Here is a 144,179-nt window from a genome sequence, read left to right as displayed (position 1 = left end):
ATTTTTCAGACAGGTTTTTTATATAAACCTCAGGCACCTCTGCATCTTGTGTTACTTCCTTTCTCTGCTTTCCTTTGGTCGAATGACTGGGGGATTGTGGGTAGGAAGTGATATTTATCAGCTTTGCTGTGGTGCACTTTGCCTCATAACTAAAGTGTTACAAAGTACACTAACACCAATAAACTACCTATTAACCCCTAAACCGAGGCCCTCCCGCATCGCAAACAGTAAAATAAAATGATTATCCCCTAATCTGCCGCTCCGGACATTGCCGCCACTATAATAAACATATTAACCCGTAAACCGGCGCATCATAAACACTAGTTAAATATTATTAACCCCTAATCTGCTGCCCCCAATGTCGCCGCCACTATACTAAAGTTATTAACCCCTAAACCTCTGGTCTCCCACATCACTAACACTAAATAAATATATTAACACCTAACCCTAAGTCTGACCCTAACCCTAACACCCCTAACTTTAATATAATTAAAATAACTCTAAATAAAACCTACTATTAATAACTAAATAATTCCTTTTTAAGACTAAATACTTACCTGTAAAATAAACCCTAAGCTAGCTACAATATAACTAATAGTTACATTGTAGCTAGCTTAGGTTTTATTTTTATTTCACAGATAAGTTTGTATTTATTTTAACTAGGTAGACTAGTTAGTAAATAGTTAACTATTTACTAGCTACCTAGTTAAAATAAATACAAAGTTGCCTGTAAAATTAAAACCTAACCCGTCTTACAGTAAAACCTAACATTACACTAAAATTAAATTAACAAAATATATTTATCTAAATTACAGAAAATAATAAACACTAAATTACACAAAATAAAAAATAAATTATCAAATATTTAAACTAATTACACCTAATCTAATAGCCCTATCAAAATAACAAAGCCCCCCCAAAATAAAAAAAAATCCTAGCCTACAATAAACTGCCAATGGCCCTTAAAAGGGCCTTTTGTGGGGCATTGCCTCAAAGAAATCAGCTCTTTTACCTGTAATAAAAAAATACAAACAACCCCCCAACAGTGAAACCCACCACCCACACAACCGACCCCCCCCCAAAAAAAACCTACCTAAAAAACCTAAGCTCCCCATTGTCCTGAAAAGGGCATTTAGCTCTTTTACATTGCCCAAAGTCCCTAATCTAAAAATAAAACCCACCCAATAAACCCTTAAAAAAACCTAACACTAACCCCCGAAGATCCACTTACAGTTTTTGAAGACCGGACATCCATCCTCAACGAAGCCGGGAGAAGTTTTCATCCAAGCGGCAAGAAGTCCTCAACGAAGCCAGGAGAAGTCTTCATCCAAGCAGCAAGAAGTGGTCCTCCAGGCGGGCAGAAGTCTTCATCCAGACGGCATCTTTTATCTTCATCCTTCCAACGCGGAGTGGCTCCATCTTCAAGACATCCGGCGCGGAGCATCCTCTTCTTTCGATTCCTCTTGAAGAATGAAGGTTCCTTTAAATGATGTCATCCAAGATGGCGTCCCTTGAATTCCGATTGGCTGGTAGAATTCAGCCAATCGGAATTAAAAGGTAAAAAATCCTATTGGCGGATGCAATCAGCCAATAGGATTGAGCTCGAATTCTTTTGGCTGTTCCAATCAGCTAATAGAATGCGAGCTCAATCCTATTGGCTGATTGGATCAGCCAATAGGATTGAAGCTCAATCCTATTGGCTGATTGTAGTAGGTTTTTTTAAGGGTTTATTGGGTGGGTTTTATTCTTAGATTAGGGACTTTGGGCAATGTAAAAGAGCTAAATGCCCTTTAAGGGCAATGCCCATCCAAATGCCCTTTTCATGGCAATAGGGAGCTTAGGTTTTTTAGGTAGTTTTTTGGGGGTGATGGGTTTTACTGTTGGGGGGTTGTTTGTATTTTTTTATTACATGTAAAAGTGCTGATTTCTTTTGAGCAATCCCCACAAAAGGCCCTTTTAAGGACTATTGGCAGTTTAGTGTAGGCTAGGGTTTTTTATTTTATTTTGGGGAGGCTTTTTATTTTGATAGGGCTATTAGATTAGGTGTAATTAGTTTAAATATTTGATCATTTATTTTTTATTTTGTATATATATATATATATATATATATATATATATATATATATATATATATATATATAACATAATACAAACCTCATTTTACTGTATAAATATGAACAATAAAAGTAACAACATTTTCCCCCATGTTAAACTGTGGCCTCTCTTGGACCACACAAATAGGTTAAAATAAGGGGGAATTTAGGGAAAGGAAGGGAAATCAGGCCACTGTTGGGCCCTAGAGTATATCTTATTTATATAATAGCCATTAAAGTAACTAAATAGTCTGAACCAACCAGACCATTAATGAGAGGGGTACTTTTCTGCCCTTGGCAATCTCTCTTTGTGACGTGCGTTAAGGGTATGAGTATATATAGATATAGCAACACACATAATCTAGTATTAAACTAAAAAGGCGGATGTCCATTGACCTTATCAAGCTATTGGGTAGTGGGCTGATGACACAAACCATTTTTATTTGCTGTTATCAGATCAGCCTAGCAGTATGAGCCGCTGTGTAATATCAAAACCTCACATTCCGTGTAAAGGACTAAGGATATTCATAACATAATACCCACTGCAAATTATCACCTAAGAGTGTAGGGGTTCTGGATTACTGAATTTGAATGGAAATGAACCTATTAGATTATTCATTACTTTCCAGACTAAACTACAATATTAAAGTGAGAAATGGCTTTCCAAAAAAGCTTAACTCAACGCTAAGTGTTATGGGCACATTTCCCTAGCTACACGTTAAATTTCAGGGTTGACAGAATGGGAAAGGACTGTTAACCTATTGTATCTATCAAACTGGGAGAATTGAGTGATATCAGCAGAAAATCATTTTAATATATTACTTGTCAGTAGTTTCTGTACCTGAAACTAACATATATGAATATACTCCTTACTTGAAGAGCAACATATAAACAATGTACATTATGGTTGAGAGCTGCCTATTACTAAGACCTATCCAGACTAACAGGCTAAAAATAGGGTGGTCAACATAACATGGTCAAAATCCCCTCTGTTCAAATTAAATTAAATCCCTAAGTTGCGGTAAGAAATAAGTTCAATATAAACAGTGTATTTCTTATATAGATCATAAGTTGACCAAATTATGGGGTCATGTAGACAAACTAAACTCTAAACAAATATTCATGTACAATGATAAGTGGAGCATAGTATCAAGACTTGGGGGTCTATTTAACAAGGGCCAAATGGCCCCTGTTCCAATAGTTTCCGCACGAGCTTTCAGGCTCGCTGGAAACAGGAGGTAAGAAGCAGCGGTCTTAAGACTGCTGCTCCTAAACTCATACGCCGCCTCTGAGGCGGCGTTTAGCAATCCGCCCAATCATGTATGATCATGCTGATTGACACCCCCTGCTAGCGGCCGATTGGCCGCAAATCTGCAGGGGGCAGCGTTGCACCAGCAGTTCACAAGAACTGCTGGTGCAATAATAAATGCCGACAGCCTGTGTGGACATGATTCGCTACAGCGGATCATGTCTGTCCGCACAATGATAAATGGGGGCCATAGAGATCAGCAGCTAGGCTTCATGAAGATACCTGCTTAAAGGGATAGTAAACCCAATTTTTTTATTTCATGATTCAGATAGAGCATGCAATTTTATGCAACTTTCTAATTTACTCCAATTATTCGTTTTCAAGGCAGGAATGAAAGCTTTGGAGCTGGCCTATTTTTTTGTTCAGTATTCTAGATAGGGCTTGCTGATTGGTACCTGCATTTAGCCATCTAATCAGCAAGCGCAACCCAGGTTCTCAACCTAAAATGGGCTCCAAAGCTTTTATTCCTGCTTTTTCAAATAAAGATAGCAAGAGAACGAAGAAAAAGTGATAATAGAAGTAAATTAGAAAGTTGCTTAAAATTGCATGCTCTATTCGAAAAATTTGGATTTAGTAACTTTAGTATAGCGTCTCTTCTGCAGGGCTAAGTCTAATCACTTAAAGGGACAGTATACTGTAAAATTGTTTTTATATGAATGTATTTTCAATGACTTGTTATACCAGCTGCAGAGTATAACATTTATGAGAAATTGCATTTTTCGGTTTATTTGTGTATATGAAGTAGCTGGTTTTGTGCTTTTAAACCATAGCTTATTGGGTTGAGCTTCAGGTAATATCAGATCTCATTATGTTATCACTTTTATGTACACAGACTTGCTTCCTTATCTTATATTTGTCTAGAAAACCAAAGCTCAATACTTAGAGAGAACAATGGAAAATTATCATTGTATTACTTAACTATCCTTCACCCTACTGAGAGTCTAATCTCTTCTGCTGGCTGTGTTTACTTAGGCTAGTCAATAGAATATAGTCCAGTAAAGATACTTTCAGTATAGGTTGGGCTACAACAGGCTAAATCAGCTATTTAAAATGCCAAAATAGGGGTAAAGGAGCTACTTGTAAACAATTTAAAACAATCCAGCAGGTAAAATGAATCATTGGGAACAATTTAAACTGAAGAACATTTTTGAGTGAACTGTCCCTTTAAGTCAGTAAGATCTGATGTCCAGCTGTCGCCAGCAATATACTATAGCCAGTATAAATAGCCCTAAAATAAAGCAATTGACCTATTCCTTTTGTACAGTCACCTGCATTTGGGATGGCTAGAAGATTCAGTGCAGACGTAGGATCTGAAGACTCTCCTCGCTTCAGATAAGTAGGGTTACTGATAAGCAGGACCTGATGTGTAGTCGCTGCTTTACTTACCATTTTTGCATTTCCTAGCTCGGAGGATTTGATCTGTATGAGCATCTTCTGTTAGGCATCATAGGAGATTGTCGTAAATTTAGATTTCTTTCATGTAATTGGCAAGAGTCCATGAGCTAGTGACATTTGGGATATACAATCCTACCAGGAGGGGCAAAGTTTCCCAAACCTCATAATGCCTATAAAAACTTTGCCTCCTATGGAGGTGGTGAAGTAAGTTTGTGCTAAGATTTCTACGTTGATATGCGCTTCTCAGCATTGTTGAAGCTCGATTCCTCTCAGAGTACAGCGAATGTCAGAGAGACGTGAAGGGAGTATCACCAATTGAATACGATGATTTCTCTAACGGGGGTCTATTTCATGGGTTCTCTGTTATCGGTTGTAGAGATTCATCTCCTACCTCCCTTTTCAGATCGACGATATACTCTCAATTTACCATTACCTCTACTAATAACTGTTTTAGTACTGGTTTGGCTATCTTCTATATGTGGATGGGTGTCTTTTGGTAAGTATGTTTTTTATTTCTTAAGACACCTCATCTATGGTTTGGCACTTTATGCATTTATATAAAGTTCTAAATATATGTATTGTACTTATATTTGCCATGATTCAGGTTCATGTATTTCCTTCAGCAGACTGTCAGTTTCATATTTGGGGAATTTAAACATTTTAAGAAATTTATTTCTATCCTGGGATTTAGTCTTTTTTTCAATTGACTACTTTCTTGCTATTGCGGGTGCGTCAAATGCTAAACTTTATTGCGTCATTCTTGGCACAAATTTTTTTTTGGCGCAGAAAAAGACGTATATGGTGCAACTTCGTCATTTCCGGCGTCATATGTGACGCTGAGACCTTTCACACGGCGGCGACATTAGTAACGCGAGTGTGTAATTTCCGGCCAAATTTTATTTCATTATTTCGATACCCAATTGGTGTTTGCCTCTTGCTTTTTTTCTCTATCGGAGGCCTATGCTTTTGCATTTTTTCCCATTCCTGAAACTGTCATATAAGGAAATAGATAATTTTGCTTTATATGTTGTTTTTTCTCTTACATTGAGCAAGATGTCCCAATCTGATCCTGCCTCAGAAGTTTCTTCTGGAACATTGCTGCCTGACATCGGTTCTACCAAAGCTAAGTGCATTTGTTGTAAAAGTGTAGAAATTATTCCACCAAATGTCATTTGTAATAGTTGTCATGATAAACTTTTACATGCAGATAGTGTTTCCATCAGTAATAGTACATTGCCAGTTGCAGTTCCTTCAACTTCTAATGTACATGATATACCTGTAAATTTTAAAGAATTTGTATCTGATTCTATTCCGAAGGCATTGTCTGCATTTCCACCTTCTAATAAACGTAAAAGGTCTTTTAAAACTTCTCATTTAGCTGATGAAATTTCAAATGACCAGCAACATAATAATTTATCCTCTTCTGATGAGGATCTATCTGATTCAGAAGATCCTTCCTCAGACATTGACACTGACAAATCTACTTTTCTTTCATGTAATTAGCAAGAGTCCATGAGCTAGTGACGTATGGGATATACATTCCTACCAGGAGGGGCAAAGTTTCCCAAACCTTAAAATGCCTATAAATACACCCCTCACCACACCCACAATTCAGTTTTACAAACTTTGCCTCCGATGGAGGTGGTGAAGTAAGTTTGTGCTAGATTCTACGTTGATATGCGCTCCGCAGCAAGTTGGAGCCCGGTTTTCCTCTCAGCGTGCAGTGAATGTCAGAGGGATGTGAGGAGAGTATTGCCTATTTGAATGCAGTGATCTCCTTCTACGGGGTCTATTTCATAGGTTCTCTGTTATCGGTCGTAGAGATTCATCTCTTACCTCCCTTTTCAGATCGACGATATACTCTTATATATACCATTACCTCTGCTGATTCTCGTTTCAGTACTGGTTTGGCTTTCTACAAACATGTAGATGAGTGTCCTGGGGTAAGTAAATCTTATTTTCTGTGACACTCTAAGCTATGGTTGGGCACTTTATTTATAAAGTTCTAAATATATGTATTCAAACATTTATTTGCCTTGTCTCAGAATGTTCAACATTCCTTATTTTTCAGACAGTCAGTTTCATATTTGGGATAAATGCATTTGTTTCAATTCATTTTTCTTACCTTAAAAAATTTGACTTTTTCCCTGTGGGCTGTTAGGCTCGCGGGGGCAGAAAATGCTTCATTTTATTGCGTCATTCTTGGCGCAGACTTTTTTGGCGCAAAATTTTTTTTTTTTTTTCTGTTTCCGGCGTCATACGTGTCGCCGGAAGTTGCGTCATTTTTTGACGTTTTTTTGCGTCAAAAATGTCGGCGTTCCGGATGTGGCGTCATTTTTGGCGCCAAAAGCATTTAGGCGCCAAATAATGTGGGCGTCTTTTTTGGCGCTAAAAAATATGGGCGTCATTTTTGTCTCCACATTATTTAAGTCTCATTATTTATTGCTTCTGGTTGCTAGAAGCTTGTTCACTGGCATTTTTTTCCCATTCCTGAAACTGTCATTTAAGGAATTTGATCAATTTTGCTTTATATGTTGTTTTTTTCTTTTACATATTGCAAGATGTTCCACGTTGCATCTGAGTCAGAAGATACTTCAGGAAAATCACTGCACAGTGCTGGAGCTACCAAGCTAAGTGTATCTGCTATAAACTTTTGGTATCTGTTTCTCCAGCTATTATTTGTATTGCATGTCATGTCAAACTTATTAATGCAGATAAAATTTCCTTTAGTACTGTTACATTACCTGTTGCTGTTCCGTCAACATCTAATTTTCAGAGTGTTCCTGATAACATAAGAGATTTTATTTTTTAAATCCATTAAGAAGGCTATGTCTGTTATTTATCCTTCTAGTATACATAAAAATCTTTTAAAACTTCTCTTTTTTCAGATGAATTTTTAAATGAACATCATCATTCTGATACTGATAATGGTTCTTCTGGTTCAGAGGGTTCTGTCTCAGAGGTTGATGCTGATAAATCTTTGTATTTGTTCAAGATGGAATTTATTCGTTCTTTACTTAAAGAAGTGTTATTTGCATTAGAAATAGAGGATTCTGGTCCTCTTGATACTAAATGTAAACGTTTAAATAAGGTTTTTAAATCTCCTGTAGTTATTCCAGAAGTGTTTTATCTCCCTGATGCTATTTCTGAGTAATTTCCAGGGAATGGAATAATTTGGGTAATTTATTTACTCCTTCTAGACGTTTAAGCAAATTATATCCTGTGCCATCTGACAGATTAGAGTTTTTTGGGACAAAAATCCCTAAGGTTATGGGGCTGTCTCTACTCCTGCTAATGTACTACTATTCCTACGGCAGATAGTACTTCATTTAAGGATCCTTTAGATAGGAAAATTGAATCCTTTCTAAGAAAAGCTTACTTATGTTCAGGTAATCTTCTTAGACCTGCTATATTTTTAGCGGATGTTGCTGCAGCTTCAACTTTTTGGTTAGAAGCTTTAGCGCAACAAGTAACAGATCATAATTTTATAGCATTATTATTATTCTATAACATGCTAATAATTTTATTGGTGATACCATCTTTTGATATCATTAGAGTTGATGTCAGGTATATGTCTCTAGCTATTTTAGCTAGAAAAGCTTTATGGATTAAACTTGGAATGCTGACATGTCTTCTAAGTCAACTTTGCTTTCCCTTTCTTTCCAGGGTAAATAATCTTTTTCGTTCCTTTCCTCACAACAAGGAACAAAAGCCTGATCCTTCATCCTCAGGGGCGGTATCAGTTTAGAAACTATTTTCAGTTTGGAATATATCCAAGCCTTATAGAAACCTATAGCCAGCTCCTAAATACCTATGAAGGTGCGGCCCTTATTCCAGCCCAGCTGGTATGGGGCAGATTACGTTTTCTTCAAAGAAATTTGGATCAATTCCGTTCTTAATCTCTGGTTTCAGAAACATTGTTTCAGAAAGGTACAGAATTGGCTTCAAGTTAAGGCCTCCTGCTAAGAGATTCTTTTCTTTCCCGTGTCCCAGTTAACACAGCAAAGGCTCAGCATTTCTGAAATGTGTTTCAGATCTAGAGTTGGCTGGAGTATTTATGCCAGTTCCAGTTCTGGAACAGGGGCTGGGGTTTTATTTTATCTCTTCATTGTACCAAAGAAGGTCAATTCCTTCAGACCAGTTCCGGATCTATCATTATTGAATCGTTATGTTAGGATACCAACATTCAAGATGGTTACTGTAGGACTATCCTGCCTTTTGTTTAGCAAGGGCATTATATGTCTACAATAGATTTACAGGATGTGTATCTGCATATTCCGATTCATCCAGATCACTTTTAGTGTCTGAGATTCTCTTTTTAGACAAGCATTACCAGTTTTGTGGCTCTACCGTTTGGCCTAGCCTCAGTTCCAAGAATTTTTTTCAAAGGTTCTCGGTGCCCTTCTTTCTGTAATCAGAGAATAGGGTTTTGGTATTTCCTTATTTGGACGATATCTTGGTACTTGCTCAGTCTTCTCATTTTCGAAGAATCTCATACGAATCGACTTGTGTTGTTTCTTCAAGTTCATGGTTGGAGGATCAATTTACCAATCAGTTCATTGATTCCTCAGACAAGGGTAACCTTTTTAGGTTTCTAGATAAATTCAGTGTCTATGACTCTGTCCTTGTCAGACAAGAGAAGTTTAACATTGATATCAGCTTGTCAAAACCTTCAGTCACAATCATTCCCTTTGGTAGCCTTATGCATGGAAATGTTGGGTCTTAGGACTGCCGCATCAGATGCGATCTCCTTTGCTCGTTTTCACATGCGATCTCTTCAGCTCTGTATGCTGAACCAATGGTGCAGGGATTACTCAAAGATATCTCAATTAATATCTTTAAACCGATTTTACGACACTCTCTGACATGGTGGACAGATCACCATCGTTTAGTTCAGGGGGCTTCTTTGTTCTTCCGACCTGGACTATAATCTCAACAGATGCAAGTCTTACAGGTTGGGGAGCTGTGTGGGGGTATCTGACGGCACAAGGGGTTTGGGAATCTCAGGAGGTGAGATTTCCGATCAATATTTTGGAACTCCGTGCAATTTTCAGAGCTCTTCAGTCTTGGCCTCTTCTGAAGAGAGAGTTGTTCATTTGTTTTCAGATAGACAATGTCACAACTGTGGCATACATCAATCATCAAGGAGGGACTCACAGTCCTCTGGCTATGAAAGAAGTATCTCAAATTTTGGTTTGGGCGGAATCCAGCTCCTGTCTAATCTCTGCGGTTCATATCCCAGGTATGGACAATTGGAAAGCGGATTATCTCAGTCGCCAAACGTTGCATCCGGGCGAATGGTCTCTTCACCCAGAGGTATTTCTTCAGATTGTTCAAATGTCGGAACTTCCAGAAATAGATCTGATGGCTTCTCATCTAAACAAGAAACTTCCCAGGTATCTGTCCAGATCCCGGGATCATCAGGCGGAGGCAATGGATGCATTATCACTTCCTTGGAAGTATCATCCTGCCTATATCTTTCCGCCTCTAGTTCTTCTTCCAAGAGTAATCTCCAAGATTCTGAAGGAATGCTCGTTTGTTCTGCTGGTAGCTCCGGCATGGCCTCACAGGTTTTGGTATGCGGATCTTGTCCGGATGGCCTCTTGCCAACCGTGGACTCTTCCGTTAAGACCAGACCTTTTGTCTCAAGGTCCTTTTTTCCATCAGGATCTGAAATCCTTAAATTTAAAGGTATGGAGATTGAACGCTTGATTCTTGGTCAAAGAGGTTTCTCTGACTCTGTGATTAATACTATGTTACAGGCTCGTAAATCTGTATCCAGAGAGATATATTATAGAGTCTGGAAGACTTATATTTCTTGGTGTCTTTCTCATCATTTTTCTTGGCATTCTTTTAGAATGCCGAGAATATTTCAGTTTCTTCAGGATGGTTTAGATAAGGGTTTGTCCGCAAGTTCATTGAAAGGTCAAATCTCTGCTCTTTCTGTTCTTTTTCACAGAAAGATTGCTATTCTTCCTGATATTCATTGTTTTGTACAAGCTTTGGTTCGTATAAAACCTGTCATTAAGTCAATTTCTCCTCCTTGGAGTTTGAATTTGGTTCTGGGGGCTCTTCAAGCTCCTCCATTTGAACCTATGCATTCATTGGATATTAAATTACTTTCTTGGAAAGTTTTGTTCCTTTTGGCCATCTCTTCTGCCAGAAGAGTTTCTGAATTATCTGCTCTTTCTTGTGAGTCTCCTTTTCTGATTTTTCATCAGGATAAGGCGGTGTTGCGAACTTCTTTTTGAATTTTTACCTAAGTTGTGAATTCCAACAACATTAGTAGAGACATTGTGGTTCCTTCATTATGTCCTAATCCTAAGAATTCTAAGGAGAAATCGTTGCATTCTTTGGATGTTATTAGAGCTTTGAAATATTATGTTGAAGCTACTAAGTCTTTCCGAAAGACTTCTAGTTTATTTGTTATCTTTTCCGGTTTTAGAAAGGCCAGAAAACTTCTGCCATTTCTTTGGCATCTTGGTTGAAATCTTTAATTCATCTTGCCTATGTTGAGTCGGGTAAGACTCCGCCTCATAGGATTACAGCTCATTCTACTAGGTCAGTTTCTACTTCCTGGGCGTTTAGGAATGAAGCTTCGGTTGTTCAGATTTGCAAAGCGGCAACTTGGTCCTCTTTGCATACTTTTACCAAATTCTACCATTTTGTTGTATTTTCTTCTTCTGAAGCAGTTTTTGGTAGAAAAGTACTTCAGGCAGCGGTTTCAGTTTGAATCTTCTGCTTATGTTTTTCATTAAACTTTATTTTGGGTGTGGATTATTTTCAGCAGGAATTGGCTGTCTTTATTTTATCCCTCCCTCTCTAGTGACTCTTGTGTGGAAAGATCCACATCTTGGGTAGTCATTATCCCATACGTCACTAGCTCATGGACTCTTGCTAATTACATGAAAGAAAACATAATTTATGTAAGAACTTACCTGATAAATTCATTTCTTTCATATTAGCAAGAGTCCATGAGGCCCGCCCTTTTTTTGTGGTGGTTATGATTTTTTTTTGTATAAAGCACAATTATTCCAATTCCTTATTTTATATGCTTTCGCACTTTTTTCTTATCACCCCACTTCTTGGCTATTCGTTAAACTGAATTGTGGGTGTGGTGAGGGGTGTATTTATAGGCATTTTAAGGTTTGGGAAACTTTGCCCCTCCTGGTAGGAATGTATATCCCATACGTCACTAGCTCATGGACTCTTGCTAATATGAAAGAAATGAATTTATCAGGTAAGTTCTTACATAAATTATGTTATTTATTTAAAATAGAGTATATGCGTTCTTTATTAAAAGAAGTGTTCATTACTTTGGATATTGAGGTAACCAGTCCTATTGACGTTCAGTCTAATAAACGTTTAAATGCTGTTTTAAAACCTCCTGTGGTTTCCCCAGGGGTTTTTCCTATTCCTGAGGCTATTTCTGATATGATTTCTAGGGAATGGAATAAGCTAGGTACTTCTTTTATTCCTTCTTCAAGGTTTAAAAAATTGTATCCTTTACCAGCAAAATCTATAGAGTTTTGGGAAAAAATCCCCAAAGTTGATGGGGCTATTTCTACTCTTGCTAAACGTACCACTATTCCTATGGAAGATAGTACTTCCTTTAAGGATCCTTTAGATAGGAAGCTTGAATCCTATCTAAGGAAGGCCTATTTATATTCAGGTCATCTTCTCAGACCTGCTATTTCTTTGGCTGATGTTGCGGCTGCCTCAACTTTTTGGTTGGAGAATTTAGCGCAACAAGAATTGGATCCTGACATATCTAACATTACTCGCTTACTGCAACATGCTAATAATTTTATTTGTGATGCCATTTTTGATATTATCAAAATTGATGTTAGATCCATGTCTTTAGCTGTATTAGCTAGAAGAGCTTTGTGGCTTAAATCTTGGAATGCTGATATGACATCTAAATCTATATTACTATCTCTTTCCAAGGTAATAGTTTATTTGGTTCTCAGTTGGATTCTATTATTTCAACTATCACTGGAGGAAAATGAGTTTTTCTACCTCAGGATAAAAAACCTAAGGGTAAATCTAAGGCTTCTAACCGTTTTCGTTCCTTTCATCAGAATAAGGAACAAAAACTCAATCCTCCTCCCAAGGAATCTGCTTCCAGTTGGAAGCCTTCCTCTCATTGGAATAAATCCAAGCCATTTAGGAAACCAAACTCTGCCCCTAAGTCCGCATGAAGGTGCGGCCCTCATTCCAGCTCAGCTGGTAGGGGGCAGATTAAGGTTTTTCAAGGATTTTTGGATAAAATCTGTCCAAAATCATTGGATTCAGAGCATTGTCTCTCAGGGGTATCGAATAGGATTCAAAGTAAGACCTCCTGTGAGAAGATTTTTTCTCTCACACATCCCTGTAAATCCAGTAAAAGCTCAGGCTTTTCTGAAGTGTGTTTCAGATCTGGAGTCTTCAGGGGTAATCATGCCAGTTCCTCCTCAGGAACAAGGTTTGGGGTTTTATGCAAACCTATTCATTGTACCAAAGAAAGAAAATGTATTCAGACCAGTTCTGGATCTGAAAATTTTGAATCGTTATGTAAGAGTACCAACTTTCAAGATGGTGACTATAAGGACTATTCTGCCTTTTGTTCAGCAAGGAAATTATATGTCCACAATAGACTTGCAGGATGCATACCTTCATATTCCGATTCATCCAGAACACTATTAGTTTCTGAGATTCTCTTTTCTAGACAAGCTTTACCAATTTGTTGCTCTTCCATTTGGCCTAGCAACAGCTCCAAGAATCTTTTTAAATGTTCTGGGTGCCCTACTATCTGTAATCAGAGAACAGGGTATTGCAGTGTTTCCTTATTTGGACGATATCTTGGTACTAGCTCAGTCTTTACATACTGCAGAATCTCACACGAATCAACTAGTGTTGTTTCTTCGGAAACATGGTTGGAGGATCAATTTACCAAAAAGTTTCTTGATTCCTAAGACAAGGGTCACCTTTTTAGGCTTCCAGATAGATTCAGTGTCCATGACTCTGTCTCTAACAGACAAGAGACGTTTAAAATTGGTTTCAGCATGCCGACACCTTCAGTCTCAGTCATTCCCTTCAGTGGCTATGTGCATGGAAGTTTTAGGTCTCATGACTGCAGCATCGGACGCGATCCCCTTTGCTCGTTTTCACATGAGACCTCTACAGCTTTGCATGCTGAATCAATGGTGCAGGGATTATACAAAGATATCACAATTAATATCCTTGAATCCCAACGTACGACAATCTCTGACATGGTGGATAGATCACCATTGTTTGGTTCAAGGGGCTTCCTTTGTTCGGCCAACCTGGACTGTGATCTCAACAGATGCGAGTCTTTCAGATTGGGGAGCTGTTTGGGGATCTCTGACAGCACAAGGGGTTTGGAAATCTCAAGAGGAGAAATTACCAATAAATATTTTAGAACTCCGTGCAATTCTCAAGGCTCTTCAGTTTTGGCCTCTGCTAAAGAGAGATCCGTTCATTTGTTTTCAGACAGACAATATCACAACTGTGGCTTATGTCAATCAACAGGGTGGAACTCACAGTCCCCAAGCTATGAAAGAAGTATCTTGGATACTTGCTTGGGCGGAATCCAGCTCCTGTCTAATCTCTGCAGTGCATATCCCAGGTGTAGACAATTGGGAGGCGGATTATCTCAGCCGCCAGACTTTACATCCAGGGGAGTGGTCTCTCAATCCAGATGTGTTTTCTCAGATTGTTCAGATGTGGGGTCTTCCAGAGATAGATCTCATGGCCTCTCATCTAAACAAGAAACTTCCCAGATACCTGTCCAGGTCCAGGGATGTTCAGGCGGAAGCAGTGGATGCACTGACACTTCCTTGGTGTTATCATCCTGCTTACATCTTCCCGCCTATAGTTCTCCTTCCAAGAGTGATCTCCAAAATCATCATGGAGCAGTCTTTTGTGTTGCTGGTGGCTCCAGCATGGCCACACAGGTTTTGGTATGCGGATCTGGTTTGGATGTCCAGTTGCCCGCCTTGGCCACTTCCGTTACGGCCTGACCTACTATCTCAATGTCCGTTTTTCCATCAGGATCTCAAATCATTAAATTTGAAGGTATGGAAATTGAACGCTTAGTTCTAAGTCCTAGAGGTTTCTCTGACTCAGTGATTAATACTATGTTACAAGCTCGTAAATCTGTCTCTAGAAAGATTTATTATAGAGTTTGGAAGACTTACATTTCATGGTGTTCTTCTCATAAATTCTCCTGGCATTCTTTTAGAATTCCTAGAATTTTACAGTTCCTTCAGGATGGTTTGGATAAGGGTTTGTCTGCAAGTTCCTTGAAAGGTCAAATCTACGCTCTTTCTGTTTTATTTCACAGAAAGATTGCTTTACTTCCTGATATTCACTGTTTTGTACAGGCTTTAGTTCGTATTAAGCCTGTCATTAAATCAATTTCTCCTCCTTGGAGTCTTAATTTGGTTCTGAGGGCTTTACAGGCTCCTCAATTTGAGCCTATGCATTCTTTGGTCATTAAACTACTTTCTTGGAAAGTGTTGTTCCTTTTGGCTATCTCTTCTGCTAGAAGAGTTTCTGAGCTATCTGCTCTTTCTTGTGAGTCTCCTTTTCTGATTTATCATCATGATAAGGCAGTTTTGCGGACTTCTTTTCAATTTTTACCTAAGGTTGTGAATTCTAACAACATTAGTAGAGAAATTGTTGTCCCTTCCTTATATCCTAATTCTAAGAATTCTTTGGAAAGATCCTTACATTCTTTGGATGTGGTAAGAGCTTTGACATATTATGTGGAAGCTACTAAAGATTTCAGGAAGACTTCCAGTCTATTTGTTTTATTTTCTGGTCCTAGGAAAGGTCAGAAGGCTTCTGCTATTTCCTTGGCTTCTTGGTTGAAACTTTTGATTCATCAAGCTTATTTGGAGTCGGGTCAAGCCCCGCTTCAGAGAATTACAGCTCATTCTACTAGATCGGTCTCCACTTCGTGGGCTTTTAAGAATGAAGCTTCAGTTGATCAGATTTGCAAAGCGGCAACTTGGTCCTCTTTGCATACATTTACTAAATTCTACCGTTTTGATGTATTTGCTTCTTCGGAAGCAGTTTTTGGTAGAAAAGTTCTTCAGGCAGCTTCAATTTGATTCTTCTTCTTTTTGATTTAAGTTTTTTTCTTTCAAATGAAATAAACTTATATTTTTGGGTTGTGGATTAATTTTTTCAGTGGAATATGGCTGTTTTTATTTTTATTCCCTCCCTCTCTAGTGACTCTTGAGTGGAAGACTCCACATCTTGGGTATTGATATCCCATATGTCACTAGCTCATGGACTCTTGCCAATTACATGAAAGAAAACATAATTTATGTAAGAACTTACCTGATAAATTCATTTCTTTCATATTGGCAAGATTCCATGATGCCCACCCTTTTTATGGTGGTTATGATTTTTATCAGCTCTGTAGAAATCCACTTTTAATTTCTACTTAATAGCCATCTATCAACGCCATCTGCCTCTCCCTTGACAGGCAAGCTGTCCGGGAACACTTAGCAGATAGAAGTAATTCCAACGCTCCTACCCCGGAAGGCATTATAACTAAATATAGAGAATAGAGAGAGAAGTACTGGTGACAGTGCTGCACATTGTAAGCAGCATAATCGGGACAAGGAACATAAATGGATACCTTCCATACTGAAAAGGAACTCCGGATCCGAGACATGATCACCTCCCTAAAGGACTTATTCCTACCAGCATTAGACAAGCTGGAACTTACTTTACAACAATTGTTGTCCGAAGCTCGGGTTGGGAACCCCCCACGTCTCTCTTCAAAATGGCGCCAACTCCCAGCAGACCTATTCCGTTACAAAGTTTGTACGACTCCAGAGATGCCCCAGCCAGAGCACAATGAGAGTTTGCAGGAGCGGCAGATATGGCCACAGCTGCATAATCCAACTCTGCCAGACCACTGCTCTCTATCACAAAACAGGGAGGATGGGATCATCACAGACATAAGAGTCACGGTGCCAGTGCGGAACATCACAGTATCAGGCAATGCATCTGCACTGCAACGGGACCCTGGCACTCACTTGCCCTTTCAACAGTCATTGAAGAGCGCACTTTACCATACTGTACACCAGCTACAGGATGACGGTTCACTCAGAGGATCAAGATCTTTGGCGACTCAGCTAACACTCCTTTCTGAAACCATGACATTTACAGATGCCTACAACCTTGGCCCTCATGTGGAGAATAACATACGGTTTATCCGTAGAACAATGGGCATCGGCTGACTGACAATAGGGATAAAGCCACCACGGGTCAGTTTAATCACCTTCCCTAACCTCATGAGAGGTGACCCGTCATAGAGCTTAACACCTGGTAAATATAGATGTTGGCTAAGACATCAAACCACAAGCCATCATTAAAAGGAAAAAGAAAAGAAAAGAAAAAACAGATCCGACTCGGCAGACCTTACTGTTTCCACAATACCTGCTCTAACGCTATGTTCATATAGGCATTCTGACTATACGTGGAGCAGAATTGACTCTCTTAACACCCTGTGATAAAAGACTAATGTCTCAACTTTAATATTCTTGTATAACTACCGGGAGCCCTTTTAACTCATAGTGTGCCGGTTGTGTGTATGTGCTGTTGTTATCCATATGTTTGATTTCAGTTGTTTTACTGTTTTTGTTTTTGTTGTTTTTTGTTTTACTTCTTAGCTCCCTATCAATCAATCACTCTGTTCTCCTGGGAACTGGAGATCTATTTAATATTCATGTTGATGGAAACGGCTGGTTGTTCTCAGTGAGTCCCAGTGCCCTGTGGAATTAAAAATTTAGGATGGTCAATTCAGTCCTTCATAGCTGCCCGGGCTATCCCCAATAATGATCTTTGAGATGGACAGTCTTGTAAAATGTGCTATGATTATTTTATAATTTCTACACTCCAACTCATCGCAAAATGAATGGATTGTTAATCTCTGGGGGCCTCTAGTGGTTGCTTTAGTATTGCATCACACTTTCTTTAGTTCTGTGATGCGATCTAACAGCAACTTATTTTAAATTGGTGCTCAGCCTGACATTCATGTAGAAGCAGGTGGGTTTCAACACTCTCTATGTATCTGTCTGATTTTTCTTTTCCCTACTTTGTTTTAATTGTATATTGGTTTCCTTTTATGTGATCATATAATCCTACTATGTAACACTAGACCTGAGAGGAACTCACATGTTTCATCTATACTAATAGTAATCAGACTGTGCTAATGTTTTCTTATATAACACTCATGCTAAATCACAATTTATCTGAGGATAGCCCACATAAACTCCCTATGGTCAGTTTAGTTTAGTTTAATTTGATATAGATGTAAATCTAGTTTAGTTATATATAGATAATAAAACCCCAAATATGAGTACATAATTCATATATATTAACTGTTACCTTTCATCTGTGTAGAGCCGCTGTATAAACATTGTACTCCACTTGTCCTAAAGTGTTATACCACTATTTTATCAGTTTTCACCTAACTTACTCATACTCAGTATTAATGTTTCCCAGCTACTGCATGCCTGCTTGATGAATTGTATGTGCAGTTCTTGCCTGGCTTGCTTGTACTTTGGGACATGGGTTACCTAATATTTGTATCTGTTTTGATAATGGAGACCTGTTGACAATGACTAATCCTGAATTTCCACAAAAGTTATATGGCAGAAAACTTTATCAAATACTGCATACTGCTTCCATTTTTAATCCTCTTAAGAGGAAGTTTAAGTCCAAGGTTAGTACCTAGTGGAGCGAGATGGTTACTTGAGCTACTGGGACACTTCAGGAGTCAAGTTCAGTCGACCTCCCTAGATTTAGGCACTGTTCAGACAGACTGTTACTCATGCTCAATCTCTCAGTATTATTCTTGATAGGACTGGATATGTCTTGTTCGTTTGTTTAGTCTGTTCGTTTGTTTTAAATGTTATTTTATGTTGAGTTTAATAATATTAAAAACCCCAATATTGTGGTGCAAACCCATATCTATTAGAACACCTGTTGACCCATTGAAAATTCTCAAAGCTACATGTATGTTAGTGTATGAAATCGCAGCTTATTATATCGTTATATCCGCCTTTCTAGCTCACCCTGCGAGGTGGGCTGATGATGTAATTTGTAACTTTGTACCCTTTATTGGTCATAAATAAAATATAAAAAAAAAAATTATGTTGTTGCTGGTAACGGAGCCATCGTGTACACGGGTTGGGGTGATTGAGTAAGCACTGGGTGCGGGCAGATCTCGCCCTGTAGGAGCCTTCCCTGGGTCTGAACAACCGCACTTACCGGGTCTCTGAAGGATTTCAAGACCAAGTTTGTAGATGGTTCCTATAGCGGCTTAACTGCCTCTTTGTTCAGATCCAATGGATTCCAGGATTCGAAACTCTCAGTGAGGTCTCCATACTTTCCAACGGGAATAACTGGGTATGTGTTGCATGCGGAGCGTACTGATAACGGAACCGTGTACCTGTTATAATCATTTAAGGTTCCTTTATAGGACAGTGAACGTTCATAGTTAGTGTTTAGCTGGTTATAGAGTATGTCCTGTTGCGTACTGCAGATACGTGAACTTGGCTGATCTGTGGCAGTTAGTAAGTGCGGACAGGTAAACAGAAGTGAGCATAACTGTCTCTCTCTAGTTTCAGGTAGTGTTGATTGATCATTTGTGACATGGTCTCTTCCCACTTAACTACTATGTCCGTAGTTGGATAAGAGCTTTCACCGATTCGGTCCATAACTGCCTCTTTTGAAATTTCTGAGTGTCCAAGGGATTGCTTGGGGTCTAAGTCAGAACAAATTAGCAAGTACTTATATGGTACATGTAAATGAACAAATATATATCCTATTGCAGGATACTGTAACCCAGGCATGGGGGGGTTTAGATTGCGGCAGCCCCAGACTTACGTTCTATTATTCACACAGAACTCGCTTCATGTGTTTTTCATGCTGCGTGATTGCATTAGACTGCAAGATGGCTTCCGGGCCTGTAGAAAAATTAGTCACGTAGCTGTCTTAAAGAACAAAGGCTAAGACATAGTCAGATCATCCACACTCAGAGATTACCATACCTCAGGGAAGTAAACCTGATCATAAATTCTGAAATATTGTAGGTTTGCTGTCGGCAACTTTGCAAAAATATTGTCAAAATCATGGAGCTTCACTAAGGCACGTATTCCCGCTTTGTGAGTAGGTTCCGCCCCCCACATTTGTTGTTTTAATAGTTACTCCTTCATCCAGAACTCGCCACCCTCCGACCTGAAGCCGAGGTTCCTGTTATCGGACAGTGATACTTGGAGCGTGGGGACCTGGTCCTTCCTCCAGATGCTGCTCTGAAGCTGACGTTAACTATGAGTTTAACCCCTTTGCTGGGAGATCACAGTAAAGAAAAGTGCAAGAAATCACTTCTTTCTTATAATCCTGAATCCTCAACCAAAGATAGATACTTTACATATAAAATGTAGAGAGATGGCTCAGGATCTATAGTTCTCATATTAACCCCTTAACGAGGGCCAATGTACAGGCTACGTTGGCCATCATTAACATGCCCTCTTATCAGGCCTTTTATATCTATATGCCTCCCGAAGTGAGGCACACAGTACTGGCGCAGCATCACCACTGACTGCAAAGCTGCGCTAGTAAACTCTTTAACGACCGTGCAACATACAGGGTACATCGGTCATTAAGGGGGTAACCAATATATAAAATATATATTTATTTTGACGTACTTCTTCAGTGGATGCTGACTAGAAGGAACCTTTTTTTTCTCTCAAAGTAGGACAAATATTACACATACATTAACTATATTTAATTTAAAGGCATAGTCAGAATTAAACTTTAATGATTCACATAGACCATGCACTTTTAAAAAACATTCCAATTGACTTCTATTAGCCAATTTACTTATTTCTCTTAGTATCTTTTGTGAAGAGCATATTTAGGTAGGCTCAGTAGCAGCCGTACACTACTGGGAGTAAGCTGGTAATTTGTAGCTGCATATGTAGCTTCTTGTCGTTGGCTCACCAGATATGTTCCAATAAATCCCAGTAGTGCATTTCTGTATAGAAGTAAACTAGAAAGTAGTTTAAAATTGCATGTTTTATCTGAATCATGATAAAGAGTTTAGGTTTCATATCCCTTTAAATGTACTTTTTATGCCTATGTTTCTATATCAGCATTTGACTTACATTTTATTTTTCCTGATAGCCATGCATCAGTCTCTGAACAGGCACCACCAGAAAGTGAAGCTTCACAACCATCTCCTCCTCCTGCCATCAACTCACCCCATCCGCCTCCTAACCCACCCAGGGCAGTTCAAAATGTGGTGCCGCAGGTGAACCAGAATGTTCAGATGAATGCGCAGGGTGGCCCAGTAATGAATGAAGAAGACATCAATCGTGATTGGCTTGACTGGATGTACACTGTGTCTCGTGCTGCCATTCTTCTCAGTGTTGTATACTTCTACTCATCGTTCAGCCGCTTTGTTATGGCAGTTGGTGCTATGATACTTGTGTACATGTGAGTTTATACATTGTGTGTTTGTGTAAATAATATAACATATAACCAGTGCATGTGACTATGTATGTTTGTATTACATTAGCAATTAAAATACCTCCTAGAAGAAAAAAGGATGAAATGATCTTCTGCCAGTAGCTGCTAATAGATGGACATTACTATCTATCTTAATAGTAAAGGGACATAAAAGTGCTAAAAGAAAATGGTTTTTAACTCCTGCAAATGAAATGAATTGAATGCAGCAATGCACTTCTGAGACTTAGCTGAACACATCTGGTTAGCCAATGACAAGCAGTGCATGTGTGTAGTCACCAATCACCAGCTAGCTATCAGTAGTACAGTGCTGCTCCTCAACCTACCTAGTTATTTTTTCAACAAAGGATACCACGTGAACATAATAAATTTGATAATAGAAGTAAACGTTCACTTAAAGGGACACTGGACCCATATTTTTTCCTTTGTGATTCAGATAGAGCATGACATTTTAAGCAACTTACTAATTTACTGCAATTATCAAATTTTCTTCATTCTCTTGGTATCTTTATTTGAAATGCAAGAATGTAAGTTTAGATGCCGGCCCATTTTTGGTGAACAACCTGGGTTGTTCTTGCTGATTGGTAGATAAATGAATCCACCAATAAAAAAGTGCTGTCCAGAGTTCTGAACCCCCCCCCAAAAAAAGCTTAGATGCATTATTTTTCAAATAAAGATAGCAAGAGAACAAAGAAAATTTGATAATAGGAGTAAATTAGAAAGTTGCTTAAAATTGCATGCTCTATCTGAATCATGAAAGAAAAAAATTGGGTTCAGTGTCCCTTTAAAATGACATTGTTTATCTGAAACGTGATTTTTTTTTATTTTGACTTTCGTGTCCCTTTATGGTTATTTGTTTTACAAAGATACTGGCTAGTATATTTATTACAAATACAGCTGATTTGGCCTAAATAACTTGTGTGTTTAGAGCTCAATTTACTGAGGAAAGTTTTGTTAACTTTATTAAAATAATACCATCCATCCTGGTTATTTTTACTTGCATTTTGATTATTTAATACACAGGTCAACAACTTTTTTTTTAAAGAGACATTGTAATGCAGAGAATGACATGATCTAAATTATTAGCAAGCTATAGATAGTAATGCAAGATTGAAATATGCTCTGAAAAGGGGCTAAACACAGGCTGCAAGCATTGCTACTCCTGAGAATGACATTGCTGGTAAATCAATCTGAAGAGGTAGTCGCATGCACCTCCATTCACTTATCGTGGAGCTGCAGTGCCTGTGGCTCTGGAGCTGGACTTTTACCTATGTGTTTAACCTCTTTGTGTTAAAGGGATATTAAACCCAAACAATTTCTTCCATGATTCAGATAGAGGATACAATTTTAAGCAATTTTCCAATTTACTTCAATTATCTAATTTGGTTCATTCTTCAGATATCCTTTCTCAAAGAAATAGCATTGCACATGGGTAAGCCAATCACACAAGGCATGTATGTGCAGCCACCAATCAGCAGCTACTGAGCCTATCTAGATATGCTTTACAGCAAAGGATATCAAGAAAATGAAGCATATTAGATAATAGAAGTAAATTATAAAGTTGATTAACATTGCATGCTCTTTCTAAATCATGAAAGAAAAAATATGGGTTTTATGTGCCTTTAAACACACAGGGATTAATCACAATGCTTTAGAAAAACGTATCAAATGATCTACAAAAATCCTTTTAGACTTTGTTTTTTTTCTGTACATATTTTATAATGGATTGTGATATACCCATAGTTAGCTAGGGTCAGTAATGATCTAATTGTGCACAACATGCAATTTATTTTACTTTAGAATGTCTAACTAACTAACAAGCTAACAAATAAATAAATTCCCTGCCTTGCTTTTATGTTAAAATAGAAAATATTTCACTTGTTTTCTAATAGTATTTCTCGTGTTAAGTGTAGTCAGTCCACGGGTCATCCATTACTTATGGGATTATATCTCTCCCCAACAGGAAGTTGCAAGAGGATCACCCAAGCAGAGCTGCTATATAGCTCCTCCCCTCACATGTCATATCCAGTCATTCTCTTGCAAGTCTCAACAAAGGAGGTTGTGAGAGGAGACAGGAGTTTTTTACTTAATTCTTCAATCAAAAGTTTGTTATTTTAAAATGGCACCGGAGTGTGCTGTTTTTTCTCTCAGGCAGTATTTAGAAGAAGAAGATCTGCCTGCGTTTTCTATGATCTTAGCAGACGTAACTAAGATCCACTGGCTGTTCTCGCGCATTCTGAGGAGGGGTAACTTCAGAAAGGGGAATAGCATGCGGGGTCCTCCGCAAATGAGGTATGTGCAGTATAATATTTTCTAGGAATGGAATTGACTAAGAAAACACTGCCGTTACCCATATGATGTAAGTACAGCCTTTAATGCAGTAGTAGCGACTGGTATCAGGCTGTTAAATGTATGCGCAGTTGAGTTATTTTCTAGGGACTAGAATTTGACTGAGAAAATACTGTTAATACTGAAATAAATGTATAAGCCTTAACTGCAGTAGAAGCGACTGGTAGCAGGCTTAGTGATAACTTTACATAACACTGGAAAAGTTGTTTTTAAAACGTTTACTGGCATGTTATTCGTTTTGTGAGGTACTTTGGTGATAAATCTTTTTGGGCATGATTTTTTTCCACATGGCTGACGTTTATTTCTGCATAGAAACCGTTGTAACAGGTCTCCCACTGTTGTAATATGAGTGGGAGGGGCCTTTTTTAGCGCCTTGTTGCGCAGATAAAATTCTAGCACAGTCTTCCTGCCTTTTCCTCCTTGATCCAGGACGTCTCCAGAGAGCTCAGGGGTCTTCAAAATTCAATTTTGAGGGAGGTAATCAGTCACAGCAGACCTGTGACAGTGTGACTGTGAGAAAAACGTTAAATCTAAAATTGATTATCCGGTTGTGGGTATTGAGGGGTTAATCATCCGTTTGCTAGTGGGTGCAATCCTCTGCTAAATTCATACATTTATTGTTAAAATTGTTGGCTATAACTGAATTAGTTCATTGTTTTTTCAACTGTGACAGTTTTTTTGTGTTTTAAAAGCGCTGCTGCGTTTTTTCATATTGCTTGTAAATTCACTGACAGTTTTTTTCCAAGCTTGCTAGCCTTCATTGCTAGTCTGTTAAACATGTCTGATACAGATGAATCTACTTGTTCATTATGTTTAAAAGCCAATGTGGAGCCCAATAGAAATTTGTGTACCAATTGTATTGATGTTACTTTAAATAAAAGTCAGTCTTTACCGGTAAAGAAATTATCACCAGACATCGAGGGGGAAGTTATGCCGTCTAACTCTCCTCACGTGTCAGTACCTTCGCCTCCCGCTCAGGAGGTGCGTGAGATTGTGGCGCCAAGTACATCAAGGCCCTTACAAATCACTTTGCATGATATGGCTAATGTTATGAAAGAAGTATTATCTAATTTGCCTGAGTTAAGAGGCAAGCGCAATAGCTCTGGGTTTAGGACAGAGCGCGCCGATGACACGAGAGCCATGTCCGATACTGCGTCACAATTTGCAGAACATGAGGACGGAGAGCTTCATTCTGTGGGTGACGGATCTGATCTGGGGAGACCGGATTCAGAAATTTCAAATTTTAAATTTAAGCTTGAGAACCTCCGTGTATTGCTAGGGGAGGTGTTAGCGGCTCTGAATGATTGCGACACGGTGGCAATCCCAGAGAAATTATGTAGGCTGGATAAATACTATGCGGTACCGGTGTGTACTGACGTTTTTCCTATACCTAAAAGGCTTACAGAGATTATTAGCAAGGAGTGGGATAGACCCGGTGTGCCTTTTTCCCCTCCTCCGATATTTAGAAAAATGTTCCCAATAGACGCCACCACACGAGACTTATGGCAGACGGTCCCTAAGGTGGAGGGAGCAGTTTCTACTTTAGCCAAGCGTACCACTATCCCGGTGGAGGATAGTTGTGCTTTCTTAGATCCAATGGATAAAAAATTAGAAGGTTACCTTAAGAAAATGTTTGTTCAACAAGGTTTTATATTACAGCCCCTTGCATGCATTGCGCCTGTCACTACTGCGGCGGCATTCTGGTTTGAGTCTCTGGAAGAGGCTATTCGCACAGCTCCATTGGATGAGATTATGAACAAGCTTAAAGCCCTTAAGCTAGCTAATGTATTTGTTTCGGATGCCGTGGTGCATTTAACCAAACTAACGGCTAAGAACTCCGGATTCGCCATCCAGGCGCGCAGAGCGCTATGGCTTAAATCCTGGTCAGCAGATGTAACTTCTAAATCTAAATTGCTTAATATTCCTTTCAAAGGGCAAACCTTATTCGGGCCCGGCTTGAAAGAAATTATTGCTGACATTACTGGAGGTAAGGGTCACTCCCTTCCTCAGGACAGGGCCAAATCAAAAGCCAAACAGTCTAATTTTCGTGCCTTTCGTAATTTCAAGGCAGGAGCAGCATCAACTTCCTCCGCCCCAAAACAGGAAGGGACTGCTACTCGTTACAGACAGGGTTGGAAAGGCAACCAGTCTTGGAACAAGGGCAAGCAGGCCAGAAAACCTGCTGCTGCCCCTAAGACAGCATGAAGTAAGGGCCCCCTGTCTGGAAACGGATCTAGTGGGGGGCAGACTTTCTCTCTTTGCCCAAGCTTGGGCAAGAGATGTCCAGGATCCCTGGGCGTTGGAGATCATATCTCAGGGATATCTTCTGGACTTCAAATCTTCTCCCCCACAAGGGAGATTTCATCTTTCAAGGTTATCAGCAAACCAAATAAAGAAAGAGGCGTTTCTACGCTGTGTACAAGACCTCTTATTAATGGGGGTGATCCACCCAGTTCCGCGGTCGGAACAAGGGCAAGGATTTTATTCAAATCTGTTTGTGGTTCCCAAGAAAGAGGGAACCTTCAGACCAATCTTGGACTTAAAGATCCTAAACAAGTTCCTAAGAGTTCCATCATTCAAAATGGAAACTATTCGAACCATCCTACCCATGATCCAAGAGGGTCAGTACATGACCACAGTGGACTTAAAGGATGCCTACCTTCACATACCGATTCACAAGGATCATTATCGGTAAGATTTGCCTTCCTAGACAGGCATTACCAGTTTGTAGCTCTTCCCTTCGGGTTAGCTACGGCCCAAAGAATCTTTACAAAGGTTCTGGGCTCACTTCTGGCGGTACTAAGACCGCGAGGCATAGCGGTGGCTCCGTACCTAGACAACATTCTGATACAAGCGTCAAGTTTTCAAACTGCCAAGTCTCATACAGAGATAGTTCTGGCATTTCTGAGGTCGCATGGGTGGAAGGTGAACGTGGAAAAGAGTTCTCTATTACCACTCACAAGGGTTCCCTTCTTGGAAAAAAAAAAATTTACCTGACGGAGGCCAGGTTATCAAAACTTCTAAATGCTTGCCGTGCCCTTCATTCCATTCCACACCCGTCAGTAGCCCAGTGCATGGAAGTAATCGGCTTAATGGTAGCAGCAATGGACATAGTACCATTTGCGCGCCTGCATCTCAGACCGCTGCAATTATGCATGCTCAGTCAGTGGAATGGGGATTTGTCCCCTCTAATAAATCTGGATCAAGAGACCAGGGATTCTCTTCTCTGGTGGCTTTCTCGACTCCATCTGTCCAAAGGGATGACCTTTCGCAGGCCAGATTGGACGATTGTAACAACAGATGCCAGCCTTCTAGGTTGGGGCGCAGTCTGGAACTCCCTGAAGGCTCAGGGATCGTGGACTCAGGAGGAGAAACTCCTCCCAATAAATATTCTGGAATTAAGAGCGATATTCAATGCTCTTCTAGCTTGGCCTCAGTTGGCAACACTGAGGTTCATCAGATTTCAGTCGGACAATATCACGACTGTGGCTTACATCAACCATCAAGGGGGAACCAGGAGTTCCCTAGCAATGTTGGAAGTATCAAAGATAATTCGCTGGGCAGAGTCCAACTCTTGCCACCTGTCGGCGATCTATATCCCAGGCGTGGAGAACTGGGAGGCGGACTTCCTAAGTCGTCAGACTTTTCATCCGGGGGAGTGGGAACTTCATCCGGAGGTCTTTGCTCAACTAATTCATCGTTGGGGCAAACCGGAACTGGATCTCATGGCTTCTCGACAGAATGCCAAACTTCCTTGCTACGGATCCAGGTCCAGGGACCCGGGAGCGGCGCTGATAGATGCTCTAGCAGCCCCTTGGGGTTTCAACATGGCTTATGTGTTTCCACCATTTCCGCTGCTTCCTCGGCTGATTGCCAAGATCAAACAGGAGAGAGCATCGGTGATTCTGATAGCACCTGCGTGGCCACGCAGGACCTGGTATGCAGATCTAGTGGGCATGTCGTCCTGTCCACCATGGTCTCTACCTCTGAGACAGGACCTTCTAATTCAGGGTCCTTTCAACCATCCAGATCTAATTTCTCTGAGGCTGACTGCATGGAGATTGAACGCTTGATTCTATCAAAGCGTGGCTTCTCGGAGTCAGTTATTGATACCTTAATACAGGCTCGGAAACCTGTTACCAGAAAAATTTACCATAAAATATGGCGTAAATACTTATATTGGTGTGAATCCAAGAGTTACTCATGGAGTAAAGTTAGGATTCCTAGGATTTTGTCCTTTCTACAAGAGGGTTTAGAAAAGGGTTTATCTGCTAGTTCATTAAAGGGACAGATTTCTGCTCTGTCTATTCTGTTACACAAACGTCTGGCAGATGTTCCAGATGTTCAGGCTTTTTGTCAGGCTTTGGCTAGGATTAAGCCTGTGTTTAAGACTGTTGCTCCGCCGTGGAGCTTAAACTTGGTTCTTAAAGTTCTTCAAGGTGTTCCGTTTGAACCCCTCCATTCCATTGATATTAAGCTGTTATCTTGGAAAGTTCTGTTTTTGATGGCTATTTCCTCGGCTCGAAGAGTCTCTGAGTTATCTGCCCTACACTGTGATTCTCCTTATCTGATTTTCCATTCAGACAAGTTAGTTCTGCGTACTAAACCTGGGTTTTTACCTAAGGTGGTTTCTAACAGGAATATCAATCAAGAGATTGTTGTTCCATCATTATGTCCTAACCCTTCTTCAAAGAAGGAACGACTTTTGCATAATCTGGACGTAGTCCGTGCCCTGAAGTTCTATTTACAGGCAACTAAAGATTTTCGTCAAACTTCTTCCCTGTTTGTCGTTTACTCTGGACAGAGGAGAGGTCAAAAGGCTTCGGCTACCTCTCTCTCCTTTTGGCTTCGTAGCATAATACGTTTAGCCTATGAGACTGCTGGACAGCAGCCTCCTGAAAGAATTACAGCTCATTCCACTAGAGCTGTGGCTTCCACCTGGGCCTTTAAAAATGAGGCCTCTGTTGAACAGATTTGCAAGGCTGCAACTTGGTCTTCACTTAACACTTTTTCAAAATTTTACAAATTTGACACTTTTGCTTCTTCGGAGGCTATTTTTGGGAGAAAGGTGCTTCAGGCAGTGGTTCCTTCCGTTTAAAGTTCCTGCCTTGCCCCTCCCATCATCCGTGTACTTTAGCTTTGGTATTGGTATCCCATAAGTAATGGATGACCCGTGGACTGACTACACTTAACAAGAGAAAACATAATTTATGCTTACCTGATAAATTTATTTATCTTGTAGTTTGTTCAGTCCACGGCCCGCCCTGTCTTTTTGAGGCAGATCTAAATTTTAATTAAAACTCCAGTCACCACTGCACCCTATAGTTTCTCCTTTCTCGTCTTGTTTCGGTCGAATGACTGGATATGACATGTGAGGGGAGGAGCTATATAGCAGCTCTGCTTGGGTGATCCTCTTGCAACTTCCTGTTGGGAAGGAGAATATATCCCATAAGTAATGGATGACCCGTGGACTGAACACACTACAAGAGAAATAAATTTATCAGGTAAGCATAAATTATGTTTTTTTGCAGTTATTTTCAATTGACTCATACTAATGCTTTAGTGAGTATACATGCTGTATTTGTATGGCTTGCTTTTAGACTTGCATGTGTAAGCATGTTAGTGTTTTTGTATTATAGATTGTAGAGAAATAAATTAGACGACATTCTGTACACTTTATGAAATAGCTGAGCATTCTTCATTTAAAAGACCAAAACATTTTCGCCATGTGGTTTTAAATGGAAAATATAATAACATGGATGTTGTGATAAAACAATGATGATGATGATGGTGGTATTATTAGAAAGTTCTATGGTTTATCAGAACTTTTTAAGATTTATGTGGCTTCTTTTGTTTTTTAAACAGGCATCAGGCTGGTTGGTTTCCCTTTCGACAAGAAGAAGGACAGCAGCCGGCAAGAGAAAATGCTGCAGCAGCAAATCACAATATAATTAATAACAATGAGCTTAGAGAGCTGGTACGTGACTGTATCTACTAACACAATTCATCTTTTTCTTTCTATACATTTACCTCATTACATTAGCCATCATTACAACTAAAGGAACCTGAAAGTCAAAACCAAACCTTCATTGTTTAGACAGAGCATGCAGTTTTACAACAGTTGTCAATTTACTTCTATTATCAAATTCACTTTGTTCTCTTGATATCCTTTGTTAAACAGCAAACCTCAATAGGATCAGGAGAAACAGTGTACTACTCAGAGTTAGCTGGTGATTGGTGGCTATTCACATGTCTCTTGTCCTTGGCTCACTAGATGTGTTTAGCAAGGTCCCAGTAGTTCAAACAAACAATACCAAGCTGCTACAGACAAGTAGTTCCGGCGCAATCAATGTGCAGAGGCGGATCCAGGCAGCTGAGAGGTAAAAGGGGTGCTAGGCTGTGTAGAAACGGCCGGTGTAGCCGAAAATATAGGATTAAAAAAACAAGTACAGCAGCACTTTAGCAAAGGAGTAGCAGGGCAATCGTATAGTTAAAAAATATAACTTTTATTTAAACATGTGCTAAAAAAAAGGAGTTTGGAGCTGTGTATTTTTTAGCACATGTTTAAATAAAAGTTATATTTTTTAACTATACGATTGCCCTGCTACTCCTTTGCTAAAGTGCTGCTGTACTTGTTTTTTAAGGTCCCAGTAGTGCATTGCTGCTCTGAAGCCGATGTTAACCGATGTAAAGGGGTTAAACTTATACATTCAAAAGGACAATAATAAAATGCGCTAACACACTCATTTTTATGCCTTTTATATACTGTTAACTAATATGTTACTTGTCATTATAGTCATTTCATAATGCAGTTCAGTGTCTGCTTCGTTTAGAGATCTGTAGATCAGTTTTATGAATTTTGGATCTAAAGAAGTTGTGAGAATACAAGAGGTCTTCTGTTTGACCTGTAATTCCTGCAGCAGAGATTACTTTCATTGCAAACCTTACCCTTTGATACTTCTGTTGTCTAACTCAGCCACACCACACACTGTAATTTGAAAACATGAGAAATGAAAAAGGATAGAAGACTCGTCAGAAAATGACCATTAGATTACCAAGGCATCCAATACTATTTTAAAATAGCAACCAAAGCTCTTCTTTACTAGTTAACATATTGGTCTTACTACTGTTTTGCAGTCTAATGTGGATTAACCATGATCGCTTTGAATAGGTAGCTTGTAAAAAGTATGTCTGTAAGAGAAACGTGTTTGTAAGTATGAGTTGCTAACAGCATGATTGTTCTGGTTTCCTGCAGCTGAGAAACTACATTTTTTATGTTGTTGGACTGGGATCCCTGGAGCTGGGGAATGGGTGATATATTAAATAGTTTTTGCTGATGCACATTAATTACACTATAAACTATAATAATGGCTCACTGATGCGTGAGTGTGTATAAAACTAAGGGGCTAAATACCTATTACTATTTCCCCCTCCTCTTCTCACATTACGCCAAAGAAAGAAATATGAATAGATTTGCTAGATTTCTTGTTTTTGTATTTTTAATTTTGTGCTAGTTTAAAGGGACAGTGAAGTTAAAATTAATTTTTCATGATTCAGATAGGGCAAGCAACTTTAAACAACTTTCCAATTTACTTTTAGCATCAAATTTGCTTTGTTCTCTTGGTATTCTTTTTGAAAGCTAAACCGTTGCAGGCCGCCTCTTATCACAGTGCATTTTGACAGTTTTTCACAGTTAGATAGTGCCAGTTCATGAGTGTCATATATATACCAATGTGCTCACTCCTGTGGAGTTACTTATGAGACAGCACTGATTGGCTAAAATGCAAGTTTGTCAAAAGTAAAAACCTAATCATCATCAAGATGCAGTATAATCATTAATCTAGAACAAAAGTATATATGATGGGGCAATGTTAAGCTATCATAGATGAGTATATACACAATAAAGGCAGAAAACAGTAAATTCTTAGATACTGTAGTGAAAATACACTTGCAATTGTGAAAAATTAGACAGTCCTTTATATGTTCTTCAAAGGATAACGATTGCTGTAGCGGCTTAGTTTGTTTGTCAAAAGAACTGAAAGTGGCTGTCTGCAGCGGCTTAGATACAAGGTAATCACAGCTGTCAAAAGTATATTAAAATAACCCCGTTGGCTGTACAAAACTGGGGAATGGGTAATAAAGAAATGATCTATCTTTTTAAATAATAACAATTTGCAAGTAGAATGTCCTTTAAATAAAGTTTGTTTCAGGGTTTTCATGTGGTTGATATCACTGCACCCTCCCTTTCTTCACATGCTTCTTATCGCTAGGCCATGAGGCAACCAGCAAAATCAGCAAAGGGAGAGTTATATGTAGGGGGCTTCCTACTTATATGAAATGTTTCTACCTGTTTTCATAGTAAGAGGCCAAATAAGCATCAGTATCCTTATGTGAAGAAATTGATTTATAAATAAGTCTGTTTCTATGTGAATCCCAATGTGACGGCAAACTAAAGCAATGATATTACTTTGCAGTTCCACTCCTGATGCTTACACAATTTTATTTTTAAACAATAGTGTTTAATAACCCTTTTCTACGTATAAACCAATCATTCAAATAATAATAAGAAGAAAACAACTGATCTATTGTGAACCTTCTAATACAAATATCTCTTCAACCACTATATCCATTATAACCTTTATGCATTGGAAATGGAGAAGCTCACTTGAGGTAATGTGTCTTGCATTTTATGCATATATTGTTTTCCTGTTTTAAAGGAACGGCAGATGGATGATGGACTGCAAGAGGATGTTGGGGATGAAAATGCAGATAATGCTGCTTTAATTCAGCGTCCAGGACTCTTCGCATCAGCCTGGTCCTTCATCACCACTTTCTTTACCTCTCTTATACCAGAAGGACCTCCACATGTTGCCAATTAGGTTTTGAGTACAGATATAAAATGGGAATTGATGTTTCCTGAACTAAAGTATTGGATATAAGTGCAATGTCAAAATGATTCACTTTTTTTTTTTTGCTTCTATCCTACAGTTTAATATTTAGCCTTTGAATATTGTTGTTATTTTTAGCACAAAGTGTACTTTGGGCCTTTTCCCTTTTTTAAGATCATATTCTCATTTAAAGAGGAACAAATAGGGTTAGTTTCTGTCTTCCATTATTTTGTTTTATCTTTATTGCAGTGTTTTAAGATTTTACATTGTGCTTATGCACAAATCAATTAAATATACGTGTTTATTTTTTAATACACACACTTTGAATTGAAGGTGACCTTTTATAATCGACGTTTTGGTATATGTGACTTTTTATTGCTGAACTACATATTGCAATCTAAAAATAAGTCTTAAGGTTTCTTTAGAGATGAAAATGCTAACAGTTCTGGTGGGAGAGTCACATTATTTCAGAGATTTAAATTTCAGTTAGAATCATCTAGTCAATATTTTATAAAACTTCAAAATTGGCTTATGGGTAGAAAAATATTTTAAAAGTAACTAATTAGAATATAGTTTTCAATTACAATTTTGCATACATTTTGGGCCAGATCACAAGTGGCGTGCTAATTTGTTCTCAGCACTATCTGAGCTCAAAGTAAGAAATAATCCGGATTTACGTGCATATTACAAAATGTTAGGGCAGAAGCAAAATACTTCAGGGCTTCAAATATCAAGATCATGCTAACTCCCTCTCCCTATAGATTTCTATGGGTCGCGCTGAAGAAAGCCTTTTCTGTTTATCACTCGATAACCCGGTACTGCGCTAAATCATCTGCGCTAAAGCTGAAGGTGCATCAGGAATTCTTTAAACTCCTATGTTCTTCACTAGAAGAAAATGTTCTTTTTATTTTTAAAAGTACAGTGTGTGTGTATGTTTATATATGTATGTATATATTTATGTATGCGTGTGTGTGTGTGTGTATATATATATATATATATATATATATATATATGGTATTGAAAATAAAAAAATCTAAGTAAAGAACTTAGGAATTTCAAGTATTTCTATTAAAAACAGATTACAACATGTTAGGTATTTGACTGGGAATGACTCAAACGTGTATACATATATAAGAGTTTTTTTAACCCTTACACTTCAGGTTTCTAGTAGCATTAAATATTTTAGCACAGTTTAACGTTCAACTTGTTTTATAAGCGCTATTTAGCATTGTTGCAATATCCATTGAAAGTATAGGTTGCGCTAGAGTGATGTCGGCCGCACTAACCATTCTGTGGTAAATGTGATTTACCATGTACTTTTAATATCAGGTTAGCACACCACTTGTAATCTGTTTTTTTTTTTTTTTTTTGAGAGTACACATCTATTGAGCTACCTTGTGAAATCAAGTGGTGGTCAAGCATTATAAATCTTCAAATGGTCTCCTGTTTTTCCATAAAACTGAAATTATGTACTACGTGCTTACTATCTGACAGCAGTTTTGTCACATTAACTTTTACCACTGGTTCTAACACCCATTGGCGAAATAAAGATTGCACATCCCTAGTTGTAAGTTGGTTGACATAATTAATTTGTATAAATGAATATTTATTTATTTTGAAAGGTTGTGATAATTCATTTTATTCTCACACTGTCATACAGTAAATGAGAAAATATTGGTTGAAGTATAGTCTTATTGCTACTAGAGTAAGTACAAAATTCCTCCCATAAGTTTGAAGGGACACTTCTCTTCCACTATATATCTCCTTCCTTACACATAATTAATTGTCTACCCATTTGGAGTACTGTAGACTGACTTGAAGCACTGTGCCAATCTATATTTTTTAATGCCTACATAAAGAATGCAGTTACCCCCTGACTGTGACCTTGTTAGTGGCTGTTTTATACAGGCACCCTTGTACATTTTATAGGAATATGTTTGGGCAATTTATCTGTGAATTCATCGTCTGTTTTTGAGGCTATGGGTACTTGTTTAGTGTTATTCTGAAGGAATATACAGTGGATATAAAAAGTCTACACACTCATGTTAAAATGTCAGGTTTCTGTGATGTAAAAAAATTAGACAAAGATAAATAATTTCAGAACTTTTTCCACCTTTAATGTGACCTATAAACTACACAACTCAATTGAAAAAGCAAAATAAACATTTTATTTAAAAATATCTCTGAGGAAGCGCATGTGAACATGTCAGATAGTCAGAGCTGCATCTCTTGTCTATCACCTGCATGAATAAACTCTGATTGAAGCACTGGCATCCAGTCCGGATTTGTCCTCTTTTTTTCTGATTTTATTTAAAAAGGCAGCTTTTTTTCTTTCCTGATCGCTGTCTATTTGTGAAATCACCTGCTGTTTTTGTTGTGATATCACCTGTGGAGCTGTTTGCCTGATATCATTCTGTGAGTATACTGCACTTATATATTAAGGTGCACAGACATACTAAGTCAATGTGATATTCTTTGAACACAGATACAGACAGAACCCCTTTTTGGGAAGATTGTGAAATCACCTGTGGAGCCGCTTGTCTGATATTACTCTGTGAGTATACTGCACTTATGTATTAATGTGCTCAGACATACTATGCCAATCCGATATTCTTTGAACACAGATACAGACAGAATTCTTCTGGGAAAATTGTGCAACAGAGAGAAAAATCATTTGGAGATCCCTTAGAACCAGCGCCTCTATCTGCCAATATATACATTGTTTGTACAGCTTTGAGAGAGACTGTTTGGAAGGCAGCGGTTCTAACTAAAGGGAAGTAACTATCCTATTGTATATTTTTTTTTGTTCTCAATTGAAAAACAAACTGAAATCTTTAAGGTGGAGGGAAGTAAACAAAAAAAACTAAAATAATGTAATGTAATAATAAATAACTGGGGATGTAGCTGTGTTCAGAAATAAGCAATCACATTCAAAACCATGTTAAATAAGAGTCATCACACACCTGCCATAATTTAAAGTGCCTCTGATTAACCCTGAATAAAGTTCAGCTGTTCTAGTAGGTCTTTCCTGACATTTTCTTAGTCGCGTCCTACACAAAAGCCATGGTCCGCAGAGAGCTTCCAAAGCATCAGAGGGATCTCATTGTTAAAAGGTATCAGTCAGGAGAAGGGTACAAAAGAATTTCCAAGGCATTAGATATACCATGGAACACAGTGAAGACAGTCATCATCAAGTGGAGAACATATCGCACAACAATGACATTACCAAGAACTGGATGTCCTTCCAAAATTGATGAAAAGACGAGAAGAAATCTGGTCTGGGAGGCTACCAAGAGGCCTACAGCAACATTAAAGAAGCTGCAGGAATATCCGCCAAGTACTGTGTGGTACATGTGATAACAATCTCCTGTATTCTTCATATGTTTGGGCTTTGGGGTAGACGGCAAGGTTGGACTTTTTGGCAATAATTCCAAAAGATATTTTTGACGCAAAAACAACACTGCATATCACCAAAGAACACCATACCCACAGTGAAACATGGTGATGGCAGCATCATGCTTTGGGGCTGTTTTTCTTCAGCTGGAACTGGGGCCTTATTCAAGGTAGAGGGAATTATGAACAGTTCCAAATACCAGTCAATATTGGCACAAAACCTTCATGCTTCTGCTAGAAAGCTGAACATGAAGATGAACTTCATCTTTCAGCATGACAACGACCTAAAGCATACATCCAAATCAACAAAGGAATGGCTTCACCAGAAAAAGATTAAAGTTTTGGAATGGCCCAGCCAGAGCCCAGACCGGAATCCAATCGAAAATCTGTGGGGTGATCTGAAGAGGGCTGTGCACAGGAGATGCCCTCGCAATCTGACAGATTTGGAGTGTTTTTGCAAAGAAGAGTGGGCAAATCTTGCCAAGTCAAGATGTGCCAGGCTGATAGACTCATACCCCAAAAGACTGAGTGCTGTAATAAAATCAAAAGTTGCTTCAACAAAGTATTAGTATTAGCACACTTATGCAACCATATTATTTTATTTTTACTTCCCTTCACCTAAAAAATTTCAGTTTGTTTTTCAATTGAGTTGTACAGTTTATAGGTCACATTAAAGGTGGAAAAAGTTCTGAAATGATTTATCTTTTTCTATCACAGAAACCTGCCATTTAAACAGGGGTGTGTAGACTTTTTATATCCACTGTGTGTGTGTGTGTATATATATATATATATATATATATATATACACTCACACTCACTGTATATTGTTAGGGGCTTTACAGCTTGTTTTAATTATGGCTGTTCAATGTACCCTGTATTTTAGATAATACAGTCCTGCTTCATAATGCACATTGAGAATTAGGTTGTATGAACCTTATGTTTGTGGGAATGTCTTTCGGATAGATGGTCTGTATATATGCCCCCATATCATCATTATTATATTACATTTCTCTAACCTAAGTTTTCTTCTGCTGTATGTTATTGTTAGCACTGTAGAATCTGTTGGCACTCTACAAATAACTAATAATCGGCTAGATTATGAGTTTTGCGGTGCGGCTATTAAAGCTGAAAAATTGGCCATTACGCTGGAATGGCCGGGAATGCATATTACGAGTTGAGGCGGTATAGCTATACCGCGGGCATTTTAGCCTGTAACACAACGTCCATTCTGCACTCAAAAAAATGTTGTTTGAGTGCAGGATTTTCCATAGCGTCGTATTACAGGTTGTGCGGTCTGGCTAAAATGCTTGCGTTACAGCTTATACCGACTCGATCCATACCACCACCTGAGAGCAGTAGTTATGGATTTTGCGAAATAAAAATGTTTCATAAAACTCATAACTAAAATGTTACAAAAAACACTAACACCCATAAACTACCTATTAACCCCTAAACCGCCACCCTTCCGCATTGCAAACACTATATTAAACCTATTAACCCCTAATCCACCGCTCCCCGACATCGCCAACACTAATAAAAGTTATTAACCCCTAATCCGCCGTCCCCGACATCGCTGACACCTAAATAAACCTTTTAACCCCTAAACCGCCGGCCCCCCACATTACCACAACTGTAATAAAGTATTAACCCCTAAACCTCCAGCCCCCCACATCGTAACTACTAAACCTATTAACCCCTAAACCGCTGGCCCCCCACATCGCAAAACACTAAATTAAACTATTAACCCCTAAACCTAACACCCCCCTAACGTTAAATAAAAAAACATCTTAAAATAAATACAAACTTACCTGTAAAATAATAAAAAATACACCTAAGTTTAAACTATAAATTAACATAACAATTCTAATAAAAATAAAAAAAACTACCAATTAAAAAATCTAAATTACAAATTTAAAAAAACCTAACACTACGAAAAAATTTAAAAAATATAAATTTACAAAAAATAAACACTAAATTACGAAAAATTTAAAAAAAAACTAAGCTTACAAAAATTATTAAACGAAATATAAAAAAAAAAACAATTACACCTAATCTAATATCCCTATAAAAATAAAAAAGCCCCCCAAAATAAAAACACCCCCAAACCTACAATAAACTACCAATAGCCCTTAAAAAGGCCCTTTGTAGGGCATTGCCCTAAGTTAAACATCTCTTTTACCTTAAAAAAAAGTCCCCCAAAAAAGTAAATCAACCTACCCAACCAACCACCCAAAATAAAAAAAACCTAACTCGAAAAAAAAAAGCATTCAGCTCTTTTAACCTGCCCAAAGCCCTAATCTTAAAACAAAAAACACCCAAAAAAAAAAAAAAAAAAAACTAACACTATAACCCCATAAATTCTACTCACGATTCCTGAAGTCCAGACATCCATCTTCATCCAGGCGGCGAGGATTCTTCATCCAGGCAGCAACACCTTTATCCATCTCGGGGACATCTTCTATCTTCATCCCGGCAGGACGGAGCGGAGCTATCCTGGACGGCGAAGACATCCTGCGCGGAACGTCCTCTTCATACGGTCACCGCCGTACACTGAAGTTGAATGCAAGGTAGCCGTTATAAAATCGCGTATCTTGTATTCCTATTGGCTGATTTGATTCTTCAAATTCAAATCAGCCAATAGGATGAAAGCTTCTGAAATCCTATTGGCTGATTTGAACTGATTGTTTGCATCAGTTATCTTGTGGCTGTTCACAAAAAGTCTACAATACAAGAATTTACAGACATGTCAGATGGGCGCTAGTTAATCTCAGGACACCTTCTACTGTTCATAGTCTAGGTTTTCACAAATATCACAGAAAATAACTTTACCATCAGAAAATTCATCCTGTGCAGTGGTCTGTGTACATTGGTTGTTTCCTATGGCAATCTCAGAAATATTTAGTTCCAGATTTAGATATGATAGCAGTAAAGGAAACCTGCAAAATAATTCTGCTAAAAAATAGACAGTTATGTTTTAGAAGTAGATGTAATGGTAATTTCTTGGAGACAATGTTTTTGTGCTGCTCTTTTAAATGAGGCAAGCAGAAGGTAACTAATATTGGTACCCACCAGTCTAAAATTGACTTGATATTGGACCTAGGACTTCTTAAATGGCATTTTTCATTCTCAGATTGTTGTCTCAGAACCCATTTCTTAACCAAGATCTAAAAGTGTTTGAACAAGCTACTTGGATCCTTGAATCTCAAGAATAGTGAATAAAAATTATTTTCTAATAAGAAAATGGGTATTTTCCTTGGGATTACCTTTCTACTCCCATGGTTTCAGATTTTGTTTTAAAAATGGTGTCAGTATTGGTTTATCCATTATTTTTCAGAAAGTACAGATGTCTGCAGTGTCACTTGTTTTTTTTCGTAAGTATTTGCTATTCCCCATGATTGTATTATATTCCTCTTGTGTACAGTAATAACTTAATCTAGTGTTCTTTTTTTGAAACTTAGGTCCTCTTGAGCGTATCTCAGTATTCTCTCATGGAAAGGAGCTAAGTTTTAAAAAAAGGATACCAAGCGAACAAGGCACATTTGATAGATGTAAATTGTCATATTTCGTTTTAAATTGTATGTTTTATATCAGTCATGAAAAGTTTAATTTTTACCTACAAGTCCCTTTTTAAAAGTTGTTTAAAAAAATCAGGTATATTTTTGTCCATAGCAAAATATATTTTAGAGTTTGGTATATTTCTTTGTCTTATTCTTCCTCAGGATAAGGGTGTCGTGAGTGTTGCTTTGTTTGTTTCCTAAGATAGGCTCCTCTTTTGACAGTACAGAATTATGGTTTCTTCATTCTGTCTGAAGCTGTGATCTTGAAACTGGACCATCGCTTTTATCTTGTCATAACTTTCAAGTACTAATTGATAGCTTGTACAGATATCGGAACACTGCTTATCTTTTTTTGTTCTCCATTCTAGGGTCAAAAAGCTTCCAGCTAATTGGATTTATTCTATTATCTTTATGGTTTGTGAGTTCAGGAGGAATCCAGTGCCTTCTAAGGATTAGAGGTCTATTTTTCAAAGTATAAATAACTAGAGTTCCAGAGATGGGATTTACCATGTTTTGTGTCACCAAAATTGACAAAACTACTCCAAATACATCATAAAACAAATTAACGTGTTTTCATGGGTGATACATTTAATAGCCTGAATGATAGAATCCATGGGGTTAAAACAAGTGTGAAAGGTAAATGGGCGCTTCATGTTGCGATTCCAAGGATGCAATTATTTGTGCATATATTGACAATGAAAATCTATTTCATAATATATCATAGTTTTGTGACTTCAAGGACATCTATGTATTAATAATAGATTTCACATCGTATTATTAGGTTGCTATTGCAAAAACACAGTTCTGCAGGCATTCATTAGAGGATGATTTAGTATTTTCTCTTTGCTACTACCCCTGTATGTAATACACTGTTATGTATATATACAGTATATATATATATATATATATATATATATATATATAGTGAAAATGTCTTAATGAAACAGTGAAACAGATATGTTTAGTTCAAAAGTTTCTGGCATATTTAAACAATTTAAATATTTTATTTAAAAAAAAAATCTGTTGGAACATTATATGATCACATATGACATTAAACAAACAACTTGAATAATCACAATGTTTTAAAAATATATATAAAAAAATTGTACATGCCAAAAAGAGGCAGCAGCTCAATATTTGTTAATTTAGCAATGCCATTTACTAATTTAATAATATGAAGGTAATTTTGGTTGTGGGCATTTTTAAATATTTTAACATAATCATTTAAAACATATAGAGTTTAAATATTTGATACGCTTTTCTAAAGGATTGTGAGCAACCTCATAGTCATGTAAATGCATCAACTGATATTAAAAAATATTTGCAATTTTGTTTTTATATTTTCTATTTTTTTTATTTTGGTTGCAAAACATGCTATAGTGATACACAACTGGAAATCTACTCATCCTGCTTTGTACCATCTATAAGTACTTACCCTTAGACTAGGAGTACCTGGAGTGACCCATGAGGGGCCTTGTGATCTACATGACAATACGTAGGGTCACTGGGTGTTGCAGCACAAGGCTGCTGTTCCTCAGGGGAGTATATGGGGAAGGGAGGAGCCTCCTGTGGGCCTGTAACTAATCCTCTTGCTTGCATGAAATATAAACATAAAAAATTGTCTTTAATTGCTTTTTGTACTGAAAGAATTAAATATGGTGAAAACAATAACTGCTAAAGTAAATAAATCCATTTACAAGTTTAATTAAACCATATCTAGCGTAAACCCTTAATGCACTATTTGTTATTGCATCTTTGTTTGGACTTGGTCCTCTCATAGCAGTTTTGGAAACCAACAACTCTATTAGCTGTTTTAATTTTAAAATAAGACTGCACTATCATTTCTTGCATGATTTAGATAGAACATACCATTTTAAACAACTTTTCAATTTACTTCTATTATCCAATTTGCTTCATTCACTTGGCATCCTTTGTTGAAGGAGTAGCAGTGCACTATGGGGAGCTAGTTGAACACATCAGAGGAGACAATGACGAGGAATTTATGTGCAGCCACTAACCATCAGCTAGCTCCCAGTAGTGCATTGCTGCTCCTGAGCCTACCTATCCTTTCAGCAAAGGATACCAAGACAACTTAGTGAATTGCATAATATAAGTACATTTGAACATTGCATGTTTTTTATGAATCATGAAAGATTATCTTTACTTTACTGTCCCTTTATAGGAAAACTAGAGGGAATCAATGTCATTTCTAAAACAGAAATATATGAATATTGCTATGGAAGATACATTCTCTGAATGAGTAACGTTATATTGATAAAATGTGTTTTTTTAAGTTGACATTTCTCACAATTTGGGGTTTGTTTTCTTTATCACAGCAGAAATAGTAATTGGAAAGTGTTTGTTTAAACTATATTCATTATAGTATTGATAACTGCTCAAGGGTAGCTTACAATGAAATTATACTTATTTCAACTATACTTCTATACCTATTGTCTAGCCGGTTTGCTCAACTGCCATGTATTGTACCATTAAACTAGTTTTCATACAATAGCAGTTCTGTTCTGAGAGTGTCAAAGGGATATTAGTTGCTAAATAAAAGCTACGTAGAATGAACAAAGATTAGCATGATAATAATATGCAGGTGTATTTTTTTTTTTCCAATTAATTTAGATGTTTAAATATTGAAAGAATCAATGTAACGTTTTAGAGTCCACAAAGCAAATGGGTGCTGCCATGTTGTAATCTAGGTTTGCTTCTCTGCTGTAGCTGATTGTGGACAGGTATAAACAAGTCACTAGAATGTGCAACCAATCACTGTGTAGAATATAACTGTGTTATGCCTGAAGCCTGCACTTTTAACAGGGATTGTACACAAATCTCTGAATTAAATTACAGGGAAAATAATTTTATTTTTTTAAATTACATGCAATTAAAAGGAGATGAAACCCATTTTTTTTCTTGATTCAGATAGAACATGCAATGTTAAAAAAACTTTCTAATTTAATTCTATTATCACATTTTCTTTTTTCTCTTGGCATCATTTGTTGAAAAGCAGGGAGGTAATTTCAGGAGCGTGTTTGCAGCACTATATGGAAGCAGTTTTGCAAAACTGTTATTCATTTGCAAGAACACTAGATGGCAGCAGTATTTCCTGCCATCTACTGCTTTAGGCACCTACCTAGATCTCTCGTCAGCAAAGAATACCATGGGAAGTAAGCTAATTTGATAACAGAAGTTAATTGGAAACATTTTTTTTAAATTGTATGCTCTTGTCTAAATCACTAAAGATTTTTTTTGGGTCCCATATCCATTTAAAATATTATATTGCAATTTTAGTGTCTTATGTCCCCTTTAACATTGTTTTTCCCTGTGGTTGGTAAAGATCATATTTCTCATAATATTTAGTTGTACTAAAGATTGTAGGCTTTAAGGCTATGCAGATTATTTTTTTTAATTTTAAGGATTTTTCCCTTTTCTTTGTTTCCCATGTCAGTTTTAGGGCAACACTGCAGATCTAACAGTATGTACATCTTTATTGCTTGTAAACCTTTAAACAAAATTGCTAGAGATTAGTGTAAAAAAAAAATACATTTGATCACTGGCTTGAAAATCTCAGCAAAGCCTTAATCATAATTGTGCACTTTCTAACATTTTATTCATAATAGCACTTAAAGTCAAGGTAATGTTTGACAAATCAGTGCCCGGGTTTTAATAATCCTATTAAAAACAGGGGCATTTTAATTCATCAAATTTTATATTTCACTAGTTTTGTTAATCCTGACAGCCGCTGCAGTGCTTGCTCCGCCCATCACAAGTCCTCTTCCCGGGTCCAAAATTACGAATCTGGCTTCCTCAAATCACGACGTTGCCTCAGGCCATAAATCCCCCGGGGGGAAAGCGTGATTGGAGGAAGCTGGATTCGTCATTTCCGACGTATGAAGAGGCATCCGACGGTCGGGGGAGACGCTGGAGCGGCTGTCAGGATTAAAAGGTAAGTTTTTGATCAAAACAAATGAAATGTAAAGTTTGATGAATTAAAGTGCCCCTGTTTTTAATAGGATTATTAAAAACCGGGCACTGATTCGTCTAACATTTGCTCACTATTTAGTATGTACTTACCACCTAAATAAAATGTTTGGCTTATTCAATAATCTAGTCTTTAACAGTATGTGGTTATATGTTGGTCACAGGAAATTGGCAATGGATTCACATTCGTGTTAGAAGCTGAATGTGGTTGAATACAACAGACAGTATAGTCTTTAATGTAAATATTATCCTGTTGCGTGTGTGTGTGGATGAAGCATATAGTATGCTTAAATTACAAACCTGTAAGAAATGAAACTGTAATTACAATGTTTTATAATTAAAATGTAATAAAGTACTCTGAAAAATAATATAAATGCTTGTAATGTGTTTTATTATAATAAAAAATGGTAAATAAGTAGGTACTTTGCATTGATGCAAAAGATAGCTCCTTAATTAAACTGCACATTGAACGTTTTGTTCCCATGTGTACAGTTGTATAGAGGAATGCACAGTACATGGAGCCAGAGGTTTTTAATAGAATTCTTCCCCCAAAAATCTCCCTTGCCAGTGCTTTCAAGGTTGTTCTAAAAATGCTGCAGTTCTCCGTATTGTTTTTTTTTAAATTAATTCAAAGACACAAATGTAAGTGTATGAAAGTTAAAGTGAAATGAAACCCCAATTTATTTTTCAGGATTCAGATAGAGAATACAATTAAAAGAAGTTTCCTATTTAACTCTATTATGAAATGTTGCTTTGTTCTTTTTTTATTTTTTATTGAAGAGATATCTAGATAGGCAGCGTGCACAGGTCTGGAGCACTACATGACAAGAAATAGTGCTGCCATCTAGTGCTCTTGCTAATGTAGAACATTGTTGCAAAACTGCTGCCATATACCTTCCTGCTTTTCAATAAAGGATAAGAAAACAAAGAAAATTTGATATGAGTAAATTGGGAAGTTGTTTAAAGGGATACTGAACCCATTTTTGTTATTTGGTGATTCAGATAGAGCATGCAATTTTAAGCAACTTTCTAATTTACTCCTATTATCAATTGTTCTTTGTTCTCTTACTATCTTTATTTGAAAAAGAAGGCATCTAAGCTAAGGAGCCAGCCAATTTTTGATTTAGGTCTTTGGACAGCACTTGTTTATTGGTGGGGTGAATTCATCCACCAATCAGCAAGAACAACCCAGGTTGTTCACAAAAAAATGGGTCGGCATCTAAACTTACATTCTTGCTTTTCAAATAAAGATACCAAGAGAATGAAGAAACTTTGATAATAGGAGTAAATTAGAAAATTGCTTAAAATTGCATGCTCTATCTGAATCACGAAAGAAAAAAAAATGGGTTCAGTGTCTCTTTAAAATTGTATGCTCTGGGACTTTCGGTGGGCGGCCACACAAGATTGCAGCAACTTCATGAAGCTCTGAAAACTTAAAGGGACATAATACTCATATGCTAAATCACTTGAAACGGATGCAGCATAACTGTAAAAAGCTGACAGGAAAATATCACCTGAGCATCTCTATGTAAAAAAGGAAGATATTTTACCTCACAATTTCCTCAACTCAGCAGAGTAAGTTCTGTGTAAAAACTTATACTCAGCTGCTCCCAGCTGCAGGTCATGAACTCTTTTACTGTGATCTCATGAGGTTTGACTTAACTCTCATGAGATTTCATTGTAAACTTCCTTACACTGAATAGGGAAATAATATGAGAGTGCACGAGGCTCATCCCTTCGGCTGTCCCGGGACAGACATACTAATATGCTGCTTAGAAATCCTTTACAATGGGATGTGGGTACTGAGGAACTTTTGAGGTAAAAAATATCTTTCTTTTTTACATTGAGATGTTCAGGTGATATTTTCTAGTCAGCTTTTAACAGCTATACTGCATCACTTTCAAGTGTTTAAACATTTGGGTATTATGGCCCTTTAACGGCAGTTTCAACTATTCATTGCCATCAAAGTCCATCCACATTTCCTTTAGCAGTATATTCTTTTGAATAGACAAGTGGATAAATATTGGAACATCACCTTTCCCCCGGAAGCCAAGTGATCAGTGCTTGCAACTCACGGTTGCCTTTCGTTTTTTTTGTTTTTTCTCTTTATATACTGTACCTGTTTCGAAATCTTTTATTAGCTAAAATATGGCTTTATATGCTATTGACAGAGAGTGTGTCAAAACGGATGTGGCTATGGCAGTCTTGTCAATCCTCTTACCTAAAATGGACTCCTGCTTTACGGAGCTGATAGAGGAAGTGAAGTAGTGGCCCTTGTCAGGGAATAGCTACTCTTCATTGAGGCCTTCAAGCAGCACTGTATCCACTTACTTAGGAGTTGGCTTAACCAATTATTTCCCTGTACTAGCCCCCTTGGAGGAGATCCAGGATTTGGTTACCCAAGTTGGAGGAATTTCTTTACCCCGATTGGAGGTTTTCAATGACTGTCTTTCTGACAAAGCACAATGGGTAGCAAAGTGGGGACAACAATGCAGACCTTCCAACTGTCCCTAATTCTGAGATGTGCCCCTCTGAGACAGCCATATGTCCCTTTTTGCAGAATTTCCCTTAGCCTCACCCATGGAACACCCATAAACGCCTTCAAACTGCCCTAAAACACCCACAATTCCACCCACTAACCACCCAATAGTTAAAGGTATATGAAACCCAATTTTTTTTATTTCATGATTCAAAAAGAGCATGCAATTTTATAAATTGTTCTTCGTTCTCTTAGTATCTTTATTTGAAAAGCAGAAATGTAAGCTTATGAGCTGGACCAATTTTGGTTCAGCACCCATTTAGTCCCCAATCAGCAGGCACTACCCAGGCGCTGAACAAAAAATCGGCCGGCTCCTAAGCTTACATTCCTGCTTTTCAAATAAAGATACCAAGAGAATGAAGAAAATTGATAATATAAGTAAATTAGAAAGTTGCTTAAAATTGCTGCTCTATCTGAATCATTAAAGAAAACATGTGGGTTTCATATCCCTTTAAGTAACTGATGGAAATATGCTAAATAATTTACTGTTTAAAGTTTAAAATTTGTTTTAAATGAACACACTATGCATTGAGCTCTATGCTAATTACTTTGCACCGTCATATTCCTTAGTTTGAAACCTATACGACTAAGATTCCTAACTATAGTCTCTAGCATTAAAGGGACAGTCAACACCAACATTTTTGTTGTTTTAAAAGAAAGATAATCCCTTTATTACCCATTCCCCAGTTTTGCATAACCAACACAGTTATAGAAATACACCTTTTACCTCTGTGATAACCTTGTATCTAAGCCTATGCAAACTGCCCCTTGTTTCAGTTGTTTTGACAGACTTGCATTTTAGCCAATCAGTGCTCACTCCAGGGTAACTTAACGTGCATGAACTCAATGTTATCTATATGAAACACATGAGCTAATGCCCTCTAGTGGTCAAAATGCATTCAGATTAGAGGCAGTCTTCGAGGTCTAAGAAATTAACATATGAACCTCCTAGGTTTAGCTTTCAACTAAGAATACCAAGAGAACAAAGCAAAATTAGTGATAAAAGTAAATTGGAAAGTTGTTTGAAATTACATGCCCTATTTAAATCATGAAAGTTATTTTTGGACTTGACTGTCCCTTTAAGATCTAACCAAAATTAAGGGTCAATGCTTATAATTTAAATCCTGGAACAGCATCCTTTTTATTAATCTCATTGAAGTTTAATACCTAAAGCTGACCAATGGCACAGACTTCTTAGTTATGTCACTCACCTCTCGTCATGTTTCGGTGTATATGCGCTCAGGACACAGACCCTCGGGGCAGTGGTAGGAAATTGGAGACACCGACCCCTGTCCAGGGGAAGAATATCCTGGACGTGGATAGAAGATATTCTGTGGTTCATAGTTGCAAGAAGTTATTGTAGAATTCATGGAGAGTAAAACATATGTATACAATATATTCTGGCTTCAATGGAAACATACATTGATACTGTGACTTATAGTTAATAGGAGTAGCTGCAGGATTCATGAGTGAAAAATATAGCAATGTAAGATGTTCAGGCTTCAGAGTAAACTGGTAGAAGATTGTGACTCATAGATGCGATGAGTTGCTGCAGGTTCATGGTACATAATATTATTTAGTACAAAAACTATATACAGCAATATATAGTAATAGTGTGCACCAGCTACAATACAAGTGAACATAAAATATGACTATATAGTGTTAAATAAAATAAAACAAATAATTAATTTGAATGGATAGTGAAATAAATGAAAAAAATAATAGAAAAAAATAAGAAAAAAAGGGCTGATAAAAAGTTCAGTTATATATATAACAGATCAAGTCCAAAAGTGTAAAGTGCAAACAGTATAATTGAACCTTGAAAAATGACGGTTCTCATAAAGTCTTCCGGAGACTCAAAAGGACCTGTCGTAAGAGTGTTAAGGCGTTAGGCTGCTGATTTTGTGACTGAGTGATCCTTCAGTATATCTGTAGAGTAGACAAAGAAAGACAGCGCCTCATAGTGCAGACAAACTTCAAAAGTGGATGTCAAACTGGAAAAATGGATGAAAATATACTCACAAAGGAGCTGGCACTCTTGTGGAAAGAAGTGCGAATGTGCGGGCTGACCTTTAACAGCAGTCAGTACGCTGGGTGATCGATCCTCCAAAGAGTTAGTGATGTAGCCGTGGACTCTCCTTCAAGCTCACACGGGAACCTCGATGTAAGCACCAGGGCAGAGTGCAGTTTCCCCTCTTATATCAGGGTCGAGCAACACGGAATGCAGTGCAAACAACTTGTGTGTTAAAAGAACCTCTTAGGAGGTATGTAGAAACAGTTGGATAAAAACCGTAACAAAGTTATGGTTAAAAACAAAGCATGTTTTAATTACAATGAGCTTAAAACGCGTTTCTCGGCTGCAAGCTCCTGGCCGTTTCCTCAGTTAATTTACATCTGTGAGAATCAGACAAATTTAAAAAGGGTGTCATACAATACAATTGGTCAGATTAGAACAAATCACGGCTAGGTATACATTGTAAACAAACCTTGTCATGACTGAATAAACCGCTTCTAAAAACAATTGGACACAAAATTTACAATGGACTAATAAAATAACAAACTAAATAGCATCGGACAAAAGTAGCTAAATGTATTTAAACGGCGATGTTTCATTTCAATTGAATAAAATAAAATGAAAAGAACTAACGTCCTCTTGTTGAACATTAATAAAATTAATGATAAGAGACCTGTAGTATCATACTTTAACTGATCATGTGTCAGTAAAACGGGCAGTGAACTTATATATTAATAATGATTATGTTAGGGCATATAAATGTAAAAATCTTGCATATAAATATAAATGCATTCGGGCAATTCCGGAGACTCAAAAGGACCTGTCGTATTATGCTCTAACTAATCATATGTCAGTAGAACGGATAGTGTACTTATATACTAATAGTTATGTTGAAACATATAAATGAAAACGTTTTTCATATAAATATAAATGCATTCGGGCAATTCCGGAGACTCAAAGGGACCTATTGTCTCATGCTCTAACTAATCTTATGTCAATAGAACGGATGGTGTACTTGTGTATTCATAGTTATGTTAGGGTGTGAAAATGTAAAAGAGTAAAAATCTTGCATATAAATGTAAATGCGTTCAGGTAATTACGGAGACTCAAAAGAACCATTCATTGTGAGATGTATGTTGCAGATAGTTATTAATTTTCTTTTAAAAGGCTTGATAATGTTGATTGGCATATTTACAAACTAAATCAGCATAAAATAATGTTTAAATTGTATAACAAAGCTGAAAAAATCAATTGGAAAACACAATGACTCCTTGCGAGAGAGCCGTAACAAAGGGGAGATAGACGGCTGAAGAAATGTAAAATAATGTCTGTGACTCAAAATATGATAAGATAGTTATTAATTTACTGTTAAAAAGCTTGGTAATGTTTATTAACATATTTACAAACTCAATCAACATAAAATAATGTTTAAATTGTAACAAAGCTGAAAAAATATATATGTTGGAAAGCCACAATGGCTCTTTGCGAGAGAGCCGTAACATAGGGGAAATTAACTCCTGGAGATATGTAAAATAATGTCTATGACTCAAAATATGATAAAGTGACTGAAAGAACGAAAAATCAGTCATGCAGGATATTGAACAGGTTTGGTGAAAGTGGGGAGCGCTCTAAAAGAGCTGTGAGTATAAACTATGATTTGAAGTGTGTATACACTGTGATAGAATGTGTATGGATTTACCAAAATATCATAAATATAATTTCTTTGAATAAATATAATTTCTTTGAATCGTATTGGAAGTGTATCAACTCAGATGTGATAAACAATGTGTCGGTTTGTTGAAAAAATTTTTTTTGTGTGGTTCTGGTGTTAAGTAGTGTCTCTCCAAAAATGTGAACAAATAAACAAACAAAAACAAAAAGTTGACTCTCAAAATTCCTCAAGGACAATTTTATAAAACCCTTCTATTTCTTCAAAATGTGTATGCACGGTGTATTATCACTGTACCTCTAAATAAATTGATACACAAATTGTACTTCTAAATGAATAAACAAACAAATCGTGATGAATTTAAATGAATAAACAAACAAATCGTGATGAATTTAAAAAGACTTAACTTCTAGATGAATAAACAAACAAATCGTGATAAATTTAAAAAAAAAAAACTTTACTAAGATAAAAAACAGTATAAGATCGTTTCAATCGTATTGTATGGTTATACCATACAGTGAATCTGTTTAGAGCATATGGGGGTACATCTTTATCGTATAAAAATGCTGAAAGTTCGGATTTTTAATCCTTATGGTGAAAGTTCGGATTTGTAATCCTTATGGTTTTCTTAAGTTGTGGCCACAACCAATTCTAAAACAGTTAAAATCCAAATGTAGTACTGTGCTGTTGTTAGTTTGCAGTTTATTCTCCCCCTAACCGGACCTCTGATATTCCTTACCTCCGTGTTTATTTTCTTTGTATTACCTTGGGTTCTGGGAAGAGTGCTTTTGTAAGTAGGTCGAGTTCTCCAAGCGGCTTTGCCGCTGTTTGAATTTCCTCCGCAACTACTTCCTACCCTGATGTGCGTGTGACGTTGACGTTGTACACGGAGGACCTATCAGGCAACCGGATCGTGGGGGGAGTGTTTCTTGTACTGGAGCCAATCTTTCCACACTCGATGTCAGGTTTTCTACGCGTTTCAGCGCCGTAACTTGCGCCTTTATCAAGGCGCAAGTTACGGCGCCTTGATAAAGGCGCAAGTTACGGCGCTGAAACGCGTAGAAAACGCTGCCATCTTACTCCTCTCAAGACTTGAGAAAATGATTACACAGTAGGCTGCTTAGAGTCTCCAAAAAGGTGGGGTTCAAAAGTTCCATTATGTACTGTATTTATCTTATTTCACCAGACTCCTTCCGAGCCCACCAGCTACTTAAATATGAAAATTGTTCATGGTAGTAGGCTCTTCTTCTATTAGGCCTTTATGAGAACCTGAAGATGGCTGCTCCTCGGAAGGCCCGATATAGGGCACTACTTAGTATGCGGGGTCTCTCTGCCTGCAAATATCTCCTGGTCTCTAGGCTTCTTATTTAAGTTCCTTAGATCTTTAGCCACACTGTTCCATCTAAGACCTCTTCAATTGTGCATGTTGAGACAGTGGAATGGCGATGATTCAGATCTATCACAGCAGATATCCATGGATGCTGGGACTCGGACCTTCCTCTCTTGGTGGATCTGTCCGGAGCAACTGTCCATGGGAACATCCTTCTTGAGACCGTCCTGGGACATTGTGACCACGGACGCGAGTCTGTCAGGACGGGGAACTGTTTGGGGTGCCCGGATGTCACAAGGAAAATGGTCCTGGGAGGGGGAGTCTCTCCTGCTGATAAATATTCTGGAACTCCAAGCAATCTACAATGCTCTAAAGGCATGGCCTCTTCTGGGGTCGTTCAGCTTCATCAGTTTCCAGACCGACAACATTACCTTGGTGGCTTACATCAACCATCAGGGGGGTACGAGGAGCTCCCTAGCTATGAGGGAGGTGTCTCGGATCTTGGAGTGGGTGGAGTCCCAGAGCTGCTTGCTCTCAGCGATTCACATTCCAGGTGTGGACAACTGGGAGGCAGACTTTCTCAGCAGGCAATCCTTCCATGCAGGGGAACGGTCACCCGGAAGTGTATGCAGAGATTTGTCTCAGGTGGGGAACACCAGGGATAGATCTCATGGCATTCAGACTCAATTGCAAGCTACCCTGATACGGGTCGAGGTTCAGGGATCCCCGGGCAGAGCTAATAGATGCCTTAGCGGTGCCTTGGGGGTTCAGCCTAGCTTACATTTTTCCACCGTTACCACTTCTACCTCCTGTAGTGGCACGCATCAAACAGGAGCGAGCTTCGGCCATTCTGATTGCTCCATCGTGGCTGCGGAGGACGTGGTTTGCTGGAACAGGGCCCCTTTCAACATCAAAATCTTGATTCTCTGAGGCTGACTGCGTAGAGATTGAATGCCTTGTCTTGGCCAAGAGAGGCTTTTCGGAAAGTGTGATTAATACTCTAATTCAGGCAAGGAAGCCAGTCACTTGTCACATCTACCATAAGGTGTGAAGGACTTACTTGTCCTGGTGTGAGAAGCCTGGATATCCTTGGTATAAGATGAAGGTTTCCAGGATTCTGTCCTTTCTCCAAGACGGTTTGGAGAAGGGTCTTACCGCTAGTTCCTTAAAGGGACAGATTTCGGCATTGTCAGTCTTGTTGCATAGGAGACTCGCTGAGCTCCCTGACATCCAATCCTTTGTTCAGGCTCTGTCTAGAATCAGGCCAGGTCCTTAAGGTTTTGCAGAGGGTTCCGTTTGAGCCTATACATTCCATTGACATTAAGATTCTGTCCTGGAAGGTTCTCTTCCTGTTGGCCATTGCCTCGGCACGCAGAGGATCTGAACTGGCTGCCTTGCAATGTAAGCCTCCTTATCTGGTTTTTCATGTGGATAAGGCGGTGCTTCGCACTGGTTTGAGGTTTCTTCCCAAGGTGGTGTCTAACCGTAACATCAATCAGGAAATAGGGGTTCCTTCTTTGTGACCTAACCCTTCTTCTTCTAAGGAGAGTTTACTTCATAATCTGGATGTGGTTCATGCCCTGATGTTCTATCGTCAGGCTACGAAGGATTTCAGACAGTCTACATCTCTTTTTGTGGTGTATTCAGGGAAGCGCAAGGGGCAGAAAGCCTCTTCTACTTCTTCGTCCTTTTTGGTTGAGGAGCTTGATTCGCTTGGCCTATGAGACAGTGGGACATAAGCCTCCTCAGAGGATCATGGCTCATTCAACTAGAGCTGTGGCTTCATATTGGGCCTTCAAGAATGAGGCCTCTATGAAGCAAATTTGTAAGGCGGTTACCTGGTCCTCCTTACACACTTTTACAAAGTTTTACAAATTTGACGTTTTTGCTTCTGCGGAAGCTGTTTTTGGGAGAAAGGTTTTGCAGGCTGTGGTGCCCTCAGATTAGGGTCCGCCTTTCACCCTCCCGGTTTTATTCAGTGTCCTCTAGAGCTTGAGTATATGTTCCCAACAGTAATGAATGAAGCCGTGGACTCTCCTCCCCTTTAGATGGAAAACATAAATTATGCTTACCTGATAATTTCATTTCCATCGAGGGGAGGAGAGTCCACGGCTCCTGCCCGTATCTCCGATGGGTGGACCTAAATTTAATTTATCTTCTGGCACCATTTATACCCTGATATTTCTCCTACTGTTCCTTGTTCCCTCGGCAGAATGACTGGGGGATGAGGGAAGTGGGGGAGGTATTTAAGCCTTTGGCTGGGGTGTCTTTGCCACCTCCTGGTGGCCAGGTTATTAATTCCCAACAGTAATGAATGAAGCCGTGGACTCTCCTCCCCTCGATGGAAATGAAATTATCAGGTAAGCATAATTTATGTTTCTTATAATAATTTTTCTTGAGCAATATAGTAATATAAAATTGACAAATACTTATTGTTCTACTGGTGCTGTGGTGAAGTGTTCAATAAAAGAATAAAAGGTCAGTTATTATTTACAATGATACAGTGGAATTACTACATTCAATTGACTAATACTAGTATTAGAAAGGTAGTTAAAGGGATATGCAACCCAATTTTTTTTTGTTCATGATCCAGATAGAGTATGCAATTTTAACCCCTTACCGCCCAAATATCTTTGTCTACATCGGAACTTTGTTCATACAATGGCGTGATTTCAGTGATGGGGTCATTTTTGGGGGGAGTGCCTGTGACCCTAGGCACACCCTCAAGCGCATAAATCCCATTCAGGAAGCGCCTTTGGCTTCAGTACAGCCAAACGGCTAGGACGTTCTATGCCATCCTAAGGGTGCTAAAGCCCAGTGCAGTTAGGACGCATAGAACATCCTAAGGGCGGGAAGGTGTTAAAAACCATAGATAAAGATGGCATATAACGTGGCTTTGGTTTCAGATTACTAAATCCAATCCTACCTTATTCTTCTTGTTCCCCTAATTACCTATTTTCTCAATCTCATTGTTCAGTTTATCCAGTTTCAATTTATTTTCTTCCAAAATTTGTTTAATCAAGTTCACTGAGCAATCAGATAAATAATTTTCTATTTGTTTTTTTAAAATACTGACTGATTTGGTATTTATTTTTTCCCCTTTAAATAAGTTTGTGATAGATAAGGTCTGCTGTCTTTTCTCTTGTTTTTAAATATTGATCTATACAGACTTCCGTGCACTTAATTGGTCTATTTAAAAATTCCCTGAGCTGAGTTTATAATAAAGCTAGGTAGGCGCACTCCCACAAAAAAAATGTATATTCAGCCAGGTTGCTATAGAAAATCCAATAAAAAAACAGCAGTAAAGCACTCACTGAACTTGCAAATAGTGAAAACTATTTTATTCCATGAACAAAATGACATTTTCGGGGTGATCCCCCATTCATCAGACTAACAATTGTGAACTGTGTTACAAACTTTTATATGCAATAAAACCCACCTACTGTGTAAAAAAACACCAACTGTTCTCATGGCAAGAGTTGGACACAGTGGACACAATCTATCAAGTGTTAAAAAAACCTAAACAATAATGGATCAATCCTTATCCAACACTGCTAGTGTATATGTCAATATTAATAAATCAATGTGACAGAAAGGGGGATGTTATCAAGATCATGCATCTACATCTAACATAGACATTGTCAGGGTTTTTTCCCTGTTGTGTTTGCCACGTGCTGCTGGCAGACATTTTACTCACCTCTCTTCCTGACTTGGTGCATTGTGGGGGATGCTGCTCATTGCCTGCACTTCCTTTTATGGCCAGACTGTTGTGCATCATCCATGTGTGACAGGATGCAGTCTCAGAATTGTGATGTCATCACTTATTATTTAAAGGGCCTCTGTTCAGTATGCTTTGCCTTTGCGTTGTCTCAGACCTGTTTGTGAGAGCTCCTGTGTTTTACCTGGCTGCCTGATGTCCTTCCTGGTTCCTGATCCCTGGCTTGTTCCTGACTCTGCTGTTTTCCTTGTTCCTGATTCCGGCTCGTCTGACTATTCGCTTTGGCTCCTGACTTGGCTTGTCTGACTTCCAGCTCTGGTTTTGACTCCTGGCTTGTTATTTGACTTGTGGACTTTTTATTATTTTTTGCTATTAATAAAGGGGTGATTATTTTTGCACTTCTCGTCTCAGTCTGATTCCTGGCACCCTGACATTACGCAAAGGCCTTGAATCCTGATGGTGCTAATAATCCACCTTTACCTGCCATCATTTCCAGGATGGATGACCAGGATCACCGCTTGGATCAATTTGCACTAGCCCTGCAAACCCTGCTTACTCGCACTGCACATTTGGACCAAAGTGTCCCACAAGTTATGGCTGCTCCTGTTTCCGCTGCTGCATCTATGCCTACCAGGAGCATGTCCGGTTCTGCACCTCTACCTCAGCGATATGGAGGCGATCCTATTCAGTGCAGAGGGTTTTTGAACCAGGTGGGCATTTACTTGAGATGCTACCTCAGGCGTTTCCCTCTGACAGAGCTAAGGTGGGATTTCTCATCTCGTTACTCTCTGACACAGCTCTTGCCTGGGCTAATCCCTTGTGGGAGACTAATAAACCTGTGATTTCAAATTACCCTGAATTTGTGGCCTCCTTTCGAAGGGTATTTGATGTTCAGGCTCGCTCCTCCTCTGCTGCTAAACGACTCATGTCCATTCAGCAAGGTACAAGATCTGTTGCTCAGTATGCTATTGAGTTCCGTACGCTTGCCGCAGAGGTAGGTTGGAACAATGAAGCCATTGTTGCCGCCTTCTTTCATGGGCTCTCTGATGCGATCAAAGACGAAGTTGCTGCCAGAGATTTACCAGAGGATCTCGAGGCATTGGTGTCTTTTTTGATCCTAATTGACATCAGACTCAGAGAGAGGCCCTCTTTCAAGGAGCGCTTGCGGAAGCCTCCTGTTCCATTGTCTCCTACGTGTTCGTTCCCACCCATGCCTCCCTCTCCTCCCATGCCTCCTGGTCCCGAGTCACCAGGTACTGCTGAGCCGATGCAGCTGGGATTCACGCATCTCTCCGCGGTGGAGAGGGCCTTTAGGAGGAGAGAGGGGCTCTGCCTCTATTGTGGGTTACAGGGCTACCTTTTGAAGTCTTGTCCTACACGGCCGGGAAATGCTCACACCTAAGGTCCTGTCGGGGGCAGACCTTGGGTGGTTTATCGTCGTCCTCGGAACCACTTAAGGAGAAACCTTTGGTCACGGTTGTCCTTTCCTGGGTGGACTCCTCCATAGTCACTCAGGCTCTTGTTAACTCCGGTGCTGCAGGCTATTTCATTGACAGTGCTTTTGTATCAAAGCACTCCATTCCTGTTTTGCCTCAGTCCGTTCCGCTTGCTATTGAGGCCATTGATGGCAGGCCCCTTCAGCCCGCACTCGTTACTCACGAAACTGCTCCGTTGTCCATGGCTGTTGGGGCTCTCCATTTTGAAAGCCTCCAGTTCCAGGTGATAAACTCTCCGCATTTTCCGGTTGTTCTGGGTTATCCCTGGCTCCAAAAGCACAATCCCAGTCTCCACTGATGCAGGTCCGAAATTTTGTCGTGGTCCCTGCAATGTTAAAGTCTTGTGCACTTCTTCGGTATCTCAATTGTCAGAGGAGTACAGAGAGTTCCTAGACGTGTTTGACAAGGTGCGTGCCGGTACGTTGCCTCCTCACCGGTCTTACGATTGTGCCATAGACCTGCAACCCGGAGCCATTCCTCCTCGGGCCGGGTGTACCCTCTGTCTGTTGCAGAGAATTGTGCTATGGAGGAGTATCTTGCCAATGTTCTGTCGCGGGGGATCATCCGCAAATCCTGCTCTCCTGCAGGGGATGGCTTCTTCTTTGTGAAGAAAAAGGGTGGTGAGTTAAGACCATGTATCGATTATAGGGGCTTAATCGTCTTACCATTAAGAATGCTTACCCTATTCCGCTTATTACGGAACTCTTTGACCGCCTCAAGGGAGCTACGGTCTTTACTAAACTTGATTTGAGAGGAGCGTACAATCTCGTTAGGATTTAGGAGGGCCTCGAATGGAAAACAGCATTTAACACCAGGAGCGGGCATTTTGAGTATCTTGTAATGCTCTTTGGCCTATGTAATGCTCCTGTTGTTTTCCAGTAATTTATTAATGATGTCCTACGAGATATGTTGCACAGTGTGTTGTGGTGTACTTAGACGACATCCTCATACACTCACCCACACTTGAGGCTCATCATTCTGATGTTACACAGGTTCTTCAGAGACTACGTGAGAATGGCCTGTTTTGTAAACTCGAGAAATGTGAGTTCCATCAGACTCAAGTAACCTTCCTAGGTTATGTTATCTCTGTTGCAGGGTACTCCATGGATCTTGACAAGTTATCTGCAGTTCTGCAGTGGCCTCGCCCAGTTGGTCTTCGGTTTATTCAACGTTTTTTGGGGTTCGCCAATTACTATAGAAAGTTTATTAAAAACTTTTCTTCCTTGGTCAAACCTATCACAGACATGACCCGTAAAGAGAATGATCCACTCCATTGGTCACCTACTGCCATTAAGGCTTTTGATAGTCTTAAGACTGTCTTTGCTGCCACTCCAGTTCTGGCTCATCCTAACCCTGTCCTGCCTTTCGTTCTTGAGGCCGATGCGTCTGAGACTGGAGTAGGTGCCCTCTTGTCTCAACGTCCTACGCCTGACGGTTCCTTGCATCCATGTGGTTTCTTCTCTAGGAAATTGTCTCCAGCGGAGTGCAATTATGAAATTGTCGACAGGGAATTACTGGCTATAATTTTGGCACTTAAGGAATGGAGGCATCTTCTCGAGGGTACTAGCGTGCCAGTGCTCATTCTTACTGAGCACAATAATTTAACTTATCTATCTCAAGCAAAACGTTTGTCGCCCCGACAGGCCAGATGGGTGCTATTTTTGTCTCGGTTTAATTATGTGGTCTCCTACCTGCCTGGTAGTAAGAATGTTAGGGCTGATGCCCTCTCTCGACAATTTTTGCCTCTGTCCAAGGAGGAGTCTGTACCTACTCCTGTTATACCTCCTGACCATATTTTGGCTACCATACGTACTAATTTGACTTCTCCCTTGGGGGAGGAGATCCTGGCTGCACAAACCAATTCACCTCCTGAGAAACCTAGTGGTAAGTGTCTTGTTCCTGAGAATCTTCGAACTAAACTTTTGCACACTTACCACTATCCTAAAGCTGCAGGTCACCCAGGTCACCCCAAATGATTTGGTCTGTCACTCGACAATTCTGGTGGCCAGGTCTTCATTCTGATGTTGCTGCGTATGTGCCTCCTGCTCAGTTTGTGTACAGAATAAGACTCCTCAACGTCTTCCTGTGGGTCTTCTTCAACCTATTGCTAATGGTGAGCGTCCTTGGACACATCTTTCCATGGACTTCATTGTCGAGCTCCCTGTTTCCAATGGCAATACTGTTATCCTTATGGTGGTTGACCGTTTTTCTAAAATGTCACATTGCATTCCCTTGATGAAGCTGCCTACCGCTCAGGAGCTTGCTTCAATTTTTGCTCGGGAGGTCTTCCGTTTACATGGGTTACCCAAGGAGATAGTGTCAGACCGGCGTAGCCAGTTTGTCTCCAGATTTTGGCGTTCCTTTTGTGCTCAAATGGGGATCCAGCTTTCCTTCTCCTCGGCATATAACCCTCAATCCAATGGGGCTGTGGAACGGTCTAATCAAGCTCTGGAACAGTTCCTCCATTGCTATATCTCAAATCACCACAATAATTGGTCTGAACTGTTACCTTGGGCAGAATTTGCTCGTAATAGGGCTATTAATGCTTCCTCCAAGTTATCCCCGTTCATGGCGAATTATGGGTTTCAACCATCCTTGTTGCCCGATTCATTCATGTCTCAGGGTATTCCGACTTTGGAGGAGCATCTCCGGCAACTCTGTTCCACGTGGGTGCAGATTAAGGATTGCCTTGATCATTCTATGCAGCGCCAAAAGTTCCAGGCTGATCGTAGGCGTCTCCCCGCACCTTCCTACCAGGTTGGTGAGAGAGTTTGGCTGTCCTCCCGCAACTTGAACCTTTGTGTGCCTTCCAGTAAATTGGCTCCCCGTTATGTTGGTCCTTTTCGAATACTCCGACGGGTTAATCCTGTGGCCTACGCTCTTGACCTTCCTCCTGCTATGCGCATCTCCAATGTTTTTCATGTCTCCCTCTTGAAACCATTGGTTTGTAATTTGTTTACCACTGTGTTGCCTCGTCCTCGTCCTATCCTTTTTGACAACCATGAGGAGTATGAGGTCAGCAGCATTATTGACTCTCGTATGTCCAGGGGCCGTGTACAGTATTTGGTATACTGGAGGGGCTACGGTCCGGAGGAGCGTTCTTGGGTTCCCTCCTCTGATGTTCATGCTCCTGCCCTCCTCAGTGCCTTCCATGCCCGTTTCCCAAATAAGCCTTTTGTCCTCCCGCGGGGGAGGGGTCGTTGAGGGGAGGGTACTGTCAGGGCCTTTTCCCTGTTGTGTTTGCCATGTGCTGCTGGCAGCCATTTTACTCACCTCTCTTCCTGACTTGGTGCATTGTGGGGGATGCTGCTCATTGCCTGCACTTCCTTTTATGGCCAGACTGTTGTGCATCATCCATGTGAGACAGGATGCAGTCTCTGTTCAGTATGCTTTGCCTTTGCATTGTCTCAGACCTGTTTGTGAGAGCTCCTGTGTTTTACCTGGCTGCCTGATGTCCTTCCTGGTTCCTGATCCCTGGCTTGTTCCTGACTCTGCTGTTTTCCTTGTTCCTGATTCCGGCTTGTCTGACTATTCGCTTTTGCTCCTGATATGTATGTGTGTTCACATGTAAAAGTACTGCAATGTGTTGCTAAATATGACAAATAAGCATAAACCCTCTGTTGCTATCTATGCATTCTCAAGACTATAAAGGGAAGAAACACAAATGTACACATAGAAAACTATGTAAGTACAAATATATCTAAATTCATTGATATATACATATGCATGCACCTGCATGTACCTACATATCTACAAATAAAAGTGTACCTAACTAGAGTAATACACATGTATGTATGCATTTTTATATAACAAGCAAAGTTGGGACTGTACATCACTGTTACATTATATTGCACTGAACAAAATATATGACCATAGTACACTATAAGGTAATCAGTATAGAACGTCATATATGGTGGGGTAGTGGGATGGGGCTCTCTATTGGCTCAAAGGAAACAATGTCAATCTACATTTGTATTCAGGCCCTTTGGATGGACCGTGTCAAATCTGAAGATCCATTGTGCCTCAAATTGCGTTAACACCTAAAGGTTGTTGCCAAGTGACCCTACACTATGTCTAAAGAGACAGATTGATGCTGTGATCCAGGGAGCATAAAATAAAAGTTGGATTGACATGACTACCAGGGAGTGGTTAACGGTAGAACATCCAGTGAGACCAATTATGTATACTTTACCAAAAATCCACAAGTATGTAAAGTCATCCCCTGGACGACCAATTGTATCTGCCAGAGAATCACTTCTGCAACCTCTGGCTACGTTTGTGGGCTATATACTACAACCAATAGTGGTAAACATGAAATCTTACTTGAGAGACTCTTGGGCCCTCATTTAAACTCTTACAGAATTGACAGGAGTTAAACCAGATGACCTCCTTATAATTATGGATCTTAGCTTATACACCGTGATACCTCAAGAGGAAGGTATTTAAGTATTAATGAGAAGCATATAGAGATACCCATATGTGGCACCTCCATCTGAGTTTATCATAGAGTTGTTGAGGATATGCTTAAAGAACAACTACTTCAGTTTTGAAAACTCCTACTATCTCCAACTTACGGGGACGACCATGGGTTCTAACATGGGACCCGTATTTGCAAATTTGTTTATGTAGCATAAGGAAGAAGACATACTACAAGTATATGAACACCCTAAGATTATGTTCTACTGCAGATACATTGACAACTGCTATGGAGAGGAGAACAGACAGACCTGAGTGATTGGGGTGAAACATTCAATATATCAACGTGCCCTATCAAACTAAGGGTAACTGCTAACAAGTAGTCAATAGATTTCTAGATCTACGAATCTATAAGGAAGAGGATCGACTCTGCACCACTCTGTATCATAAGGAGATTGACCATAACTCCATTCTCCATGCGAAAACCTGCCATCCACGACCACTACTTAGGGCTATCCCGAAAGCACAAATGCTTAGAGTAGCACGCAACAACCCATCTAATGACAGACGGGTACTCCAATTATAGCTGATGGAACAAAAATTTGCCTTGAGGGGATGTAACAATAAAGATATAGTGTTGGCCAAGAGAGCAGTGGCTCACCTAACTCTGAAGGAATTAATAAAATCCAGTACCCCCAAGAAGGATACTCCACAAATGAATTTCATTACCACTTACTCACCACAACTTAGGATGATGGGAAAGGTGTTGAAAGAAGACTGGCATGTTGTGAACAATGATGCCACTTTATACTACAATGAACATGTGCCACCTAGAGTGGGATTCAAACAGGGGAAACACCTTTGTGACCTTCTTATACAGACTGATCCCCAACATTGCTACAAGGTTGAGACTAAGGATCGGATGGGTCCGAAACGTTGCTGCTTTCTGTCTTCATGTCACTGTAAATAAAGACAACACTTTGATAAACTGTGGGTACTGATGTCTTCCTTTTGGATTTGTTTTATATATATATATATATATATATATATATATATATATATATATACACACACACATACACTCACCGGCCACTTTTTTAGGTACACCTTGCTAGTACCGGGTTGGACCCCATTTTGCCTTCAAAACTGCCTTAATTCTTCTTAACATAGATTCATCAAGATGTTGGAAACATTCCTCAGAGATTTTGGTTCATATTGACTTGATAGCATCATGCAGTTGCTGCAAATTGATCTTGAAAAAGCTTTCTATAGCTGAAATGCGTTGATGATTCAACAAAGTCTACCACAGTCTATCACCTAATGGCGGTTAATCAGAGCGCTCTGAAACTACTATCTGAAACTTTTCTATACCTAAGGAGAAGCTGCGGATGCAAACTCGACAATCTGCGATTGCCATTAGTCAGTAATCTCACAACGTGACCTGGACGTCAAGATCATGCCCCAAGCGAACCAGGAGGTGAACGCTGAGTATGTGGTGTGTCAGAGAGGAGACAGGCAAGTGGAGAAAGTGAAGCTTTGGAATTTCGGTGAGTCCTTCTATGAATGAATACTTTCAGATACCGCATTCCTTGTTTGTTCTTCTAACGGCATACAGGACTATCTTCATTACCACTTACGAGTGGCAACATACATCTGTAACACTTGAACGGTGTATATCACCAGACTTGTTAAGTCACACACAGAGAGTGGAGTTTAATAGATTACCAGTGCCTAACACATACAGCTACCCTTTTGAGGGTTTCAAGAATCTTCATTCAGTTCCATTTTTTCTAAACTACTTGGGACTTGAAATATAGAAGTTTTTTTCAGTACATCCCTCTGAATTTTATAAATTTTATATGATATGATATATATTGTTTATTGTCAGTATATGGCGGGGTTATAATACAATATATTTAATAATTATTCTTTAAAATAAACCCCAATAAAATGCATATACAAAACCATAAAAATAATGTAAATTCCTAAATTCTTTATATTAGTTAAAATTTATAGACACATTGAGATATATTTGTAGAAAACCATATATGAATCAAAACTATACACGTTTAAACTGTTATAATATGCTATGCACAGCAAACCAAATGTACCTTTAGAACTAGCCTTATTCACAATTGGATTATATTACCTCACCACAATGAAATATTACAGTATGGGTCACTAACTTCCAGACAACTATATTTTAACAGTGCTTAGTTGAACAATAGAACAATATAAACTCTAATTAAAACACCAGAAGTTATATATATTCTTAATGTAAACAGACAGTTTATATGCCAATTTATCTAAGCTGAAACAAATTCTTTAATAGCAATAGGGTAAATTCAAAAATATATTTATACGGCTACAGTTATAAATTATTTGACAAACAAAAGACAAACTTAAAACTATGCAAGACTATGGATGCAAGCTGAAATATAAATTGCTCTTTTAAACCTCTTTACTGCAGCAATAATGAATAGATTTGTTTTAAATATTACCTAGATTTAGCAACCTCTTATACTTTACCAAAAATAACCAAATCGATATTCAGCTTCCAATATTTCTCAACAGGTCCAATTCTCAATTTACTTCTAGTATTAAAGGGCCATGATACTCAAATGTTGAAACACTTGAAAGTGATGCAGCATAGCTGTAAAAAGCTGACTAGAAAATATCACCTGAACATCTCTATGTTAAAAAAGAAAGATATTTTACCTCAAAAGTTCCTCAGTAGCCACATCCCATTGTAAAGGACTTCTAAGCAGCATATCAGTATGTCTGTCCCGGGACAGCTAAGGGAGTGAGCTTACGTGCACGCTCATCTTATTTCTTTTGCATGATGTACCGAGTCCACGGATTCATCCTAACTTGTGGGATATTGTCCTTCCTGACAGGAAGTAGCAAAGAGAGCACCACAGCAGAGCTGTCTATATAGCTCCCCCCTTAACTCCACCCCCCAGTCATTCTCTTTGCTGGCTCTAAGCAGGAAGAGTAAAGAGAAGAGGTGTTAAACTGTTAGTTTTATTTTATCTTCAATCAAGTGTTTGTTATTTTTAAATGGTACCGGTGCTGTACTATTTACTCTCAGGCAGGACATAGATGAAGATTTCTGCCTGGAGGATGATGATCTTAGCATTTGTAACTAAGGTCCACTGCTGTTCCCACAGAAGCTGAGGAGTACAAGAATGAGGTATGTTCAGTCATATTTTCTGCTGAGACTGTGTTAACTCAGAAAGGCAGACAGTGTCCCCATTAGGGGAAGGGTAAGCAGTAATCCTAGTGTTATCAGAGGTTTTTACTAGCTTGCATAAAGGGTTAATTTTTTGTGGGCACTCAGTTTGTTATGTGAATTTAGGACAAACATTTTTGTGTCTGGGAGTAACATTTTCTGTTTTATGGGACATTTGCTTGAGGGTTCTTTGGGGTTGTTTATAACCCACATGGCTTTCAGGCAGGGTTTGTTAGTTTTGTGTAGGCCCCAGCAACATCGAGTGAGGTGAGTGGGGCCTACATTTACAAGCAGCAAGCAACTTCTCCTGAGGTCCTGAGAGTCTTCTGAGGGACTAATTGAAGCTTTAAACTCCATATTATCGCTTCCTAAGGGCAGGTAGGGCCACAGCAGAGCTGTGGCAAGGTGCTTTAGGGTTTTTTAACCGGTTTTAGACATATTTCAATCCGGTTTTGTCAATTGGGGGTTTATTGCTTATTTACTTGTGGTGCAATCCTCCTAAAGCTTAGTGGGTACACTGTTAAAATTTCAGAAAAATTGAAGCAATTTTAACCTGTTTTGCAGTTTGTGTATGCCTTTTTTTCTCTTAAAGGTACAGTACCGTTTTTGCAAATTGTGTTTTTTTAATTAAATAAAGTGTTTTCCAAGCTTGCTTGCTTCATTACTAGCCTGTTAAACATGTCTGACACTGAGGAAACTCATTGTTCAATTTGTTTAGAAGCCATTGTGGAACCCCCTCTTAGAATGTGTCCCACTTGTACTGATATGTCTATAAATTGCAAACAGCATTTTTTGACTTTGGCATTAGATGATTCTCAGACAGAAGGAAATCAGGTTTTGCCATCTAGTTCTCCCCAAGTGTCACAACCAGTAACGCCCGCACAAGCGACGCCAAGTACTTCTAGTGCGTCTAATTCTTTCACCTTGCAAGATATGGTTTCAGTTATGAATACTACCCTCACAGAGGTTTTATCTAAGCTGCCTGGGTTGCAAGGGAAGCCCAGTAGCTCTAGGTTAAGAACAAATGCTGAGCCTTCTGACGCTTTAGTAGCCGTATCCGATATTCCCTCACAATGTTCTGAAGTAGGGATGAGGGATTTGCTGTCTGAGGGAGAGATTTCTGATTCAGGAAAGATGTTCTCTCAGACAGATTCAGATATGACGGCATTTAAATTTAAGCTAGAGCACCTCCGCTTATTGCTCAGGGAGGTTTTAGCTACTCTGGATGATTGTGACCCTATTGTAGTTCCAGAGAAATTGTGTAAAATGGACAAATATTAAGAGGTTCCTGTTTACACTGATGTGTTTCCGGTCCCTAAGAGGATTTCAGACATTGTTACTAAGGAGTGGGATAAACCAGGTATTCCATTCTCTCCCCCTCCTGTTTTTAAGAAAATGTTTCCCATTTCTGACACCATAAAGGACTCATGGCAGACGGTCCCTAAGGTGGAGGGAGCTATTTTTACCCTGGCTAAGCGTACAACTATACCTATTGAAGACAGTTGTGCTTTCATTGATCCTATGGATAAAAAATTAGAGGGTCTCCTAAAGAAAATTTTTGTTCATCAAGGTTTTCTTCTTCAACCTATAGCATGCTTTGTTCCTGTAACCACTGCAGCTGCCTTTTGGTTTGAGGCTCTAGAAGAGGCTCTTCAGATGGAGACCCCACTAGATGATATTTTGAACAGAATTAAGGCTCTTAAGTTGGCTAATTCTTTTATTACAGACGCTGCTTTTCATCTTGCTAAATTAGCGGCTAAGAATTCAGGTTTTGCCATTTTAGCGCGTAGAGCGTTATGGCTTAAGTCCTGGTCAGCTGATGTTTCATCTAAATATAAGCTTTTGTCCATCCCTTTCAAAGGTAAGACCCTATTCGGGCCTGCATTGAAAGAGATCATTTCAGACATTACTGGAGGGAAGGGTCATACCCTCCCTCAGGATAAACAGGCCAAAAAGCCTGCTGCTGCCACTAAGTCAGCATGAAGGGGTAGCCCCCGATCCGGGACCTGATCTAGTAGGGGGCAGACTCTCTCTCTTTGCTCAGGCCTGGGCAAGAGACATTCAGGATTCCTGGGCAGTAGAAATTGTTACCCAGGTATACCTTCTAGATTTCAAGGATTCCCCTCCAAGGGGGAGGTTCCATCTTTCTCAATTGTCTGTAAACCCGACAAAAAGAGAGGCGTTCTTACTCTGTGTAGAAGACCTTTTTACCATGGGAGTGATCTGCCCAGTTCCAAAAGCAGAACAGGGGCAGGGGTTCTACTCCAATCTGTTTATAGTTCCCAAAAGGGAGGGAACCTTCAGACCAATTCTGGATCTCAAGATCCTAAACCAATTCCTAAGAGTTCCATCTTTCAAGATGGAGACCATTCGGACTATCTTACCATTGATCCAGGAGGGTCAATATAGGACCACCGTGGACTTAAAGGATGCGTATCTGCACATTCCTATCCACAAAGATCATCACCAGTTCCTCAGGTTCGCCTTTCTGGACAAGCATTATCAGTTTGTGGCTCTTCCTTTCGGGTTGGCCACGGCGCCGTGAATCTTCACGAAGGTGCTAGGGTCCCTTCTGGCGGTTCTAAGGCCACGGGGCATAGCAGTGGTGCCTTATCTAGACGACATTCTAATTCAAACGTCGTCCTTCCAACTTGCCAAGTCTCACACGGACTTAGTGTTGGCCTTTCTAAGGTCTCACGGGTGGAACGTGGATGTAAAAAAGAGTTCTTTTTACCCCCTCACAAGAGTTTCATTTCTAGGGACTCTGATAGACTCGGTGGACATGAAAAAATTTCTGACGGAGGTCAGGAAATCAAAGATTTTGTCCACCTGCCGAGCTCTTCATTCCATTCCTCGGCCGTCAGTGGCTCAGTGTATGGAGGTAATCGGACTAATGGTAGCGGCAATGGACATTGTTCCGTTTGCTCGCTTGCATCTCAGACCACAGCAACTATGCATGCTCAATCAGTGGAATGGGGATTATGTGGATTTATCTCCTCAGATAAATCTGGATCAAGAGACCAGAGACGCTCTCCTTTGGTGGTTGTCACAGGATTATCTGTCCCAGGGAATGTGTTTCCACAGGCCAGAATAGGTTATAGTGATGACAGATGCCAGTCTTCTGGGCTGGGGTGCAGTCTGGAATTCCCTGAAAGCTCAGGGTTTGTGTACTCGGGAGGAGGCTCTCCTACCGATAAATATTCTGGAATTAAGAGCAATATTCAATGCTCTCCAGGCATGGCCTCAGCTGGCTTCGGCCAGATTCATCAGGTTTCAGTCGGATAACATCACGACTGTGGCTTATATCAATCATCAGGGCGGAAAAAAGAGTTCCTTAGCGATGATAGAGGTCTCACGGATAATCCAATGGGCAGAGGCTCACTCTTGCCATCTGTCAGCGATCTATATCCCAGGTGTAAAGAACTGGGAGGCAGATTTTCTAAGTCGTCAGACTTTTCATCCGGGGGACTGGGAACTCCATCCGGAGGTGTTTGCTCAGCTGGTTCGGCTATGGGGCACACCAAAGTTTGATCTGATGGCGTCTCGTCAGAACGCCAAACTTCCTCGTTACGGCTCCAGGTCAAGGGATCCTCAGGCTGTACTGATAGATGCTCTAGCAGTACCCTGGTCGTTCAACCTGGCTTATGTTTTTCCACCTTTCCCTCTCCTTCCACGTCTGATTGCCAGAATCAAACAGGAGAGAGCATCAGTGATTTTGATAGCGTCTGCGTGGCCACGCAGGACTTGGTATGCACACCTGGTGGACATGTCATCCCTTCCTCCATGGTCTCTGCCTTTGAGACAGGACCTTCTGATTCAAGGTCTATTTAAGCATCCAAATCTAATTTCTCTGCTACTGACTGCTTGGAGATTGAACGCTTGATTCTATCAAAGCGGGGTGTATCTGAGTCAGTCATAAATACCTTGATTCAGGCTCCAAAGCCTGTTACCAGGAAAATTTATCATAAGATATGGCGTAAATATCTTTTTTGGTGCGAATCCAAAGGCTTCTCCTGGAGTAAAATCAGGATTCCTAGGATTTTGTCTTTTCTCCAAGAGGGATTGGAGAAAGGATTATCAGCTAGTTCTCTAAAGGGACAGATATCTGCTCTGTCTATTTTGTTGCACAAGCGTCTGGCAGATGTTCCAGACGTTCTGGCTTTTTGCCAGGCTTTAGTTAGAATTAAGCCTGTGTTTAAACCTATTGCTCCGCCATGGAGTCTAAATTTAGTTCTTAGAGTTCTTTAAGGGGTTCCGTTTGAACCCATGCATTCCATAGATATTAAGATTTTATCTTGGAAAGTTTTGTTCCTAGTTGCTATCTCTTCAGCTTGAAGAGTTTGTGAACTATCTGCATTACAATGTGACTCTCCTTATCTTGTGTTCCATGCTGATAAGGTGGTTTTGCGTACCAAGCCTGGGTTCCTACCTAAGGTTGTTACTAACAGGAATATCAATCAAGAAATTTTTGTTCTTTCTCTGTGTCCTAATCATTCTTGTAAGAAGGAACGTCTGTTGCACAACTTGGACGTGGTTCGTGCTTTGAAATTTTATTTGCAGGCAACCAAAGATTTTCGTCAATCTTCTTTGTTTGTTGTCTATTCTGGAAAGCGTAGGGGTCAAAAGGCTACGGCAACTTTTCTTTCCTTTTGGCTTATGAGACTGCTGGACAGCAGCCTCCTGAAAGGATTACAGCTCATTCTACTAGAGCGGTAGCTTCCACATGGGCTTTTAAAAATGATGCTTCTGTTGAACAGATTTGTAAGGCTGTGACTTGGTCGTCGCTTCATACCTTTTCAAAATTTTATAAATTTGATACTGTTGCTTCTTCGGAGGCTATTTTTGGGAGAAAGGTTTTGCAAGCAGTGGTTCCTTCCGTTTAGGTTCCTGTCTTGTCCCTCCCTTCATCCGTGTCCTAAAGCTTTGGTATTGGTATCCCACAAGTTAGGATGAATCCGTGGACTCAGTACATCATGCAAAAGAAAACAAAATTTATGCTTACCTGATAAATTTCTTTCTTTTGCGATGTACCGAGTCCACGGCCCGCCCTGTCTATTCAAGACAGATAGTATTTTTTTATGTAAACTTCAGTCACCTCTGCACCTTATAGTTTCTCCTTTTCTTCCTTGGCCTTCGTTCGAATGACTGGGGGGTGGAGTTAAGGGGGGAGCTATATAGACAGCTCTGCTGTGGTGCTCTCTTTGTTACTTGCTCTCAGGAAGGACAATATCCCACAAGTTAGGATGAATCCGTGGACTCGGTACATCGCAAAAGAAAGAAATTTATCAGGTAAGCATAAATTTTGTTTTCCCTATTCAGTTTAAGGAAGTTAACCATGAAATCTCATGAGAGTTAAGTGAAATTTCATGAGATCACAGTAAAAGAGTTCATGACCTCAGCACTGCTGATGCTGATTGGCTGCTGTTCATTTCTTACTTTTTTATTTTTTTTACCTGCAGCTGGGCAACAACTGAGTATAACTTTTTACACAGAACTTACTCTGCTGAGCTGAGGAAGTTGTGAGGTAAAATATCTTCCTTAGAGATGCTCAGCTTTTTACAGTTATACTGCACCAGTTTCAAGTGATTTAGCATATGAGTATTATGTCCCATTAATTTTGCATCATTGCCTTAGTATCCTTTGCTGAAGGAGCACCAATGCACAAGTGGGAGCTAGCTGAACACATTGATAAGCCAATCATAAGAGGCATTTCTCTGCAGCCACCAATCAGCAGCTAGCACCCAGCTTCTGAGCCTACCTATGTATTCTTTTCAACAAAGGATATCAATAAAACTAAGTAAATTGCACAATAGAAGGTAAAATGGAAAGTAGTTTAGAATTGTATGCTCTATCTCACTGGTTTTCAAACCTGCACTCAGGCCTCCCTAACGGGCCACATTTTGAGGATATCTGAACTGGAGCACAGGTGAAACAATCAGCTGATTAGTAAATATGGTTACTTTACCTGCTCTCTTCCAAGGTAATCCTGAAAACCTGGCCTGTTGGGGAGGCTTGAGGACAGGTTTGAAAACCAGTGCTCTATCTGAATCATGAAGGAAAACTTTTGGTTTTCTTGTCCCTTTAATGTATGAAGAGGAATCCAGGGGGCCCATTTATCAAGCTTCGGATGGAGCTTGAGGGCCCGTGTTTGTGGTGAGACTGCAGGCTCGCCAGACAGTTATGAAGCAGCGGTTTAAAGACCGCAGCTCCATAACTTGTCTGCCTGCTCTGAGGAGGCGGACAGACATTGCCGCAATTCAACCCAATTGAGTATGATTGGGTTGATTGACACCTCTCTGCTGGCGGCTGATTGGCTACGAATCTGCAGGTGGCGGCGTTGCACCAGCAGTTCACAAGAGCTGCCGGTGCAATGCTGAATACGGAGAGCCTATTGCTGTCCGCATTCAGTGAGGTCTGGCGGACCTGATCAGGTCCGCCAGACCTTTGTTAAATAGGAGCCCAGGAGAGAGAAGCCTGGTACTAGTCTGAAGAATACACAGACTTGTGTTTGACCCTCAAAGACTGCCAGGTGTTCATTTAAAGGGACATGAAACCAAATGTTTTTGTTTCATAATTCAGATAGACCATAACATTTTAAACAACTTTACAATTTACTTTTATTATCTAATTTGCTTTGTTCTCTTAGTATCCTTTGTTGAAAACAATACCTATGTAGGCTTAGGAGCTGGGATCTAGCTGCTTATTGGTAGCTGCACATATATGCCTCTTGTGATTGGCTTACTTATGTGTTCAGCTAGTTCCCAGTAGTGCATTGCTGCTCCTTCAATAAAGTATACCAAGAGAATGAAGTATATTGATAATAGAGGTAAATTGGAAAGTCGTTTAAAATTGCGTGCTGTATCTGAATAATAAAATAAAAATTCTGGGTTTCTTTTCTTTTTAAGGCTGTCTGCCTTGGGTGTGTGTGCATCTCTATCATTAAGATTTTGTGTGTGTGTGTGTGGTGTCAGCTATCCCTTTAAAGGATGTGAAAGAGAGTGTGCGTGCCTGTCCTTTAAAAGATTGAGTGCACTGTGAGTGCCTGTCCCTTTATGACTATGAGTGTCCAAGGTTGCGTCTGTTGACTAGGGTTGCCAGGTGTCCGGTATCTGACCGGACAGTCCGGTATTTCCGTTTACTGTCCGGTATTATGTTTAAAAATATACCGGACAGTATTTCAAACAAGTGACATTTCAGTCTGGGAGAATGCGTAGCACACAGAGAGCGCAGCCGCTCCTTTTGACCCTGCTGGAACTGGAAGTGAGTGAGTGACATCATCTCAATCACGTGATGCTGAAATCCAGCGGGGGTGCTATAAACTTGCAAGGTACTGGGTCAACAGCAGACCGGTGTTCTATCAGGCCGCCTGCCACTTGTGATTACTTTAAGAGGGCGGCCGCAGATCTATTTGCCGAAGTTATCATTTCATTAGACCGATATGCACGTGGGGAAATAAAGCAGCCAGTCATAGACACAATGAGTTGGGGAGCTAAGAGACAGAATACCTTCTGTCTCTTAGCTCCCCAACTCATTGTGTCTATGACTGGCTGCTTTATTTCCCCACGTGCATATCGGTCTAATGAAATGATAACTTCGGCAAATAGATCTGCAGCCGCCCTCTTAAAGTAATCACAAGTGGCAGGCGGCCTGATAGAACACCGGTCTGCTGTTGACCCAGTACCTTGCAAGTTTATAGCACCCGCTATATTGTGTTAAACTGGGCATTGACGTATATAGCTCTCTGGTAAAACATAATACAAACATCAAATCCGTATAATACACTTTTGGAATTAGTCAAGTCAAAATTCGCAAATGCATTCATTGGAAAATACAGTCCCATAGATTAAACCGCATGTGCTCTCAGGTTATACAGCCACAGTGACTATTCGTGTCATATAAATGCTTTGAATGAAAATGACTTTAGCACAATAGAAATAAACAAGTACTCGCAATGATATTTAAATTCACAGGCACACTCAGAATGTGAACTGCAGATTCTGATATAGTGCACTCATTTTTGGATTTACACACTCAAAATGAGGATTTTCACACTATGATGCAATTACTACAGGGGAGTCCATAACATCCCCCCAAAACTTTGATTTTATATGCAGTATTAAGCAGATCTGTATATATGTTTGTGTGTTATATATATATATATATATATATATATATATATATATATATATATACACTATATATGTGTACATATATATATATATATATATATATATATACACACTGTATATGTGTACTGTATATACTGTATAAATATATATATATATATATATATATATATATATATATATAAAACACACTTTTGTTTTACCCATTCCCCCCCTCCGTTATATGTCAGGTATTTTTGTGAAGGACACCTGGCAACCCTAGTCTGTTCACATATTGCATATTGTGATCTGTCCCTTTAAATGCTGTGGACACTGTGTGCGCGCATCTATCCCTTTAAGACTGAGTGTGCCTACTGTAATATATCCCTTTAAGACTGTGTGTGGTGTGTTAGAATTGTCCCTTAAAAGTCTGTGTAGGGTGTGTGTATGTCCCTTTAAGACTGTGTGAGCTACACCTTTAAAGCTGTGCAGTGTGAACATTATCTTCCAGCAGGGTTTGCTACTGACAGAAGTCACTGTAAACAGTTACACATAATCTGCAGAAATGTATATAAATATGTAGGCTGGCTGAGGTCTGTAGGGAAAACAGGGATTATCATTTTACACCCAAAATATGGTTCCCCTTTTTGTTTCTGCAGTATTGTTGTTGGTAGCCTTGGTTTAAACCCCCCCCCCACCATACCAATTTCTCAAGTAAAATGCCATAAAGCCAAGAAAATAATTTTGAATGCTAACTTAGATATAATTTAATGTCTTTAAATCTGCTAGAAAAACATACTAAAATGATGTTTCATCAGAAATTCACGTTGCATCATCAGACATCCCAAGTCTCCCTGATTGTAATAGTGACTCCCTGATGCCAGCAAATGGAATGCAATCTCCCTGAAACTCCAAGTACCATGATCCAATGTGGCCCAAATCCGGAAAAGTGTTTCTTTAAGAAATGCCTTTAGTTGCTGGGACGTTATAGAACCCTTAAAGCATACATCAGTAACCAAAAAGCCCCCCACTGATTCTAATAAAATAAAACACAAATGCTACCTTATTTACTGCACGTAATTCTAAAATATTTATCATTCAACAAGCGTACGATCACTGGAAAATAGGTTTATTGTATGTGGTTGTGCAATAAAGCTACTTTTTTTTTTTAATGTGACTTTAGTGGGAAGATACTTTAATGATAAGTCTCTATCTTATTTAGGGATTCAAGGTGTCCAATATATAACTGGGGGCGGGGGGGTTGGCGGCGCAGTAGCGGGTGAAGCCACCTCCCTGAAATTAGTTGTTGCAGGTTGGGATGTCTGCATCATGCAGTATTACATATAAATAAAGCATGTTGTTTAAAAAAAAAAAAAATCTGAGTTCTGATTGGTTGCTGCATGTCACATGATCACATGGAAGGTTACATTTGAGGCTTACTTCCTGTACAGAGGCAGATGCTACAGGAAGGCAGAAATTGCGCCAAAATTTGAATGAGAATATACTACTGGTGAGATTTGCAGTGTAATACTTTGTTACAATGTGGCACATGATGTTAATGTGGGTTTTGCATCATTTATTCAGAAGTTAAAGAGACACTGAACCCAAAATTTTTCTTTTGTGATTCAGATAGAGCATGAAATTTTAAGCAACTTTTTAATTTACTCCAATTATCAAATTTTCTTCATTCTCTTGTTATGTTTATTTGAAAAGCAAGAATGTAAGTTGAGATGCTGGCCCATTTTTGGTGAACAAACTGGGTTGTCCTTGCTGATTGGACAGCACCAATAAACAAGTGCTGTCCATGGCCTGAACCAAACTTTTGCTGGCTCCTTAGCTTAGATGCCTTCTTTTTCAAATAAAGATAGCAAGAGAAGGAAGAAAAATTGTTAATAGAAGTAAATTAGAAAGTTGCTTAAAATTGCATGCTCTATCTGAATCATAAAAGAAAAAAATTGGGTTCAGTGTCCCTTTAAAACAAACTTTTCCTGCAGATTTATGTGTATAAGGGTTCATGTCTTGCCTGTTTGTTCTGCCTTATAGTTTGTGTTTAGCTTACACTGCAGAAACATTTAAAGGCATTGTCTACAGTAAAATGTGTTAAACTCTATGCATTTGTTCTTACACTTTTGCAAAAGATTTCTTGAAGTTTCTTTTAGTTGTGTTGTGTAGTATTGACTGGATATGTAATTGAGATTACAAATAAAATAATTGTGATTTTAGTGATTAATGTTTAAGTAAATTAGCTACTGCTTTGTAGTTAAAACAAATGCATTGTACTAAGTTAATGGACTGTGTATTGTGTGTGTGATAACATAATTAGGCTATTAATTGCAGCTGTTTGAAAAGGCAGCTTTTTTTTAAAGGGACATTCTGGACAAAATTTAAATGCACCTAGATAAATGATCTTGGAATAGATTTGTATATATTTACAATATAAATGTATTGGCAAAAATGCTCCTAGTAAAAGTTAGCACTGTTTTAGTGATAGCATTTTCTCTGCACGTGAAGCACAGCTAGATATTCTCACTTCACCAGCTTTTTAAATACTGCAGCTGCTCAGAATGTGAGTGGAGCTTGTATCATGTCAGCAATTAACAAACTGAGTTATAACCAGATGATACAAACACCTTGGGCTCTCTAAGCAAGTGCTGTGTATAAAATGCTGGTGCACGGTGCATACTTAAATACACTTTTGAAACGGCTTTAGCTTTTATTAGAAACGTTTTTGCTAATACTGTGTATTCAAAACTGAAATGTAGCTATAGGGATTTCAATTTTGTCTGGAATGTCCCTTTAATCTTTTTTTTTTTTTTATCTTCTGTTAAAAAAATGTAAACCTTTTTAGTGTAAGAAATCTGTCTATAAAAGTCTCTAGAATTATCCAATAGAAATAACCAGAGGTAAAATAAATGGCTGTATTACGCATATATATATATAGCCTGCTAGTAAATGACACTATCTTTAAAGGGATATAAACCCCAAGAAATGTATTTACTGATTCAGGCATCTGGAGCTCTACATAGCAGGACATAGTGCTGCCCTCTAGTGCTCTTCTAGCAAAACTGCAGCCATATAGTGCTCCAGAAAAGGACTGGCTCCTAAGCTTACATCCCTGCTTTTTATAAAAAGATACTAATAGAATGAAGAAAAATGAATAAAAGTAAAACTAAAAGTTGTATAAAATTGCGTGCTCCTATCATGGAATACACATTTGGGGTTTCACATCACTTTAAATCCATCCAGTAAAGTTCATACTGTTTAAAGGGACACTAAACCCCAGAAAATGATTTCATGATTCAGATAGAGAATACAATTTTAAACCACATTCCAATTTACTTCTATTTTCTAATTTGCTTCATTCTTTAGATGTGCGTTGTTGAAGAAATATCAATGCATATGAGTAAGCCAATCACACAAGGCATCTATGTGCAGCAACCAATCAGCAGCTACTGAGCCTATCTAGATATGCTTTTCAGCAATGTATATCAAGAGAATGAAGCAAATTACATAATAGACGTAAATTAGAAAGTTGTTTAAAATTGCATGCTCTTTCTAAATTGTGATAGAAATAATATGGTTTTCATGTCCCTTTAAGCATGTTTTGCACATTTCTGTTTAACCTTTCTATTTATTTAAAGAGACAGTAATGTCAAAATTAAACTATCATGGCTTAGAACATGCAATGTTAAACAACTTTCCAGTGTACTTCTGTTATCAAGTTTGCTTTGTTCTCTTGGTATCTTTTATTGAAGAGTAAAACTAGGTAGGCTCATAAGAGCTCAGGAGTGTGCACGTGTCTTTAGTACTCTATGGCAGCAGTGTTTTGCTACAAATAATGTTGCAAAATATTGCTGTCAAAGAGTACTAAAGATCTGCACACTCCTAAACCTACCTAGTTTTACTCTTCAATAAAAGATACCAAGAGAACAAAGCAAATTAGGTAACAGAAATTAATTGGAAAGTTGTTTAAAATTGCAGGCTCGATTTAAATCATGAAAGTTTAATTTTGAATTTACTGCACCTTTTTAAAGGGACAGTAAACATACAAAATAATGTTATATAATTCTGCATAATTCTTAGCGGCAGCTTTATAAAACTAAAGCATTTGCAGAATTTTTATTTCAATGGTGGACTCCGCTCAAGGTTCTACTGAGCGGGTCTTGTTGCTCAAAAGTGCTTCACGTGCACGCTGTCTAGTCACAGCGCACCCGATCGTGCCATAGAAGTGAATGTAGCTTGCTACCAGATCAGAGCGGGAGCAAGCTACATTCACTTTTTTATGGCTAAAGAGTGGTTTGCTGAGGTCTTGTGTTCTGCAGTTTAGAACAAAGCTGTGCTGGGTCACATCTACTTTATAGCATGTTTAAAGGGACAGTATAGTCAAAATTAAACTTTCATAAATTGGTGTGTAATTTTAAACAACTTAAAATTTTCTTTTATCAGATTTGCTTTGTTCTCTTGGTATTTTTAGAAAGCTAAACCTAGGTACGCTCATGCTAATTTCTAAGCCCTTAAAGGGACAGTCAACACCAGAATTTTTGTTGTTTTAAAAGATAGATAATCCTTTAATTACCAATTCCCCAGTTTTGCATAACCAACACAGTTATAATTATACACGTTTTACCTCTGTAATTACTTTGTATATAAGCCTCAGCAGACTGCCCTTTATTTCAGTTATTTTGACAGACTTGCATTTTAGCCAATCAGAGCTGTCTCCATGGTAAATTCACATGCATGAGCTCAATGTTATTTATATGAAACACATGAACTAATGCCCTCTAGTGGTGAAAAATGCATTTAGATTAGAGATGGCATTCAAGGTCAAATAAATGAGCATATTAACCTCCTAGGTTTAGCTTTCAACTAAGAATACCAAGAGAACAAAGCAAAATTGGTGATAAAAGTAAATTGGAAAATTGTTTAAAATGGCATGCCCTATTTGAAACATGAGGTTTTTTTTTTTGGACTTGACTGTCCCTTTAAAGGCCACCTCTTATCTAATTGTATTTTGACTGGTTTTTTTTTTACAGCTAGATAGTGCTAGTTCATGTGTGCCATATAGATAACATTGTGCTCACTACTGTGAGTTGTGTGAGTCAGCACTGATTGGCTAAAATGCAAGTCTGTTAAAAGAACTCAACTAAGGGGGCAGTCTGAGGCTTAGTACAAGGGGATTACAGAGGTAATATATATTAATATAACAGTTGGTTATGCAAAACTGGGGAATGGGTAATAAACAATAACAAATCTGGAGTAGACTGTCCCTTTACGTAGAGGTTAAAGAAAACCTGTGTAACCCTATCCAGCAGAAGAAATTACACTCCAAGTGGGAGGTAAAAGAAATAAGCAGTAAAATGTTAACTTACAATTGTTCTTAATATTGGGTTTTGGCTTACAGAGAAAATATAAAGTATGTGTGTACAGAAAGTGATATATTAAGGCTATCTGATTTCCGTGCATGCTCCACCTATTTTGATGGGTTGTGGTTTCAAAGAACAAACCAATTACTTCAAATACAAAAATAAATCTAAAATATCTATTTCTCAACATTTTATTACAAGTCATTGGAAACACAAATTTGCTTTGTTCTCTTGTCTGGTGCACTACATGTGCTGCTATTTAGTGCTCTTACTAATGTATAGCAGTGTTGTGAAACTGTTTAACATTGTATGCTCTCTAGCTGAATCAGAAATGAAAAATGTTTGTCCTTTTAAGCCAGCTCTTCGCTTTGCAGTATTTTTCAGAAAGCCTTGCTTACAGAATTTGCTTTTTGGCCTCTTTTGTGAGGATCAGAGAAACACAATTTCTACTCCAAAAGTATTACACCAGCATCGCACGTACATGGCAGTAGAACGAGCACTCAGTCTGATATGTGGTATATGTTAGATCTGATAATCCTTGTGCAAAGAAGCTCTCTGAGTAGCCCAGCCTGACTGCTGCTGGTTCTGGGAACCGCGTCCATTTAGGATTAAGCCTGCTACCTGGGCTTCCTAACAAAAACCTTGAGCCCCCTCTCCATTTTCTGTAAATTACTTCTGAACCTGCTATCCTTGAACTCATGACACCTTTTTCTGATGAAAAATACATTTTAGCCTCAACTTTATTAAGTCCCTTTAATATACTTAAAGGTTTCTAACCTCTCTCTCCCTCCTCTACCCTAAGCCAGCAATGGGCAACTTCCTAATGCATGAGACCACCGATCAATATTTTAGGTGCAGAATGCATCAAGTTTGATATGTGCACCTTTTGTAATTAAATGCTTAAAGAATCATAAACGTGCATAAAGATAATGCTCTATTGTGTCTAGCATTTTATTATACTATCGCTTGTAGCTATGTGCTTACCAGAGGAGCAATGCACTACTGGGAGATAACTGAGCAAATCTGGTGAACCAATGACAAGATGCACACGTGTGAATCCACCAATTACCTCCTAGCCTACAGTACTGCATCACTGCTTCTGAGCCTACCTAGTTATGTGTTTCAATAAAGGATAGCATAAACAATGAAGTAAATTTGGTTATAGAAGTAAACAGTAAAATGTCCTAGAATTGCATGCTCTATCTGAACCAGGAAAGTTTAATTCTGACTTTCATGTCTCTTTAATTGTCGATATATTAAGATATATGCCCCTTTAAAAGAATAGAGGATTACTGACTGTAGAAAGGGAACTAGTGTATAAAGAACTTTGTAGGTTTATATTTCATGATATTGGTAACTGCTCTACAAACCTAAAAGCTTTGTTTTGTTTTTTTCTCAACAGATTTTACGATGTGAGGAGAGAGGCCATATTGTGAAAAGAGCTCACTTCACCTTAGCTGTTTTCGCAATAGAAATGCTATCACAAGATGATGCCCACTCAATACAATAACACGGTGTGGTGTATGATTGTTGTACAAAGTTTGCGTAGAAGTGGAAGACTACAAGCTTATCGGTACGACTTACAGGTAAGGACAGACTGGAGCTACTGTTGCCTTTCCTATATCTTATGCTTCAATGTTGTGAACGTGTCCTGATCAATTCTTCTACCTCTTGTTCTGATTTGCTGCTTAAATCTGACAATCCTGCTACAGACGATATGAGACCTTGATGAAACAATTATCTGGAAATCCTTCAGTTTGTATTTGCATAATCACAGACTTTCAATTATTTACCGGTTGGCTCTTCCGTATGTTACAGAAGCCCAACCTTGATGGATGAGCTACATCGGCTCATCTGAAAAGACTTCAGTTTGTGTTTGCATCAGCAAAAAGACTTTCAATTTGATCTACCAGGCATTTTCTTTGCCCGGTGCTCATGCCTTTTATGGCTTGAGCACTGACCCAGTGTTAATGTTTACTTCATGTGCTATCTCTCTGAGCCTAAGGGAAATAGTTAGGGATATATCTTCTCAACATGGTCAGCAGGTAAACATTTCATTCTGTGACTGCCAACTGTGTTCACGGGCTGTGGGAGCAGAGTGCGGCTGTTCCCACATTCTGTGGTCATGGGAAGTGGAAGCAGAGTGAAATCGGTTCCTTTGGCCATGCATAGTTAGGGAAATTGCCTTTGGCACACTTTTCCCTTATGTAATGATGTCATAGCATGTGTTGTGAATTCTTAGCAATTGGGTAGGTTGTCCCCCCCCCCCAAAAAATGGTCTCCCCAGACATTCACTACCATTTGGATCTTCAGCATGTAACAGATTTCCTATGGCCATGTATAGTTAGGGAAGTTGCCTTTTGGCACACTTTTCTCTTATGTGATGAGCTGATAAGATGTGTCATGAATTCTTAGCAATTGGGTAGGTAGTCACCAAACGATTAATGGTTCCTCCATTTTATTTTCAATCTCTGAAATCTTCTTTTTCATCTGCTACATGATTTTTACTTGGTTTTTGTTTTGCAAGTCGAACCTTTCAACTGTGGAAAGGACTCGTACAGTTAATTATTGCTTTAAATATGTGAGGTGTGTGTGGGCATGGGCATATCTGCGCATGTGCATATTTGTGGGACTGTGCATGTGTGGTTGTAGGAATGTGTGGGCATAGTCATTTGTGGGCATGGTCATGTGTGCCCGTGGGCATCTGTTGTCATGGGCATATGTGTGGGCATGTGCAGATGCGTGGGCATGTGTATATCTGTGCATATATATGTGTGAAGTATTTATTCCACAAATCAAAATGTGCTTTTTGTTTAACTGTTTAATCTATTGTTCAAATGAAAAAGACATTTGTTTACTTTTCACGTTAGTGGGTTTTTTCATGCAGATATAGAAAAGGCAACTTTAATTTTGTACATTTGATGCGCCTAAAGTATCAAGTTGTCTGGCTTCTTACGCTAAGGGTTTTTACCTCTTTATTTTCCAGATTGCAGAGAACTTGATCAAACGCCTTCATGCAATTATTCCTTGATGGGAACTTGTGACATCATGCCAAGTAAGAATGAGCTGTTGACAGGGTACAATATGCAAGTTATAGTTCTTAAAATGTCAATGTTTACACATTTTCTTTAAAAATGGTCAACACACTGACCACATCAGTAACTTATTTTTTTATCTTGTGTACTGTGTTGGCATTGGAACATAATGTGGTGGTGCAGATGCTGATGGTTCTAGCATTCTACTTTTTTAGGGATTTTGTTGGTTTTAAAGGACAAAATAAAATGCTACCCCTCTATAGAAAACAAGGGTTGGTTACTCTGTTTTCCTTTTTTCTACAGGTCCTTGTCAGAAGTAGGGTGAATCTGTCACACCTGAGAAGCTGTTCCTGCCCTGCAGCTGGATCCACAGGTAAGTGATATTGCCTTCTAGAGTTGGAAGGAGCCAGCACTTTGGAGGGCTAATCCTCTGTGGACAATTTTAATAGGACAAATTTCTCCTTTTATTATGGGGTTATCAGTTAGGCAGCTCTGCAGGGCACTGAAACGCTTAGGAACTCAAGGGTTAATGGTTTTATCCCCTGTGTATGAGGCTAGCTTGAGAGGTTTTAATTGGGCTTATGGATTTATTGTCCTAATAGTGTTCTGTGCGTTTGATTATTAGAGGGACCTAATTATTTATGTATTCATGTGTAGAGTTATAGTTGCACCTTTTCATTAGGGAAAATTTGATTGGCTGGATGTAGGGGGTGAACGCCAATGACGGATGCCATTAAAATTTTTCAAGAAGTCCTCCCATACCTGCAAATAAGCCCTCATGCCATCAGTGATCCCGATTCTCTTTGAAGGTGAGGAAGGACCCTTTAGTTTACTTTCCAACCTTCTGTTAAAAACCCTCCCCATGGGAATAACACTTCCCGCAAAATTAAGGAGGCCTAGCAAAGATTGAAGTTGGCGGAGGGAAATAAAACGACTGACAGAAATTGATTAGACTGCTAGTAACATAGATTGTACTTTGTCAGGAGGCAACCTGCGCAACATTGCCTCCGTGTCAATTTGAATACCCAAAAATGTGAGGCAAGTGCAAGAGCCCTTGGACTTATCTTCGGCAATGGGGACCACAAATTGCGACATAAGATCTCTCATGGTCTGCATGAGATGCTTGCAATCCTGCGAATGCCTTCTTCCTACTAGGAGAAAGTCGTCAAGATAGTGAGCTATGAAATCACCACCCACCAACTTTTTAACTGCCCAATGCAGGAAAGAACTAAATGTCTCAAACAGAGCACATGAAAGGGCGCAACCCATAGGAAAGCAACAATCAACATAATAACCACCTTCAAACTTAATTCCCATAAGGTGAAAAGCTACTGGATTTAACGGCAGCAAGCGGAAGGCAGCCTCAATATCTAATTTCGCAAGTAAGGGCCCCCCTACCAGCCGACCTCACCAACTCAAGAGCACTATCGAATGAATGGTACTTTACTGAGCTCAGATCTGGGTTAATGGCATCATTAACAGAACTGCCCCTGGGGTGAGAGATGCTGGATTAAACAAAATTTACCGTCTTCCTTCTTTGGGACAACCACCAAAGGAGACACCACTAGATTTGGCAGGGGGACGGAAGGGAAAGGGCCAACAATCCTTCCCAAATTTATTTCTTTAGTCAGTTTAGACCTAACTACCTGTGGAAACTGATAAGATTTCAAGTTTTTAAGGCAAGAGGCCCCCTTAATACCCTGAATTATGGGAATATGAAAGCCATGAGTGAAACCGTCTAGCAACAACCTTGCTGCGTGACGGTCTGGGTAATGGCGCAGCCAAGGCTCAAGGGCGTGAAGCCTCACCGGAGTTGGTGCCCTTTGTAACAGTAGCAAATCTGTTTGTGGCTCTACCCATTGGAACGTCCTTTTTCTTTGGGCATTTGTTGCCAGAGTGTGGGCCCCCGCAGAACTTACAGGAATGACAAAAAGGGCAGGAGCTACCCCCATCGCATTTGCCCTCTTGAAATGCCCAACAGGCACCTCCCTTACGTTTACCCTTTGGGGAACGAAAGGACTGGCCAGGGGCGCCAGTGGATGTGGAGGAGGAAGCATGAGAGCCCAGGCACTGCCAAAGATGGGTGTCGGTGGTGTCAAACGTGAGGACCAGGTTCCCAGCCATCTTCTGCCTGAACTCTGAATTATTATAATCCCTCCATGCACCATCACCATACCTCCTCTGTATCCAGTGTATTTTATCTGTATATTTCAAGACAGCATGGCACTGACTTGGGTGTTTTTCTAAATAGCATGACGAGTATACTCTGAAACAAACCAGCCATTCATCAAATGTCTCCGGGGGCTTGAACCTTTTTAGGACCAGTGCCATCAGAGCTCCTCTCCTCCTGTCTGTAAGCTTCTGCCAAAAGCTTGAAGACACTAACATATTTTCCTTGCTGAATTTTCTTGACAGTTTTAGGTTCCAAGTGTCTATGCAATGAAGGGGTATAGGCGGGCAATGAAACACAGTGTAAGGCAACATTTTGCTCGGAAAAGAGGCTAGGTAAAGGGCGCTCAACTATTTGGCCTGGAATTTCCGGGGAATGTTCCACTAATGCTAATTGCTGCTGCTGACCAGCCCTTTTAAAAGTACCCCCTTGGAATTCCTGCCACATCTTTTTCACCATTGAAAACATACGTTTCTGCCCCTTAGTTTTAAGCCCTAATGAAGTGTCACTGTCAGTCTGATTCTGTTAAAGATAATTCTGACATGTCAGGTCGGTCATGTATAAATGCCCTAGTCTTACCATCCGCAGATGATGCCGCTGCCTGACTTGTGGCCACCGCTGGGTTGTCTCTCCCTGGTTCACTACCTGCTGTCTGGAGAGTTGCTGCCGCTGGACCTGGATTATCCCGTGCTCCTACTGGGTTAGGTGCCAGGAGCGAAGCATTTGCCTGAACAGGGACCGCAGGCAAAACGGGATGAACTTGAGCAGTATCCTGCAAAATAGATAAGATTTTGCAAGCACAACGAATACACTAGTAGTGGAAGGATTAACATTCTCTACTCTCAAAGCTTCATTTTCAGTTGTATTAGTATGTGACCTTGCATTGTACCCTGACACACTCTGCAACTGAGGTATGGGATTATTCTGCCCCGACCTAACATTGTCCGTAGTAGATAATGTGATACTGTCTCTAACGTTAATGGGAGAGTTCTGGACATTCATACCATCAATACCATTGGTCCCTGATGCACTGGCTAATATAATAATATTATGTTGCCCATTCACACTATCAGGTGCAGTGTTAATAGATACATTCATCATATCATTCATAACTGGAACCTGTATGGCTGTCTGTGGTGATGCCCTAGTAGTTACACATACATTTCTCACATTGTGTGACAAAACCTCTTAAGAAAGGCCCCCGCAGTATTACTGCGTTCATGTGTATCACCAGCTATCACGCTGCTACAAACTGCATCACTCTTATTAGCCGCGTACCACTCATTCCCTTTCTCCCTTAGCTACATTCTCGTTTTGTATAACTGAGTATATGCTCCCCTATCACCTTTAGAAAATACCCCTTTTGACACCTTATAGCGAGTGGCTCCTCCATTTCCCTGTGATACATTTTACCCCAGTGTCTTTTCTATTTGATGGTTTACTTCCTGAGGCCCCGCCCCTCCTAATTGCCACTCTTGTATTGACCCTTGTTTGAACACTTTTTACCCCTCTAATTGCCCCCAAGGAGATAGGCAATCGTTCCCCTACCGTTGTCCTCTTATGGTGCTCACCTGCGTTGTTCACAAGAGGACCCGGTCAATTGCCTCCATCTCCTTCCGTGTCTGGGCGCGAATGCGGTGTTATGGCGTCATCGGAAGGGGCGGAGCTTCCTACGCCCACTTCCGGAATAGCCAATGAGGACGCCGCTTGGAGGAGCCATGGCCGCCGCCAGGGACGCGAGGAAGGAGGAATCTGCTGAGGCTGCCAACGGAGGGATCGTGGCGAACAAGGATGTCACGGGCGCTGCAGGTAAGTTAATAGGAGCTATAGCAGGTACTGCGTGACCAGGGCCTACCACCACAGACAAGAATTCTGATTTTGCGGGGTCCCCACTGGACCACCAATATTTAGGCCCTTGTCTCCACTATTATGAGAAGGGCCAGGAGGGTTATTAACAATCTAGGGGGCAGGGTAACACGTGGCAACCGACGCTGTGATTGAAGTAGGCCACGGCCTAGCTAATGGGGTATGTAACGGTGTATGTGACTCTACCCTACTGTCAAACACTGGGGACCGAGGCTCCATTTGGCAAACCACCTGAGGCCCCTGAGCAACCCCCAAACCAGTATCAAGGCCCCCATATGCACTAGAGGCCTCCTCGCCAGAAGGCCTGACCATTGCCTCGGTGGCATAGGCCGAATCAATGCTGTCGCTGACCGCATGGACATCAGCCACTATTGTATCAGATCTGGGAATGGTGCTATGTGTTGCATCAACTGCATATGTGTATTGTGTTGCTGGGACAAAATCATCTAACTCCTCAATATTATCCATATCGCTTATCTGCTTTTCTTTTCCAGGTTTTGAGAACGTCAGGGCCTGGAATCGCTTTGGAGGAAGTCTGGTTCTTCTGGGACGCTGCATGTAGAAGTTTAGAATTCACTGCAGGAACAATGAAAACGTCTCTGCTCCAGGATCCAGGAAGAAGAGGGCCAGGAAGCTGTGCTGCTCACTTTTAAGGTAAGAAGGGGAGCTCCTCACTACACTAGCAACATTGTTGCAACTAGACCCCAGACTGCCCTCTTCTCCTATCCTACTCCTTCCAGCATTAACCCTTAGCTTGTTTCAGTCCCATGCTAGTCCCTCCACTGTTTTTTTTTATTCTCCCCCCCCCCCCCCCATATTTTCAATAGCTGCTTAACAGCATAATTTACTTTCTTCCCTCCTGATAGTCCCAACATGGTCACTGGCTGATGTTATACTGAGCTCTCTGCACATGGTGGCAGCTGTAGTTTGCAGACACTAAGAGCAGTCTGCACCTACTCCTGGTGCCCGTGACTACAGCTGTAAAGCTATGGTGGGGCGTAAACTGTTTCTGAAGCCTCTGGAAATGTATAGTCTAAAATGAATTACTGTCTCTAGCATAGCATTTCATTTCCCTATATTTTCAAAGGCTGCTTAACAGCATAATTTACTTTTTTCTCTCCAGATAGCCCCAATATGGTCACTGGCGGATGTTATACTGAGCTCTCTGCACATGGTGGTAGCTGTAGTTTGCGGACACTAAGAGCAGTCTGCACCTGCTCCTGGTGACAGTGACTACAGCTGTAAAGCTATGGTGGGGTGTAAACTGTTTCTGAAGCCTTTGGACGTGTAACTAGTCTAAAATTAATTACTGCCTCTAGCATGGCATTTTATCCCCCCCCCCCTTATTTTCAATAGCTGCTTAACAGCATAATTTACTTTTCTTCCCTCCTGATAGCCCCAACATGGTCACTGGCGGATGTTACAGTGAGCTCTCTGCACATGGTGGCAGCTGTAGTTTCCGGAGCCGTCTGCACCTGCTCCTGGTGCCCGTGACTACAGCTGTAAAGCTATGGTGGGGCGTAAACTGTTTCTGAAGCCTATTGACATGTATAGTCTAATATAATTCATTACTGCCTCTAGCATGGCATTTTATTTCCCTATATTTTCAAAGGTTGCTTAACAGCATAATTTACTTTGTTTGTCTTCAGATAGCCCCAATATGGTCACTGGCAGATGTTATAGTGAGCTCTCTGCACATGGTGGCAGCTGTAGTTTCCGGACACTAAGAGCAGTCCGCACCTGCTCCTGGTGCCTGTGACTACAGCTGTAAAGCTATGGTGGGGGTGTAAATTGTTTCTGAAGCCTTTGGACATGTGACTAGTCTAAAATTAATTACTGCCTCTAGTATGGAATTTTATCCCCCCCCCCCATTTTCAATAGTTGCTTAACAGACAGTGGAGGGACCAGCATGGGACTGAAACAAGCTTAGGGTTAATGCTGGAAGGAGTAGGATAGGAGAAGAGGGCAGTCTGTGGTCTAGTTGCAATAATGTTGCTAATGTAGGGAGGAGCTCCCCTTCTTACCTTAAAAGTGAGCAGCGCAGCTTCCTGGCCCTCTTCTTCCTGGATCCTGGAGCAGAGACGTTTTCATTGTTCCTGCAGTGAATTCTAAACTTCTACATGCAGCGTCCAAGAAGAACCAGACTTCCTCCAAAGCGATTCCAGGCCCTAACTTTCTCAAAACCTGGAAAAAAAAAAGCAGATAAGTGATATGGTTAATATTGAGGAGTTAGATGATTTTGTCCCAGCAACACAATACACATATGCAGTTGATGCAACACATAGCACCCTTCCCAGATCAGATACAACAGTGGCTGATGTCCATGCGGTCAGCGACAGCATTGATTCGGCCTATGCCACCGAGACAATGGTCAGGCCTTCTGGCGAGGAGGCCTCTAGTGCATATGGGGGCCTTGATACTGGTTTGGGAGTTGCTCAGGGGCCTCAGGTGGTTTGCCAAATGGAGCCTCGGTCCCCAGTGTTGTTTGACAGTAGGGTAGAGTCACATACACTGTTACATACCCCATTAGCTAGGCCACGGCCTACTTCAATCCCAGCGTCGGTTGCTGCTGGTTACCCTGCCCCCTATTGTTAATGACCCCCCCTGGCCCTTCTCATAATAGTGGAGACAAGGGCCTAAATATTGGTGGTTCAGTGGGGGCCCTGCAAAATCAGAATCCTTGTCTGCATGGCACGATAAGTAATGATGCGTAGGTGGCGTCAGCGGTAGGACCTGGTCACGCGGTACCTGCTATAGCTCCTATTAACTTACCTGCAGCGTCCGTGACATCCTTGTTCGCCATGATCCCTCCATCGGCAGACTCTCCGATTCCTGGCGGCGGCCATGGCTCCTCATAGCGTTCCCCTCCAAGTGGCATCCTCATCGGCAATTCCGGAAGTGGCCGAAGGAAGCTTCGCCCCATCCGGTGACGTCATAACACTGCATTTGCGCTCCCAGACATGGAAGGAGATGGAGGCAATCGACCGGGTCCTCTTGTGCACAAGGCAGGTGAGCACCATAAGAGGACACCGGTAAGGGGAACGATTGCCTATCTCCTTGGGGGCAATTAGAGGGGCAAAAAGTGTTCAAACAAGGGTCAATACAAGAGTGGCAATTAGGAGGGGCGGGGCCTCAGGAAGTAGCGCATCAAATAAAAAAGGCGCTGGGGTAAATGTATCACGGGGAAATGGAGGTGCCACTCGCTATAAGGTGTCAAAAGGGGTATTTTCTAAAGGTGATAGAGGAGCATATTCTCAGTTATAGAAAACGAGAATGTAGCTAAGGGAGACAGGAAATGAGTGGTACGTGTCTAATAAGAGTGACGCAGTTTGTAGCAGCGTGATAGCTGGTGATACACATGAACGCAGTAATACTATGGGGGGCATTTCAAAACAGGTTTTGACGCACAATGTGAGAAATGTATGTGTAACTACTAGGGCATCACCACAGACAGCCATACAGGTTCCAGTTATGAATGATATGATGAATGTATCTATTAACACTGCACCTGATAGTGTGAATGGGCCACATAATATTATTACAATAGCCAGTGCATCAGGGCCCAATGGTATTGATGGTATGAATGTCCAGAACCCTCCCATTAACGTTAGAGACAGTATCACATTATCTACTACGGACAATGTTAGGTTGGGGCAGAATAATCCCATACCTCAGTTGCAGAGTGAGTCAGGGTACAATGCAAGGTCACATACTAATTCAACTGAAAATGAGGCTTTGAGAGTAGAGAGTGCTTATCCTTCCACTACTAGTGTATTCGTTGTGCTCGCAAAATCTTATCTATTTTGCAGGATACTGCTCAAGTTGATCCCGTTTTGCCTGCGGTCCCTGTTCAGGCAAATGCTTCGCTCCTGGCACCTAACCCAGTAGGAGTGCGGGATAATCCAGGTCCAGCGGCAGCAACTCTCCAGACAGCAGGTGGTGAACCAGGGAGAGACAACCCAGCGGCGGCCACAAGTCAGGCAGCGGCATCATCTGCGGATGGTAAGACTAGGGCATTTATACATGACCCTACCTGACATGTCAGAATTATCTTTAACAGAATCACACTCTGACAGTGACACTTCATTGGGGCTTAAAACTAAGGGGCAGAAATGTATGTTTTCAATGGTGAAAAAGATGTGGCAGGAATTCCAAGGGGGTACTTTTAAAAGAGCAGGTCAGCAGCAGCAATTGGCATTAGTGGAACATTCCCCGGAAATCCCAGGCCAACTAGTTAAGCGCCCTTTACCTAGCCTCATTTCGTGTTTCGTTGCCCGCCTATAACCTTTCCTTGCATAGACACTTGAAACCTAAAACAGTCAGGAAAATATGTTAATGTCTTCAAGCTTTCGGCAGAAGCTTACAGACCGAAGGAAAGGAGCTCTGATGGCACTGGTCCTAAAAGGTTCAAGCGCCCGGAGACATTTGATGAATGGCTGGTTGGTTTCAGAGTGTACTCGTCATGCTAATTAGAAAAATACCCCTGTCAGTTCCATGCTATCTTGAAATATACAGATAACATACACTGGATGCAGAGGAGGTATGGTGATGGTGCATGGAGGGATTATGATTCAGAGTTCAGGCAAAAGATGGCTGGGAACCCGGTGCTCACATTTGACACCACTTATACCCATCTTTGGCAGCGCCTGGGCTCTCATGCTTCCTCCTCCACATCCACTGGTGCTCCTGGCCAGTCCTTTCGTTCCCCAAAGGATAAACGTAAGGGAGGTGCATGTTGGGCATTTCAAGAGGGCAAATGCGATAGGGGTAGCTCCTGCACCTTTCGTCATTCCTGTAAGTTCTGCGGGGGCCCACTCTCCGGCAACGAATGCCCAAAGAAAAAGGACGGTGGTAGAGCCACAAACAGATTTGCTACTGTTACAAAGGGCACCAACTCCGGTGAGGGTTCACGCCCTTGAACCTTGGCTGCGCCATTACCCAGACCGTCATGCAGCAAGGTTGTTTCTAGACGGTTTCACTCATGGCTTTCATATTCCCATAATTCAGGGTATTAAGGGGGCCTCTTGCCTTAGAAACTTGAAATCTGCTTATCAGTTTCCACAGGTAGTTAGGTCTAAACTGACTGACTAAAGAAATAAGTTTGGGAAGGCTTGTTGGCCCTTTCCCTTTCCGTCCCCCTGCCAAATCTTGTGGTGTCTCCTTTGGGGGTTGTCCCAAAGAAGGAAGCCAGTAAATTTCGTTTTATCCAGCATCTCTCTCACCCCAGGGGCAGTTCCGTTCAGTTAAGTACCAATCGTTCGATAGTGCTCTTGAGTTGGTGAGGTCGGCTGGTAAGGGGGCCTTACTTGCGAAATTAGATATTGAGGCTGCCTTCCGCTTGCTGCCGTTAAATCCAGCAGCTTTTCATCTTATGGGAATTAAGTTTGAAGGTGGTTATTATGTTGATTGTTGCCTTCCTATGGTTTGCGCCCTTTCATGTGCTCTGTTTGAGACATTTAGTACTTTCCTGCATTGGGCAGTTAACCAGTTGGTGGGTGGTGATTTCATAACTCACTACCTCAACGACCTTCTCCTAGTAGGAAGAAGGGATTCGCAGGATTGCAAGCTTCTCATGCCGACCATGAGAGACCTTATGTCTCAATTTGGGGTCCCCCTTGCCGAAGATAAGTCCGAGGGCCCTTGCACTTGTCTCACATTTTTGGGTATTCAAATTGACACAGAGGCGATGTTGTGCAGGTTGCCTCCTGACAAAGTACAATCTATGTTACTAGCAGTCCAATCAATTTCTGCCAGTCGCTTTATTTCCCTCCGCCAACTTCAATCTTTGCTAGGCCTCCTTAATTTTGCGGGAAGAGTTATGCCCATGGGTAGGGTTTTTAACAGAAGGTTGGAAAGTAAACTAAAGGGTCCTTCCTCACCTTCAAAGAGAATCAGGATCACTGATGGCATGAGGGCTTATTTGCAGGTATGGGACTTCTTGAAAAAATTCAATGGCATCCGTCATTGACGTTAACCCCCTACATCCAGCCAATCATTACACTTATTTACAGATGCAGCTGGGTCCAAAGGCTACGGGGATTACTTTCAAGGGCTATGGTCTGCAGGTCCTTGGCCTTCAGACTGGAAAGAGGGAGGCGTTTGACACGGAACCTCATCCTATTAGAACTTTTCCCGATAGTGTTAGCAGTTGAATTATGGGGGGGGGGCATGCTTTGCAAAGAAGACAGTGGTTTTCTGGACAGACAACCTCAGTGTTGTTAACGTGGTGAACAATCTATCAGCAACATCCGCTGTGGCGGTTTGCCTGCTGAGACGCCTGGTGTTGCGCTTTTAGAGCTTAACGTTCAATTTCAAGCTCAACATGTCCCCGGGGTTAATAATGTCCTTGCTGATGCTCTGTCGCGATTTGATTGGGTGACTTTCATACGTCTTGCACCTAATGCTGCTCCAGAGGGTTTACCCTGTCCTGCTTTTCTTTGGCAGCTTCTAAGTCACGGATATCCCTGCTCCCTTTAGTCTGAGCCTCTCTAGCCCCATCAACCTGGCATTCTTACGTTAGCTTGTGGGATGAATGGGAATGATTCTGTCGAGACCGGAATTTGGAGGTGGTGGAGGCATCACAGGTTACTTTGTGTGACTGGCTGGTGAGTCTTAGACAGTCGGGGGCTCGTCATGGAGCTATTTACTCTCGGCTAGCAGCATTGTCATTTTTCTTTCATACCATGGGCATGCCTGACCCAACTAGTTCATTTTTTGTATGGCAGGTGGTGAAAGGATGGGGAATATCGCAACCTTAGCATAAAGACCCTAGAGAGCCCATTACCTTAGCCCGGCTCGAGCAGCTGGTTGAGGCGTTACGGCAGGTTTGCACTACACAATATGAGTTTGTTATTTCGTGCAGCTTTCGTCCTAGCTTATTCTGCAGCTCTCGGGGTAGGCGAATTAGTATCCCCTTCTAAAACACAGGTTGACAAGGGCTTGTTGGCTGATCATTTACGGTTTTCAGCGGATTCTCTGTTGCTGTATCTGCCCCGTTCAAAAACAGATCAGCAGGGCAAAAGGGTGTGGATTTCTATGCCCAAGACTTTGGGGTCATGTTTCCCAGTCTCTGTCCTGACCCAATTCTGGGAATGTAGGCCCGCAAACCCGGGGTCCCTATTAATGCATGCTAATGGGTACACGTTATCCATCTACCAGTTCCGCAAGGTCTTAACAAAGGCGGTAGCAGGTTTAGATGTCACTAGGATAGCTTCCCACTCCTTTCGCATAAGGGCCACAACTAACTCTGCGCTGACGGGCTCCTCAGCGGAAGCTATTCGGCATTTGGGTAGGTGGCGTTCTAATAGGTACCGGGGTTATGTTCGCCCAGTTGTTTAATATTAGTTCAGTTGCCTTGTTTGTGTTTTTTACACTGTCACTGCAGGTGCACCAAAAGGCGCCAAGAGAGTGTGGATCGTGAGGCACTCATATGTGCTTTGGACTTGCATCCGTTGCTTATCCCTGCCCGGAGGTCAATCCCTGGGGTTCCCTTCCCATAAGGCATCAGTTAGATGGTTGGGGGAATGGGGTATGTGTTGCCCTAGGTTAGCCCCCCTTATATCTGAGGCCTTGGTATGGTGGGGTAAGCCTCACATATTGATCATCCACCTTGGGGGTAACGATGTGGGTGCCATTCCAGTGTTAGAATTGATAAGGTCATGCAGGCCAGGATTGCATGGATAAGGACTAGAATCCCAAACGTTAAGATAGGGTGGTCCAATATTATTCCCAGACTGAAATGGCGACGCATGGCTAGTCACAGTGCAGCCTATAGGGTGCAAAAAAAGATAAATGCCTCAGTAGGCAAGACCGTCACGGATTCGTTGTCAAGCACGATTCCATCACGGTCATCAAGCTTCAGTACTATAGGAGGGATAGGGTTCACCTAGAGAACGTAGCCCTAGATATCTTTATTGCTGAAATTAAGAATTCTATAGTAACCCGCCTATAAGCAGGTTGTGGTTGGTTAGGGTGGCGGCAAGTGTATCATTTTCATGCTATCTTGTGGCGGGAGGTAGCGGCCCTGTTGTGTAGGAAAGGGCGAGAAGGGGTGAGCAATGACCGATCTAAATGTGAGAGGGGTGAATGTCCCCAAGTGCACGTGGGGTGCCCCTCCTTCCCCTTGTGGGTGGGTCACAAGAGCTCGACACCCCTCCGTAGCATTTCCTTGAGCAGAGAGCCTCTCTGCTGCAGTTTCCATTTTGGGCCGTGTTACAGAAGCATTAGTTATTTTGTTGTGAAGAAACTTATTTCCCAGCAGCAATGCCTGAACCAGCCAAGCCAGCGCCTAAGAAGGGCTCCAAGAAAACTGTAACAAGTATCATTTCATAAAGGGTTAACTCTGTTCAGTTTTGAGAAAACTATTTTCTGAGGCAGGTTTCCTAGCATATTGTGTACTGTAATTAAGTTTGTGATAAGCATTCACTGCTAGGTGATAAGAAGGACTCAATTGTTTTCTTGTGTGTACTTGTTATCTGCGGTGGCCTGTCCAAGGGCTTTGTCTAAATGTGTGATGGGGGATTTTATGCTTCCCCCCCTGGGAGTGCCCTGTGTGCATGTAACCTAAATAAAAAGCAGGCTGGGCATCCCAGTCCTCGGTTCTTGGTTGTCCCTCAATCGCAGCGTTGACTCGTTTTTGTGGGCAGAAGGGTATCCTAGCTGTACTACAGCTAAGGGGGATTATTCTACATTTGCGAGACTCATATAGAATACTATGGAAAGCAGTTTCTCCCCTCTTCAGCAATAGGAATCCAGGCTACTAAGCGGTCCATCTCTCAGCGAGACTAAGGGTAACCGTAACATTTGGCGGCAGCGGTGGGATTTTTCCTGGATTTCCTAGGAGAGGTACAGAACGGATGGAGAGCGCTTACGAAAAATTGAAGCGTACAACCCTAAAGGATTTACTTGAAAGCAGAGGGGGGTACGCCAGCAACCGGCCGAGGAGAGAGCTGATCGCAGAATTGACCGAACTGGATCAGAGCTTCACAATGGCGGAAACACCGACCACGATTAGTGACGAAAAAAACCAGGATTGTTCGGGAGAGGCTCTCACTGTACGGGCCGAACCCCTCCATGGAATTGGTACAGCAGTTGATGGCGGAAGCGGACAAGGATATACGAGAGACTCAAGCCCACGAACTCAACCTAGCGAACGCACACCGCAATGCTGAAGCCCCGCAGGTAATCATCCCTGTCGAAAATGCTGGGAGGCCCAAGATACCCTATGCGGCATTTCGACCCTTCCTAGAGAGCGAGACAGGGATTGATGAATATTTGGCGGACTTCGAAAGGCAATGTGCCCTGCACCAGATTCCCAACAGGGAGTGGCCCACGATATTGTCTGGGAAACTATCCGGGCGAGCCCTGGAAGCCTTTCGTACTCTGGGTGCTGAGGAAGTGACACAGTATGAGCTAGTTAAGGAGACACTGTTGCGACGGTACGCAGTAACTCCGGACGCGTATCGCCGACAGTTTCGGGGCACGAAAAAGAAGCCTAACGATACCCATATGGAATGGGGCGCACCGAATGCGGAGAGCGGCAAATCACTGGATGAGCGGAAGTAAAGCGGTGACTGGTGAGGAAATTTTACAATTGTTTCTCTTAGAACATTTTTATAATGGCATGGAACAGCAAGGGAAGGAATGGCTGCGAGACAGGCGACCTTCTACCTTAGAAGAAGCAGCCAAATTGGCCGATGAACATTATGACTCCCCGTCTTCACGAACCCAGAGAGGTTTACCGTGCACCCCCTCGTGCTGAATTCCGAGCCCCGGTGCCCGCAGGGCCCGCCCGACACTCAGGACCACCCAATAACAGCTCTGAGCGTCCCAGACCGACTTGCCACCGATGCAAGCAACCAGGGCATTTCATGGCTAGCTGCCCCCTTAATACGCACCAGACACCCAGGAATTACAATTACCCCTCTGGGGCATATCGTCCGGCCCGGACCCTCTGTGTTAACCAAGAGGCCCCTATGGAGGAATATTTGGGGCCGCTTCACGAGGCGGACCCTGTATATGCTGCCTCAGATAACCGCCAGCACCATCGGCAGAAGGTATGGCTCGAGGGGCGATCTACCGAGGGATTGAGAGACACAGGGGCTACTATCACGCTGGTACAGAGTCATTTGGTGCCGGAGCACAAGCGATCTGGACAGACTGTGGCCGTTAGAGTGGCGGGGGGGGATGTGTACAAAATTCCAACAGCTAAAGTGCATCTTGATTGGGGAGCGGGAAAGGGGGCTGTGAACGTGGGCATAATGGATAATTTACCTGCCGAAGTACTACTGGGCAATGATTTGGGCCCCATGACTTCTGCCTATGCTCCAGTATGCAACAACGAGGCGGACCCAGTGACTACACGGGCCCAAGCCCGGACGGAGCGAGAACTCTCACCAGTGCGGGAGACACAGGTAAGACCTACCCCGACATTGCCTGACATGTTAGGCCCCATACCCTGGGACACCCCAGATGCTTTCGAGACAGAGTCTAAGACTGACCCGACCTTACAAAAGTACCGGGAACGAGCAGAGACCGGAGGGGGGCGGGGCAGATAATGAAACATTCTTATGGGAAAAAGGGAAACTATACCGCTGGACAGAGAAAAGGGGACAGCGTAGGCGACAGCTGGTAGTGCCCCACAAATACCGTCAAGAAATCCTCAAGATAGGCCATGACATCCCCTTAGCAGGCCACCTAGCTGTAACCCGTACCCTACACCGCATTACTCACACGTTCTTTTGGCCAGGGGTACACGCCGACGTTAGAACTTACTGTAACACCTGCGATGTGTGTCAACGAGTAGGAAGGCGAGGCGATCACCCTAAAGCCCATCTAGTAAATATGCCCATTGTAGAGGAACCCTTCAGCCGGGTTGCTATTGACCTAGTGGGACCACTGGCTACCCCTAGTCCCTCCGGTAAGCGCTACATTCTTACCGTAGTGGACTACGCTACCAGATACCCAGAGGCTGTCGCCCTATCCAACATACAAGCGGATACGGTAGCGAATGCACTAGTACAGGTGTTCTCCCGGGTAGGATTTCCAAAAGAAATCCTATCCGACCGAGGCACCCAATTTACGGCTGAATTGACCCAACAACTCTGGCAGGTTTGCAAAATTAAGTCCCTCCTGAGCTCCCCATACCACCCCCAGACGAACGGGCTGTGTGAGAGGTTCAATGGGACCCTCAAGCAAATGCTCAAGACGTTCACTCAGGAATACCGAGACTGGGAACGCTTCCTGCCGCACCTCCTTTTTGCTTATCGGGAGGTGCCCCAGGAAACGACAGGGTTCTCTCCCTTCGAGTTGCTCTACGGAAGAAAGGTACGGGGACCCCTAAACCTGATCCGGGAGCACTGGGAGGGAGAGATGGAGACTGACGGTGTCCCCATTGTGCCATACGTGCTGGAACTCAGGGACCGAATGGAGCAATTAGCCAAATCCGTGCGGGCTAATCTCCAGTCGGCCCAGAGAAGACAGAAAGTATGGTACGATCGGGGGGCCCGAAAGAGAATCTTTACCATAGGACAAAAGGTGTTAGTACTTAAGCCGGTGAAGACAGACAAATTGCAGGCGTCCTGGCAGGGCCCCTACCAGATCGTAGAGAAAAGGGGAGACACCACTTATGTGATAGCTAGCTGCCACGACAACAATCTTAGAAAGACATTCCATGTAAACATGCTCAAGGAATATTTTGAGCGACCAGAGAACGTGACGGCCGTATGTTGTTCCCCTCAGGAAGGCCCCGACAGTCTACCCATTCCAGACCTATTAGAAAAGAGTCTCCCCACAGGTATAGTGGCTCAGGTTCAGATAGGAGACCGACTTAGCCCCACTGAAAGGGAGCAGCTCAACCAACTCCTACAGTCCAAACACCTCACCTTCTCCCCGAAGCCAGGGTACACTACTTTAACCACCCACCAGGTAGATACTCCGGGACAAGCTCCCTTGCGCCAGGCTCCGTACCGAATCCCCGAAGCAGTTAGGATAGGAATGAAGAAGGAGATCGATGAGATGCTCCAACTCGGGGTAATTGAGCCCTCCGATAGTCCCTGGGCCTCCCCAGTTGTCTTGGTGCCCAAGAAAGATGGGACCACCCGGTTCTGCGTAGACTATCGGAGGCTCAATGAAAAGACCGTGACGGACGCTTACCCTATGCCCAGGGTAGACGAGCTACTCGATCGTATAGCCAGGGGAAATTACCTGACCACTATTGACCTCTGCAAAGGTTACTGGCAGATTCCCCTGGCCCCGGAGGCTATCCCCAAGTCGGCATTCGTCACCCCATTCGGCTTATATCAGTTTAGGGTAATGCCGTTTGGGATGAAGAATGCCCCAGCTACATTCCAGCGCTTGGTGGATAGGCTCCTGGATGGCTTCCAGAGTTTTGCTTGCGCCTACCTGGACGACATAGCGATCCACAGTGAGTCATGGGAGGACCACTTAGCTCACATAGGAATGGTTCTGGATCAGATCCGGGCTGCTGGCCTGACTCTGAAGCCAGAAAAATGCCACTTTGGGATGGCCGAGGTACAGTACCTGGGTCACCGGGTGGGGTGTGGAAAGCAGCGACCAGAGCCGGCCAAGATAGAAGCTGTCGCCAATTGGCCCACCCCCATCACTAAGACTCAGGTCCTAGCCTTCCTGGGCACGGCAGGGTACTATAGACGGTTCGTACCAGACTACAGCACACTTGCCAAACCCCTGACTGACTTGACCAAGAAGAACTTACCTCGACAGGTCCTGTGGTCTCCCCACTGTGAAACGGCTTTCCAGGCTCTCAAAAATGCTCTAATTAACGCTCCTGTCTTGGCGGCTCCAGCCCTTAACAAACGTTTTATCGTCCACACAGATGCTTCCATGTTCGGGCTGGGAGCCGTCCTCAGCCAAGTAGGCGAAGATGGAGGGGAGCATCCAGTTGCCTACATCAGCCGGAAGCTCCTGCCCCGCGAAGTCAGCTATGCAGCGGTCGAAAAGGAGTGTTTGGCTTTGGTGTGGGCATTAAAGAAATTGACTCCCTATTTATATGGGCAGGAGTTCACTCTGGTCACCGACCATAACCCGTTGGTGTGGCTGAACCGGGTCTCTGGAGATAATGGCAGGCTATTACGTTGGAGTTTATCGTTGCAACCCTTCAATTTCACCATTACTTACAGACCTGGGAAACAGAATGGCAACGCCGACGGGTTGTCCAGACAAACCGACCTCAGCCCCGCATAACCAGCGGTCTGGACAGCCTTAGTCTGCCCCGAAAAGGGGTCAGACCGTGTCTGCCAGAGTGTTCCACAGAAAGGGAGCACTGTTACAGAAGCATTAGTTATTTTGTTGTGAAGAAACTTATTTCCCAGCAGCAATGCCTGAACCAGCCAAGCCAGCGCCTAAGAAGGGGCTCCAAGAAAACTGTAACAAGTATCATTTCATAAAGGGTTAACTCTGTTCAGTTTTGAGAAAACTATTTTCTGAGGCAGGTTTCCTAGCATATTGTGTACTGTAATTAAGTTTGTGATAAGCATTCACTGCTAGGTGATAAGAAGGACTCAATTGTTTTTCTTGTGTGTACTTGTTATCTGCGGTGGCCTGTCCAAGGGCTTTGTCTAAATGTGTGATGGGGGATTTTATGCTTCCCCCCCTGGGAGTGCCCTGTGTGCATGTAACCTAAATAAAAAGCAGGCTGGGCATCCCAGTCCTCGGTTCTTGGTTGTCCCTCAATCGCAGCGTTGACTCGTTTTTGTGGGCAGAAGGGTATCCTAGCTGTACTACAGCTAAGGGGGATTATTCTACATTTGCGAGACTCATATAGAATACTATGGAAAGCAGTTTCTCCCCTCTTCAGCAATAGGAATCCAGGCTACTAAGCGGTCCATCTCTCAGCGAGACTAAGGGTAACCGTAACAGGCCGTTTAGTTAGAAGTTCTTGCCGCCATCTTGCCTGTCCTGTTTCAGAAGTTATTCAGTTAATAAATGTTTTGGCTAGTGAAGGTCAAAATTTTTTCCCACAATCAGTTTCTGTGTCTTATTTATTCCTTAAAGTTACGTTATTTAAAGGTTAAAGTTATGTTAAGTTCCTCTTTTCTGGTAACAACTGATAGGCATTTAATCCCTTAAAGGGACACTGAACCCAAATTTTTTATTTTGTAATTCAGAAAGAGCATGCAATTTTAAGCAACTTTCTAATTTACTCCTATTATCAATTTTTCTTCGTTCTCTTGCTATCATTATTTGAAAAAGAAGGCATCTAAGCTTTTTTTTTTTTTTTGGTTTCAGTACTCTGGACAGCACTTTTTTTATTGGTGGATTAATTTATCCACCAATCAGCAAGGACAACCCAAAAATGGGCCGGCATCTAAACTTACATTCTTGCATTTCAAATAAAGATACCAAGAGAATGAAGAAAATTTGATAATAGGAGTAGATTAGAAGGTTGCTTAAAATTTCATGCTCAATCTGAATCACGAAAGAAATTTTTTGGGTACAGTGTCCCTTTAAGCATAATTTACTTTCTTCCCTCCTGATAGTCCCAACATGGTTACTGGCAGATGTTACGGTGAGCTCTCTGCACATGGTGGCAGCTGTAGTTTGCGGACATTAAGAGCAGTCCACACCTGCTCCTGGTGCCCGTGACTACAGCTGTAAAGCTATGGTGCGGCGCAAACTGTTTCTGAAGCCTTTGGACGTGTAACTAGTCTAAAATTAATTACTGCCTCTAGCATGGCATTTTATTTCTCTATATTTCCGAAGGCTGCTTAACAGCATAATTTACTTTTTTCTCTTCATATAGCCCCAATATGGTCACTGGCAGATGTTATAGTGAGCTCTCTGCACATGGTGGCAACTGTAGTTTGCGGACACTAAGAGCAGGCCGCACCTGCTCCTGGTGCCCGTGACTACAGCTGTAAAGCTATGGTGGGGCATAAACTGTTTCTGAAGCCTCTGGACATTTATAGTCTAAAATAATTCATTACTGCCTCTAGCATGGCATTTTATTTCCCTATATTTTCAAAGGCTGCTTAACAGCATAATTTACTTAAGAGATAAACTTCCTTATTCATCTTACGTACCCTAGAAATGATAAACCAATAAACACACAACAACAGGTTTTGGACTAAAGACCGGTCACGTTTATTATAAATAAACCTTTTAGATTAGGCTATTTAAATATGCCAACTTAGGCAACTTACTCATAATAACACAAAGAACTGTATAAAGTTCTTAGCAAAAATTGATGGCGGCAATGAATTAGCTATTCTAACCCCTACTGACAGACAGCCAGGGTCCTACACAGTGTTTGCAGCACGGCGCGGATTGCACGCACCCAATTGGCAGATAGAGCTGTAAGCTATTAGAGTTATTTGTCCTACGATTCGTAGGGGGGAGTAACCCCTAGGTCAACTCAGCACCTAGCGGGCGTCGCCTCCCCCATCCTAGGGCATCACTCTTCTCTCTCCCTGCCCGCTCTCTGGGCCCTGACCGACCGCCAGCGAAGGCATAAAAACAACCAGCCTAGGAAGGCGACCCCCTCAAGCGAGTCATAAAACACGCCTGAACAGGTGGAAGGCTACAATTAAAACCTGGTCTTAAAAGGCTAGTTCACATAAACCTACCCACGCCAGGGTAAACCCTAACTTTACCCGCTATGAGCCTGCCACCTCTTCATCGAGGGACGGGGCGGGCGGGGAAAAAACTCCTTTGAAGTCTGGATCCAGGAACAAAAAGAGGGCCGGATAAACTGCAGCCGAGGACCTATAAAGGTAAGCAGAAACACCCGCCCCCACACTTGCAACACTGTATCACCTTGTACCCTCTAGACTTCAACTCAGTTATCCCTTAATTTTGTTACAGCCCCACTAGAGGGCCCTCCACTTCCATTATTCTCTCCAGATAGCCCCAATATGGTCACTAGCAGATGTTATAGTGAGCTCTCTGCACATGGTGGCAGCTGTAGTTTGCGGACACTAAGAGCAGGCCGCACCTGCTCCTGGTGCCCGTGACTACAGCTGTAAAGCTATGGTGGGGCATAAACTGTTTAATGAACCCTCTGGACATGTGACTAGTCTAAAATTAGTTACTGCCTCTAGCATGGAATTTTATTTCCTCCTATTTTCAATGGCTGCTTAACAGCATAATTTCCTTTCTTCTCTCCTGTTAGACCCAACATGATCACTGGCAGATGTTACAGTGAGCTCTCTGCCCATGGTGGCAGCTGTTTTTATGGACATGTGGAGCAGTGCGCGCCTGCTCCCTGTGCCCATGGATACAGCTGTAAAGCTATGGTGGATTGTAAATGGTATCTTGACGCCTATGAGCATGACATTTTAAAATTAATTTTATTGCCTCTAATATGGCATTTTCCCTTTTCCCCCTATTTTTCATAGTAAAGTTTCTGACATTATAGTCTATATTACAAAAAAAGATAGCCTAATGCATTTTCTCCTATTAAAGTACTGTTAAAACCCATCATGGTCATTGGTAGATGTTGCTGTGAACTCTCTGTCATGGTGTCAGCTGTGCTTGTGAACACTTGGAGCAGTCCGCACCTTCTCCCAGTGCCCATGAGTACAGCTGTAAGGCTATGATGGATTGTAAATGGTCTCTGAAGCCTTTGGACATGCAGTTAAGATATAATAATCCCTAAATATATCAATATTTTAATGAAAATTATATATTATTTCCATTAACCTTTTTACACAACAGCTTAAAAAATGACATAGGTCCCATGCAAGCCCAACCCAGAAAATGCACAGCTAACATTCATGGTAAACTCTATTCTGTTGCATTTATTATTCTCTGTCACTGCCTATAATTACCAAGTCTTTAATAACCCAATTCCTGATGCTTTTATACCATTCCACGGAGACCTCTTGGTTTATCTTACTCTTCTTTCCCTTCTAATGCTGTTTTTATTTGTGTTGCATTTATGAAATTATGATATGGAGCGACTGTTAGGCTGTAGTTTTGGAGCATTTGGTCATATAACTAACAACTTAAACCTATAAATCTCCTTATATATTGTACAGCCCAGAATATAGACCTTAAGACTTAATGTCATATTAAAGGTTCTTTCTTCTAATTGTTCTCTGATTTTCTTCTTGAGTATTAACTATAGGCAAGGCAAATCTATCACAATGTCCCTGTTTCTTCTTACGTTAAATAGTTTAGTTTTCTAATCTGCAGGTGATGCTAAAGTTAACCGATCTACAGCACCAGATGACATACAGCCAACACAACAGTGTCTAGTTCATTGTCAAAAGAAATGTTTCTGTGCCTCCTTTGTTAAAAGGTAAGAGTTAAATTGTTGTTAAAATACATTAAATTCATAGTATTTGAGCTGTGTTTCTTGTATAACAGTAGATCATTTTTGTTGCACATATATTATCATAGTATAATTGGTGATAACAGTCAAACAATTACATGCTCTAATTTGTTAGAACATGGCATTTTAAGACTAGCGACCCTGCATTACTGTGTGTTTAACCTGCAAAGAGGTAAACGCAGAGTAGAAGTACTTCTTCGGACCAGCAAAGCAGTGCTGGTCCCAATTGCATAGTTGCCAACATTTCAAAAAAAATTCCAGGGACACTTTAAAGCAGAGCAAGCAGGCGGGTTACTGGAGTATTGACAACCTACTGTTCAACTGCTCCGCCCACTCAGTTCTGCAATCAAAACACACCCATTTGAAAGTAATAGTATAATTTAGACTTATCCATAGTTTATTATACAGATTACAGCACCAAGCTCTTACACCTACCCAGTCTCTGGAACACATTCTGGGCATATGGATATTTTTACAACACAGCATCAAATGTAGAAAGACAAATAATATGTGAACCCATTCAATAATAATAACAATATTCCATTAGGAATGCATTATATTTAAATAATACACTATATCTATGTATCATCTATCTATGTGTATGTGTGTGTGTATCTATATGCAAACAACAAATGTTGTGCAAAGGAGATTTTCAGGGACATTTCCAGGGACAAAAAAAAATACAGGGCCATACAACAAAATCTAGGGACTGTCCCTGGAAATCAGGGACTGTTGGCAACTATGCAATTGGTAGCGCTAGTTAAACATCTGAGTTGTGCGACTGGTGCTACTGCTTGGGACTAGTAGTACTCTGTGCGACTTTAAATGTGTAACTCTTTGCAGATCCTAAACAATAGCAATGGAGCATGTAATTGTTAACACTAACAATGCTGTCCTGCTGAAGACCCACAGAACACTGCTAGTCCCAAGCAGAAAGCTCTACTGAATGGGACCAGCACTGTTGTGGGGATCCCAAGCAGTAGCTGCAGGGTCACTAGTCTTAAAATGATATATTCTAACAAATGAATGTCATTTTACCTCTAATGTCCCCTCGTCCTTGCAGTGTCTTTTTTGTGGTATGACTGTACTTTTAATTTTAATAGATTTTTATCCTTAAAGGAATAGGGAAAGCAGTTGCTATTGCTAGTCCTAGTGTATAGCTATCTTGTCTCTTAAAGGGGCATAAAATATGTCCTGGGGCAATATAGCTACTTTAATCTTAGTAACCAAAAAAAAAAAAGTTTTAGCTTCTTAAGCAAAATTAACCTGATCTCAGAGCCTAGGCAGCTTTTTATTAATGTAAATGTTCAATGTACTTGCTTGAACATGGGATCATAATAACAGCCAGTGGTAAAAGAATAAACTTAAATGGATTGAATAGAGCATGATATTTTAAACAACTTTACAATTTTAATTCTGTTATCAATTTTGCTTAGTTCTCGTGGTATACTATTGTTAAAGGGACAGTCTACACCAAAATTTTTGTTTAAAAAGATAAATAATCCCTCTATTACCCATTCCCCGATTTTTGCATAACCAACACGGTTATATTAAATATACCTTTCACCAGTGGTGTATTTAGGTTTTGTGCTGCCCTAGGCACTCAAAATTCTGCTACCCCCCCCCCCCCCCCCCCCAGGTTTTAGGCCTTTTTTTATCTATAATATTTTTTTGGTCAGGGTGTAACATTTTTCTTATTTTTATGTCTCTTGTAGATTTTTACCAGGGCTTGCATTCACTCAGGTGGGTTGATTTAAACCTAAATGCATATGCAGGGTGAGAAAAAACTATTTTATATGCAGGGACTATATATATATATATTAGATAGGAGACAGTCAGTACTAAGTAACCATGTGAAATTAAAATACAAAATCCCTAGTAGTTGCATGGCTCTAGGCGAAATTACAGCGTGGGGCCCCTACGTAGAACTAAAAATATTTTACATTTTTTTTTAAAAAGTACAATGCACTAAGCTACACACACAAACAGATATACATACACACACATCCATACACAGATGCATAAACAGATACATATATATAAAGGTTCACACACATACAGATACATGCACACAGGTACATACAAAGTAATGCTGACAAAATTGGAATAGGGCACACAGTGAAAAGGTTAAAAAGGAGGTCCACCTGCATTAATCAGAAACATATCTTTAGAGAATCCTATTGCATCTCTGTAAGCAAATTATGCTGTTGGTTGGCTGCAAGTCCCTGGATGGGGAAGTCAAAACTACTACTGTCTGTTCTTCTTCTACAAGGGAACTTGTCAATAGAAAAACTAAAAGTGAAGGAGAGAAATGATCTACCTGCTGTGTTAGAATCTGTCTCTAACACTAATGGGATGGGATCTGCTCATGTGGACCAGAGACCTGCTGCTGCCTCACATGGAAGTTTACACTTTAGGCTGCCCCTGCCCTCCTACATTTGTGATTCCACAAAGAAGGTTACAGGTGCAGGTTACTGTGCGCGGCAATCAAAGCATCTAAGAAAAGTAAAATTGAACACATGCTCGCTGCCCCAACCGCCACCTTCAAAGTTGTTTTCCCTGCACAAGTTTCAGTGCTACCCCAGCTGCCACTGTTAGTGAGTACATCGAGTGGCCAATCTTACCTGTGGGTTAGTAAGTATTGCCATGCCACCACTGCTTCCCCTGTAGTATATCCCTCTCCATCTCTGTTGAGTCGACTGATTAACATGCCCCCTCATGCTGACGTTCACCCCAGCTCTGTAAAAGCCCACATGCTGTAGTGCTCAGTGTACTGCATGTGATGTAAGCTTTTAGAGACAGGGCATAGGGTAGACTGGCCAGCACTGACAATAAACTGAAGTGGCAGCTCAGCGGTAAGCTTGCCACTGATTACACAATGCGGTGCTCAATAAAAAGTACCCCCAAAAAACCTTGCCCAGCGCTGTTTAGTAGGGAACAATGCCGTACTTTTCGCCTACCCCAAATCTGCCGCACTAGGCCCAGGCCTCGTTTGCCTAGACAATAATACGCCCCTGCCTTTAACCTCTGATTACCTTGTATCTAAGCCTCTGCAGCCTGTCCCCTTATTTCAGTTCTTTTCACAGACTTTGCATTTTACGTGCACACTCTTGGGCTCCTTTCCGCTGACTTGACTTTATCCTTCAACAAAGGATACCAAAAGAACAAAGCAAATTTGGTAATAGAAATACATTGGAAAGTTGTTTATAATTATATACTGTTGCTGAATCATGAATGTTTAATTTATAAGTCAAGCATCCTAGAGCTACATTTTAAAACCATGTTGAAGTTTAAACATTACTGTATTTTCTTGTGTTGTAATTTTTCTTTCTTTCTGTGTCACTTTTGCTATGTTAACATATACACTGTTGTGAAACGGATGTGAATAGCCACAGAAAAATATAGAAAATACTTTCTTTCCATGACCTTTTAGACAGATATTGGGAAAAAGTGTTGCTCTGTACATGGATGATCATGGTATTTTGTTGTTTATCATGCATGTTGTTTATCGTGTCACACAGCACACTTCACCCCCCCCCCCCCTCGGTACTTGCCTTTTAGGAATAACAAAAAAAAACATAATTTATGTAAGAACTTACCTGATAAATTAATTTCTTTCATATTAGCAAGAGTCCATGAGCTAGTGACGTATGGGATATACATTCCTACCAGGAGGGACAAAGTTTCCCAAACCTCAAAAATGCTTATAAATACACCCCTCACCACACCCACAATTCAGTTTAACGAATAGCCAAGAAGTGGGGTGATAAGAAAGGAGTGAAAGCATCAAAAAATAAGGAATTGGAATAATTGTGCTTTATACAAAAAAATCATAACCACCACAAAAAGGGTGGGTGTTACGGTTACCCTTAGTCTCGCTGAGAGATGGACCGCTTAGTAGCCTGGATCCCTATTGCTAAAGAGGGGAGAAGCTGCTTTCCATAGTATTCTATATGAGTCTCGCAAATATAGAATAATCTCCCTTAGCTGCAGTACAGCTAGGATACCCTTCTGCCCACAAAAACGAGTCAACGCTGCGATTGAGGGTCAAACAAGAACTCAGGACTGGGATGCCCAGCCTGCTTTTTATTAAGGTTACATGCACACAGGGCACTCCCAGGGGGAGAGGGGGGGAAGCACAAAATCCCCCATCACACATTTAGATAGAGAGCACTGTCCTTTGACAGGCCACAATAGGATTACAGTACTTAAGATAACAAGTTTACAAGTTCATCTTATCAATTAGCAGTCTGGCTCCAGAGGTGATTAGACAATAGTTTCTAAAAGCTGAAAAAAAAAGAGTTAACTCTTTATGAAATGAAACTTGTTACAGTTTTCTTGGAGCCCTTCTTAGGCGCTGGCTTGCTGGTTCAGGCATTGCTGCTGGGAAATAAGCTCTTCACAACAAAATAACTAATGCTTCTGTAACAGTGGGCCTCATGGACTCTTGCTAATATGAAAGAAATTAATTTATCAGGTAAGTTCTTAAATAAATTATGTTTTCTTTCATGTAATTAGCAAGAGTCCATGAGCTAGTGATGTATGGGATAGCAGATACCCAAGATGTGGAACTTCCACGCAAGAGTCACTAGAGAGGGAGGGATAAAATAAAAACAGCCAATTCCACTGAAAAAATAATCCACAACCCAAATCAAAAAGTTGTAATCTTATAATGAAAAAAACTGAAATTATAAGCAGAAGAATCAAACTGAAACAGCTGCCTGAAGTACTTTTCTACCAAAAACTGCTTCAGAAGAAGAGAAAACATCAAAATGCAAAGAAGACCAAGTTGCTGCTTTGCAAATCTGATCAACAGAAGCTTCATTCCTTAAAGCCCAGGAAGTAGAAACTGACCTAGTAGAATGAGCCGTAATCCTTTGAGGCGGGGATTTACCCGACTCTAAATAAGCATGATGAATCAAAGACTTTAACCAAGACGCCAAAGAAATGGCAGAAGCCTTCTGACCTCTCCTAGAACCAGAAAAGATAACAAATAGACTAGAAGTCTTTCTGAAATCTTTAGTAGCTTCAACATAATATTTCAAAGCTCTTACTACATCCAAAGAATGTAAAGATCTCTCCAGAGAATTCTTAGGATTAGGACACAATGAAGGGACAACAATTTCTCTACTAAAGTTGTTAGAATTCACAACTTTAGGTAAAAAATTAAATTAAAAATTAAAGCCTGCAACACCGCCTTATCCTGATGAAAAATCAGAAAAGGAGATTCATAAGAGAGCAGATAACTCAGAAACTCTTCTAGCAGAAGAGATGGCCAAAAGGAACAAAACTTTCCAGGAAAGTAATTTAATATCTAGAGAATGCATAGGTTCAAATTGAGACTCCAAGGAGGAGAGATTGACTTAATGACAGACTTGATACGAACCAAAGCCTGTACAAAACAAAGAATATCAGGATGATTAGCAATCTTTCTGTGAAAAAGAACAAAAAGAGCAGAGATTTGTCCTTTCAAGGAACTTGCAGACAAACCCTTATCCAAACCATCTTGAAGAAATTGTAAAATTCTAGGAATTCTAAAAGAATGCCAAGAGAATTTATGTGAAGAACACCAAGAAATGGAAGTCTTCCAGACTCGGTAATAGATCTTTCTAGACATAGATTTATGAGCCTGTAACATAGTATTAATCACGGAGTCAGAGCAACCTCTATGACTAAGTATTAAGCGTTCAATCTCCATACCTTCAAATTTAATGATTTGAGATCCTGATGGAAAAATGGGCCTTGAGATAGAAGATCTGGCCTTAACGGAAGTGTCCAAGGTTGGCAACTTGCCATCCGAACGAGATCCGCATACCAAAACCTGTGTGGCCATGCTGGAGCCACCAGCAGTACAAACGAACGCTCCATTAGGATTTTGGAAATCACTCTTGGAAGAAGAACTAGAGGCGGAAAGATATAAGCAGGTTGATAATTCCAAGGAAGTGACAACGCGTCCACTGCTTCCGCCTGAGGATCCCTGGATCTGGACAGATACCTGGGAAGTTTCTTGTTTAGATGAGAGGCCATCAGATCTATTTCTGGAAGCCCCCAGATTTGAACAATCTGAAGAAATACCTCTGGGTGAAGAGACCATTCGCCCGGATGTAACGTCTGGCGAGTGAGATAATCCGCTTCCCAATTGTCTATACCTGGGATGTGAACCGCAGAAATTAGACAGGAGCTGGATTCCGCCCATACAAGTATCCGAGATACTTCTTTCATAACCTGAGGACTGTGAGTCCCCCCTTGATGGTTGACATATGCCACAGTTGTGACATTGTCTGTCTGAAAACAAATAAACGATTCTCTCTTCAGAAGAGGCCAGAACTGAAGAGCTCTGAAAATCGCACGGAGTTCCAAAATGTTGATTGGTAATCTCGCCTCCTGAGATTCCCAAACCCCCTGCGCTGTCAGAGATCCCCATACAGCTCCCCAACCTGAAAGACTTGCATCTGTTGAGATCACAGTCCAGGTTGGACGAACAAAAGAGGCCCCTTGAACTAAACAATGGTGATCCAACCACCAACTCAGAGAAGAATGAACATTGGGATTTAAGGATATTAATTGTGATATCTTTGTATAATCCCTGCACCATTGGTTCAGCATACAAAGCTGGAGAGATCTCATGTGAAAACAAGCAAAAGGGAAAGATTGAGACTGAAGGTTTCAACAAGCTGAAACCAATTTCAGACGTCTCTTTTCTGTTAGAGACAAAGTCATGGACACTGAATCTATTTGGAAACCCAAAAAGGTTACCCTTGTCTGAGGAATCGAGGAACTCTTTGGTAAATTGATCCTCCAACCATGTCTTTGAAGAAACAACACAAGTTGATTCATGTGAGATTCTGCAGAATGTAAAGACTGAGCAAGTACCAAGATATCGTCCAAATAAGGAAATACCGCAATACCCTGATTACAGAAAGAAGGGCACCGAGAACCTTGAAAAGATCCTTGGAGCTGTTGCTAGGCTAAAAAGAAGAGCAAAAAAATGGTAATACTTGTCTAGAAAAGAGAATCTCAGGAACTGATAGTGATCCGGATGAATTGGAATATGAAGATATGCATCCTGTAAGTCTATTGTGGACATATAATGCCCTTGCTGAACAAAAGGCAGAATAGTCCTTATAGTCACCATCTTGAATGTTGGTATCCTTACATAATGATTCAATATTTTTAGATCCAGAACTGGTCTGAAAGAATTCTCTTTCTTTGGAACAATGAACAGATTTGAATAAAACCCCAGGCCCTGTTCCAGAACTGGAACTGGCACAATTACCCCAGCTGACTCCAGATCTGAAACACATTTCAGAAATGCTTGAGCCTTTACTGGGTTTACTGGAATGCCTGAAATAAAGAATCTTCTCACAGGCGGTCTTACCTTGAAACCTATTCTGTACCCTTGTGAAACAATGTTATGAATCCAAAGACTTTGAATCGAATTGATCCAAACATCTTTGAAAAATCGTAACCTGCCCCCTACCAGCTGTGCTGGAATGAGGGCCACACCTTCATGCGGATTTGGGAGCTGGTTTTGACTTTCTAAAAGGCTTGGATTTATTCCCGACTGGTGAAGGTTTCCAAACGGAAACTGTTCCTTTAGAGGAAGGGTCAGGCTTTTGTTCCTTATTCTGACGAAAGGAACAAAAACGATTAGCAGCCCTATATTTACCTTTTTATATTTTTTTTATCCTGAGGTAAAAAGGCTCCCTCCCCCCCCCCCCCCCCCCCACAGTAACAGTTGAAATTATTGAGTCTAACTGAGAACCAAACAATTTATTACCTTGGAAAGAAAGAGAAAGCAAAGTTGACTTAGAAGTCATATCTGCATTCCAAGACTTAAGCCATAAAGCTCTTCTGGCTAAAATAGCTAAAGACCTATACCTGACATCAATTCTAATATCGAAAATGGCATCACACACAAAGTTATTAGCATGTTGAAGGTGTTTAACAATGCTCTAAGCTTTATGGTCTGACACTTGTTGCGCTAAAGCCTCCAACCAGAAAGTTGAAGCTGCAGCAACATCAGCCAAAGAAATAGCAGGTCTAAGAAGATTACCTGAACATAAATGAGCCTTCCTTAGAAAGGATTCAAGCTTCCTATCTAAAGGATCTTTAAACAAAGTACTATCTGCCGTAGGAATAGTAGTACATTTAGCAAGAGTAGAGAGAGCCCCATCAACTTTGGGGATTTTCTCCCAAAACTCTAATCTATCAGATGGCAAAGGGTACAATTTCTTAAACCTTGGAGAAGGAGTAAATGAAGTACCCAGACTATTCCATTCCCTAGAAATTACTTCTGAAATAGCATCAGGAACTGGAAAAACTTCTGAAATAACTACGGGAGGTTTAAAAACTGAATTTAAACGCTTAGTAGTTTTAATATCAAGAGGAATAGACTCCTCCATATCTAATGCAATCAACACTTCTTTAAGTAAAGAACGAATAAACTCCATCTTAAACAAATATGAAGATTTATCAGTGTCAATATCTGAGGTAGAATCTTCTGAACCAGATAGATCCTCATCAGAAATAGATAAGTCAGAATGATGGCGGTCATTTAAAAATTCATCTGAAATATGTGAAGTTTTAAAAGACCTCTTACGTTTACTAGAAGGAGGAATAACAGACAGAGCCTTCTCAATAGAATTAGAAACAAATTCTTTAACATTAACAGGAACATCCTGAACATTAGATGTTGAAGATTGAAAATTTTAAGGTAAGAAAAAAATATAAATTTATATGCATTTTCCCCAAAAAATGAAACTGACAGTCTGAATGAAGGAATACTGATTATCCAGAATCATGGCAAATATAAGTTTAAACACATATATTTAGAACTTTACATATAAAGTGCCCAACCATAGCTTTGAGTGTCATAAATAGAAATAAGACTTACTTACCCTAAGACACTCATCTACATATAGTAGATAGCCAAACCAGTACTGAAACGAGAATCAGTAGAGGTAATGGTATATAAGAGTATATTGTCGATCTGAAAAGGGAGGTAGGAGAAGAAATCTCTACAACCGATAACAGAGAACCTATGAAATAGATCCCCTAGAGGAAGACCATGGTATTCAAATAGGCAGTACTCTCTTCACATCCCTCTGACATTCACTCCATTCTGAGAAGAAAACCGGGCTTCAGCCTGCTGAGAAGCGCATATCAACGTAGAAATCTAGCACAAACTTACTTCACCACTTCCAAAAACTGAATTGTGGGTGTGGTGAGCGGTATATTTATAGGCATTTCTGAGGTTTGGGAAACTTTGCCCCTCCTGGTAGGAATGTATATCCCATACGTCACTAGCTCATGGACTCTTGCTAATTACATGAAGGAAAACATATTACTTTTTATAGCTACTTAGGTATTGCTGTGCAAGAACTGAATTTGTTTCCTCTCAACAGATCTAGCAATGTGACGAGAGAGGCCTTAAAGTACAAAGAGCGCTCTTCAACTGTGTCTGCTGAATAACTGCGTCTGTGCAATCACTACTGGCAGCTGAGATGAGGTGTAGAATGTTGACAAAAAGCTCACATCCAGGCCGCAAGTTGGTAAGGACAGACTGGAGCTACTGTTGCCTTTCTCATTTTTTTTTCTTTGTCTCCTGTACATCTCCCATGAACATTTGCTCGAGGTTATCCTGTCAAGCTACTGTTTGCTGCATGAAAAGGACACATCTGCTGCTCAAGATCTGCTACGTCATTCTGCTCCACAAGATGAGACTTTGTTGGGGTAGTTACGTAAAGCGATCGTGTTGGTGAGTTTTACATTTGTTTGTGCCTACACCATTCAAGCATACCACGGATTCAACCAGATTCGTCAATCCTCAGACATGATCAGAACGCCACTTTGGTAAGTTTAAAGTACACGTAGCATTCTGCACATGCTGAAGTGTTCACAGAACGCAGGAGCAGACTGTTCTTACTGCCTGTGATCATGGAAAGAAAAAATATTTAAGTATTGGCTTTTTTTAACAGTGTTTATGCAATATTTTTGTGAATAATTATGTATATTGTTGTTATGCATAGTTTTTGTGTTTATTATGTGTAGTATGGTAACCATGCACACATTTAAATTCTGTGTCTGCTGAAGTGTTCATGTACAGTAAGTGTAGAGTGCAGACTGCTCTCACTGTCTGATCATGGGAAGATAATCAGATTGCAATTTGTTTGTTTGGTTATTTATTGTACAATATTTTTATAATTTATTATGTATATTTAGTATCTTTATTCTGTATAATATGTTATGTATTATGTATATCTAGTATGTTCTGTATCATTATATTTAGTATGTTTATTCTGTATATGATATGTATGTTATGTATAATGTTTATTATTATAATTTCTAGTATGGTAACCATGAACACATTTTAAATTCGGCTGAAGTGTTGACGGACAGTGAGTGTAGTGTGCGGACTGCTCTCACTGTCTGTGATCATGGGAAGCTAATCAGATTGCAATCTGTTTGGTTATCTATTGTGCACAATATTTGGCTTAAATATGGGAAAGGCAACTTTAACTCTGTACTTTGTACACTGGGTGCATTTAGAGCATCAGGTTGTCTAGTTTCTTACACTCATTTTGTTTTCTGTGTGTATGTTTTGTTTTATATACAGATGTTCAAGCACTGGACAAAATGTCTACATGAAACATTTCTCCGTTACATCAGCCCAGGTAAAAATGAATGGCTGTGAAGATGTAGCATTTGCAACTTTCAATGCTTGCATTTTTGTGTCCCTGCATCTTAAAGGGATATGAAACTCATATGTTTTCTTTCATGATTCAGAGCATGTAACTTTCTAATTTACTCCTATTTTTTTTTTTTTTTTTGTTCTCTTGAAATGTTTATTTGAAAAAGCAGGAATAAAAGCTTAAGAGACGGACCATTTTTGGTTCAGCATCCTGGTGGGTAGCGCTTGCCGATTTATTGGCTACATTTAGCCACCAATCAGCCAGCGCTACCCAGAACGTTTTGGGTGTCATATCCCTTTAATGTTCTGCTTACTTGGTTTAGGAGAATAGTTACCAGACTGAACACAGCAGTGGAGGGTGCGTGCGTGCGTTCCTAAGTCTCAGTGTTATAGCAATCGCACTTAATGCTAAGTCACTAAGGGGACTAAAATTTACATGGTCCAGGTGGAAGGAATATCTCTATCTCCCTCCTCTATTTAAAGGGATAGAAAAGTCATAATTTAAACTTGCATGATTCAGAGAGCATTTAACACACTTCTAAATTCACTTAAATTTTCAAATGTGCTTCATTCTCTTGGTATCCCTTGTTGAAAAAGAATATGCACATATCCTACACTAAAGGGAGCTAGCTACTTACTGGTTCCTGCACACGTTTGTATCTTGTGATTGGCTAACAAGATGTGTTCAACTAGCTGCAGTAGTGCAATTCTGTTCCTTCAGCAAAGAATAACAAGAGAACAAAGCAGATTTGATACTAGAAGTAATAAGGAAAGTTGTTTTAAAATTGTACGTTCTATCCAAATCATGATAGAAAATATTTGGTTTTTTTTGTCACCTTTAAATATTGGAAGTGGACCCTGTGTTTGTTTTATATATTTTGGGGGGTAAAATGTGACAATTTCAACTTGTTTTGCTTTTGGCACCATCTTATAGGTTAATTAGTATAAATAAAGTGTAAATATTTTATATTTGCACTCGAACACCCTCTTTATAAATTGTACCTTTTTTTTTTTTTTTTTTCAAAATAAGCTTAAAGAATAAAGTTAGTTTTTAACCCCTTAACGACCAAGGACGTACGCCACACGTCCTCAAAAAAAATGCAGTTAATGACCGAGGACGTGTGGCGTACGTCCTTGGTCTGGAAAGCAGCTGGAAGCGATCCTGCTCGCTTCCAGCTGCTTTCCGGTTATTGCAGTGATGCCTCGATATGGAGGCATCCTGCAATAACCCCCCTTGGCCATCCGATGCAGAGAGAGCCACTCTGTGGCCCTCTCTGCACCGGACATCGATGGCCGGTATCGTTGGTGGGTGGGAGCTTACGTGGGAGGCGGGTGGGCGGCCATCGGTGCTCTATGTGGAGTGGAGGGGGGCGGGATCGGGGGCGGGAGCTACGGGGGCGCGCACGGGAGGTGGTGGGCGGGCGCGGGTGGGAACCGCTACACTACAGAAAAAAAAAAGTTAAAAGTTGAAAAAACAAACATACTAAAATGCAATCTAAGGGTCCTGGAAGGGGTTGGGGGTTGGTCTCGGTGGGGGGGGAAAGCTACACTACAGAAAAGGGAATTTTTTTTAAAAAAAGGCACATTTTGTTACAAAACTGGGTACTGGCAGACAGCTGCCAGTACCCAAGATGGCGCCCATTATTGCAGAGGGGAAGGGTTAGAGAGCAGTTTGGTGGGGGATCAGTGAGGTTGGGGTCTAAGGGGAGATCCTACACATCAGCATATGTAAATATGCTTTTTTTTTTTTTTTTTTTTTTTTTTAAAAAAGGGCCAAATACCTTTTATTTTAGTACTGGCAGAGTTTCTGCCAGTACTTAAGATGGCGGGGACAATTGTGGGGTGGGGGAGGGAAGAGAGCTGTTTGGGAGGGATCAGGGGGTCTGATGTTTCAGGTGGGAGGCTGAGTTCTACACTAAAGCTAAAATTAACCCTGCAAGCTCCCTACAAGCTACATAATTAACCCCTTCACTGCTAGCCATAATACACTTGTGATGCGCAGCGGCATTTAGAGGCCTTCTAATTACTAAAAAGCAATGCCAAAGCCATATATGTCTGCTATTTCTGAACAAAGGGGATCCCAGAGAAGCATTTACAACCATTTGTGCCATAATTGCAGAAGCTGTTTGTAAATAATTTCAGTGAGAAACCTAAAATTGAGAAAAAATTAACGTTTTTTTTTAATTTGATCGCATTTAGCGGTGAAATGGTGGCATGAAATATACCAAAATTGGCCTAGATCAATACTTGGGGTTGTCTACTACACTACACTAAAGCTAAAACTACCCCAAAAAGCTCCCTACATGCTCCCTAATTAACCCCTTCACTGCTGGGCATAATACACGTGTGGTGCGCAGTGGCATTTAGCGGCCTTCTAATTACCAAAAAGCAACACCAAAGTCATATATGTCTGCTATTTCTGAACAAAGGGGATCCCAGAGAAGAATTTACAACCATTTATGCCATAATTGCACAAGCTGTTTGTAAATAATTTAAGTTAGAAACCAAAAGTTTGTGAAAAAATTTGTGAAAAGTTAACGATTTTTTCTATTTGATTGCATTTGGCGGTGAAATGGTGGCATGAAATATACCAAAATGGGCCTAGATCAATACTTTGGGTTGTCTACTAAAAAAAAATATATACATGTCAAGGGATATTCAGAGATTCCTGAAAGATATCAGTGCTCTAATGTAACTATCGCTAATTTTGAAAAGAAATGGTTTGGAAATAGCAAAGTGCTACTTGTATTTATGGCCCTATAGTTTACAAAAAAAGCAAAGAACATGTAAACATTGGGTATTTCTAAACTCAGGACAAAATTTAGAAACTATTTAGCATGGGTGTTTTTTGGTGGTTGTAGATGTGTAACAGATTTTGGGGGTCAAAGTTAGAAAAAGTGTGTTTTTTTTTCCATTTTTTCCTCATATTTTATAATTTTTTTTATAGTAAATTATAAGATATGATGAAAATAATGGTATCTTTAGAAAGTCCATTTAATGGCGAGAAAAACGGTATATAATATGTGTGGGTACAGTAAATGAGTAAGAGGAAAATTACAGTTAAACACAAACATCGCAGAAATGCAAAAATAGCCTTGGTCCCAAACGGACAGAAAATGGAAAAGTGCTGTGGTCATTAAGGGGTTAAAGCTGCAAGTTTCACTACAGAAAGAAGTGGGGTTTTTTCTTCTTAAAAATCCCTTTTAATCTAGCAACTCTGGTATTTCAGTTTTCATGGACTGTAAAGTACACTGTTAGTGGTGTATTAAATCTACAGAAATGCTGGAATATCACAATGAAAGTAAGACGTTGCTGCATACATACATTAATAAAAAGCCTACTGCTTATTTATTAGGGATGGTTGAATATGTAAATTTCTGAATTCGAATGTTAGAAAGAATGTTGTACCGAAATTTGAATTACAAATCCGAATGTTGATAAGAACCAATATTCTTAGAAAATCTATAATGGAATGCTACAGTTTTCGGATATCAAGTTTCGAATTTGAATGTTTATAATTAGAATGTCCACATGTTAAAAAGAATGTTAATTCGAAATTTCAAAATACTATTCTGAAGTTCAATAGTTCATGTGGTAGGGAATCTAGTAAATTAATACATAATAGATACAAATATATCAATTCAAATGTTTCTATTTTGATCAAATATTGCATAATTTGAATATTACATTTAAGGAAGGCATTAGAAATACTATTACAAATATATAAATTTCAATTTTTCAAAACAAATATGTTTAAAGTAATCGTAAAATTCTAAACCGAACATTCGAAAATTGAATGTTAGAACGATAGGTAAACATTTGAAATTCGAACCAATGTGTTAAAATTAGTTTCATTTTTCGAATGTTGCGAAACATTCGCCCATCCCTATTTATGCAGGAGAGGGTTATTTTAAATACCACAATGGTGTCTGCATCTGACCTTTCTTGCGCAGTTCTGGACATTTTCTTAGTAATACATTTCACCATGAAACCTTTATCTAAACTTTTAGATGTGTTGGCAATGTTGCTTAAAGGACCACTCAATGCAGTAGAATTACACAATTAACAAGTACATAATAAAAAGACAATGCAATCGCACTTAATCTGAATTTCAAATAAGCAGTAGATTTTTCTCCCATTTTCTGGCCCCTTGTATCATGTGACCGACATCAGACAATCACAGACTAGTATATGTATACCCTGTGAGCTTCTGCACGTGCTCAGTAGGGGCTTGTTGCCCAGAAAGTGTGAATATAAAAGACTGCAAAATTTGATAACTTAAAATTCCATGCTCTTTCTGAATCATAAGTTTATTTCTTTCATGTAATTAGCAAGAGTCCATGAGCTAGTGACGTATGGGATGATATACATTCCTACCAGGAGGGGCAAAGTTTCCCAAACCTCAAAATGCCTATAAATACACCCCTCACCACACCCACAATTCGGTTTTACAAACTTTGCCTCCCATGGAGGTGGTGAAGTAAGTTTGTGCTAGATTCTACGTTGATATGCGCTTCACAGCAGGCTGGAGCCCGGTTTTCCTCTGTGTGCAGTGAATGTCAGAGGGATGTGAAGAGAGTATTGCCTATTTGAATTCAATGATCTCCTTCTATGGGGTCTATTTCATAGGTTCTCTGTTATCGGTCGTAGAGATTCATCTCTTTCCTCCCTTTTCAGATCGACGATATACTCTTATTTATATACCATTACCTCTGCTGATTTTCGTTTCAGTACTGGTTTGGCTTTCTACTATATGTAGATGAGTGTCCGGGGGTAAGTAAGTCTTATTTTGTGACACTCTCTAAGCTATGGTTGGGCACTTTTATATAAAGTTCTAAATATTTGTGTTTAAACATTTATTTGCCTTGATTCAGGATGTTCAACGTTCCTTATTTCAGACAGTCAGTTTGATATTTGGGATAATGCATATGAATAAATCAATTTTTTCTTACCTTAAAATTTGACTTTTTTTCCTGTGGGCTGTTAGGCTCGCGGGGGCTGAAAATGCTTCATTTTATTGCGTCATTCTTGGCGCGGACTTTCTTGGCGCAAAAATTTTCTTGTCATTTCCGGCGTCATACGTGTTGCCAGAAGTTGCGTCATCTTTTTGACGTTTTTGCGCCAAAAAATGTCGGCGTTACCGGATGTGGCGCCATTTTTGGCGCCAAAAGCATTTAGGCGCCAAATAATGTGGGCGGCTTTTTTGGCGCTAAAAAATTTGAGCGTCATTGTTGTCTCCACAATATTTGTCTCATTGTTTATTGCTTCTGGTTGCTAGAAGCTTGTTCATTGGCATTTTTTCCCATTCCTGAAACTGTCATTTAAGGAATCAATTTTGCTTTATATGTTGTTTTTTCTATTACATATTGCAAGATGTCTCAGATTGACCCTGAATCAGAAGCCACTTCTGGAAAAACGCTTAACTGAGTTTCAGTTCTACCAAAGCTAAGTTCATTTATTTTAAATGTTATAAATGTTTATCTTTAGCTATGGTTTGTAATAAGTTATTATGATATACTTTTACATGCAGAATCCATTAGTATTTATGCTTTATATATTGCCATTCTTACATCTTATGTACAAGAAATATTTAGAAATATTTTTCTGATTCTATTTTAAAGGCTTTGTCTGACTTCGTGCCTTCTAATAAAAATTTTTTAGGTCTTTATCACTTCTTTTTTAATTATTGGAGTTTCAAATGACCAACAACATACTGATTTATCCTTCTCTGATGTGTTTTTTCTCTTTCAGAATTTTCTTCATCAAATATTGACACTAACAAATATACTTTTTTATTATTTTTTTATTAAAGTACATTTGTTCTTTGTTGAAAAGGTGTTGATTATTTTGGATATTAAGGTAACTAGTTCTTTAAGACTAGCTGACACTATTTCTGCCTATTTATTCTTCTGTGTTTTCAGAGGTTTTCTTTCCAATTCCCCATACTAGGGAATGGAATAGGCTGAGAATTTTCTTTTATTCCTTCTTCAAAGGTTTTAAACTATATTCTTTGCCAGCAGTTAAATTCAATTTGGAGGGTTCTCCAATTTTTTGAGGGCTATCTCTACTCCTACTAATTATGCTATTGTTTCTATAGCAAAATAGTATTTATTTTCCTTTAGATGGTTGTATCTTGTTTATGGAAAATTATTTAGTTTCAGGAACTTTTCTTGGTCCTGTGATTTATTTGGATTTTACAATTGCTTCATTTTTGTTCTGTTTACTTTAAGATCAAGTATCAGATTATGATTTATTTTAGCATTGTTAAGGGACAACATTTACTAGACTAGGTGCTGTTGCATTTGTCTTGTTATTTTGCATTTATTGATTATGCAAGTCCACTGTATTGACTGTTCCTTTAAACTGAACTATCATGCTAATAATTTCATTTGTGTCTTCATTTTGTTAAATGTTTTCGCAAATGAGGGTTAATCTATGTCTTAAGCTATTTTAGCTAGAAGAATTTTGTGATTTTTATAAAATCCATATTTCTTTTGTTCTATGATAATCAATTATTTGTTTTATAATTGGATTCAATTCTTATCTGTTACTCTGGGCTTCAAGATTGAGTTCTAAGACTAAAACTTTAAGCTTATACTAGTTTGGTTGTTCTTATTAAGGAACGAATTCCTGAATTCTTTCCCAAGTAACATGTTTATAATTGGAAATGTTTCAGTTTGAAATCAGCTCCCTAATATTGCGATGTACGTGCCGTATTCCAGCTTGGCTGGTAAGGGGCAGGTTAAGACTTTTTTGAAATTTATTTGGTTCTATTCGGTCCAAATTTCTTTGATTTTATTCCAGTAAGGCTAACACTTTCTTTAAGTGTGTTTCGGTCCTATATATTTTGGGTACTGTTGAAGCATGGCTGGGCACCCATGGGGTTCAAGCGCTGCTCAGACCTGGAATCTTCTGGGGTATTTCTTCCAGTTCCATTTTTGGGAACTAGGTTTTGGAGTTTTATTCAAACTATTCTGCCTTTTGGTCAGTGATAGCATTATTTGTTTTCATTAGATACAATAAATGCATATTTTCATTTTTCTGTTTTCATTCAGATTATTTTCTGAGGATGCGGAATCTCATATGATTCACTTGCTCTTCAGGACATAGTTAGAGGATCTTTTTTTCAAAAGCTCTTGATTCCTCACACAAGGGTCACCTTTTTTAGGTTTCCATATATTCGTGTCTCTGTCTTTGTCTCTATCAGACAAGGGACAATTTTTATTGTGTTCAGTTTGTCGGTACCTTTAGTCTCTATTTCTTTCAGTTGCTATATATGCATAGAAGTTTTAGGTCTTATGGCCACAGCATTGGATTTAATTCCCTTTGCTCATTTTCAATAGAACCTTTTCAGTCTTTTATGCTGAATTATGCTGCAGGGATTCTAGGATTTCGCATTTTTAATCTTCGAATCCTAATATTTATCTCTCTTGATTTGGTGGTTAAGGTCACCATCATTTAGTTCTACATGTCTCTTCGTTTCTTTCAACCTGGACCATGATCTCTACAGATGCAAGTCTTTTTGGTTGGGAGGCTGTCTGAGGATCTCTGTCAGCACAAGGGGTTTGGAAATCTCAGGAGGCGAGATTACCATTTGATATTTTAGAACTCCGTGCTTTCTCAGAGTTTTTCAGTTTGTTTCTTTTTGAAGAAGAGACGTTTAATGTTTTTCAAACAATATCACTACTATGGTGTATGTCATTCATCAGAGTAGGACTATCAGTCCTTAGGTTGTGACAGAAGTGTCTCGGATATTAGCTTGGGCTAAATCCAGCTCCTATCTAAATTCTGTGGTTTTTATCCCAGGTATAGATATTTGGGAAGCGGATTATCTCTGTTAATCAAGCTTTTCTTCCGGGAGAATGGTCTCTCTTACCCAGATATGTTTTTTATCTCATCTGAATAGAGAACTTCCCAGGGGCCTATTAAGGTCCGGGAATCTTCAGGCGGAAGTAGTGTATGCATTGACATTTCTTTGGAATTATCTTTTTGCCTATTCTTTCCGCCTCTAGTTCTTCTTCCAAAATTCTTATGGAGTATTTGTTTGTTATGCTGGTAGCTCCAGCATGGCCTCTCAGGTTTTGGTATACGAATCTCATTCGGATGGCCAGTTGCCAACGTTGGACACCTCCGTTTAAACCAGACCTTTTCTTTCTCAAGGCCATTTTTTCCATCAGGATCTCAAATTATTAAATTTGAAGGGATGGAGTTTGAACGCTTGGTTTTTAGTCATAGAGGTTTTTCTGACTCATTGATTAATACTATGTTTCAGGCTCATAAATCTGTCTCTAGAAAGATTTATATTAAGTCTGGAGGACCTACTTTTCTTGGCATTCTTTTAAAATTCATAGAATTTTATTATTTTTTCAGGTTGGTTTGGATAAGGTTTTGTCTTCAGTTCTTTGTTAGGACAAATCTCTACTCTTTCTGTTCTTTTTTCACAGAAAGATTGCTAATCATCCTGATATTCATTGCGTTGTACAGGCTTTGGTCCATATCAAGCCTGTCATTAATTCAATCTCTCCTCTTTTGGAGTCTCAATTTGGTGCTGAGGGCTTTACAGGCTCCTCCATTTGAAACTATGCATTTTCTGAACATTAAATTGCTTTCTTGGAAAAGTATTGTTCCTTTTGGTTATTTCTTCTACTAGAAGAGTTTTTTAGTTATCTGCTCTTTTTTGTGAATATCCTTTTCTGATTTTTCATCAGGATAAGGCAGTGTTACTTCCTGATATTCATCATTTTTTTTTCAGGTTTTGTTTGGTATCAAACCTGTCATTAAGCCAATTTCTCCTCCTTGGAGTCTTAATTGGGTTCTGAAGGTATACGAGCATATGCTTGCTCTGCACATTCATTACTTTCATGGAAAGTATTGTTCTTTTTGGACATCTCTTCAGTTAAAACAGTTTTTGAATTATCTGTTTTTTCTTGTGAATCACCTTGTTCTGATTTTTCACCAGGATAAGGTGTTTTTTTGCTGTCCTCATTCAAATTTTCACCTAAGTTGTGAATTTTAACAACATTAATGGAGGAATTATTGTCTTTTCCTTGTGTCCTAATCCTAAGAATTCTTTGGTAAGATTCTTACATTCTTTAGGATGTGGTAAGAGTTTTGAAATATTATGTTGAAACTACTCAGATTTCAGACAGACTTCTAGTCTATTTGTTATCTTTTCTGGTTTTAGGAAAGTCAGAAGGCTTCTGCCATTTCTTTGGCATCTTGGTTAAGCTTTTGATTCATTATGCTTATTTGGAGTCGGATTATTCCCCGTCTCAGAGGATTACGGCTCATTCTACTAGGTCAGTTTCTACTTCCTGGGCTTTTTAAGAAAGAAGCTTCTGTTGATCAAATTTGCAAAGCAATGACTTGGTCTTCTTTGCATACTTTTACTAAATTCTACCATTTTGATGTTTTCTCTTCTTTAAAAGCAGTTTTTTGGTAGAATAGTACTTCAGGCAGCTGTTTCAGTTTGATTCTTCTGCTTATAATTATTAAAATTGAAACTTTTGATTTGGGTAGTGGATTATTTTTTCAGCGGAATTGGCTGTCTTTATTTTATCCCTCCCTCTCTAGTGACTCTTGCGTGGAAGTTCCACATCTTGGGTATTTATATCCCATACGTCACCTGCTCATGGACTCTTGCTAATTACATGAAAGAAAACATAATTTATGTAAGAACTTACCTGATAAATTCATTTCTTTCATATTGGCAAGAGTCCATGAGGCCCACCCTTTTTTTGTGGTGGTTATGATTTTTTTGTATAAAGCACAATTATTCCAATTCCTTATTTTTTTTATGCTTTCGCTCTTTTCTTATCACCCCACTTCTTGGCTATTCATTAAACTGAATTGTGGGTGTGGTGAGGGGTGTATTTATAGGCATTTTAAGGTTTGGGAAACTTTGCCCCTCCTGGTAGGAATGTATATCCCATACGTCACTAGTTCATGGACTGTTGCTAATATGAAAGAAATGAATTTATCAGGTAAGTTCTTACATAAATTATGTTTTTGACTTGAGTGCTCCTTTAATTCTGTATTAGAACGGTTTCAGATCTTAAGGAGTTGTACATTTAAAGAGAAGTAATATCCAAATGATGAATCATTTAAAAGTGATGAAGCAGATCTGTAAAAGGCTTAAAAGAAAATATACACATTAGTATCTCTGTAAAAAAATGAAACTGTTACCTCTCTTTTTTTAGCAAAAATATTCATCTTTAAATAACTTTCAAATTGACTTTATATTATACATTTCTCCTGTTAAGTGTAGTCAGTCCACGGGTCATCATTACTTCTGGGATATTAACTCCTCCCCAACAGGAAGTGCAAGAGGATCACCCAAGCAGAGCTGCTATATAGCTCCTCCCCTCTACGTCACACCCAGTCATTCTCTTGCACCCAACTAATAGATAGGATGTGTGAGAGGACTGTGGTGATTATACTTAGTTTTTATATCTTCAATCAAAAGTTTGTTATTTTAAAACAGCACCGGAGTGTGTTGTTCCTTCTCAGGTAGAATTTGAAGAAGAATCTACCTGAGTTTTTGGATGATTTTAGCCGGCGTAGCTAAAATTCATTTTGCTGTTCTCGGCCATTCTGAGGAGTGAGGTAAACTTCAGATCAGGGGACAGCGGGCAGGTTCACCTGCAAAGAGGTATGTTGCAGTATATTATTTTCTGAGGAATGGAATTGACTGAGAAAATACTGCCAATACCGATATAATGTAAGTTCAGCCTTAAATGCAGTAGTAGCAACTGGTATCAGGCTGTTTATGTATATATGTGTACACTTCAGTATTCTGGGGAATGGCACTTCTCTGGGTAATACTATATGCATATAATTTTTAGCCTAACTTGCAGTGGGAACGTCTAGCAACAGGCTGTTTAATGACATTTCATGTTATTTGATTTTAAACGTTTTTGCTGGCATGCTAAATTGTTTAATTATCTGAGGTACTGGGTGAAAAATTGTTTTTGGGCACTGTTTTTCCACTTGGCTGTCGTTTATTTTAATTTAAGACAGTTTACTGAACTTCCCTCACTGCTGTGGGTGAGGGGGAGGGGCCTATTTTGGCGCTTTTGACTGAATTTTTGATGCGTAGCAAAAGTCTGTTTCTCTTCCTGCATGATCCGGATCGTCTCTACAGAGCTCAAGGGTCTTCAAAAATTATTTTGAGGGAGGTAATCACTCACAGCAGACCTGTGAGATTGTGCTTTGACTGTGATAAAAAACGTTTATATTTTGTACATTTTTTTCTGCTATTAAGGGTTAGTTATCCATTGCTAATGGGGGCAATCCTTTGCTAAATTTATGCCTTTACCGGGAAAAATCTGATTTTTATAATTTTTCCGGTTCCTTATTATTAAACTGTCATAATTTTTTTCTGTGCTTCTTAAAGGCACAGTGCGTTTTCCATATTACTTGTAATTTGAGTGAAAAGTATTTCCAAGCTTGCTAGTTTAATTGCTAGTTTGTTAAACATGTCTGACTCAGAGGAATATCTCTGTGCTATATGTTCAAAAGCCAAGGTGGAGCCCAATAGAAATTTATGTACTAATTGCATTGATGCTACTTTGAATAAGAGTCATTCTGTACAAATTGAACATCATTCACCAAACAACGAGGGGGAAGTTATGCCGACTAACTTGCCTCACGTGTCAGTACCTGCATCTCCCGCTCGGGAGGTGCGTGATATTGTAACGCCGAGTACTTCAGGGCGGCCATTACAAATCACACTACAGGACATGGCTAATGTTATGACTGAAGTTTTGTCTAAATTACCAGAACTTAGAGGTAAGCGAGATCACTCTGGGGTGAGAACAGAGTGCGCTGATAATATTAGGGCCATGTCAGATACTGCATCACAATTTGCAGAACATGAGGACGGAGAGCTTCATTCTGCGGGTGACGGATCTGATCCAAATAAACTGGATTCAGACATTTCAAATTTTAAGTTTAAGCTGGAAAACCTCCGTGTATTACTAGGGGAGGTCTTAGCGGCTCTGAATGATTGATTGTAACACAGTTGCAATACCAGAGAAAATGTGTAGGTTGGATAAATATTTTGCGGTACCGTCGAGTACTGACGTTTTTCCAATACCTAAGAGACTTACTGAAATTGTTACTAAGGAGTGGGATAGACCCGGTGTGCCTTTCTCACCCCCTCCTATATTCAGAAAGATGTTTCCAATAGACGCCACCACACGGGACTTATGGCAAACGGTCCCTAAGGTGGAGGGAGCAGTTTCTACTTTAGCTAAGCGTACCACTATCCCGGTGGAGGATAGCTGCGCCTTTTCAGATCCAATGGATAAAAAGTTAGAGGGTTACCTTAAGAAAATGTTTGTTCAACAAGGTTTTATATTGCAACCCCTTGCATGCATTGCGCCTGTCACGGCTGCAGCAGCATTTTGGTTTGAGTCTCTGGAAGAGACCCTTGAATCAGCTCCATTAGATGAGATTACACACAAGCTTAAAACCCTTAAGCTAGCTAATTCATTTATTTCTGATGCCGTAGTACACTTAACTAAACTTACGGCTAAGAATTCCGGATTCGCCATTCAGGCACGCAGAGCGCTGTGGCTAAAATCCTGGTCAGCTGATGTTACTTCTAAATCTAAATTACTTAACATACCTTTCAAAGGGCAGACCTTATTCGGGCCCGGTTTGAAGGAAATTATCGCTGACATTACAGGAGGTAAAGGCCATGCCCTGCCTCAAGACAGAGCCAAACCTAGGGCTAGACAGTCTAATTTTCGTGCCTTTCGTAACTTCAAGGCAGGAGCAGCATCAACTTCCTCTGCACCTAAACAGGAAGGAGCTGTTGCTCGCTACAGACAAGGCTGGAAACCTAACCAGTCCTGGAACAAGGGCAAGCAGGCCAGAAAACCTGCTGCTGCCCCTAAGACAGCATGAAGTGAGGGCCCCCGATCCGGGAACGGATCTAGTGGGGGGCAGACTCTCTCTCTTCGCCCAGGCTTGGGCAAGAGATGTCCAGGATCCCTGGGCATTAGAGATCATATCTCAGGGATATCTTCTGGACTTCAAAGCCTCTCCCCCAAAAGGGAGATTTCATCTTTCAAGGTTGTCAACAAACCAGATAAAGAAAGAGGCGTTTCTACGCTGTGTACAAGATCTTTTACTAATGGGAGTGATCCATCCGGTTCCGCGGTCGGAACACGGACAAGGGTTTTACTCAAATCTGTTTGTGGTTCCCAAGAAAGAAGGAACCTTCAGACCAATCTTGGATTTAAAGATCCTAAACAAATTCCTAAGAGTTCCATCGTTCAAAATGGAAACTATTCGGACAATTTTACCCATGATCCAAAAGGGTCAGTACATGACCACAGTGGATTTAAAGGATGCCTACCTTCATATACCGATTCACAAAGATCATTACCGGTATCTAAGGTTTGCCTTCCTAGACAGGCATTACCAGTTTGTAGCTCTTCCATTCGGGTTGGCTACGGCTCCAAGAATCTTCACAAAGGTTCTGGGCTCTCTTCTGGCGGTGCTAAGACCGCGAGGAATTTCGGTGGCTCCGTACCTAGACAACATTCTGATACAAGCGTCAAGCTTTCAAACTGCCAGGTCTCATACAAAGTTAGTACTGGCATTTCTAAGGTCGCATGGGTGGAAGGTGAACGAAGAGAAGAGTTCTCTCTTACCACTCACAAGGGTTCCCTTCTTGGGGACTCTTATAGATTCTGTAGAAATGAAGATTTACCTGACAGAAGACAGGTTAACAAAGCTTCAAAATGCTTGCCGTGTCCTTCATTCCATTCAACACCCGTCAGTGGCTCAATGCATGGAGGTAATCGGCTTAATGGTAGCGGCAATGGACATAGTACCCTTTGCACGCCTACATCTCAGACCGCTGCAATTGTGCATGCTAAGTCAGTGGAATGGGGATTACTCAGATTTGTCCCCTACTCTGAATCTGGATCAAGAGACCAGAAATTCTCTTCTATGGTGGCTTTCTCGGCCACATCTGTCCAGGGGGATGCCATTCAGCAGACCAGATTGGACAATTGTAACAACAGACGCCAGCCTACTAGGTTGGGGCGCTGTCTGGAATTCCCTGAAGGCTCAGGGATCATGGACTCAGGAGGAGAGTCTCCTTCCAATAAACATTCTGGAATTGAGAGCAGTTCTCAATGCCCTTCTGGCTTGGCCTCAGTTAACAACTCGGGGGTTCATCAGGTTTCAGTCGGACAACATCACGACTGTAGCTTACATCAACCATCAAGGAGGGACAAGAAGCTCCCTAGCGATGATGGAAGTATCAAAGATAATTCGCTGGGCAGAGTCTCACTCTTGCCACCTGTCAGCGATCCACATTCCTGGAGTGGAGAACTGGGAGGCGGATTTCCTAAGTCGTCAGACTTTTCATCCGGGGGAGTGGGAACTTCATCCGGAGATCTTTGCCCAAATACTTCGATTTTGGGGCAAACCAGAGATAGATCTGATGGCGTCTTGCCAGAACGCCAAGCTTCCTTGTTACGGGTCCAGGTCCAGGGACCCGGGAGCAGTCCTGGTAGATGCTTTGACAGCACCTTGGACCTTCGGGATGGCCTATGTGTTTCCACCCTTCCCGATGCTTCCTCGATTGATTGCCAGGATCAAACAGGAGAGAGCATCGGTGATTCTGATAGCGCCTGCGTGGCCACGCAGGACCTGGTATGCAGATCTAGTGGACATGTCATCCTGTCCACCTTGGTCTCTGCCTCTGAGACAGGACCTTCTAATTCAGGGTCCTTTCAAACATCAAAATCTAATTTCCCTGAAGCTGACTGCTTGGAAATTGAACGCTTGATTTTATCAAAGCGTGGTTTTTCGGAGTCAGTTATTGATACCTTAATACAGGCTAGGAAGCCTGTTACCAGAAGGATTTACCATAAAATATGGCGTAAATACTTACATTGGTGCGAATCCAAGAGTTACTCATGGAGTAAGGTTAGGATTCCTAGGATATTGTCTTTTCTACAAGAAGGTTTAGAAAAGGGTTTATCTGCTAGTTCCTTAAAGGGACAGATCTCAGCTCTGTCCATTCTTTTACACAAGCGTCTGTCAGAAGTTCCAGACGTTCAGGCTTTTTGCCAGGCTTTGGCCAGGATTAAGCCTGTGTTTAAAACTGTTGCTCCACCATGGAGCTTAAATTTAGTTCTTAACGTTTTACAGGGTGTTCCGTTTGAACCCCTTCATTCCATTGATATCAAGCTGTTATCTTGGAAAGTTCTGTTTTTAATGGCTATTTCCTCAGCTCGAAGAGTCTCTGAGTTATCGGCCTTACATTGTGATTCTCCGTATCTGATTTTTCATTCAGATAAGGTAGTTCTGCGTACTAAACCTGGGTTTTTGCCTAAGGTTGTCACTAACAAGAATATCAATCAAGAGATTGTTGTGCCATCATTGTGTCCTAACCCTTCTTCAAAGAAGGAATAACTTCTGCACAATTTAGATGTAGTCCGTGCCCTGAAATTTTATTTGCAGGCAACTAAAGATTTTCGCCAAACTTCTTCCCTGTTTGTCGTTTATTCTGGACAGAGGAGAGGTCAAAAAGCTTCTGCTACCTCTCTCTCTTTTTGGCTTCGTAGCATAATACGTTTAGCCTATGAGACTGCTGGACAGCAGCCTCCTGAAAGAATTACAGCTCATTCCACTAGAGCTGTGGCTTCCACTTGGGCCTTTAAGAACGAGGCCTCTGTTGAACAGATTTGCAAGGCTGCAACTTGGTCTTCTCTTCATACTTTTTCCAAATTTTACAAATTTGACACTTTTGCTTCTTCGGAGGCTGTTTTTGGGAGAAAGGTTCTTCAGGCAGTGGTCCCTTCCGTATAAGATCCTGCCTGTCCCTCCCGTCATCCGTGTACTTTAGCTTTGGTATTGGTATCCCAGAAGTAATGATGACCCGTGGACTGACTACACTTAACAGGAGAAAACATAATTTATGCTTACCTGATAAATTCCTTTCTCCTGTAGTGTAGTCAGTCCACGGCCCGCCCTGTTTTTATGGCAGGTCTAAATTTTTAAATTATACTCCAGTCACCACTGCACCCTATAGTTTCTCCTTTCTCGTTTGGTTCTCGGTCGAATGACTGGGTGTGACGTAGAGGGGAGGAGCTATATAGCAGCTCTGCTTGGGTGATCCTCTTGCACTTCCTGTTGGGGAGGAGTTAATATCCCAGAAGTAATGATGACCCGTGGACTGACTACACTACAGGAGAAAGGAATTTATCAGGTAAGCATAAATTATGTTTTTGTGCTTCATTCTCTTGGTATCCTTTATTGAATGAACAGCAATGCAAAACTGGTAGCTAGCTCCCACACATTAGTAAGACGATAACAAGAACTATATGTACAGCCACCAATCAGCAGTTAAATCCCAGCTCCTGAGCATTCCTAGGTCTGAATCGTGAAAGGGGAAGAAAATGTGTTTCATGTTCCTTTTTATTGATAACTGCTAACAAATCAGTTAGCAATTCGTTATGCACCAAAATACTTTTTGTTTCATGGAGGAGTTGCTTTAGGGCTAAATAAGAATTTGTTGAGTAACGTCACTTTAACTGTGATACTAAAAAAACAATTTTAATTAATTGCACTCTAAAATAGCCATCCCATTAAAGTGATTGTAAATTTTTATGCTTAAGTGCCAGTTTTTTTAAAATTTGATTAAAAACAGGGGCACTTTAATTCATCAAAATTTACATTTCACTCCTGTTGTGAAAAAAAAAAGACAAAAAAAAAAAACTTACCGTAAGTTTTTTTTTTTTTTTCACAACAGGAGTGAAATGTAAATTTTGATGAATTAAAGTGCCCCTGTTTTTAATCAAATTTTTAAAAACAGGGCACTTTAGCATCAAAATTTACATTCACTTTAATAACTGCTGACAGTTCTACTTAATATGCAGCAATTTGTATGTCTCTAATTCAATTTAAAATTTTGTGAATGAGTTAGTTAACCTTTTTGAGGACCAGGAATTTCAGACAAAAACTTACCCAAAAGACCAGAGCATTTTGCTCCATTTAAAAAAAGGACTTTTTTTCTTTTTGCAGTGTAGGATGCACGCGTGCGCGCGCACACACACATCTCTATTACCGTCAAAATAGTATCCGCCATCTAGATATATATATATATTTCTTCTATAAGGTAAGACGAGTCCTCATCCTTTACTTGTGGGATATTATCCTTCCTAACAGGAAGTGGCAAAGAGCACCACAGTAGAGCTGTCTATATAGCTCCTCCATTAGCTCCACCCCAGTCATTCTCTTTGCCTACTCTAAGTACTAGGAAGGGTAAAGTAAAAGAGGTGATAAAATATTAGTTTTTAATTTCTTCAATCAAGAGTTTATTTTAAATGGTACCGGTGTGTACTATTTACTCTCAGGCATGGATGAAGACTGCTGCCTGGAGGATGATGATCTTAGCATTCGTAACTAAGGTCCATTACTGTTCCCACAGAGGCTGAGGAGTACAGGAAACTTCAGTGTAAGGAACGTTTTCATGCTATGCAGCAGTGAGGTATGTTCAGTCATATCTTTCTGGAGAGACACTGTATTTCAGAAAGGCTGACATTATACCCAGGAGGGTAAGGGTAAGCAGTAATCCTAGAGCTAAAAGAAGGGCATTACTTAGCTTGCATATGGGGCCAATTACATATATGGTTGACACTGAATTGCAAATGTTTGTGAGCAAACGTTTTTGTGGGCAATAACGTTTTGGGCAGACTTTATTAAGGGCACCATGCTTAACTTTAGGGTCTCAGAACCCACATGGCTAGTTATAACCACTCTGGTGCGGTTCTTTAAGGCTGTGGAGACATCGAGTGAGATGGGAGGGGCCTATTTTCGCGCCTCAGATGCGCAGTTAGTTTTATCAGCAAGCTCTAACTCCTGAGGGCCCTGGTGTATGTTTTGGGCCAAATCGAAGCTTTTACCCCACATTTTCGATCCCTGAGGGCAGGTAGGGAGGTGCTGAGTGTGTTTTTTTTTTCCGGATCTGGGCCAATTTTTGATCCGGTTTGCAAATTAAGGGGTTAATTGTTAACATTTCAAGATTGCAAAAATTTTTAACTACCTATATTGTGTCTACATACTAAATTTTGAAAAAATTGGTGCATGTTTTAGGCTGTTTTGCAGAACGTGTATGCTTTTTTTCTCTTAAAGGCGCAGTACCGTTTTTTAAGATTGTTTGTTTGTTTTTTTTCCACTAAATAAAGTGTTTTCATGCTTGTTTGTAGTCATTACTAGCCTGTTCAAAATGTCTGACGTTGAGGAAAGTCAATGTTCAATATGTTTAGAAGCCATTGTGGAACCTCCACTTAGAATGTGTCCCTCATGCACTAAAAGTTCAATAAATTGTAAAGAACATATTTTAGCTACTAAAAGTATGTCGCAGGATGATTCTCAGTCAGAAGATAATCGGGTTTTGCCATCTAATTCTCCCCAAGTGTCACAACCATTAACGCCCGCACAAGCGACGCCAAGTACTTCTAGTGCATCTAATTCTTTCACCCTGCAAGATATGGCCTCAGGTATGAATACTACCCTCAGAGGTTTTATCTAAGCTGCCTGGGTTGCAGGGGAAGCGCAGTAGGTCCGGTGTGAGAGTAAATGCTGAGCCCTCTGACGCTTTATTAGCCATATCTGATGTACCCTCACAATATTCTGAAGTGAGGGATTTGCTGGCTGAGGGAGAAATTTCTGATTTAGGAAATATGTTCCCTCACAGATTCAGATATGACGGCTTTTAAATTTAAACTAGAACACCTCCGCTTATTGCACAGGGAGGTTTTAGCGAGACTGGATGATTGTGACCCTATTGTAGTTCCAGAGAATTTGTGTAAAATGGACAGATTCCTAGAGGTTCCTGTCTACACTGATGTTTTTCCGGTCCCTAAGAGGATTTTGGAAATTGTTACTAAGGAGTGGGATAGACCAGGTATTCCGTACGCTCCCCCTCCTACTTTTAAGAAAATGTTTCCCATATTTGATGCCGTGCAGGACTTGTGGAGGGAGCTATTTCTACCCTGGCTAAGCGTACAACTATACCTATCGAGGACAGTTGTGCTTTCAAAGATCCTATGGATAAAAAAATAGAGGGTCTCCTAAAGAAAATATTTGTTCACCAAGGTTTTCTTCTCCAACCTGTAGTGTGCATTGTTCCTGTAACTACTGCAGCGTCCTTTTGGTTCGAGGCTCTGGAAGAGGCTCTTCAGGTTGAGACCCCATTAGATGATATTTTGGATAGAATTAGGGCTCTCAAGCTAGCTAATTCTTTCATTACAGATGCCGCTTTTCAATTGGCTAAATTAGTGGCGAAGAATTCAGGTTTTGCCATTTTAGCGTGTAGAGCGTTATGGCTTAAGTCCTGGTCTGCTGATATGCCATCAAAAGCTAAGCTTTTAGCCATCCCTTTCAAGGGTAAGACCTTATTCGGGCCTGAACTGAAAGAGATCATTTCAGACATCACTGGAGGAAAAGGCCATGCCCTTCCTCAGGATAAGACGAATAAGATGAGGACCAAACAAAATAATTTTTGTTCCTTTCGGAACTTCAAAGGTGGTCCCTCTACCTCTTCCCCAGCAAGAGGGGAATTTTGCTCAATCCAAGTCAGTCTGGAGACCTAACCAGACTTGGCAGACTGTAGCAGCACGAAACATGTTGGATTGTATGATATTGAGCTGCTAGGCTGACGTGCTTAAGGCTGTGATATTGTACATGATTTTCTGTGACCATTCACAGTACACTTTTTTTATGGATATCAATAAAGATACTTCTTAAATTTACTCTCTTGGACCATTTCCTGCTGGATCCTTTCCACCTGTGTGGAAGCATTTGCTTGGAACAAGGGTAAACAGGCCAAGAAGCCCGCTGCTGCCACCAAGACAGCATGAAGGGGTAGCCCCCGATTGGGGACCGGATCTAGTAGGGGGCAGACTTTCTCTTTCACTCAGGCTTGGGCAAGAGACGTTCAGGACTCCTGGGCTTTAGAAATAGTAACCCAGGGGTATCTTCTAGATTTCAAAGATTCTCCCCCAAGGGGGAGATTCCATCTTTCTCAATTGTCTGTAAACCAGACAAAAAGAGAGGCGTTCTTACGCTGTGTAGAAGACCTATATACCGTGGGAGTGATCTGCCCAGTTCCGAAAACAGAACAGGGGCAAGGGTTCTACTCCAATCTGTTTGTGGTTCCCAAAAAAGAGGGAACCTTCAGACCAATTTTGGATCTCAAGATCCTAAACAAATTCCTCCTTCAAGATGGAGACCATTCGGACTATTTTGCCAATGATCCAGGAGGGTCAATATATGACCACCGTGGACTTAAAGGATGCGTATCTGCACATTCCTATCCACAAAGATCATCACCAGTTCCTCGGGTTCGCCTTTCTGGACAAGCATTACCAGTTTGTGGCTCTTCCCTTCGGGTTGGCCACAGCTCCCAGAATTTTCACAAAGGTGCTAGGGTCCCTTCTGGCGGTTCTCATAGCTGTGGCGCCTTATCTGGACGATATCTTAATCCAGGCGTCAACTTTCTAACTAGCCAAGTCTCACACGGGTATCGTGGTGGCTTTTCTAAGATCTCACGGGTGGAAGGTGAACATACAAAAGAGTTCACTTATCCCTCTCACAAGAGTTCCTTTCCTGGGAACTCTGAAAGATTCGGTGGACATGAACATTTTTCTGACGGAGGTCAGGAAATCAAAAATTGTATCCATCTGCCGAGCTCTTGATTCCATTCCTCGCCTGTCAGTGGCTCAGTGTATGGAGGTAATCGGCTTAATGGTAGCTGCAATGGACATAGTTCCGTTTGCTCGCTTGCATCTCAGACCACTGCAACTTTGCATGCTCAAACAGTGGAATGGGGATTATGCAGATTTATCTCCTCAGATAAATCTGGACCAAGAGACCAGAGACTCTATTCTTTGGTGGTTGTCACAGGATCATCTGTCCAAGGGAATGTGTTTCCGCAGGCCAGCGTGGGTTATAGTGACGACGGATGCCAGCCTATTGGGCTGGGGTGCAGTCTGGAATTCCCTGAAAGCACAGGGATTGTGGACTCAGGAGGAGGCTCTCCTCCCGATAAATATTATAGAACTGAGAGCGATATTCAACGCGCTTCAGGCGTGGCCTCAGCTGGCGTCGGCCAGATTCATAAGATTCCAGTCGCACAATATCACGACTGTAGCATATATCAATCATCAGGGGGGAACAAAGAGGTTACCAAAATAATTCAATGGGCAGAGACTCACTCTTGCCATCTATCGGCAATCTATAGCCCAGGAGTGGAGAACTGGGAAGCGGATTTTCTAAGTCGTCAGACTTTTCATCCGGGGGGAGTGGGAACTCCATCCGGAGGTGTTTGCACAATTGATTCAGCAATGGGGCACACCAGAATTGGATCTGATGGTGTCTCATCAGAATGCCAAACTTCCTCGATAAGGGTCCAGGTCAAGGGATCCTCAGGCAGTACTGATAGATGCTCTGGCAGTACTCTGGTCGTTCAACCTGGCTTATGTGTTTCCACCATTTCCTCTCCTTCCTCGTTTGACTGCCAGAATCAAACAGGAGAGAGCTTCAGTGATTTTGATAGCACATGCGTGGCCACGCAGGACTTGGTATGCAGACCTGGTGGACATGTCATGTCTTCCACCATGGACTCTGCCAGTGAGACAGGACCTTCTGATTCAAGGTCCGTTCCAGCATCCAAATCTAGTTTCTCTGCGACTGAGTGCTTGGAGATTGATCGTTTGATCTTATCCAAGCGGGGGTTCTCTGAGTCGGCCATAGATACCTTGATTCGGGCTCGAAAGCCTGTCACCAGGAACATTTTTCATAAGATATGGCGTAAATATCTTTTATTGGTGCGAATCCAAAGGCTACTCATGGAGTAAGATCAGGATTCCTAGGATTTTGTCCTTTCCCCAAGAAGGATTGGAGAAGGGGCTATCAGCTAGTTCCTTAAAGGGACAGATATCTGCTTTTGCAATTTTACTGCACAAGCGTCTGGCAGATGTTCCAGACGTTCAGTCGTTTTGTCAGGCTTTAGTTAGAATCAAGCCTGTGTTTAAACCTGTTGCTCCGCCATGGAGTTTGAATTTAGTTCTTAAAGTTCTTCAAGGGGTTCCGTTTGAACCTATGCATTCCATAGATATTAAGCTTCTATCTTGGAAAGTTCTGTTTTTAGTTGCTATCTCTTCGGCTCAAAGAGTTTCTGAACTATCTGCATTGCAATGCAACTCGCCTTATCTTGTTTTCCATGCTGATAAGGTGGTTTTGCGTACCAAACCTGTATTCCTTCCTAGGTTGTTGCTAATAAGAAAATTAATCAGGAAATTGTTGTTCCTTCTCTGTGTCCTAATCCTTCCTCTAAGAAGGAGCGTCTATTGCAGAACTTGGACGTGGTTCGTGCTTTAAAGTTTTACTTGCAAGCGACCAAAGATTTCTATCAAACATCTTCTTTGTTTGTTGTCTATTCTGGAAAACGTAGAGGTCAAAAAGCTACGGCTACCTCTCGCCTTTTGGCTGAAAAGCATCATCCGTTTGGCATACGAGACTGCTGGACAGCAGCATCCTGAAAGAATTACAGCTCACTCTACTAGAGCGGTGGCTTCCACATGGGCTTTTAAAAATGATGTTTCTGTTGAACAGATTTGTAAGGCTGCGACTTGGTCTTCGCTTCATACCTTTTCCAAATTTTCCAAATTTGATATCTTTGCTTCTTCGGAGGCTATTTTTGGGAGAAAAGTTCTTCAAGCAGTGGTTTAACCATCTGTCTTGTCCCTCCCGTTCATCCGTGTCCCGTAGCTTTGGTATTGTATCCCACAAGTAAAGGATGAATCCGTGGACTCGTCTTACCTTTATAGAAGGAAAGGAAATTGATGTTTACCTGATAAATTAATTTCTTCTATGGTAAGACGAGTCCACGGCCCTCCCAGTCAATTTAAGACGGATTATATTTTTTTTTTATTTAAACTGTCACCTCTGCACCTTGTAGTTTCTCCTTTTTCTTCCTGTACCTTCGGTCGAATGACTGGGGGGTGGAGCTAAGGGAGGAGCTATATAGACAGCTCTGCTGTGGTGCTCTTTGCCACTTCCTGTTAGGAAGGATAATATCCCACAAGTAAAGGATGAATCCGTGGACTCGTCTTACCATAGAAGAAATTAATTTATCAGGTACGCATAAATTTACTTTTTTTTTTTTTTTTTTTTTTTTTTAAACAAGCCTTTTCTCTAGTGGGACATGCAATCCAGCCACTGTCAGTGAGACTGCTGCAGAAAGAGCCCAGGACAGCAGCGTCCTTAAGGGCTAAACAACTAGCGCCATACAGGGGATGGCGCTGTTCGTTAAAGGGTTTAAAAGAAAAAAAATGCCAATTGCTGAATAAGTTGATACCCATTGTAGGTGTTCCCTGAATTACAACCCATTTAAATGGATCCTGTTGAGGAGAAAAGTGTACACCATTTCTACTGTATGCTATGCTTTAGGGTTTGTAGGAGGAACTTGAAATTTTGTTCTGTATTCTCATTTTTTTTTATTTTTATTTTGCAGGTGTTTTCCAGTTGGAGTACGTGTGTGTGTTTTGTGTAACTGCTGCTCTCATAACTCGGTGTACCCGTGGAAAGGGATTGTCCTTGGTGTTCCTGTTTGAACTATAAACCTGGCTATTTAATACAATGCTATTAAAGAGTTTGATATCTGTTCTATTAATAAAGTTGTGACTGATCTTACATTGTGTTTATAGTTTTTTTTTATTGATATGGGTATGCATTAAAGAGATGATAAATCCTACTGTTTATGAAACGCTAGAATTTACCATCACATAAAATAAAACTTCGCCACCGGCTCAGTGCTAACCTAAACGCCTCCTGCCATCCACAACACAGCTCTGTTTTTCAATATCACAACTATTGACTAAGGTGGAAACGTTCTCATTGAAAAAAAAGTTGTGCCGTGGGTGCTTAGGTTAGCACTGAAGCTGTGGTGAAATGAAATAAAGGTGCCTATTCATCAGTGTTTGTTTTTTTTAACTGATGAATGAAGGTCGCCTTTATTTTTAGTGATGGTAATTCCTATATTACTTTTTTCTGGAATCCTTGCAATTATTAAAGAAAAGAAAAAAGTAATTGAGTATTTTGTGTGTGCGTGTGTGCAATATATCATAAAAAAATAGAATTAATATAAATATATATATAATGTATGTGTGGGTGCGTATTTTAGGTATGTAGATACTTATTGAGTTCGGGTGTTTCATCCACACCCATTGCTAATAAGTGTATAAAGTCCAGCACATAGTCATGAAATCTCCATAGCCGCACATTGGCAGTAGGATGGGTCTTACTGAACAAGTCAGTTTGTGAACTTTTCCCCTACTAGATGTGCTATTAGCAACAAGAGCTCAGCCGTAAAGTGGTAGACTGCACAAATGCACAGAACAGGGATGCTGAGGGGTGAAGCTCATAGAGTTTAAAGGGACAGTGTACACCAATTTTCATATAACTGTTCTTTACAGTGTCCCTTACATGCAGTTTAGCACTGTTGATTCGGTTAGTCTGTGACACCCAGTGAAAAGGTCTGGAAAGCAAAAAAGAGCAGACACCCCCTCCCCTGCATATGAAAAGACCCTTTACACAAACAGGAGCAAGCTGGAGGAATAGGTAGACGACAGTCTACTTCTAAAACTTTGGAGCTTGGTCTAAAACTTTGGAGCTTTTAAATAAGCAAAACTAAATTTTTACAAAAAAAACCCTGTATGGGCTATATAAATGGATCATCTACCAAACATTTATGCAAAGACAAATCTAGTGCATGTCTCTTTAAAGGGGCACAAGTTGTTATATTATGATTCAGATAGAGCATGCAATTTTAAACAACCTTCCAATTTACTTTCATTAACAATGTGCAGTTTTTTCATATTGTTATACATTTTGAGTCACCAGCTCCTACTGAGCATGTGCAAGAATTCACAGAATATACATATATTCATTTGTGATTGGCTGATGGCTGTCACGATACAGGAGGAGTGGAAATAGACACAACTGAAATTTTGTCACAAAAAAAAAAATCTACTAATCCATTTGAAGTTCAGACTAAGCCCTGATATTCAAAACCTCTCTGCTCAGATGAGATATTTTATAAATTAATCCACCAGCACTGCAAGATCCTTAGTGATATTTTCAAAAGGCAGATTTTGCTTTACTTCTTCAAGGGGCATTTCCTGCATTTCTGTATGTGAAGGAGAGACAAGCCAAGTGCAATATAGCACTGCATGACAAGACAGTTCTGCTGCTTTTACACTTTGTGCTTTCGGTTTTATATCACTTTATACTTACAAAATAGAAAGTGCAAAGTTTAAATTGAATTTTATTTTGTGTACAGCAGTGTAGTTAGAATTTTGATTTCTTTCATGTAATTAGCAAGAGTCCATGAGCTAGTGACGTATGAGATATACATTCCTACCAGGAGGGGCAAAGTTTCCCAAACCTTAAAATGCCTATAAATACACCCCTCACCACACCCACAATTCAGTTTTACAAACTTTGCCTCCCGTGGAGGTGGTGAAGTAAGTTTGTGCTAGATTCTACGTTGATATGCGCTTCTCAGCAGGCTGAAGCCTGGTTTTCCTCTCAGAGTGCAGTGAATGTCAGAGGGATGTGAAGAGAGTATTGCCTATTTGAATACCATGGTCTTCCTCTAGGGGATCTATTTCATAGGTTCTCTGTTATCGGTCGTAGAGATTTCTTCTCCTACCTCCCTTTTCAGATCGATGATATACTCTTCTATAACATTACCTCTACTGATTCTCGTTTCAGTACTGGTTTGGCTATCTACTATATGTAGATGAGTGTCTTAGGGTAAGTAAGTCTTATTTTATTTAAAACACTCTAAGCTATGGTTGGGCACTTTATATGTAAAGTTCTAAATATATGTTTTAAACTTATATTTGCCATGATTCAGGATAATCAGTATTCCTTCTTTCAGACTGTCAGTTTCATTATTTTGTGATAATGCATATGAATAAATATTTTTTCTTACCTTAAAAATTTTTCAATTGACTTGAAAAATGCTTCAATTTATTGCGTCATTTTTGGCACAAACTTTTTTGGCGCAAAATTTTGTCATTTCCGGCACCATAGTTGACGCCGGAAGTTTGTTCATGGTTGCGTCATTTTTTTTCACATTAAGTCTCACTTTTTTGTTGCTTCTGGTTGCTAGAGGCTTGTTTGTTTTGCATTTTTTTCCCATTCCTGAAACTGTCATTTAAGGAATTTGATATTTTTGCTTTATAAGTTTTTTTTTCTTTTACATATTGCAAGATATTTTCAAACACTGTTCCAGTACCAGAAAATGCTAAGGGATTCCTGTTGACTGATATCAGTCCTTCCAAAGCTAAGTTCATTTATTTTAATGTTATGAATGTTTATCTTTAGCTATGATTTGTAATAAGTTATCATGATATACTTTTACATGCAGAGTCCATTAGTATTATGTTTTATATATTGCTATTCTTTTTACATCTTATGTACAAGATATACTTAGGAATTTATAAGAATATTTTTCTGATTCTATTTTAAAGGCTTTGTCTGACATCCCGCCTTCTAATAAAATTTTTTTAGGTCTTTTTCAAACTTCATATTTAGTTGATGAAGTTTCAAATGACCAACAACATACTGAATTATCCTTCTCTGATAGTGTTTTTTTTCTCATTCAGATTTTTCTTCATCAGATATTGACACTAACAAAACTACTTTTTTATTTTTTAATAGAGTACATTTGTTCTTTGTTGAAAAGGTGTTGATTATTTTGGATATTAAAGTAACTAGTTCTTTTGATTTAAAGACTAGCTAACATTTAAATTCTGCTTATTAACCTTTTGTGGTTTATTCAGAATTTTTTTTCCAGTTCCTGATTCTAGGGAATGGAATAGGCTGAGAATTTCTTTTATTCCTTCTTTTCGGTTTTTAAATTGTATTCTTTGCCGGCAGTTAGTTTTCAGTTTTGAGGAAAGATTCCCCAAGTTAATGGGGCTATCTCTACTCCTGCTTAACATACTATTATTCCTATATGAAATAGTATTTATTTTTTTCCTTCAGATGGTTGTATCTTATTTAAGGAAAGTTATTTATTTTCAGGTACTTTTAGTAGACCTGTAATTTATTTGGCTGATGTTGCAATTGCTTCATCCTTCTGGTTGGATACTTTAGTGCAACAATAGTATTGGATTATGATTTGTTTAGCATTGTTGTCAACATGCTAATTTAATTTGTGTTGTCATTTTTTGATATTTTCGTAAATGAGGTTTAATCTATGTCTAGCTATTTTAGCTAGAAGAACTTTGTGATTTCAATCTTGGAATGCTCATTTGATTTCTAAATTCCATATTTCTTTTCCAAGGTAATCAATTATTTGGTTCATAATTGGATTCAATTCTTTAATTGTTACTCTGGGCTTCAAGATTGAGTTCTAAGACTAAATTTTAAGCTTATATTAGTGCCTTTTTGGTCAGTGATTTTTGTTCTTACTAAGGAACGGAATCCTATATTCTTCCCCAAGTAACATGTTTATAATTGAAAGTTTGTCTTCATTCAATTAAGCCATTTAACAGTTCAAAGTCAGCTCCCATAATGTGCATGTAGGTGCAAATTCCAGCTTAGCTGGTAAGGGGCAGGTTAAGGCTTTTTTGAAATTGTTTGGTTCAATTCGGTCCAAACTTCTTAGATTTTGGGTACCGAATAGGATTCAGAGTAAAACCGTCTGTGAGAAGTCTTTTTTTCTCTATCATATTCCAGCTATTCCAGTAAGGCTCACACTTTCCTGAAGTGTGTTTCAGACCTGTATGTTTTGGGTACTTGTGAAGCGCGGCTGGTTACCCGTTGGGGTTCAAGGCGCTGCTCAGACCTGGAGTTTTTCTGGGGTATTTATACAAGTTCCATTTTTAGGAACAGGGTTTGGGGGTTTTATTCAAAACTATTCATTGTCCCAAAGATAGAAAATCTTTTTGAATTGTCATATAAGTGTTCCATCTTTTAGAATGGTGTTTATATGGTCTATTCTGCCTTTTTGGTCAGTGATGGCATTATTTGTTTACAATAGATACAATAGATGCATATCTTCATTTTCTGATCACATTCAGATTATTTTCTTTTTCTGAGATTCTCTTTTTTTGACAAGCATTACCAATTTGTTGCTTTTCCTTCTGGTCTAGCGACAGCTCTAAGAATCTTTTCAAGGTTCTCAGTGTTTCCTTATTCGGTCGATTTCATGGTACTGGCTGAGTCTCTTCGTTCTGCGGAATCTCATACGATTCAACTTTGTTGTTTCTTCAAGACATGGTTAGAGGATCTTTTTATCAAAAATCTCCTTGATTCCTCACACAAGGGTCACCATTTTTTAGGTTTCCAGATAGATTGTGTCAATGTCTTTGTCTCTAACAGACAAGTGACAATTTTATTGGGTTCCGTTTGTCGGAACCTTCAGTCTCTATTATTTCCTTCAGTTTCTATTTATGCATGGAAGTTTTAGGTCTCATGGCTACAGCATTGGATTCGATTCCCTTTGCTCATTTTCATAGGAAACCTTTCCAGTTTTTTATGCAGAATTAATGGTGCAGGGATTCTAGGATATCACTTTTTATATCTTTGAATCCTAATGTTTAACTATCTTTGATTTGGTGGTTAAGATCACCATCATTTAGTTCTACGGGTCTCTTCGGTTCTTTTAACCTGGACCATGATCTCTACAGATGCGAGTCTTTCTCTTGTAAGGTGTATCCAGTCCACGGATCATCCATTACTTGTGGGATATTCTCCTTCCCAACAGGAAGTTGCAAGAGGCCACCCACAGCAGAGCTGTTATATAGCTCCTCTCCTAACTGCCATATCCAGTCATTCTCTTGCAACTCTCAACACGCATGGCGGTAGTAAGAGAGAGTGGTGAAAAATAGGTTATTTTCTTCAATCAAAAGTTTATTATTTTTAAATGGTACCGGAGTTGTACTATTTTATCTCAGGCAGAAATAGAAGAAGAATCTGCCTGAGTTTTCTATGATCTTAGCAGGTTGTAACTAAGATCCATTGCTTTTCTCACATATGTCTGAGGAGTGAGGTAACTTCAGCGGGAGAATGGCGTGCAGTTTATTCTGCTATGAGGTATGTGCAGTTACAATTTTTTCTAGGATTGGAAATGCTAGAAAATGCTGCTGATACCGAATTAATGTAAGTTAAGCCTGAATACAGTGATTTAATAACGACTGGTATCATGCTTACTCTCAGGGGTAATACCCTTATATGAATGCAATATAAAACGTTTGCTGGCATGTTTAATCGTTTTTTTTATATATGCTTTGGTGATAAAACTTATTGGGGCCTAGTTTTTTCCACATGGCTGGCTTTATTTTTGATTAGTAACAGTTTCCTGAGGCTTTCCACTGTTGTAATATGAGTGGGAGGGGCCTATTTTAGCGCTTTTTTGCGCAGTTAAAATTACAGACTGAGACATCCAGTTTTCCTCAGAAGTCCCCTGAATGCTACAGGACATAACAAAAGGGCCTAAAGTCGTTTATTGGGGAAGGTAGGGCCACAGCAGAGCTGTGGCAGTTTATTGTGACTGTTAAAAAAGTCTGTCGTTTTTTTTATCCGTTTTTTTAACTAAGGGGTTAATCATCCATTTGCAAGTGGATGCAATGCTCTGTTAGCTTATTATATACACTGTAAAAATTTTGTTTGATTTACTGCATTTTTTCACTGTTTTTCAAATTCTGACAAAATTTGTTTCTCTTAAAGGCACAGTACCGTTTTTTTATATTTGCTTGTTAACTTGATTTAAAGTGTTTTCCAAGCTTGCTAGTCTCATTGCTAGTCTGTACAAACATGTCTGACATAGAGGAAACTCCTTGTTCATTATGTTTAAAAGCCATGGTGGAACCCCCTCTTAGAATGTGTACCAAATGTACTGATTTCACTTTAAGCAATAAAGATCATATTCTGTCTTTAAAAAATGTATCACCGGAGGAATCTGACAAGGGGGAAGTTATGCCGACTAACTCTCCCCACGTGTTAGATCCTTTGACTCCCGCTCAAGGGACTCACGCTCAAATGGCGCCAAGTACATCTAGGGCGCCCATAGCGATTACTTTACAAGACATGGCGGCAGTCATGGATAATACACTGTCAGCGGTATTAGCCAGACTACCTGAATTTAGACGAAATGCAGAGCATACTGACGCTTCAAGAACCATGTCTGATACTGCCTCACTATATGCAGAAGCTGAGGAAGGAGAGCTTCAGTCTGTGGGTGATCTTTCTGACTCAGGAAAGATACCTGATTCTGATATTTCTACATTTAAATTTAAGCTTGAACACCTCCGCGTATTGCTCAGGGAGGTTTTAGCTGCTCTTAATGACTGTGACACAATTGCAGTGCCAGAGAAATTGTGTAGACTGGATAAATACTTTGCAAGTTAAGTCTTGACCACTGAGGGGATCAGGACTGGAAAGTGTGCACTTTTTTAGCACTTCTAACCCTGGATTTACTGGGTTGTTAGTTCTTGGTTGGAACCAAAGAATTCTAATCAAAAATTAAAACATAACTTTTATTTCAACAACGGTTATATAAAATCAGTGTATGTGTGTGTGCACTTTAAAAACACATAGGATCTCGAGTGAAAAATAATAATAATTTCAGATTGGTAATTTGTGAAACTACTTGGTGGTGGGAATATTTATGGAGCCTCAATGAGTGTCCACTAAGGAATGTGGATAATAGAGGCAGTGATTACTGGGGATCTAACCTTAAGAATTGTTTTACAAATAGTGCTTTGACACTTCTCACAAAACAATATAGATGTTGAATTGCAATGGCTGATGTCCCAATAAATTTATCAGGGTACACAGATTCTCTGGCTGCTGATCTTTATCAAATGTAACTTCAATGTAAATTCTCAGAGTACCAGAATTATTGTCTCTTGTGTTCTTGGTAATATTTATCACAATGTTATTGTTATTATAAAACAATAAATTATATGTGTTAGTAATAAAATATATGTTCAGGTTCAATGAGTCTGTATTTCTTATATAGTTTTTAGTTGGTAGCTGGTTAGTGCGAGCCTTCATATACAGCTTTATTTGCCTTGTTTAGATATGTTGATCTGTGGTTGTCTTGCAATCTAGCCTTGTTTCTGGCATAAAAATATCTAATTGGATGTATATAATTTTTATAGATTGTATGCTGAATATTTACTAATTTGTCTATCACCACGGGGGACACTGTATGTTGCTTTTAAACTGATTGATCAGTGGAGGTGAATCATAAAATAAGTCTTGCTTTCAGAGCTGGTTTGTGATTGACACAGAATAACGCCTTATTTTGGCAGACTGTCCTTAAGATTTAGAATTTAATAATGATTCATTGGCTTGCTCAAGTTTATATGCGTATATAGTATATCCGGAAAATGTCGCACAAACTTGATTCGTTGGTCTATCGGTACAGAGAGAACCGTGTATTCACTGTAAACTAATATATCAGTAGTTCAGGTGATAGGCATTAATGTAAGACTCACTTGAGGTTGACAATAAGTATAACCTTCTTTAGGCAAAACAACATCAAAATTGTGATTGTGTGTATTTAGCAGACTTGTGAAAAAACATACGTTTTTTAAGTAACCTGGTAGGGACACCTGAGTAATGTCTTATTTTGGCTTACG

At 40.2% G+C, this 144,179-nt stretch overlaps 1 protein-coding gene and 2 long non-coding RNA genes across 3 annotated transcripts in view; all 3 read left to right on the top strand.

Moving 5' to 3' along the window:
- The window catches only part of HERPUD2 (HERPUD family member 2), a 179,347-nt gene extending 135,448 nt beyond the window's left edge, over positions 1–43,899 (top strand). Inside the window, exons 7-9 of the mRNA XM_053714410.1 lie at positions 21,010–21,321; positions 29,566–29,677; positions 32,418–43,899. Coding sequence (XP_053570385.1) covers positions 21,010–21,321; positions 29,566–29,677; positions 32,418–32,579 — 586 coding nt within the window. The 3' untranslated portion in view covers positions 32,580–43,899. The remainder of the gene's footprint in view (positions 1–21,009; positions 21,322–29,565; positions 29,678–32,417) is intronic.
- A 29,604-nt stretch (positions 43,900–73,503) lies between these two features.
- On the top strand, positions 73,504–101,755 carry LOC128659396 (uncharacterized). The gene is made up of 4 exons (XR_008402359.1): positions 73,504–73,554; positions 78,810–78,993; positions 80,394–80,462; positions 101,651–101,755. It is a non-coding gene; the product is annotated as an uncharacterized LOC128659396 (long non-coding RNA).
- Positions 101,756–112,237: 10,482 nt separating this feature from the next.
- LOC128659395 (uncharacterized) lies at positions 112,238–136,209 on the top strand. The gene is made up of 2 exons (XR_008402358.1): positions 112,238–112,465; positions 136,031–136,209. It is a non-coding gene; the product is annotated as an uncharacterized LOC128659395 (long non-coding RNA).
- Positions 136,210–144,179: the final 7,970 nt, after the last annotated feature.

The sequence above is a fragment of the Bombina bombina genome, chromosome 5 (genome assembly GCF_027579735.1).
Source record: "Bombina bombina isolate aBomBom1 chromosome 5, aBomBom1.pri, whole genome shotgun sequence".
Lineage (NCBI taxonomy): Eukaryota > Metazoa > Chordata > Amphibia > Anura > Bombinatoridae > Bombina > Bombina bombina.
This window is presented reverse-complemented; position numbering and strand designations above follow the sequence as displayed.